The sequence below is a fragment of the Choloepus didactylus genome, assembly GCF_015220235.1.
Source record: "Choloepus didactylus isolate mChoDid1 chromosome 11 unlocalized genomic scaffold, mChoDid1.pri SUPER_11_unloc4, whole genome shotgun sequence".
Taxonomy (NCBI): Eukaryota; Metazoa; Chordata; class Mammalia; order Pilosa; family Megalonychidae; genus Choloepus; species Choloepus didactylus.
In genome coordinates, this window is record NW_023637581.1 from 2620090 (window position 1) to 2744250 (window position 124161).

A 124161-nucleotide genomic window follows, 5' to 3' on the forward strand; every position below is an offset into this window, starting at 1 on the left:
ATCTCTTATGAAAGACATAAAATTACAGATCCAAGAAGCACAGCGTACTCCAAACAGAAGAGATCTGAATAGGCCTACGCCAAGACAATTAATAAGCAGATTATCAAATGTCAAAGACAAAGAGAGAATCCTGAAAGCAGCAAGAGAAAAGCAATCCATTACATACAAAGGAAGCTTAATAATACTATGTGCAGATCTCTCATCAGAAACCATGGAGGCAAGAAGGAAGTGGTGTGATATATTTAAGATACTGAAAGAGAAAAACCGCCAACCAAGAATCCTGTATCCATCAAAGCTGTCCTTCAAATATGAGGGAGAGCTCAAAATATTTTCTGTCAAACAGACAATGAGTGACTTTGTGAACAAGACACCCGCCATACAGGAAATACTAAAGGGAGCACTACAGGGTGATAGAAGACAGGAGTGCGTGGTTTGGAACAGAATTTTGGGAGATGGTAGCACAACAATGTAAGTACACTGAACAAAGGTAACTATGAATACGGTTGAGAGAGGAAGGTGGGGAGCATGTGAGACACCAGAAGAAAGGAGGAAAGATAAAGACGGACTGTGTAACTTGGTGAAATCTAGAGTATTCTATAATTGTGATAAAATGTATAAATATTTTCTTTTATGAAGGAGAACAAGCAAATGTCAACCTTGCAAAGTGTTAAAAATGGGGAGGCATTGGGGGAGGGACTAGAGACTGTAACTAATAGAATCATTGTATTATGCTTCCTTTAATGTAACAAAGGTGATATAACAAGGTACATGCAGATAAGAGGGGGGGATGGGGAGGCATGTTAGACAATTGACATTGGTGGTATTGTCTGATTCTTTGCTCTACTTGGATTTAAGGTTATTTTTCCTTTTGCTGCTTCCTAGCTGTCATTTTTTTCCTCTTTCTTTTGCCTCTCTACCTTCTTTGACTCTCCCTCCTGCCTTGTGGAAGAAATGTAGATACCCTTATATAGATAGTGGTGAAGGTCGTGAACACATAAATATATGACTGTACAGAGAACCATCGATTATTTACTTAGATTGGAATGTATGGTGAGTGAACAAAACCATATTAAAAAAAAAATGGGTTGATGACAAACCTCGAGGGCAATATAGTGGGTGAAATAAGACAGACACATAAGGACAATTATTGCAGGGTCTCACTGATAGAAGCTTATTATAATACGTAAACTCATAGACATGAAATATAAGATACCAAGATACAGGACGAGGCTTAAGAATGGGGAGCGGTTGCTTAATATGAGCAGAATGTTCAACTAGGATGAACTTAAATGTTTGGAAATGAACAGGGGTGTCGGTAGCAAGATGTGAGAACAGCTAACAGTACCGAATGGTGTGTGAATGAGGTGGAAAGGGGAAGCTCAGAGTCATATATGTCACCAGAAAGAAAGTTGGAGGTCAACAGGTGGGAATGTATGAAACTAAATCCTATGGTGGGCAATGTCCATGATCAACTGTACAAATACTAGAAATCGCTTCCATGAACCAGAACAAATGTATGACAATACAATTAGAAGTTAATAATAGAGGAGCATATAGGGAAGAAATATATACCTATTGCAAACTGTATACTACAGTTAGTAGTATTTCAACATATTTTCATAAACAGTAACAAATGTACTATACCAACACTATGAGTCAACAATTGAAGGGGGTTGGTTAGGGATAGGGGAGGATTAGAGTTTCCTTTTCTTTTTTCATCTTTCACTTTATTTCTTGTCTGGAGTAATGAAGTTTCTAAATATTGAACAAAAATTAAGTGTGGTGATGGATGAACAGCTGTATGAGGGTACCCAGGGGCAAGTGATTGTACACTTTAGGTCTTTGGATAATTGTATGGTATCTGAACAATCTCAATAAAAATAAAAAAAAAAAAGTGAAAAAAAACCCCATTAATATGTTAAAAATATTATGGGGAAGAGGGGCATGGGATGATTTGGGTGTCCTTTTTATTTTTATTTTTATTTTGTGGAGTAATGAAAATGTTCAAAAATTAACTGTGATGAACACACAAGTATATGATGATACTATAAACAATTGTTTTACATTTTGGATGATTGTATGGTATGTGAATATATTTCAATTAAAAATCCATTATATTTCTATACCCTTGGAGTGAATAATCTGAAAATTAAATTTAAAAAACAATTCCATTTGCAATAGCATAGTATAAAATTCTTATGAATAAATTTAAGAAAGGAAGTGCAAAACTTATACTCTGAAAACTACAAAACATTGTTGAAAGAAATGAAAGAAGATTGAGTGGAAAAAGATATTCCATGTACATGGATCAGAAGCCGTAATATTATTAATATTAATATTATTAATACTTAACACTACCCAAATTGACCTACAGATTCAATGCAATCCCTATCAAAATCTCAGCTGTTTTTTTTTTTTTTTTGGTAGTAATTGGTAAACTAATCCTGAAGTTCATGTGGAAATTCAAGGTACCCAGAAGAGCCAAAATGATTTTAAAAAAGAACTGTGCTGCAGCACTCATATCATAAATCTAAAGTAATCAAGATTAAATGGTACTGGCATGAGGATAGACTTTACAGGGCATGGTATAAAATTGAGAGTCCATAAATAAACCTTGACAATTACAAAAATTGATTCAAGGGTGTCAAGACAATTCAATGGAGAAAGAACAGACATTTCAACAAATGATGATGGAACAACTGGGTATCCACTGCAAAAGAATGAGGTCAGACTTCACTCATCTCAGACTATCTCAAAATGAATCAGAGAGACAAACGTAAGAGCTAAAACTATAGAACCCTTAGAAGAAAATACAGGAGTAAACCTTGATGTCCCTGGGTTAGGCAACAGTTTCTGAGTTACGACACCAAAAGCACATTTGACAAAAGAAAAATAGATAAATTTACTTGGTTGAAATTAAAAACGTTTGTGCCTCAAAGGACACCATCAAGAAAGTGAAAAAGCAATCCCCAGAATAGAAGAAAATATTTTCAAATCATATTCCTGAGAAGTGACATGTATCCAGAATATATAATGAACTGTTACAACTCAATAATTAAAAGACAAATAAAAATTTTTTAAATGGGCAAATAGTTGGAATAGACATTTATCCAAGGAAGAGATACAAATGAAATTGTCAAGCCCATGAAATGATGTTTGACATCGTTAGTCATCTAGTAAATGCAAATCAAAGCTGTAATGAGATAACACTTCACACAATAGATGGCTCAAATAAAAGTTAGATCAGTATAAGAGTTGACAAGGATATGGAGAAATCAGAACCCTCATGTACTGCTGCTGGGAAAGTAAAATGGTGCAGCCACTAGGGAAGACAGTTTGGTAGTTCTTCAGAAGGTTAAACATGGAGTTACCATATGGCTGAGCAATTCCATTCCTAGGTCTATATCCAAAAGAAATGAAAACTTATGTCCACACACAACCTGTACACAATATTTGTAGAAAAATTATTCATAATAGCCCCAAACTGGAAGCCAATCAGTTCATCAACTGATGAGTGGATACCTAAAATGTGGTATATCTATACAGTGGAATATTATTCAGCAATAAAATGGAATAAAATACTGACACATGGTAATACATGGATGAACCTTGAAAACTTTATGCTAAGTGGAAGAAGCCAATCACAAAAGACCCCATTTTGTGTGATTCCAATTCTATGAAATGACCATAATCAAATCTATAGAGCTAGAAAATAGATTGGTAGTTGCCTAGGGCTGCAGATCATTGAGGAGAAATGGGAAATGATCACTATCAAACAGGGGTGATTTTTCAAGTGATGAAAATGTTCTATTGATTGTGGAGATGGTTGCATAACTGTGACTACACTAAAAACCATTGAATTATATACTTTGAATGGGTGAATTGTATATAAATTCTATCTCAATAGAGCTGTTATGTTAAAAAAAGAAATTTAATTCCTTCACTGTCTTCTAAAGATAAAAATAAATAAAATACAGTTTTTTCAAAAGCTCTCAAGTCTCCCAAAACACTCTACAAAGTTTTTATACATGTATTATGTTATAAAAGCATTAAAAAATAAAAGATATAGATTGGTAGAATGGATTTAAAAATATGAACTATCAATATGTTGCCAATAAGAGAATCATTTTACACCCAGAGGCACAAAGAAACTGAAAGTGAAAGGATGGAAAAAAATATCTCATGCAAGCTATAGCCAAAAGAAAGCAGGAGTAGCAATATTAATCTCAGATAAAATAGACTAAATGCAAGGATGTCATAAGCAAAAAGGTCACTATATACTAATAAAAGGGGCAATTCAATGAGAAGAAATAATCATAAATGTCTATGCACCCATCAATGTGCACCAAAGTACATGAGACAAAACTTTGATAAAACTGAAGGAAGCAATAGATGTTTCCACAATAACTGTGGGTGACTTCAGTACATCACTCTCTCCTATAGATAGATCAAGCAGACAGAGGACCAAGAAGGAAATTGAAAACATAAAGAATGTGATAAATGAATTTGACTTAACATATATACAACATTACATCACAAATCACCGGATACACATCCTTCTCTAGTGCTCATGGAACTTTCTCCAGAATAGATCATATGCTGGGACATAAAACAAGCCTCAATAAACAAAAAGATTGAAATTATTCAAAGCCCATTCTCTGAAAACAATGGAATGCAATTACAAGTCAATAGCCATCAAAGATTTAGAACACTCACAAACATCTGGAGGTTAAGCAATTCACACCTAAAAAATCAGTGGGTTAAAGAAGAAATAGCAAGAGACATCGCTACAGACCTAGGGATGAGTGAAAATGAGAGCACAACATATCAAAATGTATGGGATGCAGTGAAGACAGTATTGAGGGGGAAATTTATAACCCTAAATGCATACATTTAAAAAGAATAAAGAGGGCTGGTGGGATGGCAGATGAGGAAGAAGACCCCACATTTGAGGAAGAAAATGAAGAAATTGGAGGAGGTGCAGAAGGTGGACAGGGTAAAAGAAAGAGACTTTTCTAAAAAATAGCTACAGCTTGGTGGAGTGCACTTTCTCTGATTAACCAGCATGTGGTGTTCGCAAGCCTCCTCTTCCCCTCAAGCCAGTTCTCTTCAACTTTGTCTTTGTGTACTCTGTATGATGTATGGATTTGGGGATGACCAGAATCCTTATACAGAGTCAGTGGATATTCTTGAAGACCTTGTCATAGAGTTCATCACTGAAATGACTCACAAGGTAATGTCAATTGAAAGACAAGGTAGAGTACAAGTTGAAGATACCGTCTTCTTGATTCAAAAGGAACCAAGGAAGTTTGCTAGGGTTAAATACTATGAATGAAGAATTGAAAAGAGCTAGAAAAACATTTGATGAAGCAAACTACAGATCTTAATACTTTCTGTACTTTCTGAAGCTTTCTTATCTTCTGGGGCAACTACATATAACTGCATATTTTCTGTAGTAGGGTCCTGATATCTAACCATGAAAATGAAAGTTGAAGAAACACAGTTTTCAGCCTTACTTTTCATATCTTCGATTTTAGAATATTTGAGCCTTTAATTTCCTGCCTTTTATTGCCATACTTGAATTACTTGTTGGTTTGGTTTAATGAGCATAGGTAAGTTTAAAGTACTTTGCAATTCATGTAATTCCTCCTGATTTTTAACTTATCTAGATATGAAGTATTATTCATGTGTTAGGTGTCTTTGTGTCATTGTAGGCTATATTGTAGCTGTTTAATATGTGACACCTAAATGGCACTTTTGATCCTCTGATAACTGAAATGTGTTTTATGTTTTCTCAAGTTTCTAGACAAAAGTAGTCTGTGAGATTAATAATGACAGTTAACTGGTTCGTGTTTCTCTTAAGCAGAAGATGATATAGGAAAATACAGTCTTTTAAAAGAATGTTTAAGTGTCTGAAATGGTCATTTGTTTTAATTTTCTTCAGATAGCAGGAGGGATTTTTTTTAAGAAACTAAGTTTCATGTAAATGCCTCAGTGTTGGAAAGCTATTTTTGATTTAGAAACTTTGGGGCTGATACATACTGTTTGTCAAGTTTTAGGAGAATTAATTTTCCCGGATCAGATTAAAGCTTCTAAAAATAATTGCTTTCAGTAGCATGAATGGCATTACTTAAAAAGCTGATGGCAGGATAAGCATTTGGAGTAGTGTGTTTTTTAACATATTTGTTAGTACTTTTTCATTGTGGAAATGTGTACTTGACTAAAACCATGTGTGGCCATGAAAACAAATTGTAGTTTGGGAGATACAAGTTGTGTGTGTATTTAGGTAAGTTGTATTAAATTATTGTTGCACTTAGCTTAGAATAAGGATTGAAATTGCATTTAAAGGGATCACTGAATGTTACCATCTGTGAAACTGACTATTTTGTGTGCTGCTGATTCACATTATTTATAAATCAGTACTTGGAAAAATACTACTTTCTTAACCTGTTGGTGCAGGGAATAAAGTATGAAAAGTTAAACAGAAAATAAAGAGCTAAAATCAAGGAACTAATTGAAAACTGAATAATGTAGAAAATGAACAGCAAAGGAATCCTAAACCAAGTAGAAGAAAAGAAATAACAAGGAGTAAGGCAGAAATAAATTACACATAGAATTACACATAGAAGAAAAAAAAATACAGAATAAATAAAACCAAAAGTTGGTTCTTTGAGAAAATCAATAAGATTGACAAGCCTGTAGATAGACTGAAAATATAAAAGAGAAGAACTAAATAAACAAAATAATAAATGAGAGAGATGACAATACTGTGGATGTCTAAGAAATTAAAAAAAAAAACAACTATAAAAGGTTACTATGAACAACTGAATGCCAAAAAACAAGATAATGTAGAAGAAATGGACAATTTCCTGGAAGCACATAAACAACCTAGATGGACCAGAGAAAAAATAGAAGACCTCAACCAACCAATCACAAGCAAAGAGATCCAATCAGTCATCAAAAAGCTTCCCACAAATAAATGCCCAGGGCCAGATGGCTTCACAGGGGAATTCTACCAAACTTTCCAAAAAGAACTGATACCAATCGTACTTAAATTCTTTCAAAACATTGAAGAAAATGGAACACTACCTAACTCATTTTATGAAGCAAACATCACTCTAATACCAAAACCAGGTAAAGATGATACAAGAAAGTAAAACTACAGGCCCATCTCCCTCATGAATATAAATGTAAAATTTCTCAACAAAATACTTGCATATCAAATCCAAAGACACATTAAAAAGTCATACACCACAACCTAGTGGGAGTCATTCCAGGCATGCAATTAGGGTGCAACATAAGAAAATCAACGTAATTCAACACATAAACAAATCAAAAGAGAAAAATCAAATGATCATCTCAATAGATGCTGAAAAAACATTTGACAAAACCGAGCATCCTTTTCTGATAAAAACACTTCAAAAGGTAGGAATTGAAGGAAAGTGCCTCAATACAATAAAGGGCATATACAAAAAACCCACAGCCAGCTTAGTATTCCATGGCAAGAGACTGAAAGCCCTCCCTCTAGGATCAGGAACAAGACAAGGATGCCCGCTGTCACCACTGTTATTCACCATTGTGCTAGAAGTGCTAGCCAGAGCAACCTGCCAAGACAAAGAAAGAAAAGGCATCCAAATTGGAAAAGAAGTAAAAACTGTCATTATTTGCAGATGATATGATCTTATATCTGGAAAACCTTGAGATATCAATGACACAGCTACTTCAGCTAATAAGCAAATTTAGCAAATCAGTGGGATACAGAATTAATGCACATAAGTCAGTAATGTTCCTGTACACCAGAAATGACCTAACTGAAGAGACACTCAAGAGAGAAAAATATTCCATTCTCAATAGCAACTAAAAAATCAAGTACCTAGGAATAAACTTAACCAAGGATGTAAAAGACCTATGCCTAGAAAACTACATAACTTTACTAAAAGAAACAGAAGGGGACCTAAAAAGATGGAGAAATATTCCATGTTCATGGATAGGAAGGCTAAATATCATTAAGATGTCAATTCTACCCAAACTCATCTACACGTTGAATGCAATTCCAATAAAAATTCCAACAACCTACTTTGCAGACTTGGAAAAGCTAGTTATCAAATTTCTTTTTAAGGGAAATATGCCTTGAATTGCTAATAAACATTCTAAAAAAGAAAAACAAAGTGGGAGGACTTACACGTCCTGACCCTGAAGCTTATTATAAAGCCACAGTAGTCAAAATAGCATGGTACTGGCACAAAGATAGACATAGTAATCAATGGAATCAAATTGAGAATTCAGAGATAGACCCCCAGAACTATGGCTGACTGATCTTTGATAAGGCCCCCAAAACCACTGAACTCTGACATAAAAGTCTGTTAAAAAGATGGGACTGGAAGAACTGGATATCCATATCCAAAATAATGAAAAAGACCCTTACCTGGCACCCTATGCAAAAATTTGTGCGGGACACTGATTACGTGCTTCAACTTGGCGGGCCTGGGCTGGGGGACCGGATCCACCCCTGGGGAGGGTAGTGGGCACGGGCGACAGCGCCCTCCACAGCCCCCCGGGCCTGGGAAAGTGAGGCCGGAGGCAGGCCCCATTTCCTCACCCAAATTACCAATGTTAGGGGAGGCTTGCCGGAGGGAACCGCCTTTTCCCCACCCCCTTATCTTGCCCGGACACTCCCCGTTGCCAGCGCAACTCCCATCACCACCGGTGCGCATACATTGTTGCCGGACACCGTTACGGGAGCAACTTTCGCCCCTTTTCAATCAACCTCCGTGCTCTCTCAGAACCAATCCAAGCCTTTAACCCCTACAGCTACCCCGCCCTCTAAACCGCCCGATATAAGCTTGTACTCTCCCCTAATAAACGCTCTCTCTTGGTTTTCTTCATCCAAAAAGAAACGTGTCCCGCCTGTTCCTTTCTCGCCGCCCTCCATACTTTGCACGCCTCCCGCCGGGGACCTGGCCAAGTCCCCCGCCTCGCCCTCGCCTCCGGGAAAGAGCCCCCGCCGCCGGTACCCTCGGAGCAATCCTGGGAGCCTAGGATTTAGCAACCGGCCGCCACCCTCCCCCAGACGAGTCAACTGCGACCGCAACTGGCGCCCAACGTGGGGCCCCTGGAATTAAAAGTCCTCTCTACGCAGCGGTCCAGTAAAACCACCCGCTCGCCCGGACGCCTCTCCAGCTCCCCTTCTCCTCGCCTGCAAAGTAAGGGCCGCCTCTCCCTCGCCGCCCCGCAGAGCCGCCTCTCCCTCGCCGCTCCACGTCTGGGGCCGCCTCTCCCACGCCACTCCGCGCCCGGGCCGCTCTTCCTTTCCCGCAAATTTGGAAGCCATATATCTGACAAAAGAGTGATATCTTACATATATAAAGAAATCCTTCAACTCAATGACACCAGTACAAACAGCCCAATTATAAAATGGGCAAAATATATAAAAAGATGTTTCTCTGAAGAGGAAATACAAATGGCAAAAAAAAAAAAAAAAAAAAAAAAAAACCACATGAAAAATGTTCATCTTCCCTAGCTATTAGGGAGATGCAAATTAAGACCACAATGAGATATCCTCCAACACCAATTAGATTGGCTGCAATTAAGCACACAGGAAACTATTAAGTGCTGGAGAGGATTTGGAGAATTTGGAAGTCTTATTCATTGTTGGCACTGTTTTATGGTATAGTCACTCTGGAAGACAGTCCAGCAGTTCCTTAGAAAACTAGATATAGAGTTACCCTTCCATCCAGCAATTGCACTTCTTGGTATATACCTGGAAGATCTGAAAGCAGTGACATGGTCAGATATCTACATGCCAATGTTCCTAGCAGCATTATTCACAGTTGCAAAGAGATGGAAACAACCCAAATGTCCTTCAGCAGATGAGTGGATAATTAAAATGTGTTATATATACATGATGGAATACTATGTGGCAGGAAGAAGGAATGATGTCCTGAAACATATGACGACATGGATGAACCTTGAAGACATAATGCTGAGCAAAATAAGCCAGGCACAAAAAGAGAAATATTGTTTGTTATCACTAATGTGAACACTGTGAAAAATGTATAATAAATGGTTTATACTTTAGAATGTAGGGGATCCAGCAATAGAAAGCAAATAGTGAAGGGGGGATGATAATCTAAGAACAGATAAATTATGGAGGGTAAACTTAATATTAAGGGAATGCTCATGAATAACTGTGGTTTGTTAATTTTGGTATAACAAATATGGTAGGAACAAGTTGGCAGGAATGTAGTTATTTTAGGTTAGCTGTTTTTCTTATTCCTTTGATTATAGTTTGTTTAGTTTCTTGGGGTAGGGTGGGAACATGTTGGAAATAATTATTTTATGTTACTTGTTTTTCTTATTCTTTTATTTGGTTATGGTTTGTTGATTTTCTTAGAGTATGGTAGGAAGCAATGTAGTTACTGTAGGTTACTTCTTTTTTCTTATTCCTTTGTTTTGTTTTGTTTGAAATGTTTTTTTAAATTGTTTTAAATTTTTTGATAAAGTTAAAAAATAATCACTAAAATTTTTTTCATTATTTTTGCCCACTCAGATATGACTATTCACATACCTCTCCTCCAGAAATCTTTGTCACCAGTTTTCCAATCATGTCCCTTCCAAGTCCATGGCCATCCAACCAAACCATTAGCAACAGTCCATGAGTCAGTATACAAATGCACCTCTGGTGAATTCTTCCAAGCAAATTGAACAATGAGGTGCACTGGTAGATGGTCCAACCACCAGGAGGATTTCTGCTCACCATTGTCCTTCAGGGACATCCAAGAAAGGGGCTGAAGTGCTGCACTTTCTAATTTCATGTGGTACCTGCATATCATGCAGAACCATCTGTAAACCAGGTCCAAGTTTTCTTTTCCTCAGTCAACTGACTGTAAGATACTCCCCATGAGACCATAGCTCTGGGCTGTGAAAGAGAAGGTAATGTGGCAGGAGTTGGAATCGTGGGCTTTTGGGCCACTTCCTCATGTAACTTACTTGTGTCTTCAGCATATGGTTGAGTCCTATCATATATATCATTTCCATTTTTTTTTTTGATGGAGTGCTGCTGTGCATGCCCAACTTTATGGCTTGGTGGGTTAGAAAACACCCAGCCATGGTAGGGTACTCAGGTCTCATAGTGAGTTGGTGGCCCATGGTTGAGCATTCAGTTTCTTCTAAGGCCCAGTATCAGGCCAAAAGCTGTTTCTAAAAAGGAGAGTAGTTAACTGCAGAGGATGGTAAGTCTTTACTCCAAAATCCTAAGGGTCTGCATTGTGATTCTCCAATAGGAGCCTGCCAAAGGCTCCAGACAGCATCTCTTTTTGCCACTGACACTTCTAGCACTAGAGGACCTGCTGGATTATATGGTACAAGTGGCATAGCAGCTTGCATAGCAGTCTGGTCCTGTCACAGAGCCTCTTTTTGTTCTGGTCCCCACTCAAAACTAGCAGCTTTTCTGGTCATTCAGTAAATGGGCAGGAGTAACACATCCAGAAGAGGAATATGTTGTCTCCAAAATCCAAAGAGGCCAAATAAGCATTATGCTTCTTTTTTCATTGTAGGAGGGGCCAGATGCAACAGCTTGTCCTTCACCTTAGAAGGGATATCTTGACATGCCCCACACCAGTGGACACCTTGAACTTTCATTGAGGTGGAAGTCCCCTGTGTCTTTGTTGAACTTATTTCCCAACCTGACACACAAATTCCTTACAAATAGGTCTAGACTAGTTGCTACTTCTTGCTCACTAGGCCCAATCAATATGATATCAATACAATGGATCAGTGTGATGTCTTGTGGTAGGGAGACAAGATTATGACAAAGGGCTGTAGAGTTGATATACCCCTTAGGTAGGACCATGAAGCTGTACTGCCAGCTAAAAGCAAACTTTCTGGTGCTACTTACTAAAAGCTATTGAAAAAAAAGCATATTCCAGATTAATAGCTGCATATCAGGTACCAGGGGATGTGTTGATTTGCTCAAGCAGTAACACAACTGGAGCAGCAGCTGCAATTGGAGTCACCATCTGTTTAAGTTTGCAATAATCCACTGTTATCCTCCAAGACCCACCTGATTCCTGCACAGGCCAAATAGGAAAGTTGAATGCAGATGTGGTGCAAATCACCACCCCGGCATCCTTCAAAGCCTTAACAGTGGAACAAATCTCTGAAATCCCTCCAGGAATCTGGTATTGCTCCTGTTTTCCTCTTTTGCTAGGTAGGGGCAGTTCTAGTGACTTCCACTTGGCCCTTCCCACCTTAATAGCCTTCACTCCACAATTTAGAGAACAAATGTGGGGTTTCTGCCAGTTGGTGAGTATATCTATTCCAGTTATGCATTCCAGAACTAGGGAAATAACCACAGCATTAGTCTAGGGACACGCTGGACCACTGTGAGATGGACCTGAGCTAAAACTCCATTGTTCACCTGATCTCCATAAGCCCCTCTGTGACTGGTGGACTATAGTGATGTTTTAGGTCTTCTGGAATTGTCACTTCTGATCCTGTGCTTAATAATCCCTGAAATATCTCATCATTTCCTTTTCCCCAATGCACAGTTTCCCTGGTAAAGGTTCATAGATCTCCTTGGGGAAATCTTGGAGGAAGATTCACACTATAAATTTTTGGCAGTATAACAGGGTGCTTCCCCAAGTGGACCTGGCCTTCCTGTCATTCAAGGGTCAAGAGGTCAGTAAACTGTCTCAAGCCTGGAAATTGATTAAGAGTCCATGACTCTTCTGTTTTTGTAATTCAAGTTAGACTTTTGTACTCTTGACCTAGAATTCTTCTTATGGAGATCAAAAAAGAATTTAGTAGACTGCCCATTTATTTCTAGGGAAGGTAGATCTATTAGCCAATGCCACAAGTCTGTGCAAGTCAGGTTATTTTGTCTGCTGCTTTGATTCTGCTGTCCATTTTGGTAGCCATGCCCACCCTGTCTTACCAGGGCCACCAGCCTCACTTTTAAGAAAGCAAATTACAGTAGATCTTCCCACCTCTGATTCAGTGACTCCTTGAGTGGACCTAACATTTAATGACCAGGATATACAGAGAAAATGGACAGGAGTCCTCCTGTGACAGATCCCTGTTCAAAATAATTTCATCAAAAGTGAGACAGCTTACAGATCTTCACTGCTGCCCAAGATGTATTTCAGTTAGTGAATAAAATTCAACATGAGCAATCAGAACCCAGGAGTAGCCTTTTATTTTTAGCATTGCCAATTAAACTGATTGATGGGTTTACAAATGTCTAAATGATAAAGATGAGCCTAACATAATGTTCCAGTCAGCAAAAATTGATCAAGGGTGAAAATAGGAGGCAAATACATTTATTAAAGTGTATGGCAGATCTCTACCCTCTTTCTATCTCCTGGTAGCCTGTGTTATCAGCTTTTAACTCTCAAAGTTTGCTCATTAGTGTTAGTATCTGTGTGACACCTGAAACTCAGAGCTAGCTAGCTCGGCAGATATGAATGTCCGTATTAACACATACAGCAACTGTTAAAATAAAAAGCTGAAAAAAAGCCCAGACTTCAATTAGAGATATGAATGAAGCAGATCTGGTTAAGACTAGGGCAAATTGGGCCAAAGGGTAATGGTTGAAACTGACTGTGTGTTAAAACTTCAACTTCCATGTGAGAAAAAGGGAAGAGATGTTTATTTGTTGTAGGATCTATATTTTGTAAACAATATAACTTCTACAGTCAGTTTTTTCAAACACCACAATTACATGGAACTTGAATAGGAAGTTATATATGGTAGGTCTGTAGAGGTTAGAGTGAAATAGCAACACATTCCAAAGTAATTTGGGTGGAGAATAAAAATACATATTTGGAGCTCCCTGAAGAGCTGGGGGAGGATGTGGAGTTTTTGGACTTCCTCAGCTGGATTGTTGCTGATGTTCTCACAAACATTGGGGACTGACAACTTGACATGCTGAGCCCTCTTTCTTGGGGCTTGACCCTATGAAGCTTGTTACTGCAAAGGAGAGGCTAAATCTGCTTGTAATTGTGCCTAAGGGTCTCCCCCTGAGTGCCTCTTTGTTGCTCAGATGTGGCCCTCTCTCTCTAACTAAGCCACCTTGGTGGGTGATCTCAATGCCCCCCCCCCCCACACATGGGACCTGTCTCCCAGGGGTGTAAATCTCCCTGGCAATGCAGGATATGACCCCTGGGGATGAGTCTGGACCCAACATTGTGGGATTGAGAACATCTTCTTGACCAAAAGGGGGGTGCAAAATGAAATAAAGCTTCAGTGGCTGAGAAATTTCAAATGGAGTTGAGAGGTCACTCTGGTGGACATTCTTATGCACTACATAGGTAACCCTTTTTAGATCTTGGTGTATTGGAAGAGCTAGAAGTAAATACCCGAAAGTACCAGACTCCAACCCAGTAGCCTTGACTCTTGAAGATGACTGTATGACAATGTAGATTACAAGGGGTGACAGTGTGATTGTGAAAACCTTGTGGATTGCAATCCTTTATCCAGTGTATGGATGGATAAGTAGAAAAATGGGGACAAAAATTAAATGAAAACTAGGGTGGGATGGGGGGATGATTTGGGTGTACTTTTTTATCTTTATATTTTATTCTCTCTCTCTCTGTTAGCCTAGCTAGGGGTCCATCAGTTTTGTTTATTTTCTCAAAGAACCAGCTTCTGGTTTTGTTGATTCTATTGTTTTCCTGTTCTCAGGTTCATTTATTTTTGCTCTAATCTTTGTTATTTCCTTCCTTCTGTTTGCTTTGGGGTTAGTTTGCTGTTACTTCTCTAGTTCCTCCAGGTGAACAGTTAATTCTTCAATTTCTGTTCTCTCTTCTCTTTTAATATAATCATTTAGGGCAATAAGTTTCCCTCTCAGCACCACCTTTACTGCATCCCATAAGTTTTGATATGTTGTGTTTTCATTGTCATTTGCCTCGAGGCATTTACTTATTTCTCTTGTAATTTCTTCCTTTACCTACTGGTTTTCTAAGAGTGTGTTGTTTTGTCTTCATATATTTGTGAATTTTACAGTGTTACACCTATTATTTATTTCCAACTTCATTCTGTTATGATCCAAGATAGTGTTTTTTATAATATCAGTATTTTAAAATTTGTTGAGTGTTGCTTTGTGAGCCAGCATGTGGTCTTTCCTAGAGAATGTTCCATGAGCACTGAGAAAAACATGTATCCTGCTGTTGTGGGGTGTAGTGTTCTATAAATGTCTGTCAAGTCTAGTTAATTTATCATACAATTCAACATCTCCATTTCCTTGTTGATCCTCTGCCTAGATGTTCTAGCCATTGGTAAGAGTGGTGTATTGAAGTCTCCAACTATTACTGTGCAGTTATCTACTTCTCCTTTTGGTGTTCTCAGTGTTTCCCTCATGAATTTTAGAGCACTCTGCCTTGGTGCATAAATATTTATGATTGGTAGGTTTTCTTGATGAATTGACCCTTTTATTAATATATAGTGTCCTTTTTCTCTTTTTTTAAGAAATTTTTTTTAAATTTTATTCTGAAATTCAGTCATAGATACATATAAATATATTTTATTTAGATAGTCTTACAAACAGAACAATCCTACAAGCAGAACATACATAGATGAATCAAATCAGTCTGATTTTTTGTTTCTATTTGATTTTTTTATAGTTATTTAAATATTATATTTTCAAGTTCACCAAAACTATTTCTTCCCTATCTTTATCTATGCTTCTCCCTTTTATATTTTATTCTAGTTGCCTTGTTTTGGGATACTTTTACTTTTTCTTATTTCCTTGACTCCTGATTATTATTAAAATGATTATAAATCAATATTAGTGCTTCAATTTCATGTTTCCCCTGAAATAATTAAAATTCTAATGGAACCCCTCAAAACATCAGTCAACCTGTATCTTTTTTAAACAGTTACAAATCAACTTTACGTTATATTGCTCTTACTCAATATGTTAATATATTTTAATATTTCATTTATAATTATGAAAATAAATCTCATACCTAGCAGTTTAAAAAATGTCACTTAAATAAAAGTAAAATTGATATAACTTACAACCAAACCACTCAGATTTGCTTTTTTCTTTTCTTAAAATTCATTTTATTGAGATATATTCACATACGAAGCAGTCATACAAAACAAAGCATACATTCAATTGTTTATAGAACCATTATATAGTTGATCATTCATCACCAAAATTAATTTTTGATATTTCATTACCACACACACAAAATTAATAAGAGTAAAAATTAAAGTGAAAAAGAACAATTAAAGTAAAAAAGAACACTGGGTGCCTTTTTTTTCTCTTCCCCCATTTTTCTACTCATCCATCCATAAACTAGACAAAGGGGAGTGTGGTCCATATGGCTTTCCCAATCATATTGTCACTCCTCACAAGCTACATTTTTATACAATCATCTTCAAGATTGAAGGGTTCTGGGTGTACTGAAGTCTCCAACTATTACTGTGCAGTTATCTGCTTCTCCTTTTGGTGTTCTCAGTGTTTCCCTCATGAATTTTGGGGCACTCTGGCTTGGTGCATAAATATTTATAGTTGTTAGGGTTTCTTGATGAATTGACCCTTTTATTTGTATGTAGTGTCCTTTGTCTCTTTTAATTGTTTTACTTTTTTTGAAGCAAAAAATCAAGTTTAATGTTATACAACTGTTAAAAATCATGTTTTTGAAGAATATTTAATGATGGGTAAAATGTACATGACATAGTATTAGAGTAGGAGGAAAAAATAATATACAAAATCAAAGATTATCACAGATTTTTTTCTTAAAAATTTGCACAGGTACTCAAGAGAGGAAAGGCACCAAAATAATAGTTGTTACTTTCTATCAAGAGTCAGAAGATGTTTTCTGTAAAGGGTCAAATAGTAAATATTCTAGTCTTCCTGGGCCATATAAAGTCTCTGTCACATATTCTTCTTTGTGTGTGTGTGTTGTTGTCATCCTGGTAGGCATTGTTATTGTTTTTTACAACCCTTTAAAAACATAAAAAACATTCTTAGCTTGAGGGCCATACTGGAAGAAAGAGGCACTGGACAGGATTTGACCCTCAGGCTATCATTTGCCCTCTTAAAAGTGATGGGTTATGAGCAATTTTTATTTTCTTCTTCCATGCTTTTCTACATTTTTCAAAATATTACACAATGAGCATTCAGGACCTTTCTATGATTCAGAAGTAAAACTTAGTGTAGCATTATGGTCTTGAAGAGCTCCTTGTATTTTACATATGCTGTTTTGCCTCTCTTCTAAGAAGCACATAAAATTAGTCGGGTGTGACTATTATCTGTTATTAAGGAAATCTCTCAAGGTCTGAGTGCCTTTTTCTGAGAAGACAGACAATACTAAGGGAGGAGGAAATAACAAATGCAGACAATCTCTAATCCAAAGCCATCTTGGAGATTGTACTGCTTTATCTCCTGTGATTCTATTAGGATAGTGAAGAAAAAGAATGTCCCTCGGTGCTCCAAAGAAAAAAAATGTTGTGACTAGATGCCACCTTGGAACTGATGGGAAATGATAAGGATCACCCCCATATCCACAGGGCTTTTCTTTGATGTCTGCCTCTTTGAGAGGAAGCCATGACAAGTCAGGAACCTTGGACTACTTTGAACCCTTGGACTACTTTTCTTCCATTGGCAGGGGGATTGAAGGAATGGGCATGACATCTGACTTTAGCTTAGCCTTGCCTCGCATAAGAAAGGAAAGCTTGAATGGGAAAAAACAGACAAACAGACAAAACCCTTTGCCTGATCCCTGTTTCATGGTGTCATGAAGCTTCTGTTCATTGAGTGGGAAGACATCTGTAACACTGGCAAAATCTTGTAAGCCAAATTTCATGCTCTCTGTTCTCAAAGAAGGAACTAGGGTATGGATGACTCTGGCTTAGTTTATTTTTCTTCATCTTCATAGATCTCCCTAAAAATCTTTGATTCTCCTCTGAAACTTTTCTTGTTTTACCTTGACTGTCTATCACCAATACTCATTTTCTACTTTTTCTTATTATTCCAATGGAAATGATCCAAAATTCTTGTTTCCTGGCACCTAAATTCCTGTGCTAGCCAAACAATAACTGTATTCCTGAATACCTGAATTCCATGAAAAGAAAATTTGACAGAAGTGAATTACATTAAAGGAGCCCCTTGAGGACATGGGAGCACTCTTTGGGGTTTTGTGTCACTGTTAATCCAATAGTGTCAGAACCTTCTCATGTTTCCTCCTCAGGAGCATGAAATTTGGTTTGGCTTAGGTCTCTTTGTACATGTTCTAAAATCAAAATCTTTTCTCTCAAAGCATGTCTTATGTGCTGGAACTAGATTTCTAGGCTATTGAATTTACTTTCAGCTTCAGAAAGCTGTTGAGAAAGAATCTCATTGTTGTCTTTTAGGTTAGACACATAAAAATTAATTTTGTCCTGTAAATGAAACCACTCATCTTTTGCTCTCTGGAAAGTGAGTTTCAGCTCTCTTTTTGATATCTCACTTTGATCATGGTCATTTATTGCAGCAGCCAGTCTAGAACGGTATGATTCAACTTCTGTTTCCAGTCTTTCCTTGCTTTGTTTTTCACTCTCTAATTTAGAGTTTAGCATTGCATTTTGTGATGTCAGAACATCAATCTGTTCATTATACTGAAATATTGTTTTTGTTAATGTTTCCTCATTCAGTTTTAATGTCTTTTGAAGGTCATCATTTTTTTCTTTTACAATTTTCATGTCCTCGGAATATTTCTTTTCTTTTTCCTGGTTGTGAATTTTCATTGTGTCTATTTCCAATCTTAGCTTGGCAATTTCATCCTGCAACATACGATTTTTATGCAAAAGATCTTCTCCTTTCTCATGACTATCAGAAACCTAAGTTTTGTAAAACAAAGGAGACTTTTAGTTAGCACTCAATAAAATGACATATCATGATGTCCTCTGAAATTAAAGATTAAACTATATGCATATACAATAAAAGGGCTGCAACAAGTAACAATCTAACTGGAGAAAAATAAAGTTGGATCCAAACCTTACACATGATTCAGCATAAATTCCTAAAAGTTCAAAAATTTAATTGAAAAAAATGAATGCATGAAAGTAAAAAAGAAACTAGAAGAGATTTTTTTAAGAATCTCAGAATTGGAAATGTCTTTCTCTGTATTACAGCAAACCCAGAAGGAGTAAAAGAAAGCTTAATAAATTAGACCATATTTTTCAAAAATTGGGTTTACAGCTACCCTACATGAAGAGCTTTTGCTCTGTTTAGATATGGTCAGACTAAAAATATTAAATACAATCCCCTTCAAGCATACATGCAATCATTATAATATAAAATACATTTCACATATTTTATAATTTTAAATATTTCTGCCTGAATTACCATAAAGAATACAACATTCTTTCTGTTCTAAATTAATTCCACATGGGTTTACAGTTTGATATCTAACCTATACAGCTACTCCTCATCAAGAGCTGTAGCTCTGCATATATTTGACAGATTAAATTTCTTAAAGTTCTTTAATAGTTCCTTTTTTTCTGAGAATATTCCAGAGATATTCTATATTTCTAAAATTTTTATAGTCAATTATAAGAATTACATTTATTGATAACTGATAAAACTAGGCACTGTACAAAGCACTTATATATACAACAAATAATTCACTTAATTATCACAATTCTGTAAAATAGAGATTCAAAAATATATGAAAGTTCCAGGATTTCCCCCATGTCTTTTGTGTTCTTCTAATTAGTGTTTTCCCTCTAAACCATCATTATTTTTCCAATATAAACACAAAAATACAAAAGAAACTTCATATTTTAAGACTAATGGTAAGTAAGGTACAATTTATAGAGCTCTTCTTAGAAAATCATAAGATTATTTGCTGCTCAGTAAATTATATTTCATTTTCATAATGTTTGAAACACTAATAAATATGAAATATGAAAATAACCTGAACTATTTTACTAAGAATAAAATATTTATCAATAAATCATCATTACATATATGCTACAGCATTTCATTGTTTTCAAAAAGCCCCTAGTACTGAAACAGGACCTCACTTGGAGGAAATTGTTACTTTTCTCAAGAGTGAGGAGAATGATATTCAAAATATGGCCTCTAGATATACTTTTCCTCACTTTGTCTATGGGTAGAACTGATAAACTAACCTCTCATTAATATATCACTGCAAAAAAGAATAACATTTGTTGCTGGTAGCAACAGTTTTGAGATTATAGAAGGATAATCCATGTCAATGGAAAATATTAAAAGCTCTCTTTGGATAAGTCCATTGTGAATGACACCACTTGACTGCTGTAGACAAATGATCTTGAATTAAGACTGTTACTTTATCCAATGAACCGAAAATGCCAACCCCCCACCAACCCACCAAATATATACATATATGGTTTAAAAATCCCCTAAATTTTCCATGACTCATATAGTTGGTTTTTAAAATATATACACAAATACATACACACATATTTTTAAATGACTAAGGAAAATACCTCAGAATTCCCACTCACTTTCTTTTGAGCCATTTCTTTGGCCTTTTGAATTCCTTCTTGTAATATTCTGGCACTCCGTTCTAGAAAAAGTTGCCTCTGGGTATCATTTCGCTCTTCTACAACCTAGAGACACATTTCACTATTTTTTGGGGGTCTCACACCATTAAAAAACAAAAGCCTAAAAGTTTAATTGAGAGCAGAACCTTAAAAAACATAAAGATCTATTAAAATAGTCTATTAAGACTCAAGGATATTTACCCCACCTGAATTATTCAAACTTTAACTGCATAAGTAACAATTAAATTTGTTATAGAGCAAAAACAGTTCTTAAATACAGACATAGTATTTTGAAGGAAAATTTCTTTATGAAACATTTAGTCTTATAACATCATAGCTATTTAACCTACATTTTAACATAAAAATGCTAAAATTAGCATTTAAGTTAATGATTAAACTCAATTTACCTTCCATTCTATTATTCAGAAAACATATACCAAACACCTATTATATGCTAATAAAATAATAGTTAAATAGTGATTTTTAACTATGAATGTCATAGTTCATATTTAGGATGAGATAACATTTTTGGTTTATTTTAAATCTATATAATACACATTGAATCAAAGGGATAGCATAAATAATATCAATGAAATAAAGTTAGAAATATGAAATTCTTACCACAGATTTACCTGATTTAAATTATTTCTTACAGTCCTCAACTCTATACCTAGTGTTTGAAGAGTGAGTTCAAGTTGTTGTTTCATTTCAACTTCTTCATTATACTGCTCTTCTTTTCTTCTTAATTGTTCTCTAATTTTGTCATACAACATATCAGCATTTCTTCTTTTCTCTTGTTCCTGTTTTAAGGTAAATCTGCAATAAAATATGCTTAACTTAAAATTCATTTTGTTAGAAAATTAAAAGTTCACTTTGTGCTCTGGCTCTTTATGTTGGTGTATTATCCAGTTTATGAAATTTCAATGTTCTCAAAATTTTTTCCTTCCAAGTTCTCCTGTCTTTTAATTTCTCAGTTTAATCTTTTCTGAAAGGTATACTTGAAAGTAACAGTAAAAGGACATTCTGCTAACTGGTAAGTTTTGCCACTAGTAACTCTGGTAAATACTAGGGAAAGGAATTTTCAAATTAATCAGTAATGCTTGGGTTGAAAATTGCCTTCATTTTCAAATAGTAATAATTACTCCTCCATTAGAACAAATAATTTAGAGTTGCCTAAAAAGAGAATTCACTGTCTAATGCTTATATATTCAATAGAATAAAATTTTAAGGAGTTCATGAAGATGAAATACTACAGGCACCCCAAAAAAGGATTTATAGTGTAAGATAGCACCTTCAGATGTCTTTTGTATAACATACATACATCTGTAGATTGCTATAATCCAACATGTGGCTAGGTGGCCTAATATCTGCCATTCCATGCTTTTTATATTTCTTCTTTTGTAACACTTCCAATTTATCCTATCTTGTTCATCATCATCTATTTCATAAATCATTTAAAAATCCCTTTTGGAACAAGAAGGAGCCATGTGAACTAATTAAATGATAATCACTTTCTGTTTTACTTCTCATTCCATGCATATGGAAAACTGCACACATTTTTAAAAAATGATTCTGGTTTGAGAAAAATGGCCATTTCATATTTTGATGGCAGAAGTATAAATTAATATAAATTGTCTCATGAACAATTTAGAAATGTGGATTAAAGACCTTTTTAAAAATTTCTTGTGTCTAAGTAATTCTGTATTGAAGAATTTATTCAAAGTAAATAAAAACATATATTTAATTATTAGGGTAAGTATTCATGTTAAAGGCTTGCTGTATTATTTCCAAGAATTTCGTACTCTGCAGGACTAAGAGTTTCCTTCTCTCCCCTATAAAATCCCAGAAGGTAAATTGGCAATTACCAAAATTTTCTTACATATTTGTAGTAAAAAAATAAATAGTAAATGTAGAATATTGGGAATCTAGCAATACACAGAAGATAGTGGAGGGGGAATGATAATCTAATATGTTCAGATATGTTAATGAGGGTAAATTCAAAGGCATAGGAATGGATGGGGTGATGATTGTTAATGGGATTATAAATATCAGAGCTGTATTGAAGGCAAATGGGATTGAAAGGGGTGGTTTAAAGGCATGTATACCACAGATCAGCACCACAAATATAGATGTGTTTGCATGATACACTTCTAAGGTATGACACTAGGACAGAGAATTGACAACAAAATGGTATATGGGAAAAATCTACCTATTACATACTAGGGACTATAATTAATAGGAATACCTTATTAGTAACACACAAATACCAGGGACAAATAATTATGGGCTGAAAAGAGCTATGTGGTGTTTTGGGTCACGAGAATTGTTTAAAATGGAGAAAAATGAGGATTGTACAACATAAAAAAATTGTTCAAATATTTCTTTAAAACCAAGATTTTATACCTCAAACTGCGAAGTTCTAGTTCCCATTCCACTTTTTGATGCTCTAACTGTGATTTCATTTCTTTGGTTTCTGATAGCTCCTTTTGTAGACCACTAACTTTATTTTTTGTTGTTTTAATTTTTTCTGTAAGTAGTTCACAACGATTTTTTTTAAGTTCTATTACTGTTTCATATGAAAGAATTGCATCCTGGATTTTCAATAGGCTAACAGAATCTGTATCAGGGAGAAAACAAAGATAGAAATAAAATGTATGAGTACCTTTTAAGTATAATGAACTGCACATTTGCACATTTACTCATTCATACACTGAACAAATATATATTGAAATATACACATTGAAATATATATATATTGTGGAAGACATTACACAAAGCTCTTGTCTATAGACAAGAGATAAAGTAGACGTGAGCCCTGCTCCTCTTTAGCTTAAAGTCTCGGGTAGGAGAAAGACAAAATAACTACAAATTCAGATAGATATGGTAAGAAAACAGAGTTCTACGATCATATTGCACTTGATCTATACTGTGCCCAGGGAAGACTTCCCTGAAAAGATGAGCAGGAAGTAATTGAGCAAAGGGAGGGAAAGAGCATTCAGGACAGTCTATAGCATATTGCAATCCACTTCTAGTCACAATGGAGTAACAGTACTGATTTAGCATCCCACCTGAAACAACCAAAAAAAAAAACAGACAAAACACGTTAAACAATTTTCAAGAAAATGGGCTTCAGGCAGTGAAGGACAATGGTCCCTGAAAGAGGAAAGAAATGAAGTAAGGCTTTTGATAGCCCAGCTCACTGCCTTGAGAGAGTTTCCAGGCCATAACACAGGAAGAAGGGACCGAGGTGAGGTCCAGTGGACTCCCTGAGCTGAGGTGGTGAAGCTGAGGATCTGGAGAAGCCAAGGCAGACAGAGACAATCAGAGAGAACACCAGAGAGGAGAGAGTGGAGCAGAGAGAGAACCCTGGAGAAGTACTGGATGGAAATGTGGATCCCCACAAAGGAGTGACATGCATTGGAAATGACTACAAGTGTTAATGTATAAGATCATTTTATTATTGAATTCCCTTTAAAAGATAATTCATTGCTGGAACAAAAATAGTGACAATGAATTCTGGAGTTTATACCTTATGTAAAAGTAAAATGCATAACAGCAAAAGAAGAATTGGAACCATACATATGTAATTTTCTTATCCTGTGTATGATGATACATAAAATTACTTGAAGGTAGGCTGGAAAAAGTTAAAGATGTAAACTATAAACCCTACACAACTACTAAAATCACAAAACAAAGAGTTATAGCTAATAAGCCAAAAAAGAGATAAAACTTACTTACTTATAAAAATTACTTAATCTAAAGAAGGCAAAAAAGAAGATGAAAAACAAAAAACAGATGGGACAAATAGAAATCAAACAGCATGAAGACAGACTCAAACTTAACAATATCAAGGCCCATCTAAAGGCTGCCTATAAGAAGCACACTTTCAATGTAAAGAAACAAATTGGTTAAAAGTAAGAGGATGGAAAAATTATGCTAACAATTGACAAAAGATGGTTGAGCTTAAGTGGCTATATTAACATCAGACAAAGTAGATTTCAGAGCAAAAAATATTACCAGCAATAAAACAAGGTCATTTCCTAATAATAAAAGAGCCAATTAATCAAGAAGACATAAAAATCCTAAATATTATGCATCTAATAATAGCTTCAAAATATATTAATAGAAATGCCAGGAAAAATAGACAAATTCACAATTGTAGCCTATTTCAATACCCCTCAATCAATAAGGGATAGAAGAAGTAAAAAGCAGGGAGAAAATCAGTAAGGTTACACAGATTTGAACACTACTGTTTTCAAGTGCCCAGACAGCATTCACCAAGACAGACCATGTTTCTGGGCCATAAAATAAATCTCAATAAATTAGAAATTATTTAAGTCATACAAAATATGTTCTTTGACCACAAAGCAGTCAAATTAGAAATAATAACAAAAATATCTCTGGAAAATACTCAAATATTTAGAAACTATATAACACTCATTTATTTAACCCCTGGGCCAAAGAGGTAATGAAAAGAAATTAGAAAGTATATTGAAGTGAACGAAAAGGAGAACACAACGTATCAGGAATTTGTGGAATGCTGCTTCAGCAGTACTTAAGAGGAAACTTATAGCAGTGAATATACTAGAAAAGAAGAAAAGAACTCAAATCAATGACCTTCACAGCCACCTTAAGAAATGAGAAAAAGAAAACCAAATTAAACCTAAAGTAAGCCAGAAAAAAGGAAATAATAAGCATCAAACAGAAAAAAATCTATGAAACAGAAAAGAGAAAAACAATAGAGAAAAATCAGTGAAACCAAATGTGTTGCAAAAATCAATAAAAATGATAAATCTCTAGCCAGGCTGGTCAGGAAACAAAGGGAGAAAACACAAATTACCATTATCAGAAATGTTACGTGACATTACTACAGATTCTATAGATATTAAAAGAATAGGGTAATATTATGGACTTTAAAAGAATAAGGTAATGTTATGAACTTCATGTGAATAAATTTGACAACTTAGATGAAATGGACAAATTCCTTTATTTTTTAATGCAATTTTATTGCAGTATATTCACACACCATATAATCCATCCAGAGTATACAATCAATGACTCACAGTATCATCAGTTGTGCATTCATCACCACAATCAATTTTAGAACATTTTCATTACTCTCAAAGAAAAAAAGACAAAAATAAAAATAAGAAAGAACACCCAAAACATCCCATATCCCTATACCCCCTATTATTTATATATTTTTGTCTTTATTTTATTACTCCTCAGCCCATACACTGGATCCAGTGAGTGTCAGTCACAAGCGACAAATTCCTTTAAAGACACAAATTAACAAGCTCAATCAAGAAGGAATAGATAACCTGAATAGCCCGGTATCCATAAAAGAAAATAAAGTCATAGTTTAAAACCTTCTCAAAGAAAACTTCAGGTCAAGATGGCTAAACCGGTAAATTCTACCAAACATTTTATGCAAAAAAACTAATACCACTTCTACAGAAATTCTTCCCAAAAAATGAAGAGCTTCATTTTCTAAGGCTAGCATTCTACAAGGCTAACGAAACCAGTCAAAGAAATTATAAGAAAGAAAACTACAGACTAATATACCTCATGAACATAGATGCAAATACTCTAAACAAAATTTTAGAAAATTGAATCCAACAATATATCAAAAGGATAAAACATCATGACCAAATGATGCAATCTACTTCCAGTCAAGATGGAGCATCAGGATTATCTCAGGAATACAGGATTGGTTTAATAGTTGAAAATCGATGTTGTTAACCATATTAACAAAATACAAAAGAAAAACCTCTCAGTAGATGCAGAAAGGGCATGTGACAAAATTCCACATCTCAGCAAACTAGAAATACAAGGAACCTTCACCAACTTGATAAAAAAGCTTCACAGCTAACATCATAGAAAATGGTTAAAGACTAGATCTTTTCTCATAAGATTGGGAACAAAACAACAATGTCTGTTTTCACTACCTCTATTCAGCATTGTACTGGAGGTTCTAGCCAGAGCAACTGGGTAAGATAAAGAAATAAAAGGCATCCAGATTGGAAAGGAAGAAGCAAAACAATCTTTATTCACAGACAACATGATCACATATAGGAATTGGGCCAGCTGCTCGTTTCTGTAAATAAAGTTTTACAGACATGTCCATTCATTTATGTATTGTCTATGGCCCTTATCATGAGACAATGGTAGAGTTGATTCATTGCAAAAAGAGACTGTATTGACCACAGTCTTAAATATTTACTATCTGGCCTTTTAAGAAAGTTTGATGGCCCCTTGCTACGTAGAAAATCTGATAAGATCTACAAAAAAACTACTAGAACTAATAAGTGAGTTTAGTAAAACTGCAGGATATAAAATCAATATAAATAATCAACTATATTTATATACAAGGAATAAATGATTGAAATTTTTAAAATATCATTCACAACTGCATAAAAAATATGAAATATGGATAGATCTGACAAAAGACAGAGGGACCCATACACTAAAAGCTATAAAATACTACTGAGAAAATTCAGTAAGATGTATATAAATGGAAAGAGATAGTCTTTGTTCAGGGCTGAAAGATTCAACATTGTTAATATGTCAGAGATCCCCAAATTAACCTACTGATTCAACACAATCTCAATGTAATTCCCAGCAGGCTTTTTTATTTTATTTTTTTAGAAATTGATCACCTGATTCTAAAATTCATATGAAATGCAAAGGACCTATAACAGCCACAAAAAAACTCTAAAAAAGAACAAAGTTGGATGGCCAACAACCTGGTTTCAAGAAGTATTACAAACTTGTAGTAATCAAAACAGCATATTGGTGTAAAGACAGCCAAAGAGATTGATGAGACAGAACAGAGTCCAGAAAGAAAACCACATATATGTGGACAACTGATTTTTGACAAAGGCACAATGTCAATGTGGTATAAACAGAAGAGCGTGGAACAATTGAATATCCATATGCAAAAAAAATGAACTTGCAACCTCACAATATACACAGGGGTGCTGAATAAATATTATGTGTTAATGACTTCTTAGCACAATATTATTGTGCATTAAACAGCAATATCACAAATTAGCAAGTAATATGTAAATGCCTTTGCTGTCTAAAATGAGAATAAATTGTTAGTGCTGAATTATTTTATGTCATCTTGTATATAAGCATCCCATGTTATGTAAGTTATTAAAAAGAAGAAAAAAAGAACTTGGAACCATACCTCGCACCAGATACAAAACTGAATAAAGAATGATCATAGAGCTAAATGTTAGACCTAAAATTATGAGACTTCTAGAGGAAAGCATAGGAGAAAATCTTCATGACCTTGTGCCAGGCAAACAGTTCTTAGATATGACAACCAAAAACAAAATTCTTGAAAGAATACATGGACAAATTGAACTTCATCAAAAAGTACAACTTCTGACCTTCAAAAGTCACTATAAAGAAAACAAAACAAAACAAAAAAGCCACAGACTGGGAGAAAATCCCTGCAAAAAATGTAACTGCTAAAGGGAATATATCCAGAATATATAAAGAACTCTCAAAATTGAATAAATAACAAAACAAACCTCTTTTAAATGGGGAAAAATTTTGAACATACAATTCATGAAAGAAGATATACAGATGATAAATAAGCACATGAAAACATGCTCAACATTATTAGTCATTAAGAAAATGTACAATAAAACTATAATGATATACACAATACACACCTATTAGAATGGCTAAAATTGAAAAGATGGTCCATACTAAGTGTTGACATGGATGTGAAAGAACTGGAACTCTCACACACTTCTAGCAGGAATGGAAAATGGTACAACTACTTTGGAAAACAGTCTGACAGTTTCCTAATAAGGGAATATAAAGGGACATGAGGAAACTTTTGATGGTGAAGGATATGTTGACTATCTTAATTGTGGTGATGTTTTCACATGTGGACACATATGTCAATACTTTAAGTTGTACACTTTGTATATGTGCAGTTTATCATATGTCAATTATACCTTACTAAAGCTGCTGAAACAAAAAGCTCTATTGTAGGAACAAACACCTGAGTAAATAGCTGGGACACAGAGAGAAAGGAAGATAGGAAGTGATGCGAGAAGCTAGAGGATTGTGGTCTTTAACCTTACAGCAATGAGAAGTGATTGCTGGATTCTAAGCAAGGAGGTTACTTGAAGAGACATGAAATTTTTAAAATATGTAATAATTATGGCTGCATCATAGACCATGGTTTCGGGAGATGTGGTGCAGGGAACACAGTTCTGAGATGATGCAGTATTCCAGGTAGGAGATAAACATAACCTGACCATGGGTGAAGGCATAGGAGGGAGGTGGAGTCAACAGAAAGCCTGGGACGCCATTCCCACCAAGACAAGAACAGTGGAAATTATCAAAGCTCTGGGCTGTGGCTCTGTAGTGCTGCGATGAACAGCACTATAACACCTCAGTGCTCTTTGGTGCAGTTCTAAACAAGGTGTGCACATATTACAACAGTATGCATAAAAAGGCTTTATATTTATACAAGGGTCCTACCTTTACAAACCATTCCAAGTTGTTCAATTAGCAACACAGAATTACAATTAGGGCTAAGCAAGTCACAATCCTCTGAAGATGTTTCAGATGTCTGAGTTAAGTCATCAAGATCATCCACAGAATTCATTTGCTTTTTGACCTATAAAATAAGTAATATTTCAAAATGTTCCCAAAATATTTATAGCATATGCTAAGTCTACAGATGTAGTTAATTTGCATCATTTTATAAGAGCAAAAACTGCTTAAAAGAACTGATTTTTGTCAAAAGGATACCTTTATCATTAGTTACTGTTTCTAAATCACTTTTTCAAATTAAAAATATTTACTTTTTAACAAAAAGATCTCTTTTTCAATTTAACCTTTAAAATGCATTTTTTTAAAACTAGAGAATAATATTTTTGATAATTTATTTTTTACAGTACCTTGTTCTTTTCATCAGATGTTTTCTTTGCAGTCTTAACAAAACAAATGATTCCCTTCAGGCAAATATTATGTATGTAAAATTCAAAGAGTATCTAAAACTATTGTTTTTATATAAAAATCTGCATTAATTTCTTTCTCCTATTCATAAGAAAGTTTACAGTTAATTTAAAATACAATAATTTTCCACGATGAGGATTAAACTATTAATAGAAAAAGAAACATTAAAGGATAAAGGAAACATATTAATAATACCATTAAAAAGTATTAAATTCAGATCAAAAGGAAAATCAGAATGTTATTTGCATTATTTGATAGAAAAAAAACGTAGATTCTTTTGTTGTTTTCAATAAAAACAAGCTTTTACTGGCACTAAATTCTATTTGGAAAACATTACTCAAATCCTTATATGAGAGAACTCCTTATTTAATAACGATGATATTAATTAGCTTTTTGAAGACTCACTATGCACTTACTATGCATTATTCTAAGCACTTTACACATCTCAACTCATTTTAATCCTCACAACAATACTATGAAGTAGGTAATATATTAGGTCTTTTACAAAGGAAGAAACTGAGGCATGGTTTCTGGTTAAGTAAATTGTCCAGGGTCATACAGCTGGTCGGTAGCACACAAGAATTCAAACCAGGAATTCTGGCTCCAAAGCATGTGTTTCACAACATGCTGGGAAAGTAATATTTATTTTTAAGTGTTTTTAAGTAATATGGTAGCAAATGAATCCATATTATCATTCCATTTCTGGGTATAATTATAAATAATAATTTCTGAATCTTGCAAATATTTTTTAAGAATAAAAAGATTTTATATCTAGGCAATATTGGAAAACTACTTTCAATAAATGAAAGATTTATTTCTTTCAAAAGAAATTCATCAACAGGCATTCCTTCATCCACTCAAATGTCTATTCATGCATTCAACAAATACTATTGACCAGGCAAATGTGTCAAGCTCACTGTTAGATACAGGGAAACATGGTTTTTGTACTTTAGAACTTTATAATCTAAAAGTAGTAATCTGTGATAGATTGTCAGTAGTTTATTTTTCTATTGTACATACAACAGAATTTTCCATTTCCCTCAGAACTTGAAGAACTATTAAACTGATATAATCTGATATTTTACAGTATCTTAAAAAATCATAGCTATTGATACTATCAAAGGCACTGCAGTATCTAGAATTATCAGAAATGATTATGTTCTACTTAGTATGGCCTAAGTGTTCGTATATTTATCATATAATTTTTTAAAATCTACATATGATAGTATAACTTTTTTTTATCATTTTATTGAGATATATTCACATACCATGCAGTCATACAAAACAAATTGTACTTTTGATTGTTTACAGTACCATTACATAGTTGTACATTCATCACTTAAATCAATCCCTGACACCTTCATTAGCACACACACAAAAATAACAAGAATAATAATTAGAGTGAAAAAGAGCAATTGAAGTAAAAAAGAACACTAGGTACCTTTGTCTGTTTGTTTGCTTCCCCTACTTTTCTACACATCCATCCATAAACTGGACAAAGTGGAGTTTGGTCCTTATGGCATTCCCAATCCCACTGTCACCCCTCATAAGCTACATTTTTATACAACTGTCTTCGAGATTCATGGGTTCTGGGTTGTAGTTTAATAGTTTCAGGTATCCACCACCAGCTACCCCAATTCTTTAGAACCTAAAAAGGGTTGTCTAAAGTGTGCGTAAGAGTGCCCACCAGAGTGACCTCTCAGCTCGTTTTGGAATCTCTCTGCCACTGAAGCTTATTTCATTTACTTTCACATCCCCCTTTTGGTCAAGAAGATGTTCTCCGTCCCACGATGCCGGGTCTACATTCCTCCCCGGGAGTCATATTCCACGTTGCCGGGGAGATTCACTCCCCTGGGTGTCTGATCCCACGTAGGGGGGAGGGCAGTGATTTCACCTTTCAAGTTGGCTTAGCCAGAGAGAGAGGGCCACATCTGAGCAACAAAGAGGCATTCAGGAGGAGACTCTTAGGCACAAATATAGGGAGGCCTAGCCTCTCCTTTGCAGCAACCGTCTTCCCAAGGGTAAAACTTATGGTAGAGGGCTCAACCCATCCAACCACCAGTCCCCTATGTCTGTGGTCATGTTAGCAACCATGGAGGTGGGCTAGGCGAATACCCCTGCATTCTCCACAGGCTCCTCAAGGGGGCACTACATCTTTTTTTTTCCTTGTTTTTCTTTTCTTTTTTTTTTTTTAACTTTCCCTTCTTTTTTAAATCAACTGTATGAAAAAAAAAAGTTAAAAAGAAAACAAACATACAATAAAAGAACATTTCAAAGAGACCATAACAAGGGAGTAAGAAAAAGACAACTAACCTAAGATAACTGCTTAACTTCCAACATGTTCCTACTTTACCCCAAGAAAGTTACATAATATAGCAACATTTCTGTGAACTTGTTCCTACTATATCCATCAGAAATTAACAGACCATAGTCATTCCTGGGCATCCCCAGAACGTTAAATAGCTTATCTGTTCTTCTTGGATTATTGTTCCCCCTTCCTTAATTGCTCTCTACTGCTAGTTCCCCTACATTCTACATTATAAACCATTTGTTTTACATTTTTCAAAGTTCACATTAGTGGTAGCATATAATATTTCTCTTTTTGTGCCTGGCTTATTTCACTCAGCATTATGTCTTCAAGGTTCATCCATGTTGTCATATGTTTCACGAGATGGTTCCTTCTTACTGCCGCGTAGTATTCCATCGTGTGTATATACCACATTTTATTTATCCACTCATCTGCTGAAGGACATTTGGGTTGTTTCCATCTCTTGGCAATTGTGAATAATGCTGCTATGAACATTGGCGTGCAGATATCTGTTCGTGTCACTGCTTTCCGATCTTCCGGGTATATACCGAGAAGCGCAATCGCTGGATCGAATGGTAACTCTATATCTATTTTTCAAAGGAACTGCCAGACTGACTTCCAGAGTGGCTGAACCATTATACAGTCCCACCAACAATGAATAAGAGTTCCAATTTCTCCACATCCCCTCCAGCATTTGTAGTTTCCTGTTTGTTTCATGGCAGCCATTCTAACCGGTGTTAGATGGTATCTCATTGTGGTCTTAATTTGCATCTCTCTAATAGCTAGTGAAGCTGAACATTTTTTCATGTGTTTCTTGGCCATTTGTATTTCCTCTTCAGAGAACTGTCTTTTCATATCTTTTGCCCATTTTATAATTGGCCTGTCTGTACTATTGTCACTGAGTTGTAGGATTTCTTTATATATGCAAGATATCAGTCTTTTGTCAGATACATGGTTTCCAAAAATTTTTTCCCATTGAGTTGGCTGCCTCTTTACCTTTTTGAGAAATTCCTTTGAGGTGCAGAAACTTCTAAGCTTGAGGAGTTCCCATTTATCTATTTTCTCTTTTGTTGCTTGTGCTTTGGGTGTAAAGTCTAGGAAGTGGCCGCCTAATACAAGGTCTTGAAGATGTTTTCCTACATTATCTTCTAGGAGTTTTATGGTACTTTCTTTTATATTGAGATCTTTGGTCCATTTTGAGTTAATTTTTGTGTAGGGGGTGAGGTAGGGGTCCTCTTTCATTCTTTTGGATATGGATATCCAACTCTCCCAGCCCCATTTGTTGAAAAGACCATTATGGCTCAGTTCAGTGACTTTGGGGGCCTTATCAAACATCAGTCGGTCATAGATCTGAGGGTCTATCTCTGAATTCTCAATTCGATTCCATTGATCTATATGTCTATCTTTGTGCCAGTACCATGCTGTTTTGGCAACTGTGGCTTTATAATAAGCTTCAAAGTCAGGGAGTGTAAGTCCTCCCACTTCATTTTTCTTTTTTAGAGTGTCTTTAGCAATTCGAGGCATCTTCCCTTTCCAAATAAATTTGATAACTAGCTTTTCCAAGTCTGCAAAGTAGGTTGTTGGAATTTTGATTGGGATTGCATTGAATCTGTAGATGAGTTTGGGTAGAAATGACATCTTAATGACATTTAGCCTTCCTATCCATGAACATGGAATATTTTTCCATCTTTTAAGGTCCCCTTCTATTTCTTTTAGTAGAGTTATGTAGTTTTCTTTGTATAGGTCTTTTACATCTTTGGTTAAGTTTATTCCTAGGTACTTGATTTTTTCAGTTGCTATTGAAAATGGTATCTTTTTCTTGAGTGTCTCTTCAGTTTGTTCATTTCTAGCATATAGAAACATTACTGACTTATGTGCATTAATCTTGTATCCCGCTACTTTGCTAAATTTGTTTATTAGCTCTAGTAGCTGTATCGTCGATTTCTCAGAGTTTTCTAGATATAAGATCATATCATCTGCAAACAATGACAGTTTTACTTCTTCTTTTCCAATTTGGATGCCTTTTATTTCTTTGTCTTGCCAGATTGCCCTGGCTAGCACTTCCAGCACAATGTTGAATAACAGTGGTGACAGCGGGCATCCTTGTCTTGTTCCTGATCTTAGAGGGAAGGCTTTCAGTCTCTCACCATTGAGTACTATGCTGGCTGTGGGTTTTTCATATATGCTCTTTATCATGTTGAGGAAGTTTCCTTCAATTCCTACCTTTTGAAGTGTTTTTATCAAAAAGGGATGTTGGATTTTGTTAAATGCTTTTTCAGCATCTATTGAGATGATCAATTGATTTTTCCCTTTCGAGTTTTTAATGTGTTGTAATACATTGATTGTTTTTCTTATGTTGAACCATCCTTGCATGCCTGGAATGAACCCCACTTGGTCATGGTGTATGATTTTTTTAATGTGTCTTTGGATTCGATTTGCAAGTATTTTGTTGAGGATTTTTGCATCTATATTCATTAGGGAGATTGGCCGGTAGTTTTCCTTTTTTGTAGCATCTTTGCCTGGTTTTGGTATTAGATTGATGTTAGCTTCATAAAATGAGTTAGGTAGTGTTCCATTTTCTTTAATGTTTTGAAAGAGTTTGAGTAAGATTGGTGTCAGTTCTTTCTGGAAAGTTTGGTAGAATTCCCCTGTGAAGCCATCTGGCCCTGGGCATTTATTTGTGGGAAGATTTTTGATGACTGATTGGATCTCTTTGCTTGTGAGGGGTTGGTTGAGGTCTTCTATTTCTTCTCTGGTCAGTCTAGGTTGTTCATATGTTTCCAGGAAATTGTCCATTTCTTCTACATTATCCAGTTTGTTGCCATACAGTTGTTCATAATATCCTCTTATAATTTTTTTAATTTCTTCAGGATCTGCAGTTATGTCACCTTTTTCATTCATTATTTTGTTTATATGGGTCTTCTCTCTTTTTGATTTTGTCAGTCTAGCTAGGGGCTTGTCAATCTTGTTGATCTTCTCAAAGAACCAACTTTTGGTGATATTTATCCTCTCTATTGTTTTTTTGTTCTCCATGTCATTTATTTCTGCTTTAATCCTTGTTATTTCTTTTCTTCTACTTGGTTTAGGATTGGTTTGCTGTTCATTTTCTAGCTTCTTCAGTTGATCCATTAGTTCTTTGATTTTGGCTCTTTCTTCCTTTTTAATATATGCATTTAGTGCTATAAATTTCCCCCTTAGCACTGCTTTTGCTGCATCCCATAGGTTTTGGTATGTTGTGTTCTCATTTTCATTCGTCTCTATATATTTAGCAATTTCTCTTGCTATTTCTTATTTAACCCACTGATTGTTTAGGAGTGTGTTGTTTAACCTCCAGGTATTTGTGAATTTTCTAAGTCTCTGATGGTTATTGACTTCTAATTGTATTCCATTGTGGTCAGAGAATGTGCTTTGAATAATTTCAGTCTTTTTAAATTTATTGAGGCTTGTTTTATGTCCCAGCATATGATCTATTCTGGAGAAAGTTCCATGAGCACTAGAAAAGTATGTGTATCCTGGTGATTTGGGATGTAATGTCCTGTATATGTCTGTTAACTCTAATTCATTTATCAGATTGTTTAGGTTTTCAATTTCCTTATTGGTCTTCTGTCTGGTTGATCTATCTATAGGAGAGAGTGATGTGTTGAAGTCTCCCACAATTATTGTGGAAACATCAATTGCTTCCTTTAGTTTTGCCAGTGTTTCTCTCATGTATTTTGTGGCACCTTGATTGGGTGCATAGACATTTACGATTGTTATTTCTTCTTGCTGAATTGCCCCTTTTATTAGTATGTAGTGGCCTTCTTTGTCTCTCAAAACATCCCTGCATTTGAAGTCTATTTTATCTGAGATTAATATTGCTACACCTGCTTTCTTTTGGCTGTAGCTTGCATGAAATATTTTTTTCCATCCTTTCACTTTCAGTTTCTTTGTGTCCCTATGTCTAAGATGAGTCTCTTGTATGCAACATATTGATGGTTCATTTTTTTTGATCCATTCTGCGAATCTATATCTTTTAATTGGGGAGTTTAATCCATTTACATTCAACGTTATAACCGTGAAGGCATTTCTTGAATCAGCCATCTTATCCTTTGGTTTATGTTTGCCATATTTTTCCCCTCTCTCTATTAATATCCTTTATTGTACCCATACCGAATCTCTTTAGTACTGAACCTTTCTCCAAGTCTCTCTGTCCTGTCTTTGTTTCTCTGTCTGTAGGGCTCCCTTTAGTATCTCCAGTAGGGCAGGTCTCTTGTTAGCAAATTCTCTCAGCATTTCTTTGTCTGTGAAAAATTTAAGCTGTCCCTCAAATTTGAAGGAGAGCTTTGCTGGATAAAGTATTCTTGGCTGGAAATTTTTCTCACTCAGAATTTTAAATATATCGTGCCACTGCCTTCTCGCCTCCATGGTGGCTGCTGACTAGTCACTACTTAGTCTTATGCTGTTTCCTTTGTATGTGGTGAATTGCTTTTCTCTTGCTGCTTTCAGAACTTGTTCCTTCTCTTCTGTGTTTGACAGTGTGATCAGTATATATCTCGGAGTGGGTTTATTTGGATTTATTCTATTTGGAGTTCGCTGAGCATTTATGATTTGTGTATTTATGTTGTTTAGAAGGTTTGGGAAGTTTTCCCCAACAATTTCTTTGAATACTCTTCCTAGACCTTTACCCTTTTCTTCCCCTTCTGGGACACCAATGAGTCTTATATTTGGACGTTTCATATTATCTATCATATCCCTGAGGTCCATTTCGATTTTTTCAATTTTTTTCCCCATTCTTTCTTTTATGCTTTCATTTTCCATTCTGTCATCTTCCAGGTCACTGATTCGTTGTTCAACTTCCTCTAGTCTTGTATTATGAGTGTCCAGAGTCTTTTTAATTTGGTCAACAGTTTCTTTAATTTCCATAAGATCATCCATTTTTTTATTTAGTCTTGCAATGTCTTCTTTATGCTCTTCTAGAGTCTTCTTGATTTCCTTTATATCCCGTATTATGGTCTCATTGTTCATCTTTAGTTCTTTGAGTAGCTGCTCTAGGTGCTGTGTCTCTTCTGGTCTTTTGATTTGGGTGCTTGGGCTTGAGTTATCCATATCGTCTGGTTTTTTCGTATGCTTTATAATTTTCTGTTGTTTTTGGCCTCGTGGCATTTGCTGAACTTGATAGGGTTCTTTTAGGGTTTGTAGACCTATTGAAGTCCTTATCTCTAATTTATCAGATCTACAGCTTCGTGGAGTATACTTTCTCTAACTAACCAGCAGGTGGCATCCACGAGCCACCTGTTCTCCACAAGCCAGTTCTCCCCTGCTTAGCCTTTTTGGTGAGTGGGGGAGTGAGTCTTGTGGGGCCCAATTGGTGTACCAAACTTGTGTGTGTAGTTGGTGTTGCCTGCCCTATATGTGGGGCGTGTTTCTGGGCAGTCGGGGAGGGGGGGGTGGCCCTAACAATCAAATCTCCCTGGTGATCCTAGAGTTTTAAAGCTGCTGCAATAGTCTAATCCTTCAGTTCAGTCCTGCCACAGTTTGTCTCTGCCACTGACCCACAAGTCCTTGGTATTGGCGTATGGCTCCTGAGACTTGCAAGTCGGCCCCTCTTCCAGGCTGTGCAGGCTGTGCACCCCGGGTCCTCTGTTGAGGGATGACTGTGCTATGTCACAGGTGAGTGCCGTCCCCCCAGGGCAGTTCTGGGCTGCTGGGCTGTGTAGGGAGGCTTCCAGTCTGCTGAAATGATGGCTGAATGGGGTTTTGTTAATTCACACTGCTCCACCTTCCCAACTCTGGGACAATCAGCTGAGGTTGCAGGGAAGGCTAATGTCCACGCCCAGTTTTGTGGTGTGTGCCTGTTATGTGAAGCACTTCCATCACACTGGGTTGTCTGGGGCAGCTCTGGGCTATGGGGCTGGCGATGGGCAGGAGTGTTTCCTGTCCACCAGGATGGTGGCTGTGAGCGGACACCCCCCTTTTCTTGGGAAGTTGTGGTGTTTAATGAATTTTCTCAGCCACTGGATTATTGCCTTTTGTCTCAGAGCTCTCTTAGTTCTGCACTTGAGTTGACCTGCCCAAATTACAAGTCTTTGAAGCTTTCTGTATTGGGCTTCTTAGAGTAATTGTTTTAGAAAAAGAAAAAAGGATTTAAAAAAAAAAAAAAAAAAAAAAAAAAAAAAGGGCCCTCCTCAGAGATCTAATGGGTTATTGAAATGCTAATAGACAAAGCAACCAGGGCCATTAAGGAAAGGTCCACAGGGCAGAGAGATCAGCTTTTCTTCGGGATTTGCATATGCGCCTCAAGGACTGAGCTCCGCCCTTCCCCTTTCTGTGTTCACCAGAACTCCAAAAATCCACTGCTTTTATTTTGGAGTTTTTCGTGTTGTTTTTTTTTCTATGCCTGTCTCCTCTCTGCTGGGCTGGCTGCTCTCAGATTCTCTGGTGTCTGGTGTCAGTCTATCTATGGTTGGAGTATGGATCAGTAGAATGAGTTTCCGATAAGGGCTGCCACTGCAGTTCTCCCTTCTCCTTCCTGGAGCTGACAGCCCCTCCTCCCACGGGACTGAGCCTGGCAGGGAGGGGCGCGGGTCCCCTGGCCGCAAAAACTTACAGATGTCGCTGATCTCAGCAGTTCGACATTTTCATGAGTGTTGTATGAAGTATGCCCAAAGACAGATTGCTCTGTGGTGTCCAGTCCACGCAGTTCCTGGCTTTCTACCTACTTTCCTGGAGGAGTAACTAAAACATACAGCTCACCAGTCTGCCATATTCCCCGCCTCGATAGTATAACTTTTAAGAATCATCTGTATATTCAATTTTATATGAGAATATTCCATTTCTAAACCATTCTGAATGAACAACCACTTATCATAAAACTATACATGAATAGAAATACTAAGGATAATTAGTTTACTATAGGTCTTCAAAAGATAATACATTTTAATCAACAAGCTTTCTGATACTTAGAAATGCAAACTGGATCATTTCTATCAGCATGCAAACATACCCAAAAATGTTCCTTCCTATAATCGAAAAGGAAAAAAAAAACTTCAGAAAGCATTACATTCATTTGCTCACTCACTCATTCAGTTAGTACATCAGCAATATGGCAACAAACATTTATTGTGTCTATCAAAACCGTAGGTACTATCCTGGAAGTAGCTGTAATAATAAATAAGAGAGAGTTTCTGTCCTATGTTCCAGATGGGGTAGAGATACATAAAAACAAATAAGGGTAGAAAAGTTGTCATTCACTAGTTATGCAACTGAAGTGGATAAAGAACAGTAAGGGTACTTAAGAGGGAATGGTCTATTCTATCTGGGGAGCTCCAAAAATGCTGCAAAGATAGGGCTATATCTTGAAAGACAGAAAGGTACAGAGGAGGGTGTGAAGGGCATTCTAAATGGGATGGCAGGAGCAAACGGATGTGGCATAAAACAACCCATTAAAAGAGTGTACAAAAGTAGTGTGGTTAAAATGGAACACAGTTATTGGGAATGGGATGGAGGGATAAAACTGGAGAATTAGGGCCAGATCACAGAGGTGTCATGGTAGAATGTGAACTTTCCCCCTTAGGTGATGGGAATCCACTGTAAGCTTGTAAGCAGAGGAGTTATGCCACCACAAATATATTTTAGGAAGGATCACACTGGCAGCAACATAAAGATGAAGATAAGGGGAGCAAGACCAGAAAAACTACTTTCACAATTACTGGTAAGAAAGTAAATTAGGGTAATGAGAGTAGGGAGAGAAGTGAAAGGACACATGAAAAGCTAGGTAAGAAGGTAGAAAATTCCTGAACTTGGTGACTGAGTAGGATGTCTTGACTGGGAGGGCTAGGAGTACAGAATTTTTCCCACTTACTTGTTTCCACTAGTGCTTTTTACTAAAATGGGGAAAATGGATGACAGAGTAGATTAGAAAGAGCCAGGAAGGGTCAGTGACAAAGTCTTCAATTTGGGACATAGCAAACTGGAGATATCCAGGGGACCAAGAAGAAAGATTTGGATACATTTGGAGTAGGAGTAGATGACCTTACTCAGAAGAAGCATATGGGAAAAAAAGATAAATATTTGTAAAATATGCTAAGCTGGTATTATTAAATAATGCAGACATACAATGAACTCTGAAATCTTGAAAATGTAAACAAGAGAAGGAAATAAAACCACAGAATTCAAGTTTCCAATCATATATTTTAACATCTGGTTCAAAGATAAAAAATAAATATTCTTTTATTAATATATGCAAATATTCATTTCTGACATATGGTAATACACAGTTTTACAGTTAATGAAAGGATTTAATTCCAAAACAATTCAAAATATTACAAAAAGGTTCATCTTAAAATACTAATCTTAAAGAGAAGTTTTAAACTACATAAGAGAAATGCTTACATGATTACAGAATTATGAGGCATTTTAAGTACCATTATGATATAAAAAAGACATAAAATCCCATTTTAAAATTCACAAGGTTTATTTCCATATGAATAGCATACGATAATTTTCTATCATATAACACACAGGATGGTAGTTAAAGACTGGAGAAAGGATATAGCATCAAAAAATCAATAAAACTCTGATTATCAAGCAGGAACTAAAAAAAAATGAAGTCAATACGATCCCTGAATTTTAGATAAGATATATGTGCGAAGTTTAACAACTATGAATACTAAACTTAACATTTCCTGAAAATAATGAAATGTACTGGCTGCTGGAGTTACTTTAAAAAGTAAAAAAATCATCTGCCAGAGACAATTGTGTATGCTCTACTGGCAGCCTTTACTTCCTTATGACTATATGCTTAAATAATTTTAGAAAAAAAATCATAAACTGTGATTTCACCCATTTGATATGTGTATGCATGTGTCCATTACATGCAGACAGTATTTGGGTAAAGAAAAATCAGAATCTCTCTACAAAAAAAAAGGCTACTTTTTTTCTTTAATTTAAGAGTGTTTCAGCTTAAAATTTATTTTCTCATTTAATGGATGCAGATTTAGAGCGTCATTTATACAATCAGAAATTTCAATCTTATTTATAACAGTAATGAGTGAAAAGACGAAATGTTTATTTACTTATCTCTCTCTTTATTCTTAAGAGATCTAAAACAGCTACTGAGTAGTACCAAAGAGTAGGACAATTAAGTTAGATATCACAAGAAACAAAAGGGCCAATTATCATAATTCACACTAAATCTGATAAAGCTTAAAACAGATTTCACTATGAACAGATGACCCTACAAACACAGAGTTTGCTAAATTAAAATACAAGAAATTAGTAAAGATAAAAGGAGTAAAGATTAGATTTTCTTTCAGTTCTTCAAAGAAAATCAGCAACAAGTTATTCAGAAGAGTGTGAGTATTTTCTTTCTTTACCTGGCTTTCTTTTCTCAATCTGCATTTAAAAAATTTCTATCATGTTCTATAATAGAGTTCCTGCCCTCATTTAATCCCACTATTTCTTTTTGTGTTTTTATAATAATCTCTTTCATCTTGACCCTCTTCAACCTCTATATTCATCTTACCCTTTGTGAATGAATTCTTCTCCCTCATCCCCCTTCTCATTTACATATTTGTCTAGTTGTTCTTTTTGGTGGCCTTCTAATTCCTTCCTTCTGTAATGTCACACCAAAAAACTGTACAGTACCAGCAACTCTTCATAAATCTCAACCCTGTTCATGTATCCTGCTAGCTCTTACACTTGTTTTCTATTATGATCTTGGGGAGTCTCATTTCCTTCTAGAATCCTTGTCATCTCTAAGTTGATACACTAATTAAGAGAATGCAGGGGTACAGAATGTGACAAAAGCATGGAAAAAGTTGAAAACAAAACAAAACACAACTTTACCTTTGTAGCACCAGGGACTGCTGAAGACTCGAGGGGAGGTTTTAGAAGAGGGTCAGGTGATGGAAAGGCAGCATGAGGGAGGCCCTGGACTCTGACTGGCAACTTTTGGAGAGTTTCAACCACATCTTCTTCACGTGCACTATCAGAACTACTGTCCTCCAACAAAGTTCTATTTTGTGGTCTCACAATGCTACGATATTCTTCTACTGCAGTTAAGACAAAGTAAAGAGTATACGAAAATATCTGTAATTTCAAATCAGTGAATAAAGCAAGACTGGGTAGTCTTTAAATAGCTTACTGTTTTTCCTGAATTGCTGAGGAGCAGTCATTAGCTTTGTTAAGCTTGGTTTGGGGAGAGTCTAGGAAAAAAAAAAATAGTTTTAAGAATAATAAGTAAAAAATTTGATAAAATATACATAATTATAATATTAACTATTACTTTATGATCTAATACAAAGAACACAGCTTTGGAGACATTGTCATTCAGATGTGGATTCAAATCCCAGTTCTGCTACTTACTAACTCACCTATATCCTCCCATGGGTAAGGATTATGAGAAATTTTATAGTTTATCCACAAAATGCTACTCCCTTTACCCATAACTGATATGATACAAAAAACTATGCTATCCATTAGATCATTTTCTTAACCAAAATAATCTAGAACAAAAACTTATCCCTGGGTAGTTTAGAGTATTATTGAAAAATACTAGCATTTAGAAATTTAAATTATTTGTTATAGTTTGAAATGTATTTAGTGTCATGTTTGCATGATGTGCTGGTTTGGATGTATTATGTCCCCCAAAACACCATGTTCTTTAATGCAATCTTGTGGGGGCATATATATTAGCGTTGATCGTTTCAAATCTTTGGATTAGGTTGTTTCCATGGAGATGCGACCCACCCACCTGTGGGTAATACCTTTGATTAGGTTATTTCCATGGAGGTGTGGCCCTACCCATTCAACATGGGTCTTCATTAGTTTACCTGAGACCTATAAGAGCTCAGACAGAAGGAGCTCAGTGTTGCAGCCAAGAGGGACATTTCAGAGCCAGCCACAGAAAGCAGACTTTTACTAGCCTAGAGTTTGCCTGGACAAAATGAAGAGAACACTCCCAGATGCCTACAGAGGAACATCCTGGGAGAAAGCCATTTTGAATCCAGAAACCTGGAGCAAGCAGATGCCAGCCACGTGCCTTCCGAGCTAATAGAGGTTTTCCGGACGTCATCGACAAGCCTTCAGCGAAGGTACCTGTGCCAGTTTGTATATATTACATCCTCCAGAAAAAGCCATATTCTTTGATGTAATCTTGTGGGGGAAGAGGTATTAGTGTTGATTAGGTTGGAACTTTCTGGAGATGTGACCCACCCAACTGTGAGTGACACCTTTGCTCAGGGTGTGACCTCTGACAGAATGTTTCCATGGAGGTGTGGCCCCATCCATTCAGCATGGACCTTGATTAATTCACTGGAGTCTTATAAAGGGGCTCACAAACAGAAGAACCTCAGAGCTGCAACTCAGAGAGACATTTTGAAGACAGTCATGAGAGCAGCTGTGAGTGATATTTTGAAGAGCAGCTGCAGCTAACAGAGGACAAAATGCCCCAAGCACAACATTTTGGAGACACCATTTTGAAACACAACCTGGGGAGCAAGTGAACGCCAGCCACGTGCTTTCCAAGCTAACAGAGGTTTTCTGGATGCAAACAGCCATCCTTCAGTGAAGGTACCCAACTGATGATGCCTTACCTTGGACACTTTATGGCCTTAAGACTGTAACTGTGTAACCAAATAAGCCCCCTTTATAAAAGCCAATCTATTTCTGGTATTTTGCAAAATGGCACCATTAGCAAACCAGAAGAGTACCCTATTATTAATGTCTTTGTTTGGACACTTTTATCACCTTAGGACTGTAGATTTGTAACCTAATAAGCCCCCTTTATAAAAGCCAATCCATTTCTGGTATTTTACAAATGGCAGGATTAGCAAACCAGAACACATAATTTATATAGTCATCCAATTTATCTCATGTGGGGGGAAAATGTGGTAGTTTAGTTCTTGGTAGTACCTTACCAAGGGTTAGAATGGGTTAGAATTGCAGAAAGTACAGGTTGCTTCTTTTGTCAAAAAGCTAAAGACAAATGATTGTATAAATTCATCCCCTTCCAAGAAAGAGAAGGAAAAAAAAAAGAGAAAAAATCCTTGTGGGGCAATGACTGATGAATGAAAGTGAGCACACATACACAGACACACATACACAGCTATTAACTATGCTTCAATGTACAACAATGGATACACAAAAATAACTGAGAAAACATGAGGAACTCTTTACTGTGAAGTAAAATTTAGGCTTAGAGTAAATAAAAAAGAAAAGAAAAAACAGGGTTAGGAGGCATGTGACATGACCAGTCAATCAAATACAAGCTTAGCCAAGATAGAAAAAGAAAGAACAGAATTACAAAAACATATGTGGAAAAATGTGTGTGTGTGTATGTATGTATCTCACAGATAACTACAGACTTTTGTTCATAGTAAGCCCCTAAAAACAATCATTTGTATTACTCTATGATTGTTTGTTTATAAATACTATGTAATAGTTTTAATTTTATCATTATAAAATGTCATTCAATTAGTTGAACACAGTCTTCTACCACTACATGAAAGCTCTAAATTATTACTAGAGAAAAAGAAAAATGGAAAAGGAAATGTTCCTAACACATAAACTCACTATTTAAGAGAAAGAACAGGTAATCAGAACGTCTAAGGAATAATGTTTGGTTTGAATACATATATTTAATAGAACATGGGTTGGGGCTAAAAAGGTTGATAAATTTTTGTCTACACTCTAATCTAAGCTCATTATTGGAGGGTACCAGAAAATATACTATGAACTTCTTTCTTATTCATAACATACTTCCTCAACATAACTCAAATGAACTTATACATCTTTAAATATTAAAAGGGAATATTAAATTTAAGCCATAGTTTTAGAAATTCAAATAGAGATATAATGCATATTACATTACTTCTAATACCCTGTTATAGAAAAATCCATATCTGCTCATTTACTCAGATTCAAAGATATTAAAATGGTTCTTACAAGCAAGACCTTATTCTAGGTGCTCCAGGATATATGCAAAAATATTTCTTATCTTCCAGTAGCTTATAAAGATGCAGGGGCCCTAAAATGAATTTTAAATAACTATAATACAAAAACTTCTGAAATTTGGATTTTTTTGAATGTTATACAAGGGATTTTAATGGGTATTTTTAAAAATCATAATACCAAAAGTTTCTGAAATTAGAAATTTTAACATATGGTCATTAAGAGTCTGCTTCTAGAGCTGGTTATTATTCTAGGCAAAACACGTAATCTGCAATTAGGTGAAGAGTTTCAAATATACTCTTCATAGAATGGTTTAGAAAACCCAGTAGAATCTCTTTGTAACAGAGATTTAGGGAAAGAGAATTTAAATATATAATTTCTCACTATTTCTAATATTGTTTTAATGTAAATAAAGAACAACGATGGAAACAGAAAAAGTTCTCACCTAAAAACTACAGGATACAAAAATAAAGAGTCCAAAAGAAAAAAAAAAACAAAACTATATGGTATATCCTGTATAGTTTTGGAACTGTACGGTAACAGAGAGATTCCTTGATTGTTAAAACATGATTGGATCCATTAAAAATTTCATTGAACCATGAAAATTATAAAAGTCATATTAGTATGACTTAAAAGTCACAGTAAGAATCCTTATCCTTAACCATATTTCATATTTCCTCCACTGTGAGAAAGCTTTTCTCAATATAATTTTATTGTCACTAGGTATTTTCCTGCCAATCCATTTTTTCAGCCTCCACTCCCCAATCTTCATTTTTTGCCAAAGCAAAAAAATAAAAATAAAATTCAAATACTCATGTTTCTACAAAATGTTTTTTTTTTGTCCACCTCTCCATTACAAACAATGATAGGCAGACCACTACTAAATTTTAAGACTATATAAAACTAAATTCAGAGCAGGAAAATTAACTTCACCAGAGAGCACTTCACCTTGTGATCAAAATCGAAGTCTTTTTCATCTGGTGTAGGCCATGAATCATCAATGCCAGGTTTGATAGAAAGCCTTTAGAGCAAAAATATACAAACAAAATGAGTACGTTCATTTCTTTTTTAAGAATCTGGTGAAAAGCTGGCTATCTATATATTATACAATGTTTCTTGACATAATTAAAATTTGGCTAGATAAAAAGCATTAAGTTATTTCATTCTGATTCCACTTCTCCCAACCTATGAAATACTCAGGAAGACTCACTCTTAGTCCCTATAACAAAAAGTGCCAGCCAATATACTGACAAAGCCTGAGAATATTTTTCATCACCAAAGTCCTGGGTGCTGAACTGAAACTCTCAACTGACGTAACTTTTGTTACTTGAAGTAGAACAAAACTGATAACCAAAAACAAGGTAGAAAGATACAATGCCCCTTCTCCATGGTCTGTTCCTGGTTTAAAAACTAATCTCTGTCAAAAATGTAGTCCTGGTTCTTTAGCACCTTCTCAAGAAGGTGAAAGTACTGCTCCCCTTCCCTCCCTTTACTCTAAAACAGCACAGGGAGTCCCTGAAATGTTTCAAAACAAAATGTACAAAAGCCAAAAAACAAATTTATAAGTTGTTAGTGGGACTATTATTTCCAGAGAGGTTAAAACATTAAACATTACAAAATTCAATTTCTTTCCTGCCTTATTCAGGCCCACATAAACTAGCAAGACCATAAAAACCCAAACAGGCACTCAGATACCCCAGGAGAGACACTGCTGTGAAACAGGCTCCTGGTAGTTGTAACTCTCTCTCCCTAAGTGCTATCTCGGGATCTTCCTTCCTATGGGCTCTCACTCCTGTATCCCTCCTTCTGCAGGGCTCAGTGGCAGTCCCAATATTTAAATCTTCAGTCTATGAAGACGGATTTCTGGAACAAGGACGGGCTCAAATGGCCAAGAGAAGGAACTCTCTATTTCTAGACAATGGAGTCTCAGTAACTAACCCCCAACACAGACATATTACCAACTACTCAAGTGAAGCTCACTGACTGATCTGACAACCAGCCACACCCTACCGTTCCCCTACATGTACAATGGAAGGACACCAGTAAATAAGGGAAAGGGTCATGGTTAAGGGACAACTATGCTGGGCCACAGACCTGGATAATCCAGCAACCTCTAGTCCCCTTCTACACAAGGGGTTCTGAGCCACCCTCTGAAAATGGTGGTGGAGGTAGATGAGACCACAGCCCTATCTGCTGTGAAGAGAATCTTCCCAGAGGCTCAAGTTATTTTAACATTTCTCAATAGAACTAATCTTGAAGTTTGTTAGTTCCTCCAAATAAAAAAATAAAAATAAAAATAAAAAAGGAGCCACCTCTTCAGCATCCCCTTGAACCCCTATGCCTTTCTAGAAAACATCCAACATCTTTGTCTTTCATCCCTATAATTTTTCTTTTATCAAATGTGTCATGAACCCTGATATTCTGATATCTCTTTTCTAAAACCCTTATTCCTATCTAACCCAGTGTTGTTCCTCTTCAAACTTGCCTCCCCTGCTAACTTCATGTTTATCCTCTTCCACTGTGGAAACAAAACCCACTGCCCACCTTTCTATTATTAACATACTCACTGTGCTGGTTTGAATCTTTTATGTACCCCATAAAAAGACTATATCCTTTTAATCCACTCTTGTGTGGGCAGAACTACTATGGGTGGGATCTTTTGATTAGGTTGTTTCCATGGAGATGTGAACACACAATTGTGAGTGGGACCTTTTGATTAGATTATTTCCATGGAGAAGTGACCCTGTCCATTCATGTTGGGTCTTAATTAGTTTACTAGAGTCTTCCATGACAGGATAAAAGGCAGAGACATTTTGAAGACAGCTCAGAGAAATACAGACCCAGACGTTTGAAGACGCTAACCTAAGGGATGAAACCCAGAGCTTGTCACAGAGAAGCTAAGTGAGAACTCACAGCTGCTTAAGGAGAAAGACACTGGATTTAGAACCTGAAAGCAATACGATCTGGGAGAAAATGACCAGGGATGCCAGCCACATGCCTTCTCAGCTAACAGAGGTGTTCCAGATGCCATTGGCCTTTTCCTCAGAGAAGGTATCTACTACCTCTTGATGCCTTAATTTGGACATTTTCTTGGCCTTAGAACTGTAAATCTGTTAACTAATAAACTCCCACTGTAAAAGCCAATCCATTTCTGGTACATTGCATTTCCAGCAGCTTTACTAAACCAAAACACTCATCTACAGGATGCTAAAGAAGAAAGAGCATTCGGCTCAAACTTCAGAAACCTGAGTTCGAATCTCATTTCTGCCACTGACTATACGTAGGATCTAGATAAGTCACTTTAATCTCTGTGTTTCATGTTCTCAATCTGAACAACCACTTGGTAAGAAAGATGAATGGAGGTTGAAGTACTAGAGGGTGTTAGGATTAATTAATCTCGATCCTTCCTTAATATCCTGAAATTCTATGTTCTTATGATTCTGTCTATAGGAAAATGAGACCACTTAGCTGGCAGAAATGGAAAAAAAAATACAACAAAAGAAACACCAAGAAACGAAGAGAAGAAAGTAAAAAAATCAAGAAAAGATTATTTTTAAATTCATGAAAGAAATAGAGTCCAGGAAAAAGAATAAACTTCACAGAACTAGGCCAGGGTACTAGCCTGAAGACAAAACCAGACTGGAAAGTCACTCAGAACCCAAGTAGAGAATGAATATTATTAACACAAAATGGTCTATATGTAGATGTTCTCCATCATACAATACAGTAATTGATCTCTAGGGGGGCAGGTACCAGTTTACCGATGAAGACTGCACAAGAAAATCTTGCTTACATAAAACCCATGATCCTGTGATGATAGCTAACTGAAAACTGCCCTAAAAAACTTCACGAGCAAAACAATGTACTGGTTACCACTCCAAAAGACAAATATACTAGGTCAAACTCCAGAACTAACCAAGTATCCTAGGAAATCTCTAAATCAGAGTTAATACATAACTATATATGACTTTCAAGGCCAATCTTCTCTGGACCCTGGGTCATTATCCCCATGATGCACAAGTACCAATCTATGCTGAGTCACCAGAGAAGGGACTGGTGGGAGTGGGAGGTGGGGCAGTCAGGCTGACAGTAAATCATGGTTCAGCTTCTTGTTAACTATGGGATTTTGAGTCAGTTCACCAACCTTTCTGGACCACAGTCTTTCAATCAGTACAAAGAAGATACAGCACAGCTACCTGGCAGAGCTGTTGTGATGACTATTTGAGATAACAAATGTTAAGCACATAATATGTTGTCTATCACAGAACAAAATACTCAACAAATGTTACTTTCTTGTCTCTGCATCCCCTTGGTTAATAGATAATTTAAAAATCTGTAAAATCCTACCTGCTCAAAGAGTCTTCTTCAGAATGTTCTTCCTCTCCTAAAGAAAAATTACATTTGAAATCAACAATAGAAATGTAGTGAATATTAAAAGAATGAGATTCTGATTGTTTATTACAAAGCAGTTCTTCGAGATCACATCTGAAGACTACACTAGAGTGACTATCAATTATACTATTGGTAGGCAATTTGATGCATTAAGAACTACTACTTCCCCTTCTTTGTATTTATCAAATGCAAGGAAAGGAGAATGTAATTTATCAAAATCTCAGACCTACAAGTAAATTGCTTACAATTACCATAATCCTAACCTAATCCTATCAGACTGACAGAAAATGGTATCATTAGCAGAATCAGCATAAGCTGACAGTGTCAAATTTAAATAACATGATTTCTCTGGACACCCGTCACAAGAGGCAATTAGAAGAGAGTAAATGTATTTTGTTGTGACACAACACAGCACTGAAGCTACTTAGTTGAGACTGTTTCATTGAGGATGAAATACCATACAGTAAGGAAGCGAGGCCAATGAGCACTGTACTTTGCAGCAAACACTTTCCAGCCACCAATGGACAACAGCTCAGGGGAGTTCAGTGCACTTTCTCTAATCTGGGGAAGATACTGGAGAGTTCATTTAGTTCTAGCCATTTCCTCTATTTGTGATGCAATAAGGTTCAAGTTCAGCTGACATTTTACCTCCCATAATAAGAAATACTGGAGAGAACCCTCCTTTAAAGCTCTCTGAAGATCCACCCTGAACTGTACCTCAGTAGCACAAAGAGAAGCTTAAGAAGAAGCTGGGGCAAGTTGCCAGGGGGTATTATCAGAAATGCCAAAGAAAACCCAATTCCTATCGACTCACTCATGCAACCAGAATGTGCCATCGATTGTCCCTCTCCTTGATGGGAGAAATCATTCTTTTACATTGCATGTCAAGCAAAACAGTGGGACTTTCTAATGACAATCCCCATGACTGTGAAGGCAGCTGTAAAACATAAGCCACATTGGAGAGCACAGGCTGTTTGCATACTCATCCCCCACAGGAAGAAGATCACTGAGGAGCCTATTGATGCAACATCCACAGCAGTCATGCCCTGGCCTTATTTCCAATTGCCAGATGAGAACACAAGACTGTGATTCTATTTGATAAAGTATAGCCTCTTGAAACTGTCTCCTGGTAGTGCTAGAATGTCTATCTGGACCCACATCATAGAGCAAGATGGTCCAAACACTTAGTGCTGTGTAGTACTGCATCACAGCATTTTTCTCAACCCTCCCCATTTTGTGGCAAATGTCCACAGAAATCATGCTGTTTTCACTTGTAAGGCATACGCAGTCAGATCCTATGGTAATGTACAAAAAGGAGGATAAAGAACATCTTAAATGACTACATTTAATTATCTTGGAATGTTAATAATTTTTTAAAGTTCAAAAAGGCGGCAAAAGAACCTGCTATTACCATATAATATAATCATAAATTACCAAGACTTAGTTACCTTGAAAGTTGAAGATAACTAAAGATCAAGGTAACAGAAGATGGGTATTATTGCCAAAATTGAAGTATATGAAAGTACATAAAGCAAGAAATTCTAATCACATACTAAGGCAAGAAAAAAAACTAATAAAAATGACTGAATAGCTCATCATGTTTTATAAATATAAACAGGGATTCAGCATAACAGAAGTCAAGTGTGGAACATCCATATAATTAAAATAAGAATTTTTACTCTAATTTTAAATCAGAGATTAATATGCTTATTTTATCTCAAAATTGTACTGAAAGATTAATCACATAAAGAGGACAGATTATAATTACCTAATATTGCCACATTAATTTATACACAAATACCTATGTGTTGATTTACAAAAAAGTTAGGCAAGACCTACTTAGATGTGATGTGATTTATTTTTCCATATTTGGACATCAGAGGCAACAATCAGATAAATGAGAGACCTTTCCATGACTCTCAAATTGTTCTTTTGAAAAGGTTATCACCAAAAAAACTTTTAAAAGTTAAATGCAACTTACTTTTCAGTAATCTTACTCGACACAGTTGAAACTTCCTCTTTGAAGGACATTTTTTTAAAGTTTTGCAACATCATTTCCTCTGATTCCCCCATTTCTCTTTGATCAGTCTCCAATTTCTTTTACTAACTCCTTTTCCTTGGTCCACCCCTTAAATGTCAATATTCCCCAGAGTTTCATCACTGTTCTTCTCATTCACCATGTTCCCCATCACGGACAAGCTCATTCAGGCCTATGACTATGCCTAATAATTATAATCAGATTATTCCAAATCTGTATCTCCAACTTTAGGGCTCTGCCTCCAGATATAAACTTCTATTATATCATTACCTACTGAAAATCTCTACCTAGACAGTCCATCGACACTTCTAGAAAAAAGAACACTTCTAGATATTCTCAACACTTCTAGAAAAAAGCTTGTCTTCCCCATGATCTTGCTGTTATCTGCCCAGCTGACTAATTCCTACTTGTCCTTCATGTCCAATTTAAATGCTCATGCACTAACTGGAAACCTATAAACCATCTTAGATTTCTCTCTCCCCTCCAACTTTTTCTATTCAATAAGCACTACATCACATTGCCTGCACCTTGTTCCTCTCTCTCTACTTTATGGTTCCACTGCCACTGCCATAAACATGGGTCCTTAACTGATGACTTTCACAGGAAAAAAAACACCAAATACTACTGTCATTTTCTAAATGAAAATAGTTTTTAAGCAAAACAATGAAAAAGACATAATGCCAAGGAAAAGACCAATATTTTACACTGAAGAAATTTATCTTCCTAATTTACCAATTTCACAAGAATGGATGGAGAGTTAGAAATGGACCGTTAAGGTCCAAGGACTGGTGATGAGGAAGCTGTGCCTCAGATACTGCAAAGCCTCCTTTGTCTCTAAGGTTCTTGACTTGGTTTTCTTCAATCTATCTTTTATATAGGGGTCAGCAAACTAGCACCGCAGGCCATATCCAGACTGCCATGTGATTTTGTAAATAAAATTTGATAGGAACACAGCCATGCCCATTCCTTTCACTATTGTCTCTGACTGACTCTACATGACAACAGCAGAATTGAATGGATGTGACAAGGACTGTAAAACCCACAAAGCCTAAAACATTTACTATCTACCTGTGCCAGTTGGAATGTATTATGTCCCCCCAAATGTCATTATCTTTGATGTCATCTTGTGTGGGCAGACTTATCAGTGTTAACTAGATTGTAATTCTTTGAGTGTTTCCATGGAATGTGCCCCACCCAACTGTGGGTGATGACTCTGGATAATTTCCATGGAGGTGTTGGCCCACCCATTCAGGGTGGGCCTTGATCAGTGGAGCCATATAAATGAGCTGACAAACACAAGGAATTCAGTGCAGCTGAGAGTGACATTTTGAAGAGGAGCTACAGCCAAGAGGGACACTTTGAAGAAAGCACAGGAACTGCAGATGACAGACAGTTTGAAGATGACCATTGAAAGCAGACTCTTGCTCCAGAGAAGCTGAGAGAGGACAAATATCCCAAGTGCAAGTAAGGGTGACATTTTTGAGGAACTGCAGCCTAGAGAAGAATGTCCTGGGAGAAAGCCATCTTGAAACCAGAACTTCGGAGCAGATGCCAGCCACATGCCTTCCCAGCTAACAGAGGTTTTCTGGATACCATTGGCCATCCTCCAGTGAAGGTAGCTGATTTCTGATGTGTTACCTTGGACACTTGGTGGCCTTAAGACTGTAACTGTGTAACCAAATAAACCCCCTTTCATAAAAGCCAATCCATCTCTGATGTTTTGCATTCTGGCAGCATTAGCAAACTAGAACACTACCCTTTACAGGAAATGCTTGCTGATCCCTGCTTTATACCATAATCAGAGCGCTCTGGCACACAAATCTAATCTTGTTACTCCCCTGCTCAAAATGTTTCAGTGAATCCCTGCAGCAAACATTGCTGTCTCCCTACCCAATATTCTTTCCTTACTCTTCTTTCTTCCTAGAGACATACAATTCTGTTTGGATATTTATCACCCCAAGTGCCCAGAGAAGGTGGCCCCTCCCCAGCTCCAAAAAGTAATCTCAGTAATTACATTTCCTTTACCACTGACTGGCTTCAGGATGGGCATGTGATGTAATCCAGCCATGAAAATGTTAGGAAAAGCCCACTACAAGCTGTGGGTTTTCTCCCTATTTAAAAGAAACATGAAGAAAAGCAGCCTTTGTAGCCTTGATATTGTCAAGTGAGAACATGATGCTTGGAGCTATTGCTAATTAACCAACATGAAACAAGACAAAAACAAAACACTGACAATTGCACAGCTGAAAGGCAGAAAACCCCTGGGTTCTTGGTGACATCACTGAGCCACCAAAACACCCCTGGTGTTGGTTCAGGCACTTTTAGTTAGGTCATTTCTTATTTGCAGCCACTAGTGTGCTGGCTGACAAACTTCCTATGGTCTACAGGATAAGCCTACTCCTTTCTATGGTATTACAGTCTTTTATAAGCTTGTCATAGTTATGTATACACTCATTACCAACCATTCCCACATCACATTTTATGCACCAGCAAAACTGAACTGCTCAAAAGTCATAAAAAGTTCTCTCATGCACCTTAGCCTTTGTACTTGCTGTTCCTTCTGCCAAACATGTAATCTAGTTAGCTGTTTTCTTCTGTCAAACCTCATCCTCCTGCCTCTTACCTGGAAAACTTCTACTCACTCTGCAAGCTTATCTTAAATCCTACCCACTTTTTTAAAGTTCTAATTCCTCAACATAGACTTAAGTGTCTGGCACATATCAAACATCAAACATGTATTAATAAATGATAATGATAATTGCATGCTTCTGGAGGGCTTCTAGCACATAGTAAGCACTGATTAAAGTATAGTAAATAGTAATAATAACAAGCACTTGGAGGGCAGGGCCTGTGTTTTTAAAATGTTTGTATTCTGCAACATTAGAATAATGCTTAGTACCTAAAAGACACTTGATAGTTATTTAAGTGGACAAGGGAATAAATGAATAAGTATTTTTTTAAATTCTATTGAAAAACCACAGAACAGTTCTATTCTATTATGAGCACCCTGAAGATCAAAACTGTCTATTTCATTTTTGTGTCTACTGCTACTTGCAAAATCCAACTCACAGAAGTTCTTTGACAACTGTCCACTAAATTAAAGGGGTCTTCTTGCAGTTCAGATTGTACACTACACTAGATGCCATATCAGGCCCAACTTTCACTGTAGCATTCTGTTATTGTGAAATGCTTTTGTCATTTCATTATAATTTGTTGAATCCACAGGTGGGCTACTTGACATTTTTATGCTAATCTTTTGGCTGAAGGCAATAAAGCAACTTGTTCTAACAAATTTACAAAATTACTAAATCATGACAATTATCCAAAAGATAGGAGAAAGTGTCTTGTTCTAATGAGGTCAATATATCTCACTGTGTTTTAATTTATATGAAGAATGAAGCCAAAATAGTGAGGTCTTGTTGGTATGACAAAATGTAAAATAAGTGGTGTCTCAGAAAGGACTTGCTTTTCTGACTTCTGTACTATCAGTAGGTATCTTTAAAAAAACATGTACTGGTGTTAGAGCATACTAAATGTCTCCCACCACTACCTAATGGCAAAGGGTCCTGAGGGCCTGTATACTCGGGCGGGGGGTACGGCAAAGGTTGCCCCTCCCCTGACCGACCCATCGGGGTTTCCGGGTCTGGCAGCAAAGGATAATTACATTTACTGGGCATGGCCACTAGAGGGAGCTCTCGGCAAGGTCCTTTGGTGGGACCGCCCAAGGCGTCAGTTGGGAGCTGGGGTGTCCCTGGGGGTGCAGCGGTAGACATTGGCGGGGCGGAAGGCCGCACGGGTGTGGCGGGAGGCTCCTCCCACTCAATTAGCGGGGATGCTTCCGCCTTCTCGTCAGTATCGCTATCTGACTCTGAGTCAGAGTCACTGGACTCCGGCGGTTTGCCCTTACAGGAGCCGTCCGCTGACGAAACTGACTGGGTTTCTTGGAGCGCGCACCGTGCTTCTTGCAAGACAGAGGACGGGCTTAGGCCGGTAGCCGATTCTAGTTCAAGGACCGCACGGACGGTCTCCCATATGGGTACTAGAATCGGGTCCATACACACGCCCGTCTGGCGCGCTCGGTCTATGTCGCGACCGAGCTTCATCCAAGAGGGTAGGCTAAGGCTGCCGGTGCAGGCAAACCAAGGGGCAAAAGTATCAACATCATCAAGAAAACGCTGAAGGGAGCTTTTCCTGACCGAGATACCCCGTTGTTTCAAAAGGTTCTTTAAGGGAGCTAAGAGAGGTGAACTTCCGGACTGCCCCATGATTGCAGTCGGCACTATACTTCAGTCACTCGGAGAGCTCTTCCGAGTCCCCCGGGGTCACCTGAAAACCCACGGGCCCTAACTATCATGTAATAAGACGCACTCACCTTCTCGCGTTGATCAGGCGCGGGAAGTCCGCCGTAAGCTCGACGCGCAGCGCTGCTCTCCTCACAGAGGGACCGTCGAGAGCGAGGCAGGAGGAGGAGCTTCCCCGTACGGGCCACCACTTGTCCGGCGCTGCCCCGCTCGGTCCCCGGTTCCCAGCCGGCGAGGGGAAACAGGGAAGGAGAGAGAGAGATGCAGACTGCGCGAACTAACCTGGTCATGAATCACGACTCGAACCACACGGCAGTTGTGAAAGCAAGCCCTTTACTACAGCTAGATGAACATTCTGTGTTACTGGTTCCCACACGGGGCACGGCGCCTCGTGGGAGAGCAGCCTCGATGTGGCCGTCAGGCACGGCTCCTTGTGGGCTGTCTCACCCTACCCTGTCCGGGTAAGACCTTTTATACACAATTAACAACCAATAAGCTTCTAGGCTAGTATCGCGTATACAGGATTTCGATTGGTAGGAGCGGGTGGCGGATACATGCGTCACTATGCGGAAACAGGATGCAGGCGCCATCTTGGCTCACTCGATGGGCGGGGGTAACTCTAGAGCAGGCTGCAGCGCATACGCTAGGCCCGATTCGGGAGGCGGCTTTCCACACTCACTGATGGCTACAAATGTCAAAAGAAGTCAAGGAGACATCACAGATGAGGGGAAAGGAGACTTTTAGCCAGATTTGGGCTATGTCTTGGTTCTGCTGTTATTAGCTGGAAGACCCCTCACTTCTTTTGAGCCTCATTTTCCTGATGTAAAACAGGGATAACGATTCCTTCTCCAGAGCTGTGAGGCTGAAAGGTAATAATGAATCCAATGATTGTTAAAGAAACTGGCACAGTAAGGGTTCAACAAATGCTGGCCATGATACACAAAGTGATTAGGAAAGGAGGTGAGACCTCAGACTACTGCACAATGTTACAGATTACTCTTTTGACAAGACTGTAATATGTGAAAATGTCTTAACTAATACATAAAGTGATACTGTCTTTAATATGTGAGTTTGATTTATTTGCACTGAACATGCCCCCTTCTATAAGAAATCCAGGAATGACCTGCGGTTCCTATGCAAAGATGACCGAGGCAGCAGGGCAGTGTGGTGTAGCCAGTGGTTACTGGGCAGGAAACAGGAGTGTCCCCAGTGCCACCTTCAGCCCTACCTTGCCAGCCTTGTCTTTGCTGCCACTGCTGGTGGAGCTGAGGGAACGTGCCCGCTGCTCCTTCTGCTCCTCCACCTCAGACTTCAGGTGCTCGATGTGCACGAGGTAGGCCTGCTCCTGGGCCTCCCGAGTGCTCAGCTTCAGCTCCAGGGCCGCCTTCTCTTTCTCCAGTAGGTAGAGCTGGGCCTTCAGCTCAGCCATCTCCTCCTAGAGCAAGGATCACAGAACATGTGAGGGACCCGCCATCTGAGGGCAGGATTAGAAGTGGGAAAGTGGAGGAATGTGGGAACCCCTGGGATAGCAGTAGAGCTGTTATTTTCATTTTGAAGTGAGGGAGCAGACACAACAGCTGTCTCCACACATCTGAAGGACTGATGTGTGGGCAAGGCCAGGTGCTTTGTCACTCTATGGACTAGAACTAAGATAAATGGGTAGAAGTTACAAGAAGATGATTTGGTTCAATATAAGGAAACAAACTAGGTAACTAGAGTTCCTCCCCCAAAAGAAGGCTTGTTGGAAACCAGTCCTCTGGTGTGCAGAGGCTGAGCTTCATCAGTCACAGGCTGTAAAGGAGAGTCACCCACATGAGGAAGGCTGGGTCTGACTAGGTCCCTTCCAATTTCCATTTCATTGCCCATGGCACTAATCCACACAATTAATCCCCCCTTGTCTGCTCTGCAGCTGAGCCGGGCTGGTGGGAGCTCCCACAGCAAAATTATCCCCCTGCTCTGGTTGACATCTGAGGGTCAACAGAAACCGAGTCCTTCAGAGACGACTTCTCATCAGATAACTTCTAAAAGTATCTTACAAAACTCAAAATAGGGTTTTCAGCAGAGAGTAAGAAGTGAATCCAAAGTGGAACAATGCTATCCTCAGATCAGGAGCCAGAAAACAGAGATGACCGCCCAACTGCTGAGCACCTACCATTGTCAAAAATGTTTCACATTTATGTTTCGCGACCTGAGGCAGGTACTGCGAATATCTCCATTTGCAGATGGGAAATGGAGGCATGGAGAGGTAAATCGCACTGCCCAGGGTTACCAGGTACAGCATGGAGCCAGGGCTGGAGCCCAGGCTTGTAATGACTATGATATACAGCTTTCCCTCCCCTTCAAGGATCCAGCTAGTCTAGCTCCTACGTAAAGGGATTCTTCATAAAGCTGGGGCACTACCTTGGGATCGACTCATCAAGGCCACTCCTGAGGTGCTTTGATTTGAGGTAATAAGCTGCAGGCCTGGGGTGCTCTCCTGAACAAGCCAGATGTTTTCACCTGCCAATGGGGACCAGACCTAGAGGGCATATCACCCCCTGCAGGTGCTCAGTCTCAGGGCTGATGGCCCAGACATTGTGGAGAAGTGGCTCGGAGACGACTCAAGAGAAGAGGCCACACCTTTCCCAAAGATCTGATGTAAAAACCAGAATGAAAGTGTTTCCATTCACAGAAGCCTCCTCACCTTTTGCCATTAGAAGCAAGATTATGAAGGTTCTGGGGGAGTTGCCAACTGAGCTAAAGTGGATGGTCATTCCCAAAGCAAACACATAAATGCAAGCTTGAAAGGAGAAAAGGTAAGTCCATAGGTGGCAGAAATAAAGAGGGAACTCAGCCAGGGCACACAGGCAAGGTAGACACAGAAGGCCACACCTGGACCCTATGATCTGGGATTTTACCACCTGTGCCAGGGCAGTGCCTTGGCCTCTGTGAGCCAGACAGCTAGAAAAGAGACTCCCACAGGAGCTGGGACTGTTGAAATCCTGCTTAGATGAAGAGGCTGGAAAACTTGCTCTCTGAAGATGTGGCAAGGAAGCTTGCCATCTCTTGGGCTTAGCATGAGGAAAGAAAGAAAAGTCTCTTATGAGGACTCAAAACCTCAGGCTTGTTGCACGTGAGAGTGTGAACCAGGAATCCTAAGCTAGGAATGTAATAAAAACTTGTCCTAAATCCCTGAAATCCACAGGTCCTCAGCAGATATTAACACAGAACCACCCTAGGGACATCTACAACCCAGAATCCACGGGGACTCTCACAGAATACAATTTCCACTGAAGATGAGCTAGCACATTCTCTTTCTCCCTCCCTCAAACTAACACCCTCTCTCTCTCTCTCTCTCTCTCTCTCTCTCTCACACACACACAAACACACACACACTCAAAGAGGAAATCAACCATTGGGAAGATGCAACAAAAGTGAAATTTAGCACAAGAACCAGAAAATCAGAATGTGAAAAACTAGAAAATAAATATTTAAAACAATTAAAGAGATAAAGGAATAGAGATCATAATGAAAAGGGGTAGGACACTTAAAAAAGAAGAGCAGATTTGGAAAGGAACCAAGTAGATTGTCTAGAAATGAAAAAGTACTTACTAAAGATCATGTACATGAAAAAAAAAATAACAGAACAAAAAAACTACAAAATGATGAAATCCAGCTAATGTGTGTGATAATGAATTTGGTGTTGGTGAACACATCCCTAAACACACAGACAGGAACACAGACAAAGAGGATGACACTGAGGTTTATTCTCCAAAAAATTTATAAGGAGCCAAGTGGGAATGCCAGCGACGGCTGCCACTGGATTATGCTCTTATGGGATATCTTCCTCTTAGCTTTTCATAATTTCAACTCTTTCAGAAAATTTCTAAGATGAGCACTTATTTTATTTTTAAATGGCAAAGGGACCATTAGAACTTTTATTCCACAAAAATATCCTTTCCAGCCAGAACAACACTGAATTTATTATAAGATGTATTTGCCTGAATGTAAAAAGGAAATCTTTATCTCTGGCCAAAGGAAACACGATGTTTGGAATAAATAATGAAGGGGCAGCCTGTGGTCATGCTGCAAGGTGATGAGGGACTGCAAAGGGGCTCCCAAATGGGGACAAAGTCACTGTGATGATGGATCCCAGGCCCAGCTCATGGGCAACGAGAGGAGGAATCCACCAAGGCTGTGTGAGGGTTCCCTGCAGAGAAGCAGAGAGAAGTCAGGATCTGAGATGCTCTGAAACAGCATCTGTTACAGCTGCTGAAACTCCTCCCAGGTGCACCTAGATGAGCTAGAGCTGTCACAGAGGGCAGGGACATGCTGGGCAAGTGACCCCGAGTGTGTCAGGGGTGACTGCTGCTGACAGCCCCCCTCCCCTCTCCAGAGGCTAACAAGGGGGTGTGTGGGGGGGGTCTGCTCTGCTGCACAGCTCAGACCTCCGTGCATTTTCCTGAGGACAGTACTGGTCCCAACAGGAGAAAGCTACGGAGTCAGGAGTATTAACTCAGCACAGCCATGACACACTCTGGCTGCTCCACATGTCTCCCTTGACCATGAGCTGCTGTCCATCCCTGAGAGCCCCTCCCTCACATCTTGACTCCTGGGGGCCAGGGACACTGCACAGACCAAGGCTGCACAAGTCAGGGCCTCTACTCACGGGACAGGCTTGGGAAGTGGCTCCTTGCCCCACTCGCCCACACCATCAGGGGAACAACCCTGAGCACATGCCCACCCTTGCTGTGCGTCTGCTGAGATGTACTTGCAGTGACACAGGACCGTGCCCAGGGTGGGGGGGGGCTGTCTTCTGAGGGAGCAGGACCAGGCCTGGTGCCTGGCATCCTGGCCAGAGACACCAAAGTGTGTCCTGCTGGAGGGATGGCAGTTTAACCACCTCCAGTGAGGGGTTCCAGCCCTCCAAGAAAGCTCCCCCTCCCCTAGAAATGGAGCAGGTAACTCAGCCAGCCAGAGAGCAGCCCAGGATCTCATCAGGAAGCAGCGACATGTGAACGCTAGCAAACCTTCCCTGGGAGGACATTACGGTCCCTGCCGACCGAGCACCACACTGAGGGGACAGGGTGGCAAGAAACCAGGGCTCTTGGCCTGAGGCTGCAGCTGGCCTCACCCCAAATCTCCTCCAGCCTCAAGTTAACCTCAACTTCTTCAACCCAGGGGACCTGGAAGTAGGAAGCCTTCTTGAGGTGGGGGTCATTTCAGATGGACAGAGGCTCACTGTACCCTCAGAGGCTGTGACACCCAAGGCTTCCTCCAGAGCTCGCCTCACCCCTCAAGGAACACACTCAGCCCAAATGACTCCTGGGCACACTGAAACCGTCCCCATCTACAAAGAGGCTGGTTCTCCTCTGGGGGAGAGACGACTGAGCATGGCTGGGGTGGACTTCCCATCATCTTCTTGAGGGCTCCCAGGGGGCCTTTTTACGTTTCCTCCGGGTGACAGCCTCAGGAGCAGAGCAGTGTGCGTGGGTGGGACCCCAGCTTTAAATACCTTCATGGCCATGAGCTCCTGCATCAGCACGGCGTTTTCGAGATCCAGCCGCTGGCTGTCTCCCCGAGGCTTGACGTCGTAGCTGAGGGGATCGATGTGGATGCTTTCCAGCTCCAACATGGTCAGCTTGACGGCTGCCCTGTCGTTCTTGAGCTGCTGGATATAATCCTTCAGCCTTTGCTCATCTTCTTTAGTGAACTCGGTATCACAGCTACTGGCTGTAGAGCTGGTTGTGCTGAGAAGAAAGAAAAAGAAAAACAATTTGCATTTCTGAGTCATACTAATAGATCTTTTTCCCTCACTCTTTCCCACACCCCTCTCCCCAACATTTCTAGCTGACAGTGGAAAAAAAAACAAAACCACTCTTCATGGCAGAGAAAATTGATAACACCTTTTAGGGAACAAAAGAAGTAAGTATGAAGAATAATAGAAATGTTTATACCCTTTGATACAATGTTGTAGACCTTAGAAGTGAATTCTAAGGAAACAATTCCATAGAAGCAAAAAGATTCACATATGAAAAGAAGTTTCATGTAATATGATCTAAAACAGAGTTCAGTGAATTATAGTAGGTATCAAAAGGAGGGAAGTTATGGGGTCATTACAATGATAATTATGACAATAGTGGAGATATTTTATGTGAGGAAACAGGATGAAAAAAAGTATGTGCATAATAATCAAAATAGGTATATACGGTGGACAGGACTTAAAAAAGGGATATGTTAAGTGGAACGTAGCAAGTTGAAGAACAAAATACTTCTGGCACTGTCTACAGATGTGTATCCATGTTTGCAACTCACATGTGCACACACAAGCACACACATGCAGCCTAAACTGCTGGCAGCAGTCCTATGGGGCCAAAGGCTGGAGGATATGGATGGGAGTGAAGGGGTGGGGTGGGGGAGGTGCTTTGCTCTGATTACTTGAATCTTGTTATCATGGAAAATGTGTGTATAAAACTACTACAATAAAAACTTAAAAAGTGGGGTGTCCCCGGGCCTCCCCAGCAATGCTTGCTGCATCATGTTCTGAATACAGTGTTCACCACAGGAACTCGGGCGAGTCCAAGGACCCTGGGCTGCCAGGCTTGAGGCACACCTGGGCTAAACCCAGGGCCCACGAGGCCCCGTGAGGGTTTCTGGGGGACTGAGACCACCCTGAAAGTATGGGCATGATGGGAAACTGAGACCACTGCTCTCAAGAGGGCTCCAGACTTTAGCAACAGTGGGCAGGTTGCCCCCACCCACCCAGAACGAGCCCCACTGTCCCCGGTCAGTCCTCAGGGATTCTGAGGCCAGCACTGACCTGCCTGGGCTGGGCCTACTTGACTCATGATTCATGGACTTCATGATTATGGGAAAGATGGCAGAAAAACAAGCTGGAGCCCATTTAAGGCTCATCAGAACAACCAAGTTAGCACTATCATCTCTGCTGTTACGGATTTGGAAACTGAGGCTCAGAGGCATTAAGTGGCCACCACCCTCTCATTCTGTAGTCCTGAACTCTCCCCACAGTCTTCCTCCATAGGCTGTCGGCTGCCCCCAGCCCAGGCCTGCCCTCCTCACTTCACACTGGAATAGTGGGGATGGGCCCAGGACACGGACCCAGCAGCTGCAGTCCCCTCCCCGCAGCCTAGGCGTGACCAAGGGCAACTCCACTCTGACACATGGCACATTTCAAGAAGACCAGGCTTCCAGAGAGGGAAAGGGTGAGTGAGCTCCGGGTGGAGCACTGCCGTTCAGCTGGCCGGCCGTATCAGGAAGACATCATCCTGGGGTCTGGGTGGTCGTCAAGTCCGAGAACTCCTAGGACTGGACACTCTTTGGGGCAGCCCCTCTCTCCCTCTGCTCCATCAGGACAAGGCACAAAGGGAGTGAATCAACCTGGCCATCACACTCCAGCATGTCAGAGGACTGCCTTCACCTGGGCCCCAAGTATCTTATACGCTTTATAAATTGAGAGGCAACATGACTCAACCTTTCTGTGCCTGTTTACTCCTCTAGAGGATCAGGGCAATAACAGGACATACCTCATAAGGTCATGGTAAGGACTAAATGAGGGAAAATATAAACTGTTGAAAACAGCGCCTAGCAAGAGCAAGCACTCAATCTACGTGGCTATCATTCATTTAGTAAATATTTCGGTATCTACTATTGGGCCCTCTCTTCTAGGCACTGGAAAAATCCCTGCCATCGCAGAACTCTTAATAGGGGAGATGAGCAAGTAAAATACACAGTACATCAGATGGTGAGAAGCACTGTGGAGAAAAATAAACCAGGGGAGGAACATGGGCGATGCAAATTAGGCATGGGTTTCTATTATAACCGAGTTGGAGGGAAGGCCTTACTGATAAAGTTACATTTGAATGTACCTGAAGGAGATGAGAAAGGGAGCTTTGGGATATCTGGAGGAAGAGTGACCCAGGCAGGGAACAAGGCAAATGAAGAGGCCCTGAGGCAGTGAACTTGGCTAGTGAGAATGAGACTGTGGTGGACGCTGAGTTATCCAGGGGAGAGAAGTGGGAGACTAGGTCAGAGGGGTGGTGTGTGTGTGTGTGCGTGTGTGTGTGGATGGGGGTGGGGGGAGCAGGGTGCCAGGTCATGTGTCTTTTTCTCTAGAATTAGAATGGAAACCACTGGAGGGTTCCTAATAGACAAGTGCCATGATCTGCCTTACATTTTAACAGGCTCCCGCTGCCTGCTGTGCTGAGGAGCCACAGGCAGGCAAGGGCAGATGAGGGCAGACCTGTTAGGAGCCACTGCAACAACCCTGGGAGGGAAGGTGGAAGGTTGGATCATGGTGGGAGCAGGGACGGTGGTGAGCAGGATAGAAACGATTCGCGTTAGTCATCATCATTTTCTCAAGCTCTGTTTTGAAGAGGCTGAGGTGGGAGAAGACAAACCCTCCAGACGAACACTTCAGGTGCTGTGTCCTCATGATACAGCCTAGGAGAAGCGTGTGACAGCAAGCATCCCCACAGCAGAGGGCACGGGGGAGCCTGCGGGAGCGGCAGAGGCTGGGGGCCACGTCCCAGGGAGCAAAGTTCCCTCCCTCACGTTCTCCCTTCATCAAAAGGCTGTCTGCTAACGGCTTTGTGATGGGCCTGCCTCCTACAATAACAGAGAAGTAGGACTTGGGAGCTCCCCTGCTCAGACTGTGGAGGCACAGACATCTAACACTCCACAGACCAATGAACAACAAAACTAAAGCCAACTCCAGTGGTGCCACTGTTCACAAAGCATTCCACAGGGCTGAGTGGGGACGTGTGCTCATGGGCACTGTGTGCTTAGACAGTGGGTAACTTTATGACCCTAGGCTTTCCTTTCATTAAAAATTATATAGAAAAATTTCAAATACAGAAGAACACAGAGAATAATCAACACCCCATGTACCTACCACCCAGATGACATTTCTGTCCTATTTTCTTTGGTCTCCTTTTTCAATGAAATAAAATTTACCTTCTTGAAGCATCCTTTATTTTCTTCCAATTTAAAAAGAAATTGCAAAATTCAAAGAGCACCAAAAGCTAGATCTCTCTAATTATTCTGCAAGCACAAAAGTGATAATATTTTGGCAGATTTACTATTCTGCAGGATTGGCCAACCCCTGCGGCTCTCGAAGTGTGGAAGTGTGGTCCCTGGGTTTGCAGTATCAGCATCACCTGGGAACTTGTTAGAAATGCACATTCTCAGCACCCCTCCTCTACCCAGACCTACAGAATCAGAAACCCTGGGGGGGGGTGGGGCTCAGCAATCCGTTTTCCAAAGCACCCTCCAACCCTCCAGGTGATTCTCATGCACGTCCAGGTCTGGGAACTATTGGTCTACCCCTTAGGATAAGTGGGCATTTGATGGTAACCTGCAAGGTAACTGGACTCAGAATTTCTAGGTAGAGGCCACTATGCATCCTGAGTTGCTCCCGTGGATGCTGGCATGACTACGAGCAGGTATTTGAGGTCAGACAGATATGAGTAAACATTCTTCCTCTGGCCTTTCCTAGCTTTATGGACTAAATTGCCTCATCTTCCTGTGCTGTGGTTCCACATCTGTAAAGTTCGGGTACTGACAGTTCCGACCATCCCAGGTTGTGGAAAGGATGCAATGGATCCTGAAGCAGGCAGGCCCTGAAGCCACAGGGCACTCGCCTTGGGGGAGGAGAAGGGAGTGGTGGCCATTTTCCTGACAGCCGTTCCCACGGCCCACGAAACCCAACACAGTCCCAGGGATTGCTCCCTGGGGATGTCAGCCATCTATTAGGGCATCCAGAGAAACTCTCTCTGAGGGAGGAGAAAAGAAACAAGTGCTTGAGTGGACTTGAGAAACCACCTAGAAATGTGTGGGAGAACATGCACATGGGTGGAGAGGGACCCAGAGGTTCTGAGACGCCTGGAGCCCAGCCCCTGGCTGGTAGGGAAGGCTTTTGTTTCAATCTGTTTGCTCTGGGTATAGTTTTCAAAAAGGGGGAAAAAAAAAAAAAAAAAAGAACAAAGACCTCAGTCCACGGATCCTACTCTGCAGGAAGCTCAGAGCAAAATGCTTTTACCCATGGAAAATTTCTAAATAAGCACCAGGGAACCTCAGCCCCACCCACTTCCCTCTCTCCCTTTTAGGACAGCAGCAGGGAACGGTTCAGGTGAGGTTAATTACAATTCTGCTTTATGCCCTTAATGTCCCACTGCTGAATATGATTATGACAATGGTAAAAAGAGGGGAAGTTACTGGCCTTTTCTCTGGCTTGCAGACAAAGGCTGGCCGTCTCCTGAGGGCTTGCTGTCAGCTGCTGGGTGAGGTTAAGTCATCCATTAACTCCCCGCTTGGAATGCTGGATGATCTCAGTAGTCAAGGGGGAATAAATCACTTTCTGTGTGGGACTATATTATTTCTCCTCTTCAGGGTGGGGGGCTGTATGTGCATGTGAGGGGGGAAACGCTGGCCCCCCTACCCCCCAAGAATGGTGCAGCTGCACATTTTTGCTTTATGCTCTGGTTTTGCAAGGAGCTAGGCCAAGATGCTTGGGTTTCTCCTTTCCATGATGCTCACATGGTGCTGAGCTTTAGTCTCATCCCTTAATTGCCAGAGGATCCTTCCAAGCACTGCAAACACGTGGCCTGCAGCCAGGGTGGAAACAGAGATGTGGGGCCATGGACTGCCCCACTCTCTGCCTGCCCTGTCAGCTGCGTAATGTTTTACTTACACCAGTCACTGGTTTCAAATATTACCTCTTCTGTCCCTCTCCACCATGTCCCATCATCATCCTCGAGTTAAAACTGCATTCTTCTCATTAGAAGAAAAATTCAATTATCTTCTCCTTCTACAGTTGATTTTGGCTGAAAACTAGAAGAATATTTCATTTCTCCTGCCTCAAAAATCAGAGATTTTTCCTGAAATTTTTATTGGCATCTGACCTGGCCCCAGTTAAGATCTGATTTCCATTAAGGAGTAGCTCATTTTTTGAAGGAAAGTGCTATGAGGCTAAGCTTCTGTTTTGTTGAGCATTTGAAATTTACTTGGAGGAGGGGGTCAGTTTAGCTGACATCTGGCCACTTAAGCCACTCATAAGTGGTCCCACTCCTCCAAGCAGAAGGCTGGACCTTGTCAAATGACTATATCTTTTACTGTGTGCTGTGGGCCACCTCCTCTTTTTTGACAATGAAAGGGCGCTGTCACAAAGTACTAAAAAAACCATAACAAAACCCCAAATCTCTTAGATCTATATTCTCTCTAATGGTTACCAGAATTCTCCAGGAGGAGAAACTGAGGATAAATGAGGATAAGTTAACTAATAAAATATGAGTACAGGAAAATCTGCTGCCACATAACTAAAGTACTCAAAAACTGCCCGGTTCCAGAAAGCTTCTAAGAACTCAGCTGACAGTGGAAGTCGAAATAAGCAAGTAAGATTTTAGGAGACAGATTCCATTCATGCAGCCATTTTTTAAAGGTGCTATAAAAAAAACGGTGTTTGGAAACCTGGCCTCTCTAAAACAAGTATTAATCCATTCCTGATTTGGTTTTTGATAGCACTCCAAGAAAGACACCATCTAGGCCTCACAGCTATACTATTGTTAACACTTTGCCTGGCATTAGAAAAATTAAACCTTATAAATGGTTTTCAAAATCATTGATAAGAGATGCAAATTGAAATATTAAGGGGCATTTTTGCCTACAGATTAGCCAAATTGGAAAAAAAATTATACCACCCACTATTAGCGTAATACTAATAATTGGATCATGTTTGGAGGGCAATTTGACATTTGAAACAATCATTTTTGAGCAGGCAAATTCTACTCCTTAGTATTGGTCCCACAAAAATTGCACAAAAATGACAGGTATAGGACAAGGTGCATGGCTACAGCAATGCTATAATATGGGAAACTGGATACAAATGTCCAACAAGAGCAAAGTGGCTAAATACAGTATCACCATCCAAGAGAAAACTGCCGCTATTAAAAAGAACAATACATATAGAAAGACATCTAAGAAGATAATGATAATGTTAAGGCAAATAAGCAAGACAGTCCATATAATAGGATCTTCAATCGGTTAAAAACTAGATGTAGTCACACTTTTATAGCCATCATGCTTCAGTCTGCCGAGCACACACCTTTCTTCTTCTTCTGGGAACTATCCCTTCTCTTTTCCATCCCCAGGATTCCTGTGGGAATTTGCTGTGGCCCCACCCTGCCATGGATACAGTTGATTAGGATGGGCATCTGAGCCCAGCTGGGCAAGACGTCACTTTCCCCAGGAGTTTTTTACTTGAGACCAGTGAAATCAGCCTGCCTCGTGCACAAATGCAGGCCGTGTGCTGTTTTCTGGCACCTGGAGAAGCCGGCCTGCAGGCAAAGCGTGGAATGAATGCCCTGTGCAGGGCCACCCAAGCTAGATGTAGAACCTGGCCTGGCTTTGCTCAGGTGTCTGGTTCTGCAGCTGCTCAGGCTTATTTGTAACCCTCTGCCCTCTGGTTATGCAGCTACTGTGTGGGAAACCCTTGTATTCTTCCGATTAGCCTGGTATTGCAGTTCCTACATGGGATACCCCATTCCCATCCAATCAGCCCCCTTTTAGTGTAAGGTATTGAGCACACTTCTCTTATTTGCAACCAAGGGTCTTAACTAATAAAAAAATTAAAAATGCACAGTTATCTCTATGTAAATATACCCCAAATTGTCGGCAGTGTCCTTTCCAGTAAAGGTCCTAGCAGGGAGAACTTTTCCTTTGCGTACTACACATTTTGTAATGCTTGGATTTTAACTGAATTTTTCAAATTCTTTTGAAATCAGGAAATCAGTTCTTAAAAAAAGGGCGCACAAAATGTATTGCATGTCTCTCTCTAGTTCTCATAGAACCTAAAAGATAAGTAACATTTGAGTGGGTAGACCGATCACCAACACAGTCATATTGATGAACATGTCTGAGCTGGACTTTAGAATTTACTAACCCTTCTAAGCATTTATTCCAAGGACTTTGGACAGACTCTGCTGACTCTTGGATAGGAAAAGCACCTCTCTTCTTCAGAGGGTAAGTAAAGATGTCAATTACAGCAGCCCTGGAACTTGCTGCTGGTAGTAGCATAGGCCTGTTCTAATTGCATGGGTGTTGTCAATCCATCCATTCTTTCAATGGACTGTCCCCAACTACTTCCTATCCAGTGGAACTTTTTCCTAATCAAGGCTGGCTTAGAGGGTGAGGGCTGGGCTTCCCGGGAGCTCCACCGCCCTCCATTCCCATTTGGGGATTGTACCAGCGTGAGAGGTCAGCCAGGTGGTTTCCCAGAAGCTCACCTCAGGGCTGCACTTACTGTTCTCCCACGGCTCACCGTGGTCTCCACCCGACGTTGAGACAAAAAAGACTCACGGCTCCCGTCAGCGTGAGAGCAGACTTGCTGTAGCTTATTCTGCCTTGGCCACATGTTCTTTTATGGATTTAGATTGATTGTGCTCCCACAGACTGAGCTGAAATTGTGATGCTTGAGGCAAACGGTGAGTTTAATTAAGAAGTTCTATTTCTACTTCCCAACAATTAGTCCATTTGCCTCTTTGTTTTTGTTTTAGGCACAGTGATAAAACTATTCAGGCAATCAACATTACCTAGTTACCCTGTCCATTAAAACAATTACATTTTCTGATGAGGCGATGGCTATATTTTCAAACATCCCTGGGCTCCTGCCAACAGAGTTATCTGAAGGCTTGGCTATAATTTTTACTCTCTTCGCTTGTAACGACCCCTCTGCTACTCCTTTCCAAAACCATTAACCCTCCTGTCATCGGGAGCTGCCTGAGAGTAGGCTGAAAGGCATCGGAGGCCCGACACTCAGCATTCCTTTCCTGAGACCTTGCCCGACGGCTGACCAGTACCCAGCTTGGAATTCTTTAGGCCAGATGATCGTGGCAGAGTAAAGAACAAACGTTTATTGGGTCACATAAAGCACCAACTCAGAAAGTTCCTTTTCTTTCTTTTTTTCATAAACTTGACATGGCAGAACATCTGAGCTAGAATGGCAAGATTTACAAACAAAATTGCTGCAATTATAATTATGAAAGAGGTCTGGAGGTTGGGGCTTTTTTCCTGAATCCACGTGTAACATAAAACAGTCTAGTTGTATGAGGCTCTAAGAATCGCCCCACACGAATGCCCTGCGTGCGGATCTTTTGTTCCTTCTCTGAACTGCTCTGATTTGGGCGGGTGCATGAAAGTGAATTTTTAAAGAGAATTGAGTGAAATCTGAGATAAAGACCTCTGCGCTTTGACTGGAAGATACATCAGAGACCAAAATTAGTTCAAAGGCCATTCTTCCATGAGATCATCCTTGAAAATAGAGACTCTATGTTGTGAATTCATCTAGACCTGCAGATATATATTACCAAAATTTAAATTTCTCTAAGAAAACTGTCTCTAAATCAAGGCTCATCTATACATTGAAGTATTTCTAATATATGTTAAAAACAAACAAACAGGGTCTCTATGAAATAGATGGTGACAAAATGTCTCCACTTCCGACTGACTCCAAATTTGTCTCTGAATTAGATTAAAACAATGAAATCATTCTTGGGGGTGGGGAGGTAGGAGCAAAAGCTCTGGGGGCACAAATCTTATAAACTACTGGAGCAGTACAAATTCCTTGTCAACCTAATTCTAATGTTCACTAATTCAACCGAAAAATGTCACTGACAACGTTAGAACTACATTTCTCTTGTAAATGAATATGGAATTTATAGATTATACACATCTGGAAAAGTCATTAAGAAATGCATCTGCTTTCTGTATTTAAACAGAAGAATCTGGTTTTAAAAATTATAACCTGTGTTTCAACGAATAAAGCAATTGTTGCTGTAGTCATGAGGAAATAACTCTCTCGTGTCTATGGGCATCTGGCCAAGTGTAATATTGAAAATGTCCCCTTTCCTGTGACACCAGGTCCAGGACAGGTAAATGGATGTGCTGAGGCAGACGGCTGGGCCCTGCCAGCTGGAAGCAGATGTGAACATTAAGTCGCTTTTGGGCACCAAGAGAACACCAGTATATCCTCTTTGCATTTTGAGATTCAATCTGCCCTTATGTGGTTCTGGTCACCTGATCTCAGTTAGACACTGTTTTATAATGTCATGAGAGCCAACATAGTGAAGGAGCAATGCAATCAGTGTTGCAGTCCTGGGTTAGAGTCCCACTCATCTATAACATGTGACCTTAAGCAAGCCAACTTACTCATCTCCGAGGCAAGATTTTCTCACCTGTGAAAATGGGTTAGTTACCCCTCCTATCTTTCATGATTTGAGGATCACTTGAGAATCTCTAACAACGTACTTCTAGATGAGACCTGGCATTTAAAGGGAAGGCATTCATATTTTAGGGCTTCAGGGGCAAAAAATGAAAAGATAACCAGAAAAGACTTCATTCTGATGCTCCTCCCCACCCCAAAGAATCAAACGGCTTCAGCAAATTATATTTAGCAAGGTCTTCATTGCCTTCCTCTCCATTTTTTGCAAAGACTAACTTTAGTTTTCTAGATTCACAGACTGTTAACTTTAACTCAGGTTCAAGATTTAAGTGTCTATTAAGCACATGCTGTGAATATGACATCACTCGTTGAGGCAAAAGAGATGGGAGAAGATGAGGCTGTTGCCAGAGAAGAGCTTATAAAGAACAGAGGCACATGATGAAGGGCGAGTAGAGTCTGGAAATAGGACATGGTGGTCTGGGCCTTGGGTGTTTAGGGACCACACGTAGTCAGTGGATCTTGGCTACTCCAAATCCTTCCTGGAAATAGGAATTAAAAGACGTGTGAACAGAACAACATGGGAGAAAGAGTACCCAGGGAAGTTTAGGTTCCATTTCTACCACTTTCTTGAGCAAATCACCCCTTCACTCTGGGCTGCAGTTTCCATGTCGACAAAACGAGAAGACCCCCTTCCCAGCTCTCCAATTCTGAGTCTCTGCCTCCTTCTTAGAGTAGGCACAGGTTTGAGGCTGAAAGTCGGCCCTTACCCTAAACTGGGCAAGCCCTGAGAGCCAGATCACTGCACGTGAAGCCAAGTGAACAGATTACATGTGAACACAATGTCCATCTCATGGCAGAAGGCTAGGAATTACCTGGTGTGGCTGTTGGAGGAGAGGCTCTCCCAGGGTTGCACACTGCAGCTGGCTGCTGCAAAGGCTCCCCCGCAGGTGCCGTCCAGCTTCATCAGCAGGGCTCTGGCAGCGTTCTCAGCCATCTTCCGGCAATCGTGAGCTCGCTTGAGCATCTGAGTGATGTTTTCATCCCCTGACTGGTCTCCTACATTGCAGAGAAGCCAACGAGTTAATCAACACAGGTCTGGATAAGGCAGGTGGGGGTGGGTGGGAGAGGGGGAGCTTGGCTAATCAATTCTCAGTTACTTGGGCAGAAGTGGCTCGGTGGAGAGGAAATGGAATTGGACAGCCAATGAAGAGATCCACGTTCTGGGCTTGGCTATGTCACTTAGTAACTGCATTTGGGAAGATATTTCCCTGCTCTGGGCTCCACTTTCCTCATCTACAAATGAAGAGGCTGGTCAGTGTGCTATTTGAGGTCAGTTCTCAGCTCTATGATTTTCTAATTATCCAGGCTCCTGCCTTCTCCTCCCACTCAGTCACAAATCTACTGTTTGGCCATTCTTCTGTGTGTTGGCACTTCTTTGTGAGTGACGGCAGGAGAAATGGAGGCAAAACTGTGCCACATCTCCACATGTCTACAGCTTCGGTTAGAGCTGCGTGTAGGCAAGAGAGACCAAAAAACAAAACAAAACAAACAAACAAAAAAAACTGAAAAATGGTCAAAATTAGGAAGTTAGAGTTCTCAAATTCTCTGTAGCAATGCTATCCCTGGTCTTTCTCTCAGCTTAGTGTGGGGTGGCCAACCCAGATGCCTCCAGGAGTCAGGTAATTGGGCTGGGGCAAGACATCAGGGACTGGTGGGCATCAGCACTGAGACAGACAATGAATTCCCTGCCCACAGATGTTCACATCCTTGTGTTCTAAAAAACAGTGCTGTCCAATAAATGACCAGTTTATTACCTCTGCAGCCTAGATCCATGCTTTTTCAAATATTTTCAAGTGAAATCTTATGCCAAAGCTTCATGTACAAAACTGGTAAATGTGAACTGGTTCAAGGGGCAGGGGGGATACACTGAGCTTCCCCACCCTCCAAGCCCATCACAGAGGCCTAAAGAAACTCCTTCAGCTTCCCAGGGCACGGTTTGAAAATCACTGGCCTAAATCATCTAGAATGAGTGTAATGAGCGCCTGGGAAGGCACAAGAAACAAAGAAAAAGACCGTAATGGTTGGTACTGTGGGTAAATGTCACCGGTACTTGCTTTGCTGTGCAACAAGATGGCACACTGGGCCAGAGTGACCGGTCAACTGCCAGTGTCAGCAGACAGAAGAGAGAGATTTGGTGAAGAGCCGCTAAAAATTAAGCCGACTCCCAGCTCTATGTGTGTCACACAGTCTAAGGTTCCCTGGGCCTCCCTCGTTCATTTCTCTGACAATCTTCATGCCTTTATCTTTCCGCAAATAGAGTAGTTTACATCTTACCAAATGATTGCTCTTTGAATTCTGTTCTGAGATAGGCATGATATTACTGACTAGCCTGTCATATAAAGTATATATACCCACTACCCAGTATTAGGCAAATAGGAAGCATTTCATTATTGATTTTTAAATATTTTAAATGCAGATTTATTTAAGTCCTGTCAGCATCTACCAAGCAGCTGTGCTTATTAGGTACAAGCCTAATAAAAGGTACCTCTCAGGAATAGAATGGTTTAGATATTCCTATGATACAAACTGCTTGATTTTTTTAATTGATCATATTCCTTAATACATATATTAAAACACACACACACACATACACACAAAACCCTGACAGCAGGCCCAAATCATTTTAAGATCTGTTTCATATGAGGAATAAAGTTTTATGGTTCAGTTAAAAGAGCCAGAAAAAATGAGGTTTCTAATGGAAATGCTGGCAGTTTCTCCTTCTGGGCTGGGATGATAATGTCATTTAAACAAAAAAAAACAGAGGGAAGATGGCCACCCATATAAATGAAGACCTGCTTTCTTGTTGGGTAACTTGGATATGAAGCAGGAAATTAATAGCCAGGATACTTCCTTTATTTCAGATTTGCTTCAGATTCTCATACATGTCAAGACTGAAAAGGGAAAACCACACCTTTTTCTCCTGTGAATGTTCAGTGTGAAAGCGAGGCCCCAGGCAGGGGGGGAGGAGCTGGCAAGGAGAGGGAGATGCATTTGGGAGGGGCCCTAGTTGTAACCTTTTTATAGGGTGTATTCCGGAAGGACAAGGCCTCAGGGAGGCCCACAGCCCCTGAAGGTGGATGCACAAAGCCGTCTATGACAGATGGTCACCCTGGATGGGGATACCTGCCCTGCCTGCACTGTCCATCTTTGGCTCCAGAGTGAGCTGGTCACTTCAGCTTTCTGTTTACTTGCCATCACTTCCCCAAAGAAGCTGCTGTAGTGTCCAAGACTCAGCAATGAAAGACGGCAACCCGGCTTCCTTTATCTCTTTTCCCTCTCAGCTGCTATTTCAATTGCAGTCCTCCTCACATCACTGCAAGGCTCAGGGCTACAATTACTGGTGAAGTTTTAGCAAATGCCGCCATGCAGGATGCCACACTTGTATCTTCTTCAATTATTTACATACCCCTTCCACTTACTAAACACTGAGAGCTAGAAGGGGGCCAGGGCAGACCTTGAGGTACAAATCAGACCAACGGGATACAGGACGTGCAATCGCTGGATCGAATGGTAACTCTATATCTAGTTTTCTAAGGAACTGCCAGACCGACTTCCAGAGTGGCTGAACCATTATACAGTCCCACCAACAATGAATAAGAGTTCCAATTTCTCCACATCCCCTCCAGCATTTGTAGTTTCCTGTTTGTTTAATGGCAGCCATTCTAATCGGTGTTAGATGGTATCTCATTGTGGTCTTTTTTTTTTTTTTTTTTTTTTTTTTGTTAATTCAGTTTTATTGAAATATATTCACATACCATACAGTCATCCATGGTGTACAATCAACTGTTCACAGTACGATCATAGAGTTATGCATTCATCACCACAACCTATTTCTGAACATTTTCCTTACATCAGAATCAGAATAAGAATAAAAAATAAAAGTAAAAAAAGAACACCCAAACCATCCTCCCCATCCCACCCTATTTGTCATTTAGTTTTTATCCCCATTTTTCTACTCATCCATCCATACACTAGATAAAGGGAGTGTGATCCACAAGGTTTTCACAATCACACTGTCACCCCTTGTAATCTACATTGTTATATAATCGTCTTCAGGAGTCCAGACCACTGGGTTGGAGTTTGGTAGTTTCAGGCATTTACTTCTAGCTTTTCCAATGCATTAAAACCTAAGAGGTGTTATCTATGTAGTGCATAAGAATGTCCACCAGAGTAACCTCTCGACTCCATTTGAAATCTCTCAGCCACTGAAACTATTTCATCTCATTCTGCATCACCCTTTGGGTCAAGATATTCTCAATCCCACAATGCCAGAACCAGATTCATCCCTGGGAGTAATATGCTGTGTTGCCAGGGAGATTTACACCCCTGGGAGTTGGGTCCCTCATAGAGGGGAGGGCAGTGAGTTCACCTGCCAAGGTGGCTCAGTTAGAGAGAAAGAGGACCACATCTGAGCAACAAAGGGGTACTCGGGGAGACTCTTAGGCACAATTATATGCAAGTTTAGCCTCTCCTTTGCAGCAACGAGCTTCATAAGTGCAAGGCCCACAATCGAGGGCTCAGCACTTCAAACCGCCAGTCCCAATGTTTGTGACAACATCAACACCAGTCCAGGTGAGGAAGTCCAACACTTCTGCACCTTCCCCCAGCTCCTCGGGGCAGTGGGGGGTGGGGGAGGGGAGACTGTAAATATGTTTTTTATTCTCTGCCCAAATTACTTTGGGTTGTGTCACTATTTCACTCTAACCTATACTAACCTACCATATCTCACTTCCTATTCAAAGTTCCATGTAATTGTGGTGTTTAAACAAACCGACTGTAGAGTTACACTGTTTAGAAAACATAGATCCTGTACCAAATAGACGTCTCTTCCCTTGGTCTCATATGGAAGTTGAAGTTTTAAAACACAGTCAGTTTCGACCTTTACCCTTTGGCCCGGTTTGCCCTAGTCTTAACCAGATCTGCTTCCTTCATATCACTAATTGAAGTCTGGGCTCTTTTTCAGCTTTTTTTTCCCCAACAGTTGCTGTATGCGCTAATACTGACATTCACATCTCCTGAGCTCTAGCTCTGAGTTTCAGGTGTCGCAGAGATACCCAATGTTCCAGAGACCAATCAGGTTATACACTAAGGGATCAGCATCTCAAAGTTTAGAGATAGGCATTACAATTCAGGAATAGAGTTGACTGCTGTAAGAGCTTACAATCTAGGGACTATTACAATAATCATGTCCACATTAGGCTATGTTCTAAGATTCAATTCTGAGTTTACACATTGTAGTTAGTCCATATTGGTGAGGCATTATAGTGTTTGCCTTCATTTCTGGTATACTTCACTCAAATACTGTGTACAGGATCCATTCACCTCGTTGTGTATCTCACAGCTTCATTCCTTCTTGTGGTTGCTCAATATTCCCTTGTATGCACACACCACAGCTCACCATTCTGTTCCTCAGTCTATGTACCCTTAGGTCACCTCCACCCATTGCAAATCATGATTACTGTCTCCATGAACAACAGTTTGCAAATGTCCATTCATGTCTCTGCTGTCAGATCTTCCAATGGCATACCCCATAATGAGGTTGCAGGACCTTATGGTCCCCCACATACTTAACTTTTTGTGAAACCACCACACTGACCTTCAGAAAGGCTATACCATTCTACCTGCTCATCAACAGTAGATAGGTACATCCCTCTCACCACGTTTTCTCCAACACTTTTACTTTATATATTTTTTCCTACAATTTTATAGAGTTATAGTCACATACCATACATTTATCCACAGTGTACAATCAGTTGTTCATGGTATCATCATAAAGTTGTACATTTATCACCACAATCAGGACTTGAACATATTGATTATTACAAGAAAAATTGTTTTTTTTTAGCAATAATAAAAAATGATAAAAAGAAAAATAACATGTCTTACAATACAATATAACAGTAAGGACAGAAAATAACACCACTACCAAGAATCCCATTTTCCTCCCCTATATCACCCTCTCATATACATTTAGCATTGGCATATTGCCTTTGTTACATTTAATGGAGGTATATTACAATGTTACTGTTGACCATAGACTCCAGTTTGCTTTGATTCTGTTTTTTTCCCAAATACCATCCCTTTTTCAACACTCTACATGGTTGACATTCATTTGCTCTCCCACATGCAAAAACATTTTTATATTTGTATATTTAGTAACAGTCATTGGCCACTCCAGTTTTTGCCAAGTTATACAGTCCCAGTCTTTACCATCTATCTTTACCTCTGGTGTCATACATTCTATCCCACCTCTTTCAGCTTTACTCACAGACATCTTTGTTCGGTGTACTTACAATACTGTGCTACCATCACAGAGTATTATGCTATCTATTTCTGGATCTATACAATCAATCCTAAACATTCCGTAGTCCTTCAGCATCCAATGGCTGAACTCTACACTCTTTCTATCTCCTGGTCACCTGGGTTGTCAGCTTTTAACTCCCAAAGTTTGTTCATTAATGTCTGTTCATATCAGTGAGACCATACAGAATCTGTCCTTTCGTTTCTGGCTAACTTCACCCAACATAATGTCCTCAAGTTTCATCCACATTATTATACGTTCCATGTCTTTGTTCTGTCTTAAAGCTGGATAATATTTCATCATGTGTATATACCACAGTTTGTTTATCCACTCGTCCATTGATGGACATTTGGGCTGTTTCCATCTTTCGGCAATTGTGAATAATGCTTCAATAAACGTCGGTTTACAAATGTCTGTTTGTGTCTTAAGTTTCAGTTCCTCTGAGTATATACCTAGCAATGGAATAGCTGGGTCATATGGCAAATCTATACTTAGCTTCCTAAGGAACCTCCACACAGTCTTCCAGAGTGGTTGCACCATTCTACATTCCCACCAACGGTGAGTAAGTGTGCCTCTTTCTCCACATCCTCTCCAGCACTTGTCATTTTCTGTTTTCTGGATAATGGTCATTCTGGTAGGTGTGAGATGATATCTCATTGTGGTTTTGATTTGCATTTCCTTAATAGCCAGTGAAGTTGAGCATTTTTTCTTATGTTTTTGAGCCATTTGTATTTCCTCTTCAGAAAAATATCTGTCCATGTCTTTTGCCCATTTTTTAATTGGATTGTTTGTCTTTCTGTTATTGAGATGCAGGCTTCCTTTATATATTCAGGATATTAAACCCTTATATGATATGTGGTTTCCAAATATCATCTCCCATTGTGTAGGTTGCCTTTTTACTTTCCTGACAAAGTCCTTTGATGTACAAAAGTGTTTAATTTTGAGGAGATCCCATTTGTCTGTTTGTTCTTTGGTTGCTCGTGCCTTGTGTGTGAGGTCTAAGAAACTACCTCCTAGCACAAGGTCTTTAAGATATTGCACTACATTTTCTTCTGAGTGTTATGGTCTTGGTGCTAATGTTTAGGTCTTTGATCCATTTTGAGTTAATTTTTGTATGAGGTGTGAGATAGGCATACTCTTTCATTCTTTTGGAAATGAATAGCCAGTTCTCCAAACACCATTTATTGAACAGGCTGCTCTTTCCCAGTTGCTTTGGCTTCACTGCCTTATCAAAGATCAGTTGTCCGTAGATGCAAGGGTCTACTTCTGAACACTCAATTTGATTCCACTGGTCAGTATATCTGCCCTTATGCCAGTACCATGCTGTTTTGAGCACTGTAGCTTTGTAATATGCTTCAAAGTTGGGTAGTGTGAGACCTCCTACTTAGTTCCTCTTTCTCAAGATATTTTTGGCTATTCGGGGCACCTTGCCCTTCCAAATAAATTTGGTTATTGGTTTTTCTATTTCTGTAAAGTAAGTTGTTGGGATTTGAATTGGTATTGTATTGAATCTGTAAATCTGTTTAGGTAAAATTGCCATCTTAACTATATTTAGTCTTCCAATCCATAAACATGTATGTTCTTCCATTTTTTTAGGTCTTGTTCATTTTCTTTTAGCAGTTTCTTATACTTTTCTATGTAAAGGTCTTTTTTGTCCTTGGTTAAGTTTACTCCTAAATACTTGATTCTTCTGGTTGCTGTTGTAAATGGGATTTTTTTCTTGATTTCCTCCTCTTGTTGCACATTACTTGTGTATAAGAACACTATAGATTTTTGCATGTTGATCTTGTAGCCTGCCACTTTGCTGTATTCATTGATTAGTTCTAATAGCTTTGCTGTACATTTTTCTGGATATTCTACATATAGAATTGTGTCATCTGCAAAGAGTGAAAGTTTTACTTCTTCCTCTCCAATTTGGATGCCTTTTATTTCTTTTTCTTGCCTAATTGCTCTAGCTAGAGCTTCCAGCACAATGTTGAATAACAATGGTGATGGTGGCATCCCTGTCTTGTTCCTGATCTTAGAGGAAAAGCTTTCAGTCTCTCGCCATTGAGTATGATGTTAGCTGTGGATTTTTCATATATTGCCTTTATCATATTGAAAAAGTTCCCTTCTATTCCTATCCTTTGAAGTGTTTTCATCAGGAAACGATGTTGAATTTTGTCAAATGCCTTTTCTGCATCGATCGAGATGATCATGTAGTTTTTCTGCTTTGATTTATTGATGTGTTGTATTACATTAATTGATTTTCTTGTGTTGAAACAGCCTTGCATACCTGGAATAAATCCCACCTGGTCATGGTGTATAATCTTTTAATGTGTTGCTGGATTCGATTTGCGAGTATTATGTTGAGGATTTTTGTGTCTATATTCATTAAAGAAAATGGTCTATAATTTTCTTGTTTTGTAGTATCTTTGTCGGATTTTGGTATTAGGGTGATGTTGGCTTCATAGAATGAGTTAGGTAGCTTTCCCTCGTCTTCAATTTTTTTGAAGAGTTTGAGCAGGATTGGTACTAATTATTTCTTGAATGCTTGGTAGAATTCACATGTGAAGCCATCTGGTCCTGGGCTTTTCCTTTTGGCAGCTTTTTGATGATTTTACTTGTGATTCATTTGTTGAGGTCATCTATTTCTTCTTGAGTCAATGTTGGTTGTTTATGCTTTTCTAGGAAGTTGTCCATTTCATCTAAGTTGTCTAGTTTATTAGCATATAGTTGCTCATAGTATCTTTTCATTATCTCCTTAATTTCTGCAGGGTCAGTAGTTATATTTCCTTTCCCATTTCTGATTGCATTTATTTATATCTGCTCTTTTTTTGTTAGCCTAGCCAGCGGCCCATCAATTTTACTGATTTTCTCAAAGAACCAACTTCTGTTTTTGTTGATTCTCTCTATCGTTTTCCTGTTCTCAATTGCATTTATTTCTGCTCTGGTCATCCAGTGTCTTCTTTATATCCTTCAGCTCTTTCAGTGTATCTTCCTTCATTTCATTGAGTTTATTTAGCATTAGTTGCCTCAACTCCTGTATCTCAGTTGAACTATTAGTTTGTTCCTTTGCCTGGTCCATATTTTTGTGTTTCCTGGTATGGCTTGTTATCTTAAGTTGTCTAGGCATCTGATTTTCTTGATTAGTTTATTCTGGAGCTTGTTTCTTTTACCTAGAGGTTTTCTTTTTTTTTTTTTTTAACTTTTTTTTTAAAATCAAAATGTTCGCTGCGATCTCAGCTTTTCCTCCAATTCCAAACTTGCGTCCGATGTGTGACTGGTTACTGGAGACCCCGAAAACACTGTTTCATATAGTTCTTGGGTAATTGCCAGCTGCTCTAGGGGAGAGACGAAATTCTGCACCTCACCACTCCGCCATCTTGTCCCCTCATTGTGGTCTTAATTTGCATCTCTCTGATAGCTAGTGAAGCTGAACATTTTTTCATGTGTTTCTTGGCCATTTGTATTTCCTCTTCAGAGAACTGTCTTTTCATATCTTTTGCCCATTTTATAATTGGGCTGTCTGTACTATTGTCATTGAGTTGTAGGATTTCTTTATGTATGCAAGATATCAGTCTTTCATCAGATACATGGTTTCCAAAAATTTTTTCCCATTGAGTTGGCTGCCTCTTTACCTTTTTGAGAAATTCCTTTGAGGTGCAGAAAATTCTAAGCTTGAGGAGTTCCCATTTATCTATCTTTTTCTTTTGTTGCTTGTGCTTTGGGTGTAAAGTCTAGGAAGTGGCCGCGTAATACAAGGTCTTGAAGATGTTTTCCTACAGTATCTTCTAGGAGTTTTATGGTACTTTCTTTTATATTGAGATCTTTCATCCATTTTGAGTTAATTTTTGTGTAGGGGGTGAGGTAGGGGTCCTCTTTCATTCTTTTGGATATGGATATCCAACTCTCCCAGCCCCATTTGTTGAAAAGACCATTATGACTCAGTACAGTGACTTTGGGGGCCTTATCAAAGATCAGTCGGCCATAGATCTGAGGGTCTACCTCTGAATTCTCAATTCGATTCCATTGATCAATATCTCTATCTTTGTGCCAGTACCATGCTGTTTTGGCAACTGTGGCTTTATAATAAGCTTCAAAGTCAGGGAGTGTAAGTCCTCCCACTTCGTTTTTCTTTTTTAGAGTGTCTTTAGCAAATCGAGGCATCTTCCCTTTCCAAATAAATTCGATAACTAGCTTTTCCAAGTCTGCAAAGTAGGTTGTTGGAATTTTGATTGGGATTGCATTGAATCTGTAGATGAGTTTGGGTAGAATTGACATCTTAATGACATTTAGCCTTCCTATCCATGAACATGGAATATTTTTCCATCTTTTAAGGTCCCCTTCTATTTCTTTTAGTAGAGTTATGTAGTTTTCTTTGTATAGGTCTTTTACATCTTTGGTTAAGTTTATTCCCAGGTATTTGATTTTTTTAGTTGCTATTGAAAATGGTATCTTTTTCTTGAGTGTCTCTTCAGTTTGTTCATTTCTAGCATATAGAAACATTACTGACTTATGTGCATTAATCTTGTATCCCGCTACTTTGGTAAATTTGTTTATTAGCTCTAGTAGCTGTATCGTCGATTTCTCAGGGTTTTCTAGATATAAGATCATATTATCTGCAAACAATGACAGTTTTACTTCTTCTTTTCCAATTTGGATGCCTTTTATTTCTTTGTCTTGCCGGATTGCCCTGGCTAGCACTTCCAGCACAATGTTGAATAACAGTGGTGACAGCGGGCATCCTTGTTTTGTTCTTGATCTTAGAGGGAAGGCTTTCAGTCTCTCACCATTGAGTACTATGCTGGCTGTGGGTTTTTCATATATGCTCTTTATCATATTGAGGAAGTTTCCTTCAATTCCTACCTTTTGAAGTGTTTTTATCAAAAACGGATGTTGGATTTTGTCAAATGCTTTTTCAGCATCTATTGAGATGAACAATTGATTTTTCCCTTTTGACTTGTTAATGTGTTGTAATACATTGATTGATTTTCTTATGTTGAACCATCCTTCCATGCCTGGAATGAACCCCACTTGGTCATGGTGTATGATTTTTTTGATGTGTCTTTGCATTCGATTTGCAAGTATTTTGTTGAGGATTTTTGCATCTATATTCATTAGGGAGATTGGCCGGTAGTTTTCCTTTTTTGTAGCATCTTTGCCTGGTTTTGGTATTAGATTGATGTTAGCTTCATAAAATGAGTTAGATAGTGTTCCATTTTCTTCAATGTTTTGAAAGAGTTTGAGTAAGATTGGTGTCAGTTCTTTCTGGAAAGTTTGGTAGAATTCCCCTGTGAAGCCATCTGGCCCTGGGCATTTATTTGTGGGAAGATTTTTGATGACTGATTGGATCTCTTTGCTTGTGATGGGTTGGTTGAGGTCTTCTATTTCTTCTCTGGTCAGTCCAGCTTGTTCATATGTTTCCAGGAAATTGTCCATTTCTTCTACATTATCCAGTTTGTTGCCATACAGTTGTTCATAATATCCTCTTATAATTTTTTTAATTTCTTCAGGATCTGCAGTTATGTCACCTTTTTCATTCATTATTTTGTTTATATGGGTCTTTTCTCTTTTTGATTTTGTCAGTCTAGCTAGGGGCTTGTCAATCTTGTTGATCTTCTCAAAGAACCAACTTTTGGTGATATTTATCCTCTCTATTGTTTTTTTGTTCTCTATGTCATTTATTTCTGCTTTAATCCTTGTTATTTCTTTTCTTGTACTTGGTTTAGGATTGGTTTGCTGTTCATTTTCTAGCTTCTTCAGTTGATCCATTAGTTCTTTGATTTTGGCTCTTTCTTCCTTTTTAATATATGCGTTTAGTGCTATAAATTTCCCCCTTAGCACTGCTTTTGCTGCATCCCATAGGTTTTGGTATGTTGTGTTCTCATTTTCATTCGTCTCTATATATTTAGCAATTTCTCTTGCTGTTTCTTCGTTAACCCACTGATTGTTTAGGAGTGTGTTGTTTAACCTCCAGGTATTTGTGAATTTTCTAAGTCTCTGATGGTTATTGACTTCTAATTGTATTCCATTGTGGTCAGAGAATGTGCTTTGAATAATTTCAGTCTTTTTAAATTTATTGAGGCTTGTTTTATGTCCCAGCATATGATCTATTCTGGAGAAAGTTCCATGAGCACTAGAAAAGTATGTGTATCCTGGTGATTTGGGATGTAATGTCCTGTATATGTCTGTTAAATCTAATTCATTTATCAGATTGTTTAGGTTTTCAATTTCTTTATTGGTCTTCTGTCTGGTTGATCTATCTATAGGAGAGAGTGATGTGTTGAAGTCTCCCACAATTATTGTGGAAACATCAATTGCTTCCTTTAGTTTTGCCAGTGTTTCTCTCATGTATTTTGTGCCACCTTGATTGGGTGCATAGACATTTACGATTGTTATCTCTTCTTGCTGAATTGCCCCTTTTATTAGTACGTAGTGGCCTTCTTTGTCTCTCAAAACATCCCTGCATTTAAAGTCTATTTTATCCGAGATTAATATTGCTACACCTGCTTTCTTTTGGCTGTAGCTTGCATGAAATATTTTTTTCCATCCTTTCACTTTCAGTTTCTTTGTGTCCCTGTGTCTAAGATGAGTATCTTGTATGCAACATATTGATGGTTCATTTTTTTTGATCCATTCTGCGAATCTATATCTTTTAATTGGGGAGTTTAATCCATTTACATTCAACGTTATAACCGTGAAGGCATTTCTTGCTTTCTTGAATCAGCCATCTTATCCTTTGGTTTATGCTTGTCATATTTTTCCCCTCTCTCTATTAATATCCTTTATTGTACCCATACTGAATCTCTTTAGTACTGAACCTTTCTCCAAGTCTCTCTGTCCTTTCTTTGTTTCTCTGTCTGTAGGGCTCCTTTAGTATCTCCAGTAGGGCAGGTCTCTTGTTACCAAATTCTCTCAGCATGTTTGTCTGTGAAAAATTTAAGCTCTCCCTCAAATTTGAAGGAGAGCTTTGCTGGATAAAGTATTCTTGGTTGGAAATTTTTCTCACTCAGAATTTTAAATATATCGTGCCACTGCCTTCTCGCCTCCATGGTGGCTGCTGAGTAGTCACTACTTAGTCTTATGCTGTTTCCTTTGTATGTGGTGAATTGCTTTTCTATTGCTGCTTTCAGAACTTGCTCCTTCTCTTCTGTGTTTGACAGTGTGATCAGAATATGTCTTGGAGTGGGTTTATTTGGATTTATTCTATTTGGAGTTCGCTGAGCATTTATGATTTGTGTATTTATGTTGTTTAGAAGATTTGGGAAGTTTTACCCAACAATTTGTTTGAATACTCTTCCTAGACCTTTACCCTTTTCTTCCCCTTCTGGAACACCAATGAGTCTTATATTCGGACGTTTCATATTATCTATCATATCCCTGAGGTCCGTTTCGATTTTTTTCAAATTTTTTCCCCATTCTTTCTTTTATGCTTTCATTTTCCATTCTGTCATCTTCCAGGTCACTGATTTGTTGTTCAACTTCCTCTAGTCTTGTACTATGAGTGTCCAGAATCTTTTTAATTTGGTCAACAGTTTCTTTAATTTCCATAAGATCATCCATTTTTTTATTTAGTCTTGCAATGTCTTCTTTATGCTCTTCTAGGGTCTTCTTGATATCCTTTGTATCCCGTACTATGGTCTCATTGTTCATCTTTAGTTCTTTGAATAGCTGCTCTAGGTGCTGTGTCTCTTCTGATCTTTGGATTTGGGTGCTTGGGCTTGGGTTATACATATCGTCTGGTTTTTTCATATGCTTTATAATTTTCTGTTGTTTTTGGCCTCTTGGCATTTGCTGAACTTGATAGGGTTCTTTTAGGATTTGTAGACCAATTGAAGTCCTTATCTCTAATTTATCAGATCTACAGCTTCGTGGAGTACACTTTCTCTAACTAACCAGCAGGCGGCGTCCACAAGCCACCTGTTCTCCACAAGCCAGTTCTCCCCTGCTTAGCCTTTGTGGTGAGTGGGGGAGTGAGTCTTGTGGGGTCCAATTGGTGTACCAAGCTTGCGTGTGTAGTTGGTGTTGCCTGCCCTGTATATGGGGCGTGTTTCTGGGCAGTCAGGGAGGGGGGGTGGCTCTAACAATCAAATCTCCCTGGTGATCCTAGAGTTTTAAAGCTGCTGTAATAGTCTAATCCTTCAGTTCATTCCTGCCACAGTTTGTCTCTGCCACTGACCCACAAGTCCTTGGTATTGGCGTATGGCTCCTGAGACTTGTGAGTGGGCCCCTCTTCCAGGCCGTGCACCCCGGGTCCTCTGTTGAGGGATGACTGTGCTATGTCACAGGTGAGTGCCGTTCCCCCAGGGCGGTTCTGGGCTGCTGGGCTGTGTAGGGAGGCTCCCAGTCTGCTGAAATGATGACTGAATGGGGCTTTGTTAATTCACACTGCTCCACCTTCCCAACTCTGGGACAATCAGCTGAGGTTGCAGGGAAGGCTAATGTCCACGCCCAGTTTTGTGGTGTGTGCCTGTTATTTGAAGCACTTCCATCACACTGGGTTGTCTGGGGCAGCTCTGGGCCATGGGGCTGGGGCTGGGCAGGAGTGTTTCCTGTCCACCAGGATGATGGCTGTGAGCGGACACCTCCCTTTTCTTGGGAAGTTGTGGTGTTTAGTGAATTTTCTCAGCCACTGGATTATTGCCTTTTGTCTCAGAGCTCTCTTAGTTCTGCTCTTGACTTGACGTGCCCAAATTGAAAGTCTTTGAAGCTTTCTGTATTGGGCTTCTTAGAGTAATTGTTTTAGAAAAAGAAAAAAGGATTAAAAGAAAAAAGAAAAAAAAAAAAAAAGAAAAAAAAAACGGGCCCTCCTCAGAGATCTAATGGGTTATTGAAATGCTAAGAGACAAAGCAACCAGGGCCATTAAGGAAAGGTCCACAGGGCAGAGAGATCAGCTTTTCTTCGGGATTTGCATATGCGCCTCAGGGCCCTTCCCCTTTCTATGTTCACCAGAACTCCAAAAATCCTCCGCTTTTATTTTGGAGTTTTTCGTGCTGTTTTTTTCTATGCCTGTCTCCTCTCTGCTGGGCTGGCTGCTCTCAGAATCTCTGGTGTCTGGTCTCAGTCTATCTATGGTTGGAGTTTGGATCAGTAGAATGAGTTTCCGATAAGGGCTGCCACTGCAGTTCTCCCTTCTCCTTCCTGGAGCTGACAGCCCCTCCTCCCACGGGACTGAGCCTGGCAGGGAGGGGTGCGGGTCCCCTGGCCACAAAAACTTACAGATTTCACTCATCTCAGCAGTTCCACGTTTTCATGAGTGTTGTATGAAGTATGCCCAAAGTCAGATTGCTCTGTGGTGTCCAGTCCACGCAGTTCCTGGCTTTCTACCTACTTTCCTGGAGGAGTAACTAAAACATACAGCTCACCAGTCCGCCATCTTGCCCCGCCTCCCCCTTCACAGTATCTTTACCCACCAATTATGTCGCTGTTGTTATCCAACCGTGTTTCCATCTTAATCCAAGCCTAATCTTTGCAAACTTGGGTTGCCAAAACAACTCCTTAACTCTTCCTCCTCACTACCACATCTCTAGTCTTTTCCCCATCCAAACAACACTACCAAAGATGTCAACATTCATCTTCCCCTAAGGACCATTTTCCTATACCACTTCTGTATTCAAACTCTACAGGGGTTTCTTGTAAGTAGCCATAATGTTAGTGCTTAATTTAGCAAGATTAAGGAGATCCTCACAACTCCAGCTGGACCCTACCTTTTCCCACTTCATCTAGAGGCCCTTCAGTCATGCCTGTCTTCTCGGGCATGCTCTCTCTCTCTCATCACCACCACCAGAAATCCCTCCTTCCTGTTTATATGAAGTCCTTCGGGATGTGCTACCTTCATTGACTTCCCTTGACCATTCCAGACAATAATGCTGTTTCTCTGAACACCTAACATTAATGTTCTATGTGACTCACTTGATACTTAATTAACAGAAGACAATTGTGTGTCCTGTCTCCCCATAAGGGTTAAAAAGCAGCTAAGCAGCTAGTCCACATTACATCTTCTGGGTCCTCCTTCCTTCCATTAGGCCTAGCATACTGTTATATGCCAAGTGTTGCTCTATTTTTCGTTCATTAAAGATCATGAGCTCCTTGGGATAACAGTTCACTAATTTAATATTTAATATAGGACCCCAGAAGCTGTTGGAAAACAAAGTTTTTAGTTTGGGAAGTGGATATTTTTTTTAATCCCCCATTAATCAATTTTTGGTTATCTGGGAACTAGTTTTAACTGGCTTCTAGAATGGTTACAAACACTGGATTTAAGGAAAGACATACAGATCAGCATGGAGAAGCTAAAGATTTTAACTAATGATCTCCCAGTTGGTTAGTGCTCAACAGAAGGTAAGAATGCAGTGAACAAGCAAAAGGTACCAATGGCACAAAAGTAGAATGGCAACAAAAATTAGAAATAGTGAAGGTAGCAGTTGAAATAGAAGGACTATTGGGTAGGTGAGCATTTGGCAGAGGAGACAAGGAGGAAGAAACAAAAGACAGACCAGCTTTGCAACCTGGAGGGAGACAAGGCATAATGATTCTCTGCTTATAAAACCAGCAGGCAAGTTCCCTTTCTTGGCGTCAGGGCCCTGCCACCTCTCCAGGTGGGGACTGGGCACTTTGACTCCAACAGGCTCTACAGCAGGGAACCAGAGGCAAAGGAACTCTTTAAGCTTTTTCTAAGAAAACCTAAATGATAGAGAATGCTTACATGATTAAACTCATTTCTCTTGAATTTAGCTACTGCAATACTATACCAAAAACCACTTCCTTCACATCCCTAGAATAATGTTTTTTTTCCACATTGAAATAAAAACAAATTATTAAAGTGTATGTGCTTTCGAAATCTGATTAATGCTATTCAGGGACTCCCACAAACTGTTTGCCATTTATTACACTTATTAATTAGCAGCTTTAAGGTCTTTATCTTTCCCAACCTACAGTCAAACGCTCAGGATGGAGCTTAGCTAAAAGCAGGACTCCTAGCTAATACTGTTAATGAGTTGAGCACTGCCAAAATGTCAGTGGTTTTTATTTGGTCAAAAAGGGCCTAATTTATCTAGTTCAGCTGCCCTCGGTAATTTTCATGAAAATGTCAGAGCAGTGATCAGGAGAAATGCATGGCAATAAAGATGATTATTAGAGGAGAGCAAAGAACACCCCATTGACAGACTGCTTTTGTTTTTCTTTCACCAGTGGAAGATTTAGTTCAGAGGTAAGGCAGCAGTGTATGCCGAGTTCAGTACCAAAAGGTAACATATTTTGTCTAAAGTTTAATTATAATTTTAAAATTTTGAAACATATACAAGAAGCTGCAAATTTCCCAAAAGAAAGAAGAGAGCATGAGAATATGTTTCAGGGGAGAAATGGACAGAGCTGAGCTATTTAATTGGGGATGCAAAATAAGAAAAGCAGATCTGAAAGAGCCAAATCTAGGTTGCTCTTCTCTCTTTTGCACTAGAAAAATTTGCTTACGATTTATTCAAGGCAAAATAAAAATAAAGATGCCTTCTTTGCCATTTTCAACTTAACCTTTCTTAAATAAGCATAAATAGTAACAGACGTTAATAGTTCCAAGCATTAGTAGTGGATAATGTGGCTGTTCACCTTTAGGTCGTTGCTGCCAGACGTCTGAACATGGTGGGCATTCACTTAGGCAAACTCCAACAGAATGTAGGGACAGGGCCTGTGCCCGTGTGCTGTTTTAGGAGCTGGATTCAGCCTTTCACAGATAGAATTCCAAAATTTACCATGGGCACACATCAAATGCATTCAAATCATTACGAAGAAGAATTATAGAGAATAAAAGGATAAAGAAAACAAAGCACTCAACCTAGTCCCCAAGGGCAGATCTCCTAAGAATTAAAAATTCCAGGCTCCCCAAATATCAATATATGTCCTCGTTGTCCCAATTATCCCACCCCTCCCTGACCCCCTATGTCCCCACATAATAGGACATAGAATGCTTCATGTTTTCTGATGTAAGGCCCATTTTAACTTTTTAGTTTATTAGATGAAGCAGAGACTAAGGTCCCTGCTTAGAAAGTTGAGAAAGGGAAATTCTGATAACAAATTCCATGAGTCCTGAGCTAACTCCCTAATTCTATGCATGTAACCTGCTGCATAACTCTTTACGTCTTTGCTCTTTAAGGAAAGGGGCCATAATACTACCAACAGAAGTGTTAAGAAAAGTCTTTGACAGAAAAATAACTACTTCTCTTTAACTTTTAAATTTCCCTGACAAAAATAAATAAATATACAAATAAAAAGTTGAGAGATGTGGGCTTAATTCAATCTCCGCTTAAGGAAAATAAACAGTTTGCTAAGCCAGGATAAAAATATTTGTTTCCAGTTAATTTTCTATCAATTAACTTAGCTTAACTAAACAAGTTAACCAAGTCCCTGATGGCAGCATTGCTAATTAAAATTAGACCCTTAAATGATCAAGTATATTCACTTAAAGGAAATGGAAGGAATATTTTTATCAAAAAGGCCTATTGTTTACATTTCCAAGCACAGAATCATAAGGATGCAATGCAGCCGACTAGGGGCTGTGGGTACCTATGGCCGTAAGCAATGTCTCGCTTTTCCTTGACTCAGTTTCTCCGTCATTAACACTGGCACAGTCGTTAGTTATAGTTTCTGTAAACTAAGTACCCAGAACACTGAATTCACAAGTCATCATGTGCTAAGCACTGTGTACACAGTGATAGTCCCCAGGTTCAAGCCTTAAACAGCAGGCAAAATCCACAGACAAACAACCTAGTACAAAGAAGTAAAAAAAAAAAAAAAAGATTTCTTATGATCAGTTCATAGCCTTGCTTTGGTAAAGAATTTCCTAGTGTGAAGGTAGAAACAAAACTTGGTATCAACATCAGAAATAGGGTGACCAACCCATCCCAGTAGGCATAGGACTATTGTGGATTTTATCACTTAAATTCCTAGATAAACCCAGATGGTTGCTTACTTTAACAGAAACCCAAAAGAGTAAGAATATTTGCATTATCAAAGATGACTGATCAATCTAATAAATACAGCTACTTTAAACTCAGTTCTCTGCATTAAAAATTGGAACCTGATTAGCTTTAGTTTATGTGTATTTTATCTTTTCTTGTTTTGTTTTTTTTTCCAGTTGCATCAAAGGGAAAAAATAAGTATGTCTTTAGTTATCTGATGTTCTGCCACTGACTGTGTGTCTTTGGGCTTCTCCACCTCAAGTTCCTCACTATGGCTGGCACACAGTAAGCACTCAAATATCAGTGAGCATTATCATCTCTATTTGGTACTGTAAGCCTTGTGGTAAAGCTAGTTTTGTTCTGCTGGGGATTTTTAAGTACCACTATCATTCATATAAATACTGTGGATTTTTTTAAAATCTCATAAAAGCCTACAAGTACAATCAAGAATTAAGGTACTGCCTTAATTCTTTCACTTTTCCCTGCCAGATCTGCATAAACAATAAAGAAGGAATTTCATTTCGTTCTTCAACTTAACGTTGGGCTCTATCACACTCATTTTAAGTACAACCAAGCAACAGAAAACTCTTTTTAACAACAAAGCCTACTGTTTTCCTAGCAGCTTATCTAGACCCTAAATAAAAACACACCCCTGCATGGGACGACAGATGAAGACAGTCAAACTTGGATCATCAGAGATGTGTCTTCACCTGTCAGACAAGTGACCCATGGCTGGACAGAATGTTTTCCTTTTCAGGGTTTTCCTTCCTCCCCCACTGGCCATGAGACATCTCCCACAAGCACCAGGAGCCCCAGCAACAATGAGGGCACCAAAGCACAGGCCATCTGGCCACTGGGGGGATTGCTGGCGTCTCCATGACAGGCTGCCTTGCTGGCCACCCCTAACACACCCCATGTGTCACACTCCTGCATGTGTCCAAAGCACCAGCATCTGGAAATGGAAAATGAGATGGTGAGCTGCCACTGACATCACTTGCACATGGTACCCAGACCAAATGCAGAACTAAGCTTTGGAGAAGGCAGGACCTGGGCTAAGAGGATGATGGGCCAGGAGGCTCCAGAACCTGCCAACCTCATGGAAGAGGACATAGGCCTCCAGGAATCCCTGGGCATCACAGGATCATAGGACAACCAATGGTGGTGGAATATATGATTAGCTGAATCAAGTGACCTGAAAGGGGAAGCGGCTGGCCACACTCACACACTACTTTAGCAGGAGGCCATGTATAATTCTCAGCATAACCTGAGCATGGCTGAGCACATTTCACAGACCATCATACCTAGCTCTGCTCCCTGAAACCCACATGCAGTAATTTCCATGCCCACCCAAAACCTGGAGGCAGCCAGAGCATTCTGTGATTGAGTCCCCAAGGCCACCCTAGCCTGGGGGTCTAAAAGCAGGCCCTGAGCCCCCACAGCCAAGAGAGGGCACTTACCCATGTAGTTCTTGATGTGGCTGATGCAGAAGGTGGGGCCAGGATGGCCAGGCCCAGCCCATCTTTCTTGGGGATGAGGACGGGGTCGGTGAAGCCATGCTCCTCCAGGTAGCCCAGCATGAGCTGAGTGCCGGCACATGGACCAACCACCACATCTTCCATGCTGTGGGGGTAGTGCAGGTGACAGGCATGGCAGGGCCAGTGCTGATGCATGAATGGCCTGCAGCACTCCTTGGGGCAGCCACTGGCATAGTGCCCCTGCGCAGATGTGGTACAGAAACAGGGACAGGTTGGGTGTGACATCCAGTCTGGGGATGCTTGCTCCTGTGTACATGAGACAAACACTGACAAAACTGAAGAAAGCCATAGACATTTCTACAGTAATAGTGGGAGACTTCAACACTGCACTATCCTCTATAGATAGAACAAGACAGATGACCAACAAGGAAACTGAGAACCTAAAAAATGTGATAAATGAATTTGAGCATTACATCCCAAATTACCAGGATATACATTTTTCACTAGAGCTCATGGAACACTCTCCAGGTCAGATCATATGCTGGGGTACAAAACTTGCCTCCATAAATTTAAAAAGACTGAAATTATTCAAAGCACATTCACTGACCATGATGGAATGCAACTAGAAATCAACAACCACCAATCAACCAGATCTTTCACAAAAACATGGAGGTTAAACAACACACTCCTAAACAACGAGTGGGTCAAAGAAAAAACTGCAAGTGAAACAGGTAACTATCTAGAGATGAATGAAAACAAGAACACAACTCAAAACCCATGGGATGCAGTGAAGGAGGTGCTGAGAGGAAAATTTATACCTCTAAATGCATACATCAGAAAGCAAGAAAGAGCTAAAACCAAAGACCTAGCTGTGCGGGACACTGTTATCGAGTTCCGACTGGGCGGGCCTGGGCCAGGGGAACTGATCAGCCCCTAGGAAAGGTAGTGGGGCACGGGTGGTAGCGCCCTCCACGGCCCCCCGGGCCTGAGAAAGTGGAGCCGAATGCAGGCCCCATTTCCTCACCCCAAAGTACAACCGTTGGCGGAGAGATTGCCGGAGAAACCCCCCCCCCCGTGCCCTTACCCGCACCCTCCACCGTCTTCGTTACCGAAGCAACTCCCGCCCCTTTTCAAACAACCTCCGCGCCCCCTCTCAGAACCAATCCAAGCCTTTTAACCTCTACAGCTACCCCGCCCTCTCTAAACGCCAGATATAAGCTTTGTACTCTCCCCTAATAAACTCTATTGGCTTCCTCCCCCTCAAAGAAACCTGCCCGCCTGTTGTCCTCTCGCCGCCCTCCACACCTGCACGCACAGCCGGGGACCGGGGCCCAGTCCCCCGCCTCGCCCCTCGCCTCCGGGAAAGAGCCCCGCCGCGGTACCCTCCGAGCAATCCTGAGAGCCTAGGATTTAGCAACCGGCCGCACCCCCCCCCCAGACGAGTCAACTGCGCCCCCCCCGCAAGCTGAACAATGGAAGAGGCTAGACAATGATCAGCAAACTAACCCTAATGCAAGTAGAAGAAAAGAAATAACAAAGATTAAAGCAGAAACACATAACCTAGACTGACCATTTTGCAGGCTTGTGCAATGTTGGCTCTATGATACAAATTTTTGCTAAAGCATCTGCTTCAATATTGCCAGGTAAAGAACCAGTGTTACGGACAGAGACATGAAGCAGTTACCTTTCGATTATGACAGCCACTCAAGATGACCACCCACATTTCCCTTCCCCATGGGGGTGGCTGACAACAGTCCACTGCTCTCACTTCCACATGGCCAAGCATACTGAGGCCTCAGAACACTGCCCAATTGTCAGTACAAATAGTTAATGCATCTCCAGGTTCATGAACAGTGAGCATCCACAGAGCCCTTAATTCAGGCCACTAGCTGTCTTCCACAGTTGCAGTTTCCCACCACATGCTGTCCTTACGAAGTTGCACAGCTGCTGCTTTCCAGGTAGTGAGCTGACTGTATGCTGATCCACCAATGTACCACGGAACTCAGGTATACTGTCACATCTGTCAATGCTGGACACAGAAATAGCCACCTTGGGAGGATCAGTGGGGAGGGGCAAATCTTGTTCTTCCACATAATAAACTGTTCTAAGATATTGTCATCTCAGCTTAAAGAGCTGTTGAAAATGCTGCACTATACCAGGTAAGCTTTTCATTTCATTAATGTGCTGAATTGTGCACTGCCAGAATGAGGTTAATGGAAATCTCCCATACCCGCCCTTTTATGGGGATGGTTGTTTGAAAATTCACAGGACATTTTTGGGTCAATTATTTAATGTCCTAAGGCATTATAGGCAATACACAGTTGTTTTCCTAAGGAACTGTACTGGAGTTCGGTTCCTTTCCAGAGCTGAGACCAAAAGCCAATGGGAAACTGCTTTGCCTGCTGCCTTTGCCACAAGCCCCACCCAAAGCCAAGACCACTAATGACCACATCTCATTTGCAAGGCACACCTGGGTCCACCCCCAAAAATGCCTGGGCCTTGGCGATCACCTGTTTGGCTTTTTTAAAAGCAGCTTGCTGTGGACCATCCCATTCCCATGTTTTTACTTTCCTAATTAGGACATACAAGGATTTTAGAATCTGTGCTAACCGGAGTATAAACTGACTCCAATAACCCAAAAACAAGGAAACCCATGAGCTGTTTAGCAGTACATGGAATGGGGTAATTTTACACTTTATCAGCAACAGCAGAAGGAACAGTCTTAGTCTTACCTGACCAAACAACACTTAACTATTTGACAGAGTATCCAAGCCCTTGTAATTTGTCCCCATTTACAGCCCATCCTCCTCGGGGCTCTCGAGGTGGGCCATGATGGTCTTAGCTGCAGTTTCCAATTCTGCAAGACAGTTACTTGTTCAACATTAACTCATCAATATAATGAAGGAGAGTGACCTCTGCTGGAGGTTTCCACATTTTAAAATCGTGAGCTACCAAATCAGGGCAAATGGTGGGACTGTGAAGATATCCTTGTGGTAGCATGGTAAATGTCCACTGCTGTCCTTCCCACATGAAGGAGAAGGCAGGCTGGCTGGAAGGATCTACAGAAATGCTAAAAAGATAATTACCAGGATCCAACTCAAAGGGGGAGGAGGGAAGATGGCAGCACAGATAGGAGTAGAAGCTAAGAAGCCCCCTGGAACAACTAAAAAAAAACCAGAAACAACTAGTAAATAATACAGAATAACTGCAGGGGTGCAAATGAGACCATCCACTCATCATACACCAACCTGAACTGGGAGGAATGCCTGAGATCACAGCATAAAATCTGTAAGTAAAACCTGCGGATCCAAGTCATGAGGCCCCCTCCCCCAAAGCCCAAGCTGCCAAGCCTCGTGGTGCCAGAGAGAAGCTCTCTCCCAGCAAGTGAATGTAGCTCAGCTGAGCTGCAACTGGGGTTTTAAGTAGCGAGTGTGAACTGCTCACTACAGGTACGAATCCCCCAAAAAACCAGAGGCTTTGGGTGACGACTGACCTTGGAGAGCTGGAGGGTTGCCTTGGACTAGGTCTGAAGGGGACTGTTTCTTTTTCGGCTCAGTGGAGAAAGCCCCAGCCATTACAGTTCCCAGTGCTGTGACTCAAAGAAGGGTGGAGATAGCACAAGCAGAGAGACAGACCACTGAAATGCTAATGACCTCCCCCTAGGGGATCTGTCTTCTCTAAGAGGAAAGGGGTAGGGCCCTTTCCATTCAGAACCAGACCCCAGAGCCTGCGGGAACACAGCCACACCTCCTCACACCAGTCAAGAATTATAGGCTAACAAGCACCACCTGCTGGGCAGAAAATCACAGTGACGTGAGGCATCATAGGAACCAATTTTCTAAGAGCCACCCTCAGGGAAACCAGATACTGAATATTTCTTCCCTCTGGCACCTGAGCCTGTTCTGGTCTAGGAAAACCTAACTGGGTTAACCAAGGAAACCATGCCTAGACAACAGAAAATTATAATCTATACTAAGAAAAACAAAGTTATGGCCCAGTCAAAGGAACAAAATGTACACTTCAACTGAGACACAGGAATTTAAACAACTAATGTTAAATCAATTCAGAAAGTTTGGAGAAGATATCGCAAAAGAGATAGAGGCTGTAAAGAAAACACTGGGCATACATAAGGCAGAAATCAAAAGTTCAAAAAAACTACTAGTAGAATCTATGGAAATGAAAGGCACAACACAGGAGATGAAAGACACAATGGAAACATAAAACAGCAGATCTCAAGAGGCAGAAGAAAACACTCAGGAACTGGAGAACAAACACCTGAAAGCCTAGACACAAAGGAGCAGATGGAGAAAAGAATGAAAAAATATGAGCAACATCTCCAGGAACTTAAAGATGAAACAAAGTACAAGAACGTATGTATCATTGGTGTCCCAGAAGGAGAAGAGAAGGGAAAAAGGGGAAGAAGCAATAATAGAGGAAATAATTAATGAAAATTTCCCATCTCTTATGAAAGACATAAAATTCTAGATCTAAGAAGCGCAGCATACTCCAAACAGAATAAATCTGAATAGGCCTACGCCAAGACACTTAATAATCAGATTATCAAGTGTCAAAGACAAAGAGAGAATCCTGAAAGCAGCAAGAGAAAAGCGATCCATCACATACAAAGGAAGCTTAATAAGACTGTGTGGATTTCTCAGCAGAAACCATGGAGGCAAGAAGGAAGTGGTGTGATATATTTAAAATACTGAAAGAGAAAAACCACCAACCAAGAATCCTATATCCAGCAAAGCTGTCCTTCAATTATGAGGGAGAGCTCAAAATATTTTCTGACAAACAGACAATGAGAGACTTTGTGAACAATACCTGCCCTACAGGAAATACTAAAGGGAGCACTACAAAGTGACAGGAGAAGACAGGAGTACGTGGTTTGGAACACAATTTTGGGAGATGGTAACACACCAATCTAAGTACAGTGAAAACAGAGAACTATGAATACGGTTGAGAGAGGAAGGTTGGGAGCATGTGAGACACCAGAAGAAAGAAGGAAAGATAAAGACTGGGACTGTATAACTTGGTGAAATCTAGAGAGTTCAACAATTGTGATAAAATGTACAAATATGTTCTTTTATGAGGAAGAAAAAGCAAATCTCAACCTTGCAAGGTGTTAGAAATGGGGAGGTATTGGGGGAGAGATGCAATCAACGTAAATTAGAGACTGTAACTAACAGAATCATTGTATTATGCTTCCTTTAATGTAACAAAGGTGATATACCAAGGTAAATGCAGATAAGAGGGGGTGTTAGGGGAGGCATGTTAGACACTTGGCATTGGTAGTGTTGTATAACTCTTTACTCTTCTTTGATTTAAGGTTATTTTTCCTTTTGCTGCTTCCTAGCTGTCATTTTTTTTTTTTCCTCTTTCTTTTGCCTCTCTATCTTCTTCGACTCTCCCTCCTGCCTTGTGGAAGAAATGTAGATGCCCTTATATAGATAGTGGTGAAGATGGTGAACACATAAATATATGACCATACAGAGAACCATCGATTATTTACTTAGGATGGAATGTACAGTGTATGAACAAAACCATATTTAAAAAAATGGGTTGATGACAAAACCTTGAGGGCAATATAATGAGTGAAATAAGGCAGATATATAAGGACAAATATTGCAGGGTCTCACTGATAGGAACTAATTATAATATGTAAACTCATAGACATGAAATATAAGGTACCAAGATATAGGACAAGGCTTAAGAATGGGGAGCGGTTCCTTAATATGAGAATGTTCAACTAGGATGAACTTAAATGTTTGGCAATGAAAAGAGGTGTTGGTAGCAAGATGCAAGAATAACTAACAGTGCCCAATGGTGTGTGAATGAGGTGGAAAGGGGAAGCTCAGAGTCATATATGTCACCAGAAGGAAAGTTGGAGATCAAAAGATGGGAATGTATAAAACTGAATCCTATTGTGGGCAATGTCCATGATTAACTGTACAAATATTAGAAATCTCTTCCATGAACCAGAACAAATGTATGACAATACAATCAGAAGTTAGTAATAGAGGAGCATATAAGGAAGAAATATATACCTATTGCAAACTATATAATACAGTTAGTAGTATTCAACATTTTTTCATAAAGAGTAACAAATGTACTATACCAACACTATGAGTCAAAAATTGAGGGGGGGTTGGTTAGGGATATGGGAGGATTTGAGTTTCCTTTTCTTTTTTTCTTTTTTCATCTTTCACTTTATTTATTGTCTGGAGTAATGAAAAGCTTCTAAAAATTGAACAAAAATTAAGTGTGGCAATGGATGCACAGTTGTATGAGGGTACCAGGGGCAACTGATTGTACACTTTGGATCTTTGGATAATTGTATGGTATCTGAACAATCCCAACAAAAATTAAAAAAAAAAAAAAAAAAGATCTGACACAAAATAAAATTGGCCTGAGAACTAATATCCTGTAACAATGTAGCTATGTTTGGTACACCTGTGAACAAAAGGAGAATTTACATGGTTATATTCTCTATAATCAATACACCATCCTCCAGGCAGCATCAGGCTCCTTCACTGGCAGACTGGGCTATGCAATGGATGTGAGTGGGGTATTAATTCCACTGTTTCCAATTCCTTAATGTGGTCAAGTGATTTCTTGATGGCCCAATGGTAACTTACACTGATGCACTGCCACCGTGCATCTGGGAAAGGATACCTTTATTGGTCACAACTTAGCATGTTGTCTTTGAACATTTTTTCTTTCTTTTGTTTTTTTTTTTAATGCAATTTGATTGAGATATACTCACACACCAAATAATCCAGCCAAAGAACACAATCAATGGCTAACAGTATCACTGTATAGTTGTTCATGCAGGGCCACAATCAATATTCAAACATTTTCATTACTCAAAAATAAGGAACACCTAAACCATCCCATATCCCTTATCCTCCCACTATTTTTTAAATTTTAATTTGAAATAAATTCAAATTTACAGGAACAGTTGCAAGAACAATACAAAACCCATACACAGAACTCCAGCATACCCCGACCCCCTCCCCCGTTACCCTGATCCACCAACTTTAACATCCTGTCACACCAATTCTTTCTTTCCCTCCCTCCCTCCCTCCCTATCATCCATCATCTATTGCTCTGTCTTCTGAACATATGAGAGCTAGCTGCACACATCCTTGAAGAAACAATATAATTCACATATACAATTCCCATGTCCTTGGCATTTAATTGTCATTGCCTATTTAGACTGTCTTTTTCTTCTTTTTTTTCTTCTTTTTCAATTGTGGAAACATATATATGGCTTAAATCTTCCCATTCCAACCCCTCCCTAGTATTACATTAGTGGGATTAATCACATTTAGAATGTTACAATGCTACCGGATCCCCACCATCCATTACTAGAAATTTCCCTTCACCCTAAACAGCAACCCTACACTCATTTATTAACTCCCCATTGCCCCTTCCCCCACTTCTCATAACCCATACTGTACTTTTCATCTCTATGGTCATATTCCCTGATAATTTCTTTGTGTTTACTGTAGGGCTTAAATTTAACCTCTTAAATCCATAACAATCTTGTTTTTCTTTTATACCAATATAACTTCAACATGACACAAACTATGTTCCTATACATCTCCCTCCCCCAACCTTTATACAGTTCTTGTCAAAAATTACATATTTTACATTGAGTCCAAAGCTACTGATTTGTCAATAGAGTTTATGTATTTTATATCCTGTAGGAAGTAAATAGTGGAGCTACAAATCAAAAATCATTGACTTCTATTTGTATTCCATTGTGGCCAGAGAATGTGCTTTGAATATATTCAGTTTTTGTTTTTTGTTTTTTTTTTTTAATTTATTGAGTCTCATTTTATGTCCCAGCATATAGTCTATTCTGGAGAAAGATCCATGATCACTAGAGAAAAATGTGTGTCCTGGTGATTTGGGCTTCAATGTTCTATATATGTCTGTTAAAATTCTCTGTCTCTCTCTCTCCTTTCTTTGTTTCTCTGTTGGTAGGGCTCCCTTTAGTGTCTGAAGTAGGGCAGGTCTTTTATTAGCAAAATCTCTCAGCATTTCTCTGTGAAAAACTTAAGCTTTCCCTCAAACGTGAAGGAGAGTTTTGCTGGATAAAGTATTCTTAGTTTGAAATTATTTTCTCTCAGAATTTTAAATATGTCATGCCACTGCCTTCTTGTCTCCATGGTGGCTGCTGAGTAGTTACTACTTAGTCTTATGTCCTTTCCATTGTATGTGGTGAATTGCTTTTCTCTTGCTGCTTTCAGAACTTGCTCCTTCTCTTCAATATTTGACAGTCTGATCAGAATATGTCTTGGAATGGGTTTATTTGGATTTATTCTATTTAGAGTTTGCTGGGCATTTATGCTTTGTGTATTTATATTATATAGAGGGTTTGGGAAGTTTTCTCAACAATTTCTTTGAATACTCTTTCTAGACCTTTACCCTTCTCTTCCCCTTCTGGGGCACCAATGAGTCTTAAGTTTGGACATTTTATTTTATCTATCGTATCCTTGAGATCCATTTCAATTTTTTTTTATTTTTTCCCCATACTTTCTTTTGTTCTTTCATTTTCTGTTCTCTGGTCATCGAGGATGCTGAGTCATTGTTCAACTTCCTCTAATCTTGTATTATGAGTATACAGAGTCTTTTTAACTTGGCCAACAGTTTCTTTTATTTCCATAAGATCTTCTATTTTTTTATTTACTCTTGCAATTTTTTCTTTATGCTCTTCTGGGGTCTTCTTTATGTCCTTTATATCCTGTGTCATGCTCTTCTTCATGTCCTTTATGTCCTGGGTCATGCTCTCATTGTGTGATTTTATGTCTTTGATTAATTGCACCAAGTACTCTGTCTCTTCTGATCTTTTAATTTGGGTGTTTGGGGTTGGGTTCTCTATATCATCTGGTTTTATCATATGCATTAAGATTTTCTGTTGTTTCTGGCCTCTAGGCATTTGCTTTACTTGATAGGGTTCTTTCTGGATATAAAAAAAATACCGATCTCTAAACTTTAACTAGCCAGCAGATGATGTCTGTAAGTCACCTATTCCCCTCAAGTCAGTTCTCCCCGACTTTGTCTTTCTGGTGTGTGGGGATCTGATTCTTGTGGGGTTCAATTGGTGCAGTAAGTTTGGGTATGTTGTTAGTGCTGTCCGCCTTGAATGTGGGGCGTGTGTCTGGGTGGTTAGGGAGGCAGGACAGCTTTAATAATCAAACCTCCCAGGTGTTCCTGGAGATTAAAGGCTGTTACATGAGTCTAAGCCTTCATTTCAGTCTTGCCACAGACTGTCTCTGCTGCTTACCCACAAGTCCTTGGTATTTGCATAGGGACCCTGGGTTTTCTGAGCAGGTCCCCTATCCCTGCCATGCTCTTCTGGGACCTCTGCTGAGGGAAGGCTGTGCAATGTCACAAGTGCGCACCAGCTTCCAGGGACACCCTGGCCTGCTGGGCCATGCAGAGGCCTTCCGAGCCTGCTTTAAAGATAGTTGAATGGGGTGTGCTTTCCCCCTTTTCGCACAGCTCCACCTTCCCAGCTGCGGGACAATTAGCTGTGGGTGCACTAAAGGCGTCCACAGCCAGTACTGTGATGTGTGCATAGTGCTGCGGGAAAGACACCCGGTCACACTGGGTTTCTTGGTGCGGCTCTCAGCTGTGGGTCTGGCCCCGAGTGGCAGCATCCCCAGGCCACCGAGGAGATGTCTGCAAGGGGCAAATTTTCTTTCTCCTTTTGGTTCCCCTCTGTCCCACTGTCCCTGAGACAATCAGCAGTGGGTGTAGGGAGGGCTATCCTCCATGCCAGATACCGAGGCATTGGCTACAGCCCACTCCTGCAGTGCTTCACTGCAGTTCTCACTGCCGTATCTGTAGCTGCTCCTGGGTTTTTTGTTTTTTTTTTTTTAAAGAACTAGTCCATCTCCAAACACCAACCTGCAGTTTCTACATGCTTCAGCATGGCCATGGGACTTTCAGCCAGCTTACTCACTCATTTCAGAACATAGATTCCTGGTTTCACCAAATGCACACTCCCTGTGGATTTAGCAGACTTTGTCTGGCTGGTACATCACTGGAACTGTTGTTCTGGGTCACTTTCTGGCTTTTATCTAGTATTTTTCATGGAGGTGTTGTTTTTTTTTTTTTTTTTTTTTTGCTGTCTCACCTAGCCGCCATCTTATGTTTTCATCCTCCCACATCTTTTATATTTTTTTATCATTAGTTTATTACTTGTCTGCCTAGACAGATGGATCCTGCAGAGCTAGATGAGGTTGTAGCTCCAGAGCTGAAACCAGAGGTTGAAGTATTATTACTCATGGCTCCTGGACCTAAGACAAATGGGGTGACAGCTGTACCAGTGCCATAGAGGGTTGCTGGTTTGCTCCCTTGAGAAAACAGCAAAGACTGAGATGTGCTGGGTTCAGCAAAGTTACCAAGGGCAGAGCTGCTGATGGGATTGCTGGTCTGTCCAAACACACAAGCGGCCACAGGTGGGTTGGAGGAAGGGTTGGAATAAGCAAATACACCACTACCTGCTGAAGTGGCTGATGTCTTTGAACCACAGGAACTGTTGTTGAAGAAACTGAAAACTGGCTTTGCTATTCCTTGATCAGCTGCAGCATTGGTTTGAACTCCAAAAGCAAAAGTGGCCTTTGTTGACTGTTCAGATGCCTTCTCAGATAGTTTTATCATATTGAAACCAAATGTCAATGGTGAACAACTCTCATCTTTGGTTTGCTTTGAATTGCCAAAGGAAAACAGTGGCTTCCACTTTGTCTCTTCTTTATCAGTTTTTGTCCCATACACAGGAGTAGCAGAAGTGACATGCTCTTGCTGTTTCTCCTCTGTCCTTCCCAAAGTGAACGCTGAGGCAGGTGGCAGAGAGGCAGATCCCATATTTCCAGAAGCGAACCCTCCTTTGGCTGGAGGCAATTTCTCCATTTTTATTTCTGATGTCTTACATGTGAATGGGCCAATGAAACACTTTTGGCTTCTACAGTTCTAAAACTGAAGCTGCTCTTGTTCTCAGAGGTCACTGCAGTATTAGCAACAGCTGGATCATGGTTTATAACACTTGTGCCAATGCTAACAACTTCAGAAGTAAATTTATGAAGTTTCTCCTTCCTTTCCTGCTGCCCAAGATTAGACACCCCAAAGAGAAGTGGAGCTAAAGGACCTGGATTGCTTAAGCTAGAATAAAGTCCAACTTCAAGGTATTATCATCCTTACTGTCTTTCTTCATTTTTTCAGGTTTAGAATCAGAAGAAACTTGAAACCTAAAATCTCTGGTGGATTTGTAAAATTCAAAGCCTCCATTCACAGCATCTATGGTCCAGAATCTGAAGATAAATATATATCTATCACCACAGTTTAAAAATGAAACAAATTGGAAGGAATGAAGCTATTTCACGGTATCTGTTTTTCCCATTGTTTTGCTTCATTTTGTTTGGAAATGTTTTTTGTTTGTTTGTTTGTTTGTTTTTTGGATAAAGTCATTTTAATTGCCCCCCATTTCCTCTCTTGTATAGCCCAGCACACACAAGCCTTTAGGAACCCAAGTAGCTTTTATAACATTATATTCATTGGCACCCACCACCAGTTGCTTGATTTATAATTTTTCCAGTATTGTTAGACAGTTCCTTGTTGGTGATGATTTCATTTTCTGTAGCTATCTCAAGTTTTTAGTTCTTCCTGATGTTCTGAGCAGCAGCATGATGCCAAGACGCAATTTCCAAAAAAACACTATATTCTCTTTAACATTTAGAAATGCAGCATGACCAAGCAACCATCATTTCAGAGGAAACACTCAATTCACAGCCAACTACCAGCACTAGAGCTCCCATTTAGTCAAAAATAAACCAAAACAGTGCAAATTCTGTTTAGCAAAAGGTGACAGTGGTAGCTGAAGCCTTCTCTTAGGAAACAAACCACAAAGTGACATTACAGAAGGAAATATGCCCAATATTAAAGTGCCTTTGATTAGCTGGGTATGTGTACCAGCTCCATCAGCCGTCAAATGAATGTCAATTCAAAAATTTTTGGGCGAGCCAGTAGACCAAGATGGGGGGGTAAGATGCCCCAAGGTGAAGTTTCCACACAGAACGTTTGAACAACTAAGCAAAACTGGCAGAGCCATCTTTCTCAAAATGCTGCAAAACAGTTAAAGGGTTGTGGTAACTGGGCAAAGACCGAATGAAGAAATGAAGCTTTAAAAATGGTAGGAGAAGCTTGAGGAGCCCCTGCTGGCATCTCCCGACCTTCAATCTGCCCAAATGTGCTCCCATTGAGGGTACCCAGTCTTGACCCTGAGGGAGCAGCCTAACCCCTATATGCGTAGCTGGGTGCCTGTATGTGGGTATCAATTTATCTGGCAGCAGCCTGAAAGACTGATCAGGAAACTTCTCCCAGGATCCCCCTCCCAGCACTTAAACTGCAGGCAGAAGCAGCTTAGAATAGTTAAAGCAGTATAAGAATCAATTAAGTCAAAGAGGTCTGGGGCAAAGGATTACCTGCTTTAAGTCCAGGGAATTCCAAAGGCACCAGCTAGCACAAGTCCAGGACAAGATACAGGTCAGAAAAGATAGAGAGGATCCTAAACTTCACATTCACTGCTAGCTGATCTGCTTGTTAGGAGGGCTAAACTCTGCAGGAGAACACCAGCTAACCCAGAGCCAATTGGCAAAGACTGTGAAAGATGTTTTTTACATTGGTTTGTTTCTTTCTGTTAGCTCCTGGCACTCAAGAAAACTTTTATCATATTAGTATTTGGACACAAATGTAAGGAACAGATGATCCAGGGACTAAATCACAGAGTTAATGCTTTAAAATTTTAAAATATACAGTGGACAGAAAAAGATTACAACAAAGAAACAGGAAATGTTGGCCCATCCAAAGGAACAAGATAAAAATCCAGAGACCCATTAGTGAAGAATACCAGTCTTTGGAAATACCGGACAAAGACTTTAAAAACTGATTCTCAACATGCTCAAGGACATAAAGAAGAGAAAATAAAAGAACTAAAGGATATCAGGAAAATGATGAATGAACAAAATGATACTCTCAATAAAGAGACAGAAATTTTAAGAAGGAACCAAATAGAAATACTGATAATGAAGACCACAATAACTGAAATGAAAAATTCCCTAGAGGGTATAAACAGAAGATTGGACATGGCAGAAGAGGGAATCAGTGAACTCAAAGAGGAGATACTTGAAATGATTCAGGAGGAGGATCAGAATGAAAAAAATGAACAGAGCCTAAGAGACTTGTGGGACACCATCAGGGATACCAATAAACACATTACAGGAGTCCCAGAAGGAGAAGAAAGAAAGACAGGAAGAAGGAAGAATCAAAGAAATAATGGAAGAAAACTTCACCAATTTAATGAAAGACATGAATATGTACATTCAAGAAGACCAATGAACCCAAAACAGGACAAATTCTGAGAGAACCAAACCTGGACAAATAGTAGTCAAGCTGCTAAATGCCAAGGACAAGATAGGTCTGCAAGAAAAAAGCAACATATCATGTACAAGGGAATCCCAGTAAGATTAAGTGCCAATTTATCATAAGAAACCATACAGGCAAGAAGGCAATGAGGCAAAATATTTAAAGGACTGAAAGAAAACAAATGCCAACCAAAATCTGTATCTGGTGAGACTCTCTTTCAAAAATGAGGAAGAGGTTAAGACAGTCCCAGATATACAAAAGCTGAGGGAGTCTGTCACCACTAAACCCACCCTAGAAGCAATGCTAAAGGGAGTTCTTGAGACTGAAAGGAAAGGACAACGGACAGTGGACTGAAGCAGCATAAAGAAATAAAGACCTCTGCTGAGCATAACCAAATGGTTAATTATCAATGCCAGTACTACCATAATGTATTTTTGGGTAGGTACTGCCACTTTTTACTTCTTACAGGTTCTAAAATGCAAGTGCATTAAAAAATGATAAATCTATGGTTTTCTACATACAATGTATAAAGATATAATTTGTAACAAGTATAACAATAAAGTGACAGGATGAAGGGATATAGGAACAGTATATGTGCATACTGTAGAAGTTAACTTGGTATCAAATCAAATGTGCTTGTTATCCTTTCAGGATATTAAATTTAAGCCCCATAGTACCACAAAGAAAATATATGAAAAATATACACAGAAAGAAATGAGAAGGGAATCAATCAAAATGGTACAATATTAAAAAAATCAAATATGAAAGTAGGCATTAATGGGAGAATTGAGGGGAAAAAAAAGTGAAACACTCATAAAAACCAAATATCAAAATGGCAGAAGAAAGTTCTATGAATGTATTATCCATGGTTACTATAAATGTAAATGGATTAAACTCTCCAGTCAAAATGCAGAGAATGGCACAATGGATTTAAAAAAGCATGAACCAACTATATGCTGTTTACAAGAAACTCAGTCTAAACGCAAAGACACAAGTAGTTTCAAAGTGAAAGGATGGCAAAATTCATACCAAGCAAATAGTAACCAAAAGAGGGCTGGGGTAGCTAACTTAATCCTATGAAATAGACTTTAAGTCAAAAACTGTTACAAGGGACAAAGAAAGTCATGATTTACTGATAAAGGCATCGATTCAAGAAGACGACATAACAATTATAAATATAGATACCACTAATGGCAGAGCCCCAAAATATATGAAGCAAATATAGACAAAATTGAAGGGAGATCAGACAATTTTTTATTAATAACAGATTTCAATACACCTTCAATAATGAATCAAACATCTAAACAGAAGATGAATAAGGAAACAGAAGACTTGAACAATACTATAAATCAACTAGCCTTAAGAGACATCTATACAACATTTCACCCAACAGCAGCAGAATACACATTCTTCTCTAGTGCATATCCTGGATCATTCTTCAGGATAGACCATATATTAGATCACAAAACAAGTCTCACTAAATTCAAAATTTTGAAATCACACATTTCTCTCTGACCACAATGGAATGAAGCTAGAAACTAATAACAGAGGAAGAACTGGAAAATCACAAATATGTGGAAATTAAGCAACACACACTTAAACAACCAATGGGTCAAAGAAGAAATCACAGTGGAAAGTGGGAAGTATATTGAGGCAAATGACAGCAACAACAGCATGCCAAAACTTACAGCAAAGAGAAACTTATAGCTCTAAATACTTGCAATTGGAGGATCTAGAAAAAGACCAAACTAAATCCAAAGCAAGCAGAGGAAGGAAATAACAAACATAAGAGAGGAGATAAATGAAACAAAGAATAAAAAACAACAAAGAGCATCAGTGAAACCAAAAGTTGGTTCTCTGAAAAGATCAATAAAATTAACAAACCATTAGCTAGATTGACAACAACAAAAAAAGATACAAATAACCAAAATCAGAAATGAAAGGGAGAATATTACTACCGATCCCAAAGATATAAAAAGGATTATAAGAGGAAACGATGAACAACTGTACTCTGACAAATTAGACAACCTAGATGAAATGGACAAATTCCTAGAAACATACAAACTACCTACATTAACTTAAGAAGAAATAAAGATCTCAACACACCAATAACTAGTAAAGAGACTGAATCAGTAAGCAAAAACCTCCCAAGGAAAAGCCCAGGACTAGATAGCTTCAAAGGTGAATTTCACCAAACACTCTAAGAAGAATTAACACCAATTCTGCTCAAATTATTCCAAAAAACTGAAGAACAGAACACTCCCTAACTTATTCTGTGAGGCAAATATTATCCTAAATACCAAAGCCAGATACAGATACCACAAGAAAAGAAAATTACATACCAATACCTTTTATGAACATAGACACAAAAATCTTCTACAAAATATCACACCAAATCCAACAGCACATCAAAAGAATTATACACCATGATCAAATTAATAGTATAATTATACTAGTTTTTCATGAATTATAAAAAAAGTACTATATTAATGAAAAATGTTAATGGGTATACGGGAACTCAGTGTTTTCTGCATGATTTTTCTATAAACCTACAACTTCTCTTAAAAAATTATAAATTTTTTAAATTATTTGGGTGAATTAAATAACAGCAATGACTTCAGTTTAAAAATTTATTATAGACTGACATAAAATATAGCTTAGCTAGAATACAAATACTAGCCGCAGTCCAAAGAACACTCAGGGAGCTTCCAGTCTGGAACAGAACACTGACAATTTACTCACAACAGTGAACAAACTAAAGAGAAATGAAAATGCTAGGACACAGTAGCTCTGAGAGACAACTGGCATGCTTGAATAAAGCCAGACAGGGACAACATAAACTCCTTAAAAAACAAAACAAAACAAAACTACTGCCTATTTGCTGCTGGCCAAAAACATGAAGAAACCTAGGTTAATTTTTTTTTAAGTCCATAAATCAACTTAATGTTTTCTTGCCTCACTGTCATGGATGAGAAAAAGCAACAGAATGGTGTAACTACCCACATGCCTTCCAGGTAATCAGTCTTTCCCAATCTATTTTGAAGAGGGGTGCTCAAACGTATTAAACATTTACTAAGTGCCAGCTGTTGTAGCCAGGTCACCTCGTGTGAACCTCCCAAGGCTCTGGGAGGCAATTGACCAGCCCACTGCACATAGTTGCACAGTAAATGTGGAGCCAGCCTGGGAAGCGTGTCTGAGCCAGCCAAGGTCCAGACACTGCAGCTAAGAGGCACAGAGAGGAAAACCTCCCCAACCCACCAGCACATCTCTGCAGAAAGCACACTGGATTTCATCATACAAAATTCCAGAAAGGAAAAGAATGGATCACTTCAAGAAGATAAAAAGGAAGCCACACCTAATGAGGCTGCAAACACACAAAGGATTCTGAGTCATAAGAAGTGAAGAGTCAGAATAAGAGCAGGTTGCTATAACCCCAACTGATGCATTAGGATTCTAGGTTCAATGACTCATCTGGGGGATCTTGGGTGAGACTCTTAGATTTTTTCACTTACTGGGCCACCACCTTCTGATCTGAAAAATGGAGAAAAGAAGCATAATGAGGGTATCTAGTCACTTCTAGATCCTCTCAAGAAATAAAAAGCACTAAGTACAAGAAGCGTGGTTCAATGCCCACCAGAATGTCTAAAATCACATCCACTGACAATACCAAGGGAGGATGACGATGTGGAGAAACTGGAAAACGTAAACATTGCTTTGGGAATGTAAAATGTGGCAGCTGCTGTGGAAGATAGCTTGGGAGGTCCTCAGAAAGTTAAGTACAGAATTACCATATGACTCAGCAATCTCACTTTTAGGTACACACCCAAAAGAATAGTAAGCAGAGACTCGAACAGATTATTTGCACACTAATGATCATTGCAGCATTACTCACAACTGCCAAAAGATGGAAGCAATCCAAGTGTACATCAACCGATGAATGGATAAACAAAATGTGGTATATATACACAATGAAATGAAGTTCCAATGTATAGGCCAACATGGATGAACCTTGAATATGTCATGTTGAGTGAATAAGCCAAACACAAAAGGACAAATATTGTGTGATCTCACTAGTACGAAATAATTAGAATAAGCAAATTCTAAGTCAGAAATTAGAATATAGGTTGCCAGGGGCCAGGGTGGGAGTAGGGAATGGGGAGTTAATGCTTAAACTGTACCAAGTTTCTATTTGGGTTGATGGTGGTGATGGTAGCGCAACATTGCAAACATAATTAACAGTACTGAATTATAGTATTTGAATATGGTTAAAAGGGGAAATTTCAGGCTTTATATATATTACAATAAAAATTTTTTAAAAACCAAAACCAGAAAACATAGAACTGTACAAAATGAACAGTGAATCCTATTGTAAACAATGGACTATAGTTAACAGTACAGTTATAAAACTGTTCTTTCATGAATTGTAACAAACGTACCACACTAATGCAAGATGTTAATAATAGGGTGGCATATGGGAACTCAGTATTCTATGCATGATTTTTCTGTAAACTTACAACTTCTCTAATAAAAATAAAAAATTAAATGGTGCAGTCACATTGGAAAACAGGTTAGCCATTTCTTAAAAAGTTAAATATACATTTACCATATGACCCAGCCCTTTCAGTCCTAGGTAAGTATCCAAGAGAAAAGAAAATACATGTCTACACAAAGACAGTTATACCAATGTTCCTAGAACATTACTGATAAGTCAAAATCTGCAAAAAATAAAAAATAAAAAAATAAAAAATCCAATAATCTTTCAACTGGCAAATGGATAAGCAAAATACAGCACAGCCATTCAACAGAATGCTACTTGGCAATAAAAAGGAACAAACCACCAACACATGCAAAGACAAATGATGAATCTCAAAAACATTATGCTAAGTCAGAGAAGACAGAGCCAAAAGACTACAAAATGTATGACTCTATTTATATGACATTTCTAGAAAAGGCAAAACCCTAAAGACAGAAAGCAGATTAATGGTAGCCTGGGCTGGGGATAGGAATGGACACTGACTATGATGGGCACGGGGGAAAACTTGGGGTGATGGAAATGTTCTAAAACTGAACTGCGGTGCTGGTGGCACAACTATATATGAGTTTCTTAATACTCAATGAACTGTACACTTAACATGGGTTACTTTTAGGGCATATAAAAACGAATAACTCAATAAATCTGCTCCAACAGAGAATCTGCTATCTTCTATTGACTATGCTACCACTCAGCACCCGTCACCTTCACTGCCAGGAATAAACATTAAAGGTATTTCTCCCAACATTGAAAACTGAAGCTTTTGTGTATATGTGTGATATTAACGAGGAAAAACAGAAACTGCGTGATGAATAGAATCAAATTTTATTCTGTTTCTAGTCTAGCATCTCTCTTTACCATCCAAGGTCCACCATCACTTTCTGTCTTCTTAGATGCCAAAATAATGGTGGAAACTTGCCACAGAGAGATAATGGCATGAGCTTCATGACATTTGGTTATAAATGAGACCCTGTAAAAGGACTACTTGTTGCCTTGTCTATGAAAATCCCTGAAAATAAAAACATACATTCTGAGACCATTTTTCCCATTTTACATGGTTTTCTTGCTATAAATTATTGCATACCATTTTGTTTTTCTGTTTTCACATAAAAATCTGAATCTTCACACATGTATGTTTCAGAACTTAGGCTCTAAAAAGCCAACTTTTCTTAAATTACAGAAAGATATATAAAGTGTTAAATGACTTGGATATAAATATTTATGTGATCCATTTTACCTCCTCAACAGGAAGATGAAGGGATATATGACTACTTTTTAATACTTTTAAAAAAAAAGGTCACACTACAGCTGTGTTGCTGAAAATATATGGGATGCCTTCTGATTGACAGAACACAACATCCAAAAATCATAAATAAGGGAAACCTAAAAAGCTTTGGAACTAAAGTCACAGTTAATTGATATCCCCAATTCTGCATCACTGATTTCTCACTGTGTCTGGAAACCAAATAAAAATAAGAAAATAAAAATCAATGCAAAAGAGGAAATGAAATAAAACAGAGAGAAGGAGAGTAAAATAGACTGAAAACCTTATGTACCCAAATTTATAGGTGGTCTAAACTTGCTGTAGCACTTTGATTTCACATCAGGAAGCCAAAGATAAATACTAATTTCACAATTTGAGTAAGTGCTCATGAAAACAATCAGAACTTTGAGAACAGAAATTATGGTGTCCTCAACTCTATAAAATAACAAAAGCTGAATGAAAAGGAATATTTTTATCTTGCTATCAGGCTGGACAAGACTTGTGGATGAAAACAGCCCAAAGTGATGTGACTTTCAATTCTTACAGAAATCCAAATTGCCCTGTATACCTCCTGCTCTTTTCTTGCACCTCTAATATGGGTCTCATTCAGTTCTGTTTTCTACTCTACATAGGTTTTTACATCTTAACTATAAACACTTTGAGGACTGTTTTCTAGTCATCTCTGTACTCCCCACTACTTACTCAGGGTTTTGTATGTATACAATGAATGGCTAGTAAACAAATTGTTTAAATAAACAAAGAACTTAATAAGGAATGTGTTATACATAGAATTATAGGAGGTATTACTTTCTAGCCTTGGGTTTCTAAATCATCCTTATTCATAAGTGTCAGAGTATCTACAATGGATTCCAGCCTTTCTTGTAATGCATGGATGAAACTATTTTAAAAATCACATATCCAAATAAAGACACTAACACTATTTATATGACATCAATCAAACCCCTATCTGTGCTTACAAATCAGGTGAAAGCATTAAAATGGATTTAGTTAACTCAATTACCCAATTCCCCACCACAACTTCCAGCCTGCACATGAAAAGGGCTGTTTTATCAAAACAAGGCCCAGGCATGGAAATTCTAGACCAGGGTGGCCTTAGGCAAAATGTACCATGTACTCATACCCTTGGTTTGTGCTACACTGGTTTGGATTCATTTATCACATGCTGCTTTGTAAGCGATAGTGGATATGTGTGCATTTTACCACCCTCATGGCCAAAAATGACATCTCATGTTTCTAGGGTATTTTCTATCTGCTTCTTATGCAGGGGCCTTATGTACAACAAATGCAAGAAAAATGTTGGCTGATGAAACCAATTGGGTTTTCAACTCTCCTTATTATGTGAAAAATAGAATATTTTAAGTTTTTTTCTGTGTATTATTCCATGAATTCATAAATCGAGATCATGTAAACCCAGAGTTTCAAGTGGGAAATCAGAGTTTACTAGATAAGATAATTTCAAAAAGCACAACTGCTTTGAGCCCACCCTGGGTGGGCAGAGTGAGCTCTTTTACCATACAGAGTCATCATCAATTTATTTACTGGCAGGATATAGACAAAAGACTCTGCCGAGTATCCATTTTAGATTTCCCACATATATGAAGCCAACTCAAATCTGTTTGCTCATCTGTAAAACGAGGCACTCTAATTTTAAGGTTCAGAACAAGAGACTTTAAAGAGCAACAAAATAGTAAACTAAATTCAAAGCACTTAATATACAATATGGTTTTCAAAATAACTGTGAACAGACAAAAAAAAGCTATCATTATTCTCATTTTATAAAGGAGGAAAATAAACCTCAAAATCCAACTTACAGCTGGGAAAACTGACCGACAATGAGGCAGACATATTACAGTAAAATTATGGGAATTTAAAGGGAAAAATATGGGTGCCCAGGGGAAAAGACCAAGTTCCCCTGAGAGAAAGAAATGAGGCTAGCATCAGACTTTCTGACAGCAAGACTTTCAGAAAGAGGACAATGGAATAACATATTTAAGATACTCAAATAAAGAAAACATGTACCAAAGACTTTATATCCAGCTGAACTGACCTTCATGTACAATCAGAACAAACTTATTGATTTGCAAGAACTCAGGGTATATAGTTGTCATAAGCTCTTCCTGAGAAATGTACCAGGTAACTAGCTTCAGAAAACCAAAATGACAGAAGAGACACCAATATAAGGATGGATGACAAGCATTACAGATGTACATGAGGATTAAAACTAAGTGAACTTATCAAGGATACAGGAAAGTATATACTGTCTATGTGCTCTGACATCATAGAGTATGATGGGAAAATTATATGAAAAACATATTAAGTTTGTTAATTTTCTTATAGATATTATCTGGAAGTAAAAAGATAATACTTCAAGTCAGATGATGGGGAAGAAAGGAGGAGGGGCGAGAAGAGGTTAATGTTAAATTTCACTATTGCACACAGCAGGGAATCAATACACTAGAACCACACACACACACACACACACACACACACACACACACACAAAAGGCAAAAGTGGCAAAAAGAAGTGGTATTATTTAAAAGTAACCATTAGAACAACAATACAAACCTTCCTAAATACCAGAAGATGGAAAAGATGGACAAAATATATGTATATCACAAAGCCATAAGCGAGCTTAGTGGGTACAGAATGTGTTTCGGGTGGTGAAAGTTTTGGTAACAGGTGGTGGTGATGGGAGTACAACATTGTGAATGTAATTAATGCCACTACACTGTACATTTTTAAATGGTTAAAATGGCAGATATTACAATATATGTGATACTGCAATAAAAATAAATGAATTGAAGCCAAACATAGATTTTATCAATTAATGTAAATGGGCTTAACTGGCTTATTAAATAAAAGGGTTTTCATGTGAAAGCAAAAGTCAAGTGACTAACTCAAGAGGCATATAATTTCAGAGTTGTGACAAATCTCAACTCTTCCTGGCTCCCAGCTATTTACAGAAGAGATGAAAGAGATTACCCGTAAAGCCAAGAAAACTCTACCAAATGTACTTTAATGAAAATCTCCATCATTAAAAAATAATAATCAAATAAAACCCTGGACAGTCGAATAAAAAAAGTTTTTTAAAGCATAGCCATAGCCAGGTATGAGTTCTTAAGATAACTAGTGTTACTTACGGGATTCTTTCATTTAATTCATTTAACAAATATTTATTGAGAGTCTGCATGCGATTGGGTCCTTTTCTAAGTGTTGGGGATACAAAGCTTGAATATCACTTTTCCTGTGTGCAGAGACCCAGATATATAAATGAAGTGCATGCTGGCTGAGCACGTCCCTACATGCTAGTATTGGCCTCCTAAAATAGAAGATTAATGGAAACAATGACAGGATTAAACTGCACTGACACCACTAGGCACTACTAAAATAATGCATCTTAGTGCCATATGATGCCAGGCTCAAAACAGCAGCTCATTAAAATGCCTGGGATGGGAATGACTGCCCAAATAAAGCATTCTGTCACAGGAATGTAACTAGTGTTTCCTATAAAAGTAACTAAAAAGCCACAGAATTCTTCTCTCACTGTCTCTCTTATCCAGCAGAACTCTTTTGCTTTATATTAAAATGGTTTTAATCTTTCATGACATAGAAAGTTGACGGCCGCTGGCATAAGACCTGCTAAAATCAACAATAGTGTAATTATCTGCACTCTTCCAAGTGTTTTCAAAATACATTCTGGTTGGGATTGCCCTAATTTAGAAACTGGTGCTTTATGCTAGTGGTCTAGGGCTGTCAATAATATGGGTTAAAAGGAATTTTAAAATCTTTGCCCAAAGCATTTTTTCTATAGCAATTATTTGAAGTGTTTATACCTCAACCTACTTGCACAAAGGGTTTGACGCAATCTCAACATCCTCCCGGTATACTGCTGGCTTTTGACTCTACTTTAAAGTGACATTTATATGAGCTGAAACATGTAAAGCACCAAGAACACTGCATGACACATGGCAAGTGTGAGCTATTATTGCATTAATAGTACCATTCAAAGATTCTTTTTAAAAGATGTGAATAAGTGCTTGAGGCAAAGTGGATGACTATATTTTAATTTTCCCTGCTATTCTAGTTGAAAATGGGGAGGAATTTTAGTACACACAGAATTCTCAGAACATTTTTAGAACATTGTGGATTCTTAAAAAAATAAATTTACAGAACAGATGAAAATTTAATGGTATAAAACTAAACAGATCAGACTTCCTTCCTAAGGGTACCCAAAACACATTTTATCAGCAATGCTTCCTGGATCCAGTTTTAAAAATGGCCAAAGAAGGGGCAGGATGAGGAGTCAAGATCTTAAGAAACCCAATCTAACTTAAGACCTGGGTATACAGAATTTAATAAATTATGTTATCTGTTAGGGATTTACAGGGGGGGAAAGGGGGGAATGACAGGGGAAAAAAAAAAACAGAGACCCACAAATAAGATGGAGATACTCAACCAAGCTCCAAATATGTCAGTGATAAAATAACAAATTGCATATTAATAGCAATTACTCCTTTTGTTTGGTTTCTTTGTGATTACTTTAATAAATTACTCTGCCTTCCTCCCATCACTCAAGTAGGTTGTCATCCAAAGGCACAATCAGTATAGATTGGGTACAATAGTGCTCACTGATAGGGAGGGGGAATGGCTGGTGCCTCCAGAGCTGTGACTCATTAGAATCCATAAAGCTTTTCTATGGAAATCAAGTATCAATGAAGCTATTGTAAGAGATTATGGCTACATAAATGCAGACCAGTTATGAATTCTCACAGGGCAACAACAGTCTCAAAAAGAGGTAAAGGCACCAATGCCTGGGAAACCACTTGATATTAAGTGTTCGTCAGCTGGGTAAGAGCCGCTGCCCTAGCCTACCATTTTGCTAAAAGCTGGATAATTCCTAGCAAGTAAAGGGATTCTTGGTTCAGCACTCCCTGAACTCTTCATGTGCCATTCTGCTAGGTGTTGTGGGCTGAAGGTCCCAGACTGTCGGCCCTACCAAAGTTTCCATCAGCTCTTATGGGTTCAAGAAAGAACAAAGTAATTTTTACTAGTCTCGAATATCGGTTTCCGGAAAACATAAACTGAATATAAATAGACCTCTGTCACAAAAGACAAACACTGCAATAAAGCACTTTGTTAAAAGAGTTTGAAATTTGTACCTGGCTTTGTAATTTTGAATATTTCAATATTAGAATTATTATTAAAGTATTCTCTTACAAGGAATAAAATTTTAAAAAGTACAATAGGTGGTACTAATTGCATAAGCCAAGCTAGGTTTTACATACTATTTTAAAAAGTCTTCTGTGGATTATTATTCAAACCAAGATCATCAGAGATTGCAGTTCAGAGACAAGTCTGTGGAAAAAACAAACAAAATAAATGTAGAATGAAAACATTCCAGAACTTAGGAAGGAATTTATCACAAAGAAAATAGTTTCATTATTTTTTCCAAAAGGCTCAGAAAATAGAATTTAACATCTGATCTCAATTCAAATGGTTGCTGTATACTATGAAGTCCACATTTTCACAACCTTCTTTCTAGATTTTTACATCTCACTCTTGTTATATCAAGGAAAATTTCACCCAATTTAAAACAATTTCATGCTCTCAAAAGTATTGTTTTTTGGGTCCTGGCAGGAAAGAAGAATTCAGGTCAACCTTAAAGGGGCTATTGCTGGAAACCGTTTGCACCCAGTGTTCATTATGACAGATCCTAGCAGAGGCCATGCAATTTCACCCCGGCCAAGACTGCTCGCTTGGGGAGACAAACTAATATACATAAAGGATCGCTTGTTAATATCAGCCAGCCTTAGAACTGTTGAATTTTCAATATTTTGAAGGTTAGCCAATGAATACTTCTGACATCATTTATACTTACTGATGACTAAAAATGGCCATTTTATGCTTTGTTTTCTGCATATTATCAGATATACTAGAAAGAATCTGAAAAACGGAATTTTCATATTCTAACGGAACCATACCTCATTCATATATTTCCTCAAATATACTGCCCATAAAATGTTACCCTACAACATTTCTAATCCCTGGAATAGTGACAAAAGAATTATTAAAACTCAGGAGGAAACTAAGATGGAGGCTAGGTGAGACAAGGCAAAGGAACACCTCCGTGAAAAACACTAGATAAGGACCAGAAAGTGACCCAGAATACCGGTTACAGTGATGCGCCAGCTGGTCGAGGCCTCCTAGTTCCCAGGGGCCATATATTTGGTGAAACCGGGAGTCTGCATTCTAAAACGAGTGAGTAAGCTGGCTGGAAGAACCACAGCTGCACAGCGATCTGGGGAAGCCCGGGTTTGGCGTTTGGAGACCAAATGGTTCTTTAAAAAAAAAAAAAAAAAGGAAAAACCCAGGAGCGGCTGTAGCCATGATAGTGGGAACCACACAGTAAAACACAGCAAGACGGGGCTGGGCTGGCCTCTCGGTGTCTCGCCTGGAAGATAGCCTGCTGCAGACACCCTTCGGGCCAGGGGAACAGAGGGGAGAGCCAGAAGCAGAAAGCAACACCGCAGCTAGCAGCTGGCTCCCTGGAGGGCTGGAAAAACTCCTGCTCCGGGCCATGCCCACAGCCCAGAGCCCTGCCAGTTGTCCCGGAGCTGGGAAGGAAGAACTGTGAAAGGAGGGGGGTGTTGAGATGCCCCATTTGGCCATTTTTGCTTCAGGCTGAAAGTGCCCTGGCACAGGCCGGTGGCCCAGGGCTTCCCTTGAGGGACAGCGTGCACTGGTGACGTAGCACGGCATTCCCTCAGCAGAGGTCCTGGAGGATCGTGGCTGGGCGGGGGGACCTGCTCGGAGAACCCAGGGACACTACGCCAAATCCGGTGGTTTGTGGGACAGCAAGAGAGAGGGTCTGGGGCTGAAATGAAATGAAGGCTTGGACTCTTGCGATGGCCTTGAATCTCTAGGAACCTGGGGGATTTGAATATTGAGGCTGTCTTTCCTCCCTGGCCACCCGTACATGCGCCCCGCATTCAGGGCGGATGGCTCCAGCAACACACCCAGGCTGAGTTCTCCAGCTGGACCCAACAAGAATCATTTCCCCACACACCGCGGGGACAAGGTGGAGAACTGACTTGAGGGGTATGGGTGACTCACAGATGCCTTCTGCTGGTTAGAGAAAGTGTACGTCACCAAACCGTGTTCTGAAAAATTAGATAGGTACAACTTGAAAGAACCCTGTCGAGCAGAGCAAATGCCAAGAGGCCAAAAACAACAGAAAATCTCAATGCATATGATAAAACCAGACGATATGGAGAATCCAACTCCAAACACACAAATCAAGTTATCAGAAGAGACAAAATACCTCACACAATTAATCAAAGAACTATAATCAAGGAATGAAAACATGGCAAAGGATTTAAAGGACATCAAGAAGACCATGGCCCAGGATATAAGCAACATAAGAAGACCCTAGAAGAGCATAAAGAAGACACTGCAAGAGTAAATAAAAAAACAGAAGATCTTATGGAAATAAAAGAAACTGTTGGCCAAATTAAAAAGACTCTGGATATTCACGATACAAGACTAGAGGAAGCTGAACAACATCTCAGTGTCCTAGAAATGCACAGAACAGAAAATGAAAGAACAAAAGAAAGAATGGAGAAAAAAATTGAAATGTATCTCAGGGATATGATAGATAAAATAAAACGTCCAAACTTAAAACTCATTGGTGTCCCAGAAGGGGAAGAGAAGGGTAAAGGTCTAGAAAGAGTATTCAAAAAGATTGTTGGGGAAAACTCCCCCAACCTTCTACACAATATAAATACACAAAGTATAAATGCCCAGGAAACTCTAAATAGAATAAATCCAAATAAACCCACTCTGAGACAAATTCTGATCAGACCCTCAAACACTGAAGAGAAGGAGCAAGTTCTGAAAGCAGCAAGAGAAAAGCAATTCACCACATACAAAGGAAACACATAAGACTAAGTTGTGACCACTCAGCGGCCACCATGGAGGCGAGAAGGCAGTGGACTGGCATATTTAAAATTCTGAGAGAGAAAAATTTCCAACAAAGAATACTTTATCCAGGAAAACTCTCCTTCAAATTCGAGGGAGAGCTTAAATTTTTCACAAACAAATGCTGAGAGACTTTGCCATAAAAGACCTGCCCCACTTCAGATTCTAAAGGGAGCCCTACCAACAGAGAAACAAAGAAAGGAGAAAGAGATACAGAGAATTTTAACAGACATATACAGTACCTTACATCCCAAAGCACCAGGACACTCATTTTTCTCTAGTGATCACGGAACTTTCTCCAGAAGGGACCATATGCTGGGACAAAACAAGCCTCAAGAAATTAAAAAAAAAAAAAAAAAAAATTGAATATACTCAAAGAACATTCTCAAGCCATGATGGAATACAAATAGAAGTCTAATTTTTGATTTGTAACTCCACTACTTACTTCCTATATGATATAAAATATACAAACTCTAATGACAAATCAGTGGTTTTGAACTCAATGAAAAATATGTGATTTTAGACAACTATATAAAGGTAGGGGAATGGAGAAGTATAGGAACATAGTTTATGTGTCGTATTGAAGTGAAGGTGGTATCAAAGAAAAACAAGATTGATATGGATTTAAGAGGTTAACTTTAAGCTCCACAGTAAACACAAAGAAATTTTTGGAGAATATAACATAGAAATGAAAAGTAGAGTTTAGGTTAAAGAAATGGGGGAAGGGGCAATGGGAGTTAAGAAATGAGTGTAGGGTTGCTGTTTGAGGTGAAGGGAAATTTCTAGTAATGGATGGGGGAAAGAGCATTACAACATTCTAAATGTGATTAGTCCCACAAATGGAAGGCTAGGGAGGGGGTGGAATGGGAAGATTTAGGCTGTATATATGTTTCCACAACTGAAAAAAGAAAAAAAAAAAAAGACAGTCTAAATAGATGATGATTGAATGCCAAGGATGAACTTGGATGGGATTGGAGGATGGAGGACAGGTGGCTCAAAGGGACACAGTTGAGACATAAGGTAAAGCAAATATAGAATGTAAGCTTTGTATCATTACTGAATCTCGTACTTCTTAGCTATGCTTAATGGGATTGCATAAAAGAATGTTCTTATTCATGGGAAGCGTATATGTGAATTATAGTGTATGTTCAAGGATGTGTGCAGCTAACTCTCATATGTTCAGAAGACAGAGCAACAGATGATGGATGACAGATAGGGAGGGAGGGAAAGAAATAGTGATGTGACAGCATGTTAAAGTTGGTGGATTGGGCGATCAGGGGAGGGGAGTCAGGGTATGATGGAATTCTGTGTATGGGGTTAGTATTGTTTTTGCAGCTGTTCCTATAACTTTGAATTTATCTCAAAATAAAAAAAGTATACATAAAAAAAAAACTCAGGAAAAACTGGTATATTATTCCTCCATATTTGAGTGTGATGTGATGCATAATTCGTTTATCTTTGGATCAATTCAAGATAAAAGCAGAAAAAAAAAGAAAAAGAAATGTGGTGCATTCCAAAACCAATAGCCATTTGGTAAAATCTATTAACGTTATTTTTAAAAATACACAGGATATAATTCACTGTTCCAATTACTATTGTTTTACCTCGCCCTGGCAGAACTTGTGAATCCACTCATCCTAATTGTTCTTTGTGGAGTTGTTCAGAACCCCCTGCTGCAAAAATTATTCAAACTAAATAAAGAGAATTGAAATAATTAAAAAGGAAGAATATCAGAATGTAAGGAGAAAATACCTGAGGGCCAGAAGCAGAAGAGAGGTGAGTTTTGTAATTCAAAATGAAGAAAACAAGAAACGGTGTAAGAGTTCAGTTTCACCAGTGCAAAAAGGCCTAACATATAAAGATAAGATAAAAGTCAGAAAAGATATGAGAAGATGCATAAGAGAGAATTCTGCATCTTCAGCAAATTAAGAAATGAGAACCTGTAAGGGAGCAGAGAAAAACAGTGCAGCTATCTGGTAGGTGGGAGTGGCCCCAAGAAGAGGGTGGAAGCAGCCAGGAACCTAAAATAAAGGAAAGGCATGGAAAGCATTTAAATTCCTTATCTGGGTGGTACATCTCACTCACTCAATTTAATTTATTTCATTATTTGTTATTTTAACACACAGCAGAGTACAGGGTAAGTTTATTTTGCTTTCCCTTCCTCCCTGAAAAACTCCACTAGTATTTCAAGTTACAACAGGCTACTCCTACCACTGAGCACCTTCAAGATTTTCTTTGAGGGGAAAAATAAATATCTGCTGTAAGATTATAGTCATTACATATAACTCCTTGCCCAGTGCCCATTTTCAGATTCTGGCATGCACCATACTGTTTGTTTTCCATTCTGAGGCAAGTCAGAAGTTTTCTGTTTTCCATTTTCCACAAGTCAGTAAAAATGGCATCCTCTCATCGAGAAAAAAATGTTATAGTCCTAGAGTTAAATATAGACGAGTTAACCAAGCTAACTCATCTAGGCTGAATCCTGAGAGAGGCCTGAAAATGGAGACAAGAGATTGGGAGGACAAGTCTGGAGGAAGGGCAGTGTGTCTGGAGGAGGAACGGGTGGGGACAAAGGAAATAAAGTAGGCAAATAAAGGCAATAGCTAGATTTAAAATGAACACCTGCGAGAAATGAATAAAAGCAGAAAAGATCATTGCTTTATTCTAATATAGTAGAAAAATCATAGTGGACGCATAAAAAGAAAAATGGAATAAATTCCTGAAAACTTTATAGAAAGCTGCTGCTCTACTGTGATCAAGTACTCAGAGGCAAAGAGATGTGTCACCAACTCCATCCCGGGCTATTTTTCAGGACCCTACCTTTTCAAACACCTCTTCGTTCTCCCTTCGTTTCCGTTTTCTGGGTCTCCTGTTCACTCGAATCCATTTCGTGACCTGAAGTTCAAAAACCACAGCGCATTTTAAGCAGGACGACGCGCCGAGGGCCGCCCCTCGGCGAGCGAATATCAACTGCCTCGCGACGCAACTGCCGCAGCTTCCCCTGGAGAAGCCACAGGCACCTTTCGCGGCTCGCCCGGCCGCCTCCGCGCAACGGACTCCCGGGGCGCCCAGAGTGCGCGCGGCCCCCGACCCCCGCGCTCCGGGCTGCGGCGCGCTGAGGCCGTGACCTTCGTCCCCGGGGCTGCCTCCAGCCACGGGCCTGACTTGCCCCCGCGGGGTGCGCGCCGCAGTCCCCCAACAAGGAGCCATCTTCCCGAGCCTGTCGCGCGTCGGCAGGGAAGCGGCGCGGGAGCCACCGCCCCGGGGAGGAAGGGGAGCGCAGGAACCGCGCCGCCCGACCGGCTGCCACTCACCTCGGCGCTCACTTGCCGCGCGAGCCCGCACTCGCCCCGGCCTGGCGCTCCTTGTGCAGCGGCTCCGGAGAAAGGAGACAGAGTCAAGTTTACCCGGGAGCGACCCCGGCCTCCTCCCTCCCGTCCCCGCCAACTCGGCGCGCCGGGCCTCTACCTGCCCCGCGGGAGGTGAGCATGGAGGCGGGGGCACCGGAAGCCGGTTCCCAGCGCCCGACCACCGGGCGCAGAGCAGCGCACGCTCGCGGCCCGCAGCACGTAAGGCGGAGCGCGGGCGACTGGCGGCGCGGGACCCGGGGGGGGCGGGGCCTGCCTTAAAGGACAGGAAGCCGCGCCGCCTCCCCGCAGGTCGCCCCCGCCCCGCGCGCCTGCCATTTATTGTTCTCTTTGCAAACATCTTTCTGCCTCTCTCCGGGGCCTGGCAGCGCCCGCTTCCTCCCACGCGCGGACGGGCCGCGGGCGCGCACGCCTCACCTTTCCACCCCCACCCCATCGCGGGACCCTGGGGACGAACGAAGGCTTTTGCGGCCGCTGCAGGAGCGGAAGCCCTGCCGCCCGCTGGCGAAGGGCTGTGCGGGAGAAGCGCCCCCCGCCCCGCGGGCGGCCTGACTGAACTATCTTCCTGGGTCAGAAGCCTAAGGTCCCTGTGGCTTTCGCGGAGGGAAAGGAGGGAAAGGAACTTCCCTAATGGAGCATTCCCCGCGAATGGATTAGACGCCATTAAGTAGGCGTTTGTCGGTGGCCCCTCCGGTGGTGGCAGGTGACCTCCCCGGGGAGAGGCCCGGAGACGGTAAAGCTGAGCCTCGCTCTCCGCCCGGCCGGTGGAGAGACGCAGCCCTCAAAACCGCCAGGGACCCGGCTGAATCACAAGGTACCTCAAGTTAATTCTGATTTGATTCCAGTAACTGTGTTCCAATATAACTCTAATTCTTCCCCCTTTGTATGTTGTTATTGTCATGTATGCTGTATCTAAATATACTAAAGACCCACGGAATACAGTATTATTATTGTTGTATACAATTTTTGTCCTTTAAAGAAATTAAGAGTAACAAAAAATGTATTGTAAGTCGTTTATATTTGTACACATATTACCATTTTTTGGTATTCTTTTTTTTCCTATGAATTTGAGTTACCATTCAGTGTTATTCCTTTCAAACCGAAGGATCTTTTTAGGATTTCTACAAAGCAGGTCTGCCAGCAACAAATTATATCAGTCTCTGTTTATCTCTAATGTTTCATTTCATCAACATTTAGAAAGGATAGTTTTTGCTAAAAACACAAAATTCTTCATTCTCATCTTTTTCTTCAGCACTTTGAATACATCATTCCACTATGTTTGAGCCTCCTTTGTTTCTGATGTGAAATCAGCTGTTAATCTTACTGTGTTATCCTGTATGATGTGAGTCATTTTTTTCTCTTGCTGTTTTTTCAAGATGTCCTCTTGGTCCAATTTACCTGTTTTTCTTTTGTTCCTGTGCTTTTGGGGTCATATATTCTTTCTATTTATTTTATCTGGGTTCATTGAGCTCTTGGCTCTATAAATTAATTTTTTCATCTAATTTGGAAGGTTTGGCAATGATTTCTTCAAATATTCTTTCTTCTTTTCTTTCTTCTCCTTGGAATTCAATTACAGGTATGTATGTATGGTTGATGTTGTCCCACACGTCTTTGAAGCTTTTCATTTTTCAATACCTTTTGTCTCTTCTTCAGTTTGACTAGCTCTATCTTACAGTTCAATAATTCTCTTTCTTCCACCTCAGATACGCTTTGGACCATCTAATAAACTTTTAAATTTCAGTTACTGTACTTTTCAACTGAAGAATTTCCATTTTGCCCTTTTTTAATAGTTTTTCTATTTCTTTTTGATATCCTATTACTTAAGCCATTGTCTTTTTTGCCTTTAATTCTTCAAACATTTTTAAATTATTTGGTTATTATTTATTTGAACATATTTATGATAATTCTTTAAAAAATCTTTGTCCGAGATAAATCTAATATCTAGGGACACTATGAGATACTTTGTATTGGCTACTTGTTTCCTAAGTATGGGTCACCCTTTCTTGTTGCATGTCTCATGAATTTTTTCTTCAAAACTGGATTTTTAGATAATATTGTGCATAAAGTCAGGATTCTTTTTTTCCCACCTGAGGGTTGTCTGTGTTTTCTTT

The 124161-nt window shown here is 39.4% G+C and overlaps 2 protein-coding genes across 12 annotated transcripts; both read right to left on the reverse strand.

Annotated features, from left to right (window-relative positions):
- Nucleotides 1–16641: 16641 nt before the first annotated feature.
- LOC119524705 (ankyrin repeat domain-containing protein 26-like) lies at nucleotides 16642–55606 on the reverse strand. 4 transcript variants are annotated; one of them, XM_037823378.1, is made up of 10 exons: nucleotides 55546–55606; nucleotides 49091–49127; nucleotides 45692–45764; nucleotides 41937–41997; nucleotides 41639–41844; nucleotides 29026–29164; nucleotides 22921–23134; nucleotides 21150–21333; nucleotides 20479–20583; nucleotides 16642–18825 (listed from the first exon to the last, which is right to left on the reverse strand). In XM_037823378.1, exons 4-10 carry the CDS (start codon nucleotides 41965–41967, stop codon nucleotides 18286–18288), a joined length of 1419 nt encoding a protein of 472 aa, XP_037679306.1. In that variant the 5' UTR covers nucleotides 41968–41997; nucleotides 45692–45764; nucleotides 49091–49127; nucleotides 55546–55606; the 3' UTR covers nucleotides 16642–18285. The 4 variants fall into 4 exon arrangements, with proteins under 4 accessions (XP_037679306.1, XP_037679304.1, XP_037679305.1 ...); XM_037823376.1 differs by having other exon boundaries at nucleotides 20461–20583; XM_037823377.1 differs by lacking the exon at nucleotides 45692–45764 and having other exon boundaries at nucleotides 20461–20583; nucleotides 55546–55578.
- Nucleotides 55607–56021: 415 nt separating this feature from the next.
- Nucleotides 56022–121577, reverse strand: LOC119524722 (colorectal mutant cancer protein-like). 8 transcript variants are annotated; one of them, XM_037823394.1, is made up of 7 exons: nucleotides 121503–121577; nucleotides 115991–116060; nucleotides 91437–91694; nucleotides 71558–71741; nucleotides 60969–61203; nucleotides 56703–56909; nucleotides 56022–56336 (listed from the first exon to the last, which is right to left on the reverse strand). In XM_037823394.1, exons 3-7 carry the CDS (start codon nucleotides 91573–91575, stop codon nucleotides 56268–56270), a joined length of 834 nt encoding a protein of 277 aa, XP_037679322.1. In that variant the 5' UTR covers nucleotides 91576–91694; nucleotides 115991–116060; nucleotides 121503–121577; the 3' UTR covers nucleotides 56022–56267. The 8 variants fall into 8 exon arrangements, with proteins under 8 accessions (XP_037679322.1, XP_037679318.1, XP_037679320.1 ...); XM_037823390.1 differs by having other exon boundaries at nucleotides 91437–91760; XM_037823392.1 differs by lacking the exon at nucleotides 121503–121577 and adding an exon at nucleotides 118925–118982 and having other exon boundaries at nucleotides 91437–91760.
- Nucleotides 121578–124161: the final 2584 nt, after the last annotated feature.

Excerpts from the sequence above, each read along its gene's own strand:
- LOC119524705 (XM_037823376.1), bottom strand. The coding sequence starts at position 41,967 with ATGACTGCTCCTCAGCAATTCAGGAAAAACA. Across the intron at positions 21,334-22,920 it reads CTAGAACTTCGCAGTTTGAG|ATTTACCTTAAAACAGGAAC; the intron begins GTATAAAATCTT and ends ATTTTATTGCAG. Across the intron at positions 18,826-20,460 it reads AAGTGAGTGGGAATTCTGAG|GTTTCTGATAGTCATGAGAA; the intron begins GTATTTTCCTTA and ends TACAAAACTTAG.
- LOC119524722 (XM_037823389.1), bottom strand. The coding sequence starts at position 91,809 with ATGTCTATGGCTTTCTTCAGTTTTGTCAGTGTTTGTCTCATGTACACA. Across the intron at positions 71,742-91,436 it reads CCACATCAAGAACTACATGG|GAGACCAGTCAGGGGATGAA; the intron begins GTAAGTGCCCTC and ends TCTGCAATGTAG. Across the intron at positions 56,337-56,702 it reads GCAAAGACAAGGCTGGCAAG|CCTCACAGCTCTGGAGAAGG; the intron begins GTAGGGCTGAAG and ends ATTACCTTTCAG.